Source organism: Oncorhynchus clarkii, chromosome 30, assembly GCF_045791955.1.
Source record: "Oncorhynchus clarkii lewisi isolate Uvic-CL-2024 chromosome 30, UVic_Ocla_1.0, whole genome shotgun sequence".
NCBI lineage: Eukaryota > Metazoa > Chordata > Actinopteri > Salmoniformes > Salmonidae > Oncorhynchus > Oncorhynchus clarkii.
In genome coordinates this window covers 22465909-22610087 of record NC_092176.1, presented here as the reverse complement: position 1 = coordinate 22610087, position 144179 = coordinate 22465909, and the positions used below count along the sequence as shown (strand labels likewise).

The 144179-nt window shown below is 43.1% G+C and overlaps 3 protein-coding genes across 9 annotated transcripts; all 3 read right to left on the bottom strand.

Annotated features, from left to right (window-relative positions):
* Positions 1 to 43632: 43632 nt before the first annotated feature.
* Positions 43633 to 68836, bottom strand: LOC139390098 (leucyl-cystinyl aminopeptidase-like). Of its 3 annotated transcripts, XR_011629465.1 has the most exons (23): positions 68489 to 68814; positions 61181 to 61275; positions 60867 to 61060; positions 60610 to 60721; positions 56955 to 57212; positions 56123 to 56313; positions 55790 to 55928; positions 55421 to 55555; positions 55153 to 55273; positions 54687 to 54838; positions 54409 to 54522; positions 54183 to 54320; positions 53924 to 54055; positions 53452 to 53612; positions 53223 to 53311; positions 51070 to 51253; positions 50508 to 50664; positions 50191 to 50375; positions 49876 to 50037; positions 49211 to 49351; positions 47351 to 47432; positions 46452 to 47242; positions 43633 to 46387 (listed from the first exon to the last, which is right to left on the bottom strand). XR_011629465.1 is itself a non-coding variant. In XM_071137246.1 (22 exons), exons 1-22 carry the CDS (start codon positions 68508 to 68510, stop codon positions 47111 to 47113), a joined length of 3096 nt encoding a protein of 1031 aa, XP_070993347.1. In that variant the 5' UTR covers positions 68511 to 68836; the 3' UTR covers positions 43633 to 47110. The 3 variants fall into 3 exon arrangements, 2 of the variants coding, with proteins under 2 accessions (XP_070993347.1, XP_070993348.1); XM_071137246.1 differs by having other exon boundaries at positions 43633 to 47242; positions 68489 to 68836; XM_071137247.1 differs by lacking the exon at positions 68489 to 68814 and adding an exon at positions 64484 to 64601 and having other exon boundaries at positions 43633 to 47242.
* A 10096-nt stretch (positions 68837 to 78932) lies between these two features.
* Positions 78933 to 98343, bottom strand: LOC139390099 (endoplasmic reticulum aminopeptidase 2-like). 2 transcript variants are annotated; one of them, XM_071137248.1, is made up of 20 exons: positions 98255 to 98343; positions 96462 to 97019; positions 96164 to 96333; positions 94184 to 94322; positions 92909 to 93043; positions 92611 to 92731; positions 83879 to 84033; positions 83489 to 83602; positions 83231 to 83362; positions 82948 to 83079; positions 82789 to 82857; positions 82468 to 82643; positions 82169 to 82248; positions 81714 to 81897; positions 81344 to 81500; positions 81039 to 81223; positions 80717 to 80878; positions 80453 to 80593; positions 80093 to 80174; positions 78933 to 79942 (listed from the first exon to the last, which is right to left on the bottom strand). In XM_071137248.1, exons 2-20 carry the CDS (start codon positions 96813 to 96815, stop codon positions 79796 to 79798), a joined length of 2835 nt encoding a protein of 944 aa, XP_070993349.1. In that variant the 5' UTR covers positions 96816 to 97019; positions 98255 to 98343; the 3' UTR covers positions 78933 to 79795. The 2 variants fall into 2 exon arrangements, with proteins under 2 accessions (XP_070993349.1, XP_070993350.1); XM_071137249.1 differs by having other exon boundaries at positions 79574 to 79942; positions 92996 to 93043; positions 98255 to 98318.
* An 11695-nt stretch (positions 98344 to 110038) lies between these two features.
* LOC139390060 (repulsive guidance molecule B-like) lies at positions 110039 to 119266 on the bottom strand. 4 transcript variants are annotated; one of them, XR_011629456.1, is made up of 4 exons: positions 118535 to 119266; positions 113658 to 114175; positions 110527 to 111598; positions 110039 to 110484 (listed from the first exon to the last, which is right to left on the bottom strand). XR_011629456.1 is itself a non-coding variant. In XM_071137178.1 (3 exons), exons 1-3 carry the CDS (start codon positions 118653 to 118655, stop codon positions 110864 to 110866), a joined length of 1374 nt encoding a protein of 457 aa, XP_070993279.1. In that variant the 5' UTR covers positions 118656 to 119266; the 3' UTR covers positions 110039 to 110863. The 4 variants fall into 4 exon arrangements, 2 of the variants coding, with proteins under 2 accessions (XP_070993279.1, XP_070993280.1); XR_011629457.1 differs by having other exon boundaries at positions 110039 to 110470; XM_071137178.1 differs by having other exon boundaries at positions 110039 to 111598.
* Between the last annotated feature and the right edge of the window lie 24913 nt (positions 119267 to 144179).

The following is a 144179-nucleotide window of genomic DNA, read 5'->3' as shown; positions in this document are numbered from 1 at the left end:
TAGCAGAGTGCATCGCAAATGGCACCCTATTCTGTATATAGTGCACTACTGTTGACCAAAGCCCTATAGGACCTGGTCAAAAATAGTGCACTATATAAGGAATCACAGGAGGTTGGTGGCACCTTAATTGGGGAGAACGAGCTTGTGGTAATGACTGGAGCGGAATAGGTGGAACCGTATCAAGTATCAAGTACCATCTAAACATGGTTTCAATATGTTTGATGTCATTCCATTGGTTCCGTTCCAGACATTACTATGAGCCATTCCCCTCAGCAGCCTCCTGTGTAGGGAATAGGGTGCAGTTTGGGATGCAACCCTTTTGACTCTGGCTTTCCAGTTCTGTGGTCCACACAGCAGAGAGACTGGAGACGACCTCTGGTGGTAAGAAATTGAACTATACCCTGAACATCACTGTCCACCAGGCAGATCGCTCAATATTGACTTTGAAATTGGACATCTGTCCATGTCCTGAGGACATCAGGAATGCCTTCAAAACTGGCCACAATAGGCAACATTGAGCGCTATCAAAATCAAGTAGTCTTGGGCTTTGCTAAAGTGTGGTGGATAATCCCATGACTCTGGATCCGAGGTCACATATTCAATCCCAGGGGTAGACACTAATGATCTTTTTTTTTGTTATAACCCTATCCCTTAACCCTTAACTATTCGGAATGAATGCCTAAACGTAATGTTTTAACTGTATCCAAAACCTTTACCCTTAACTTCCAAATTTGACATTTGGAGAAAAGGAAAGATGCTGAGCAGGAGGAGTCAACCTAGGGTGTGAAAAAACATAGGATTGGTGAAAGTAATGTGGTGGATGCTCACTGTGGAGCTATCTGCTTTTACCTGTCCTGTTCTGATCTGGAGCTGGAGCTGATCTGCTCTGCATAGTGATGGCTACTGTTGCCATGGTGACAGCATGACTCATGGCAGTTTGGTGAGTGGAGTCGTCTTTTTGGTGTGTGTGCACGTGCATGTGTGTGTTGTGCATTTGTTGAGCCTTCATGAGCAGATCCATTTAAATTATATTAGTAGAATACTTCATTTTCTCTCTCTCTCTGTCCCCACATGGCCACCATTGTTCCTGTACCCAAGAAGGCAAAGGTAACTGAACTTAATGACTATCGCCCTGTAGCACTCACCTCTGTCATCATGAAGTGCTTTGAGAGACTAGTCAAGGATCATATCACCTCTACCTTATCTGCCACGCTAGACCCACTTCAATTTGCTTACCACCCCAATAGATCCACAGACAATGCAATAGCCATCACTCTGCACACTGCCCTATCCCATCTGGACAAGAGGGATACCTACGTAAGAATGCTGTTTATTGACTATTGCTCAGCATTCAACACCATAGTACCCCCCAAGCTCATCATTAAGCTCGAGGCCACTGCCTGTTTACCCTGCTATCATCCAGAAGGCGAGGTCAGTACAAGTACAGTACATCAAAGCTGGGACTGAGAGACTGAAAAACAGCTTCTAACTCAAGGCCATCAGACTGTTAAACAGCCATCACATTAGAGGCTGCTGCCTATAGGCATAGCCTAGGAATCACTGGCCACTTTAAGGAATGGAACACTAGTCACTTAATAATGTTTACATATCTTGCATTACTTATCTCATGTGTATATGCAGTTTTCTATACTATTCTACGTTATCTCATTCACCTAATAATGTTTACATATCTTGCATTACTCATCTCATGTGTATATACTGTTTTCTATACTATTCGTCTGTATCTTAGTCCGTTCCGCTCTGACATCGCTCGTCCATATGTATATAGTCTTAATTCATTCCTACTTACATGTGTGTGTATTGGATATATGTTGTGTAATTTGTTAGGTATTACTTGTTAGATATTACTGCACTGTCGGAGCTAGAAGCACAAGCATTTCACTACACCCGTAACAACATCTGCTAAAACCGTGGATGTGACCAAAAACATTTGATTTGATCATTTTGGTTATTGGCCAAATGCTCTTAACCGGTAGGCTACCTGCTGCCCATCTGAGCCAAATTTCATCATCTGCTTGCATGCGCCTCCCCTATATTAAAGTGTTTTGCTACTTCCCTGCACTACGCTTTTCCATGTACTAACTTTTACTATACCACAGGTCAGTATAGTTTAACGGTCTATCCTGCCCTCTACCCACCATTCATAGTGACAATAGTGGTAGGTGGATCGTTTGTCCAGATCTGCAATAGGCTAACTAGCAATCATACCACACATACAGTGCATTCGGAAAGTACTCAGAACCCCTTGACGTTTTCCACATTTTGTTATATTACAGCCTTATTCTAAAATAGTTTTTTTCCTCATCGATCTACACGCAATACCCCATAATGACAAAGAAACTCTGTTTTTGGGAAATTTGTGCAAATGTATAAAAAATGTAAAACGGAAATATCGCATTTGCATATTGAAGGTTTTCAGACCCTTTACTCTGTACTTTGTTGAAGCACCTTAGGCAGCGATTACATCCTCGAGTCTTCTTGGGTATAACGCTACAAGCTTGGCACACCTGTATATGGGGAGTTTCTCCCATTCTTCTCGGCAGATCCTCTCAAGCGCTGTCAAGTCTGAATTCCTGAGCACTCTGGAGCAGGTTTTCATTAAGGATCTCTCTGTACTTTGCTCCGTTCATCTTTCCCTCGATCCTGACTAGTCTCCCAGTCCCTGCCGCTGAAAAACATCCCCACAGTATGATGCTGCCACCACCATTCTTCCCCTTAGGGATGGTGCCAGGTTTCCTCCAGACGTGACGCTTGGCATTCAGGCCAAAGAGTTCAATCTTGGTTTCATTTGAGCAGATAATCTTGTTTCTCATGGTTTGAGAGTCTTTAGGAGCCTTTTGGCAAACTCCAAGTGGGCTGTCATGTGCCTTTTACTGAGGATTGGCTTATGTCTGGCCACTCTACCATAAAGGTCTGATTGTTGGAGTGCTGCAGAGATGGATGTCCTTCTGGAAGGTTCTCTTATCTCAACAGAGGAACTCTGGAGCTCTGTCAAAGTGACCATCGGGTTCTTGGTCACCTCCTGACCAAGGCCCTTCTCCCCCGGGCGGCCAGCTCTAGGAAGAGTCTTGGTGGTTCCAAACTTCTTCCATTTAAGAGTGATGGAGGCCACTGTGTTTTTGGGGACCTTCAATGCTGCAGACATTTTTTGGTACCCTTCCCCAGATCTGTATCTCGACACAATCCTGTCTTGGAGCTCTACAGACAATTCCTTCAACCTCATGGCTTGGTTTTTGCTCTGACGTGCACTGTCAACTGAGGGACCTTTTATAGAAAGCTGTGTGCCTTTCCAAATCCTGTCCAATCAATTGCCACAGGAGAAATCCAATCAAGTTTTAGAAACATCTCATGGATGATCAATGTAAAAACGATTCCATTGACATGACAAAATGTGGAAAAAGTCAAAGGGTCTGAATCCGAAGGCACTGACAAAGCATTCAAACTGCATCAATTTTCCATATGAATCGACAAGAACAAATAGGAATAGCTGCGGACAGTCCAGGAACATCATGAAAGAACAGTGAATACATGGAACTCAGCTCAAAAACTCCCCTATTGATATTATTTAGGGGAAACGCAACTATCCTACCTAGACTATAGTAGCCTACAATGTAATGAATAATTGCATTATTGTTTTCAATTGTCCAAAATTCGACTCTGGCTGCAGTAGAAATGTTGTTTGAATGTCGTTTCAATTGGATCCGTTGTCGGTCTACTCTTGACAGTTGATATGGTCTAGAAAGGAACAGTAGCAGCCAGTCTGGCTGCATTTTTACTTCTGATACTGAATGTATGTTTCAAATTCTCATTCTCCCAAGTCGTCCTATAATAATGTGGCCAGATATGCTCCAAGCAGGCCCAGTTACGGGCATGATACAGTAGCACAGAATGCCGTGTGGTGAAACACCGCTTCCCATTAATTTCAATGGAAGGTAAACGGCGAGACGCGGAGAGGGCGGTGGACCTTTGGGCGATGTGAAGGTGGTGTGGGAGGCGGTTAAAAAGATGTACTTATTCCCAACCTTATGAAAATCACCAGCGGCGACCGCTGGGCAATGACCAATCATATCGAGTGGTTCCCATGACGAATTTGACGCTATGCAACCCAAGGCTGGAGACTTTCTTCAGCAAAGATGGCTGACAAAAATACAAGGATGGAAGCAAAGAGATTTATAACATCATAACGAATCATACAAAAAATTTACAGTTGACAGGAATATGTTAGTTACTGTAGAGACAATTTTTTTTAAATCATAGTTAATTTAAATTGCGATTTAACAAGTTCGGTGACTAGCTAACATGGGTTATGGGTTATGTGACATGAGTATGAAATTGTAATTTTGGATGTTTAATGTTTTAGGGACTCCTGAAACAACCAGCAAACCAGGCTATCATCTTGTGAAACAGTGGATGTAAAGAAACTAGCTAGCTAAAATATTTACTGCAAATCCAATGTACAATTTTGTAAACTTGCCTTGCTGATATTTTCCATGCAATGCAGATAGATGAAATAACGTAGCTAGCTATGTTCTTGCTTATTGTGCAGGGGAGGATTAAAAATACCTGTATGATGTGTAGCTAGCTATCTAGCCAATCTGCGTATGGACCAAAACGTTTGGTATACATATTCGTTCAGAACCTAGCTAGGAACCTTAGCTATCATAGCCAGTTGTATAAACTTCAAAGCCGTCTGAATTACATTAATGAAGCCTATGGATTGAGTAGAATATAACAAGGATGCAAGTCATACAGTTGAAGTCGGAAGTTTACATACACTTAGGTTGGAGTCATTAAAACTTGGTTTTCAACAACTCTACAAATTACTTGTTAACAAACTATAGTTTTGGCAAGTCAGTTAGGACATCAACTTTGTGCATGACACAAGGAATTTTTCCAACAATTGTTTAGACTGATAATTTCACTTATAATTTACAATTCCAGTGGGTCAGAAGTTTACATACACTAAGATGACTGTGCCTTTTAAACAGCTTGGAAAATTCTAGAAAATGATGTCATGGCTTTAGAAGCTTCTGATAGGCTAATTGACATAATTTGAGTCAATTGGAGATGCACCTGTGGATGTATTTCAAGGCCTACCTTCAAACTTAGTGCCTCTTTGCTTGACATCATGGGAAAATCAAAAGAAATCAGCCAAGACCTCTGAAAAAAATTGTACACCTCCACAAGTCTGGTTCATCCTTGGGAGCAATTTCCAAATGCCTGAAGGTACCACGTTCATCTGTACAAACAATAGTACGCAAGTATAAACACCATGGGGCCACTCAGCAGCCCTACCACTCAGGAAGGAGACGCGTTCTGTCTCCTAGAGATGAACGTACTTTGGTGGGGAAAGTGCAAATCAATCCCAGAACAGCAGCAAAGGACCTTGTGAAGATGCTGAAGGCAACAGGTACAAAAGTATCTATATCCACAGTAAAACGAGTCATATATCGTCATAACCTGAATGGCCGCTCAGCAAGGAAGCGGCCTTTCAGCGCCAAAACCTCCATAAAAAAGCCAGACTACAGTTTGCAACTGCACATGGCTTGCATGCTGAGAAACACCATCCCAACTGTGAAGCACGGGGGTGACAGCATCATGTTGTGGGGGTGCTTTGCTGCAGGAGGGACTGGTGCACTTTACAAAATAGATGGCATCATGAGGGAGGAAAATTGTGTGGATATATTGAAGCAACATCTTAAGATATCAGTTAAAGCTTGGTCGCAAATGGGTCTTCCAAATGGACAATGACCCCAAGCATACTTCTAAAGCTGTGGCTTCCGACTTCAACTGTATTGCCTGATGTTAACCATGCCTTGAACAAAAGAGATCTTAGAAGACCAATTAAGAATTGTTGACTTGCATAACGCTGGAAAGGGTTACAAAAGTATCTCTAAAAGCCTTGATGAACATCAGTCCACGGTAAGACAAATTGTCTATAAATGGAGTAAGTTCAGCACTCTTGCTACTCTCCCTAGGAGTGGCCATAACTGAAAGATGACTGCAAGAGCACAGCGAAGAATGCTCAATTAGGTTAAGAAGAATCCTAGAGTGTCAGCTAAAGACTTACAGAAATCTCTGGAACATGTTAACATCTGTGATGATGAGTCTACGATACATTAAACAAGAATGGTGTTACAAGGAACACACAACACTGTGTGGGGAACCTCACCTACTGTAAAGTATGGTGGAGGGAGCATCAGAAGCCACTGCTGTCCAAAATAAAAATTGCGGCACGTCTGAAGTTTGCAAAAGTGCACCTGGATGTTCCACAGTGCTATTGACAAAATATTCTGTGGACAATGAAACTACAGTTGAGTTGTTTACAAGGAACACACAACACTGTGTGTAGAGCAAAAGCACACCAACATCAAAACCTCATCCCTACTGCAATAGACTAGAAACATGATTTAACTAGTTAAAGGCTGATTTGTAGTTAATATATACAGAAATATAAAAAAAATTAAACAGTGCACTACATTTCCTATTCATCATGTAAATACTCTATAACCAGTTCATCTCAATATCTAATTTCCTTCATCTGCATTGTTCTGATAAACACAGGATAGGTGTAGTATTTCATCATTCATTTCAACCAGTAGAGAATGTGAAACGCTTAATTGAAAGAAGTTCATTATCCAAGTGTTATGAATACATAATACATGCATTATAACTATAATTGTAATATATTATAAATACAAGTTCAATATGTACTTCGCTGCATTATAAAAATGGAGGAAAAAAGCGGAGACGCAAGAGAGGTGTAAAAGACAAAGAGAAAGCGGTAAGAACAGAGGAGCAGCGAAGGCAGCACAGTGCTGCCCTAATATTCTCTCAGTTCATCATAATTACATAGTGTCTATAGGGGTGTCTCCCAACCAGCTTGGGCTCCCAGTCGGCCCGAAGGTTATCTTAAGAGCGGGTGAGGTGGCGATGAAGGGACTGGGGGTTGGCATCCTCTCTCACATCAAAACATACCTGCAGACGAGAGACAGGTGGAGAGAGAGAGCATGATTAAGCCTTGTTTTTTTTATTCTAACACCCTCAGTCATCATAATCATCAGAAGGTGAAATGCAAAACTGACCTTGAATCATTAACTCTGGGACTACTGCATCTCTATCTGTATTTTGATGTAAAGCATCTCTTTAATAATAATTCCTGTTGACTCGACCAAGTGACCTCACACCTCTGATCATGCTGTGCCCTCTATGTAGCCAGTTCAGATGTGGGAGGGGTTCCCCGACACAGCTGATATAACCTAGAGGACTTATTGAGAAGGGGAGAGAGGGATGAAGTGAAGAAGAGACTGTTATTGAGAAAATAAGGTAGTTAGAGACTGTTCAACAGGAATCTGTGTGTGTGGTCTCACCTGGTGTCCACACTAAGTGGCTACAGAGTACTTTATGCTGAAAAACATGCAGACACACGAGGACAAACAATATAGCGTAGTTATAGAAATAATTAAGTGTTTTACTATTCTCCATGGTTGACCCTCTTGCCTATCCTTTGAAGGTGGAATGAGTCACAGTTATGCACCTGAGCCTGCACAACACAATCCCTCAATCAGATTGATACATGAGTGTGTGGGTTATAGGGTGTCTAATTGCTATACATCAATATGGGTGACTTAAAATAGCCTGTTTTGTTTTTGTACAGACCTCACACCCTTACCTAAACAGCACACAAATCAAAGGGACAGAAACTGAGAACTGAATAACTGCAGTTGACATAGCAAAGTAAATGGAAGAATGCTCTTATTGCAATGTGAATGGCTCTTTAAAAGAGCCCTTGGTTGTGCATAGTGTAGTCTATGGTGTTGCCAGGGAACAGCACCCTCTTCGAAGAAGTAGGAGGGGAAGATCTCCCACACACGGATTGCCTCTCTTACTCCTTTGTTAGACCCCATCCTTTAAACATCCTGCAGAGCAGCAGACTTCTCCTCTGGCACACAGCGGCGAGCTGCAGATCCCCTCCTGGTCCTCGTGTCCATCCTCATGAAGTTATGCAGGACACAGGTAGCCTTCACATGCCTGAATTCCTCCAGGAGGCAGTCCCAGATGGCCTTGGTCACCCAACCTTGCAGTGCCCTACACAATATCTGTAGGCAATCGTTTTGAATGAATCTCCAGTTACAAGGTACCTGTAGGAATATGGAAGATAATGTAATTATTAGACTTTTACATCACCAGGTCATTGTGGATTACCAAAGTATAATATCCCTTATAACAAATCATGATAACATTGGATTTATAGGTGCATGTGTAGCATATGACAATGACAGGATCATATCAAGGATAGCGTCACAAATGAGTACATAAATACCACTTGAAGCTTGATGATGAGTTGATCATTTGAATCAGCTGTGCAGTGCTAAGGCAAAAACAGATATGTGCACCTCTTTGAGCCCCCAGGACCAGGACTGAGAACCACTGCTCTTCATATGTAGACAGGCTTTCATAGCTCTCTATATCTGAGGACAGACAACCTCACAACAGACTTAATTTCTTCAAATTACACCGCACTGAATATTATGTTACTATTATCTCCGTCCTCACTTCAAGGGACTGGAACTACACAAAAGTACCTGCTCACTTGACAGTTGGGGCTGCTATGCTTGCTATGCTTTCACTCTCCTCCATGGCTGTCAGCTAGCTACCTACAAATGCATATAGTTTTTTTTTTACAGTGATAAATACATCAAGATAGCTAGCTAATATGAAGTTAGGTAGCTGGTGATATTTAATTAACTTAGCCAGGTAGCTGGTGATATTTAATTAACTTAGCCAGCTATCTATACAGTACGTAAAGTTAGTTAGATAGCTAGCTAACTACGTTAGCAGCTCATTTGAATTAGCCTGCACTGTTTATTTTTTTATTTCACCTTTTATTTAACCAGGTAAGCTAGTTGAGAAAAATGGCTCATTTTCAACTGCGACCTGGCCAAGATAAAGCAAAGCAGTGTGACAGAAACAACAACACAGAGTTACACATGGAATAAACAAGCGTACAGTCAATAACACAATAGAAAAAAAGAAAGTCTATATACAGTGTGTGCAAATGGCATGAGGAGGCAAGGCAATAAATAGGCCATAGTAATAAAGTAATTACAATTTAGCAGGCAGATTAACACTGGAGTGATAGATGAGCAGATGATGATGAGCAGATGATGGTGTGTAAGTTGTGATACTGGTGTGCAAAAGAGCAGCAAAGTAAATAAAAACAATATGGGGATGAGGTAGGTAGATTGGGTGGGCTATTTACAGATGTCTACAGCTGAAGCGATCGGTTAGTTTAAAGTTAGTGAGGGAAATGTAAGTCTCCAGCTTCAGCGATATTTGCAATTCGTTCCAGTCACTGGCAGCAGAGAACTGGAAGGAAAGGCGGCCAAAGGAGGTGTTGGCTTTGGGGTGACCAGTGAGATATACGTGCTGGAGCGCTTGCTACGGGTGGGTGTTGTTATCGTGACCAGTGAGTTGAGATAAGGCGGCGCTTTACCTAGCATAGACTTATAGATGACCTAGAGCCATCTGGCGACGAATATGTAGCGAGGGCCAGCCGACTAGAGCATACAGGTCACAGTGGTGGGTGGTATAAGGCGCTTTGGTAACAAAACGGATGGCACTGTGATAGACTACATCCAATTTGCTGAGTAGAGTATTGGAAGCTATTTTGTAGATGACATCGCCGAAGTCGAGGATCGGTAGGATATTCAGTTTTACTAGGGTAAGTTTGGCGGCGTGAGTGAAGGAGGCTTTGTTGTGAAATAGAAAGCCGATTTTGGATTGGAGATGTTTGATATGAGTCTGGAAGGAGAGTTACAGTCTAGCCAGACACCTAGGTATTTGTAGTTGTCCACTTATTCTAGGTCAGAACCGTCCATCCTGCAAAGTTTACAATTATAGGCTAGCAAATTTGAAATATAATAGGGCCTATTTTACATTTGTAAAATTAGTAGGTTGATGCATGCATACCTTTCACAATATTTCCCATAATGTTGTGTGACGTGTATATTAGCCTACCTCTATCTAGTGTTGCTTCATTCCTTCCTAGCTTTCAACAGTTAGCCTAAATGAAATGTTTAGTTGTCCTGATCTTTATCATTGTAATGGCATTCTTGAATAATATAGGACTAGATAAAGATGCAGATGGCTTTCTTTTCTCTTCATGAAGAGTGAATGGTTATGGGTCTGAACAAATAATGGCTATAGCCTAGCCTAATGGAAATAAGTCCCCAACTTTGTTGTGCAATCCCTGTCACTTTAACAATTATTTGTGTATATACAGTACCAGTCAAAAGTTAACACACCTACTCATTCAAGGGTTTTTCCTTAATTTTCACTATTTTCTACATTGTAGATTAATAGTGAAGACATCAATACTATGATATAACACATATGAAATCATGTAGTAACCCAAAAAGTGTTAAACAAATCAAAATATATATTACATTTGAGATTCTTCAAAGTAGCCACCCTTGACAGCCTTGATGACAGCTTTGCACACTATTGGCATTCTCTCAACCAGCTTCATGAGGTAGTCACCTGGAATTGTCACCTGCATTTCAATTAACAGGTGTGCCTTGATTTGTGGAATTTCTTTCCTTCTTAATGCATTTGAGCCAATCAGTTGTGTTGTGATAAGGTAGGGGGGTATACAGAAGAAGGTCCTATTTGGTAAAAGACCAAGTCCATATTATGGCAAGAACAGCTCAAATAAGCAAAGAAACGACAGCCCATCATTACTTTAAGACATGAAGTCAGTCAATCTGGAACATTTCTGGAACTTTGAAAGTTTCTTCAAGTGCAGTCACAAAAACCATCATGGTGAAACTAGCTCCCATGAGGACCGCCACAGGAATGGAAGACCCAGAGTTACCTCTGCTGCAGAGGATAAGTTCATTAGAATTAACTGCACCACAGATTGCAGCCCAAATAAATGCTTCACAGAGTTCAAGTAACAGACACACCTCAGCATCAACTGTTTAGAGGAGACTGCGTGAATCAGGCCTTCATGGTCAAAATGCTGCAAAGAAACCACTACTAAAGGACACCAATAATAAGAAGAGACTTGCTTGGGCCAAGAAACACGAGCAATGGACATTAGACCGGTGGAAATCTGTCCTTTGGTCTGATGAGGCCAAATTTGAGATTTTTGGTTCCAACCACCGTGAACGGATGATCTCCACATGTGTGGTTCCCACCATGAAGCATAGAGGAGGCGGTGTGATGATGTGGGGGTGCTTTGCTGTTGACAGTGTCTGTGATTCATTTAGAATTCAAGGCACACTTAACCAGCATGGCTACCACAGCATTCTGCAGCGATACGCCATCCCATCTGGTTTGCGCTTAGTGGGACTATCATTTTTTTTTTACAACAGGACAATGGCCCAAAACACGCCTCCAGGCTGTGTAAGGGCTATTTGACCAAGAAGGAGGGTGATTGAGTGCTATCAGATGACCTGGCCTCCACAATCACCCGATCTCAACCAAATTGAGATGGTTTGGGATGAGTTGGACCGCAGAGTAAAGGAAAAGCAGCCAACAAGTGCACATCATATGTGGGAACTCCCTCAAGACTGTTGGAAAAGCATTCCTCATGAAGCTGCTTGAGAGAATGCCAAGAATGTGCAAAGCTGTCATCAAGGCAAAGGGTGGCTACTTCAAAGAATCTAAAATATATTGTTTTAGTTACTACATGACTCCATATGTGTTATTTCATAGTTTTGATGTCTTCACTATTATTCTTCAATGTAGAAAATAGTACAAAGAAGGAAAAACCCTTGAATGAGTGGGTGTGTTAACTTTTGACTGGTACTGTACATGTTTTTTTTTATTTTACTGACAAATAAAATCAACTAGTCAAATCGATCCAAACTGTGCAGCCGCAATGTGATGAATGGAAAGAAAGATATGTTACAAAACATCTGTTACAAAAGTTTAATGACATTCAGGAGATTGACAACCCAAGCCTTCAATACTGGGTAACCCTGCAAGGTACGGAGGAATGACTTGTAGGCTTGTTTGTCGAGATTGACATAGTCTATTTATTGTGGTGATGAAAACACTATCCATGATATCGAAGTGCTCGAAGTCGGTATGCTTTGTTTATTCGTTGTGTGGTTCATTGGTACAGAAAACTGTTGGTGTTGCATATATTTTACATAACTATAAATATGGCATCAAAATGTTGAAAATCTGAATCCCCTAGCTGTTCATTGTCTGCAACCGGCTCTGATCGTGAAGTAATGAAACCGGCAGGGAGAGTGACAGGCAGGGAGAGTGACATGCAGGGAGAGTGACAGGCAGGGAGAGTGACAGGCAGGGAGAGTGACAGGCAGGGAGAGCGAACTCTCAACCTTCTGTCCCGGAAGCCCTGCTGGCATAGACTGCATGCTTAAGTGGCAAATTCAATATCCACATTTTTATTAACATAGGGTCACTACAGTTATTTTTATTTGTGGGCTTAAACGTTATTTTGAGTCAATTCTACTAGGGGGTCGGTGTTCAATTTATTTTACAGTAGAAGGGAAGGGTCATGTGAAAATATAGAGCCCAACAGTGGTGGTGTCATAATACCTATAAAACCTAGAGGTCAAACAGGGAAATTATTCCACCGTTCGTTTTTCCCATAAGAATTTTAGAAACACTTAAAACAAGTTGTGTTTCATGTAGGCTTACCGTGGCATGACGATTTGATAACCATGTAAATCTCTTTTGGACAAGGTGACTTTTGCCAATATTTTCTGCTCTACTTCCTCTCAGATTCGAAAATTCTAATAGCATCAAAGTAGACATCATGCAAGACTACAAATCCCTGCAAGCTCCTGCATGTCATCTCTAGCTGACACCTTTGCTAACAGGTATTGTGTCAATTTAAAACTTCCACAAGACAGTTCTCAGAATTCTCAATTAATAATAATGTCTTAATTACTAAATGTAGATGGTTAATCCAGAGATTCTTACCTTTGCCTCGATTCGGCAGTCTGGTCCAGATCATCATAACGTTTTAAGCTCATTATGACAGCTGAAGAATTGTAACATTTACCTGCGATTTGTAGCTAACTCTGCAAAAAGTACTGCTTTAATTTACAATCTGTAGAAACTGAGACATAAAAGGTTCAGAACTTTTGTGAAATATCACAGCAGCATTAAAAAATATATGGCAAATAGAAATCAAAAGTGGATGGTGTTCAGAGATAGATGGGAGGGGTTGAGGGAAGGTGAAGTATGGGACTGGATGGTGTTCAGAGATAGATGGGAGGGGTTGAGGGAAGGTGAAGTATGGGACTAAAAACAAACAAAAGATAACTATTGTAAAATAGACTGCGCCCATAAAATGTATATAGTATGTATAAGCTGGAAGTAGAAGCCCAAGTCCATTAGTTTAGTACAATTAGGGGAGGGAGGGTTAGGCGAAAATAATAAAGGAAAATATACAGTGCCTTGCGAAAGTATTCGGGCCCCCTTGAACTTTGCGACCTTTTGCCACATTTCAGGCTTCAAACATAAAGATATAAAACTGTATTTTTTTGTGAAGAATCAACAACAAGTGGGACACAATCATGAAGTGGAACGACATTTATTGGATATTTCAAACTTTAACAAATCAAAAACTGAAAAATTGGGCGTGCAAAATTATTCAGCCCCTTTACTTTCAGTGCAGCAAACTCTCTCCAGAAGTTCAGTGAGGATCTCTGAATGATCCAATGTTGACCTAAATGACTAATGATGATAAATACAATCCACCTGTGTAATCAAGTCTCCGTATAAATGCACCTGCACTGTGATAGTCTCAGAGGTCCGTTAAAAGCGCAGAGAGCATCATGAAGAACAAGGAACACACCAGGCAGGTCCGAGATACTGTTGTGAAGAAGTTTAAAGCCGGATTTGGATACAAAAAGATTTCCCAAGCTTTAAACATCCCAAGGTGCACTGTGCAAGCGATAATATTGAAATGGAAGGAGTATCAGACCACTGCAAATCTACCAAGACCTGGCCGTCCCTCTAAACTTTCAGCTCATACAAGGAGAAGACTGATCAGAGATGCAGCCAAGAGGCCCATGATCACTCTGGATGAACTGCAGAGATCTACAGCTGAGGTGGGAGACTCTGTCCATAGGACAACAATCAGTCAGTCGTATATTGCACAAATCTGGCCTTTATGGAAGAGTGGCAAGAAGAAAGCCATTTCTTAAAGATATCCATAAAAAGTGTTGTTTAAAGTTTGCCACAAGCCACCTGGGAGACACACCAAACATGTGGAAGAAGGTGCGCTGGTCAGATGAAACCAAAATTGAACTTTTTGGCAACAATGCAAAACGTTATGTTTGGCGTAAAAGCAACACAGCTCATCACCCTGAACACACCATCCCCACTGTCAAACATGGTGGTGGCAGCATCATGGTTTGGGCCTGCTTTTCTTCAGCAGGGACAGGGAAGATGGTTAAAATTGATGGGAAGATGGATGGAGCCAAATACAGGACCATTCTGGAAGAAAACCTGATGGAGTCTGCAAAATACCTGAGACTGGGACGGAGATTTGTCTTCCAACAAGACAATGATCCAAAACATAAAGCAAAATCTACAATGGAATGGTTCAAAAATAAACATATCCAGGTGTTAGAATGCACTGTATATATTTACCCAAAAAATATATGGGGGACTGGAAATGATGCAGACAATTATGTTGATGGAAGCCACAATCTCTCTGCAATATTAAAGTGAATGCTTGAACTGAAGCCTAACCTAAAAAATGTGGAGTTAATGCCTAAACATAAACACTTCGAAATTTGACATTTGAGAAACATGGATTAACGTCTAATCAAATCAGATGTTATTTGTCACATGTGGGGGGGGGGCTGTTCAGTTGCCATTTGATTAGCTGTTCTGGAGTCTTATGGCTTGGGGGTAGAAGCTGTTAAGAAGCCTCTTGGACCTAGACTTGGCGCTCCTGTATCGCTTGCCATGCGGTAGCAGAGAGAACAGTCTATGACTTGAGTGGCTGGAGTCTTTGACAATTTTTAGGGCCTTCCTCTGACACTGCCTGGTATAGAGGTCCTCGATGGCAGGAAGCTTGACCCCGGCGATTTACTGGGCGTACGCACTACCCCCTGCAGTGCCTTGCGGTCGGAGGCCGAGCAGTTGCCATACCAGGGAGTGATGCAACCCGTCAGGATGCTCTCGATGATGCAGCTGTAAAACCTTTTGAGGATCTGAGGACCCATACCAAATCTTTTCAGTCTCCTGAGAGGGAATAGGTTTTGCTGTGCCCAGCATCATTTGGACCATAGTTTGTTTGGGTTAGGGTTAGTTTGTTGGTGATGTGGACGCCAAGGAACTTGAAGCTCTCAACCTGCTCCACTAAAACCCTAACGATTAGTTTTTAATGTTCCGTTGGTAGGATATACGTGCTTTCAGTTCGTCCAATTTATTTTCCAGCGAATGCATGTTAGCTAGCAGGACGGAAGGCAAAGGCTCGTCGTCTCCTGATCCTCACAAGGCCCCCTGATCTCTGTTTCCATCTCCAGCGAATGACGGGGATCTGGACCTGGTCGGGTGTCTGTAGTAGTATATCCCCCCCCCGTCCGACTCATTGAAGAAAAACTATTAGTCTAATCTGAGGTGAGTAACCGTAGTTCTGATTTTCAGAAGCTCTTTTCAGTCATAAGAGACAGTAGCAGCAACATTATGTACAAAATAAGTAAAAAAATAACACTGTTGGTTAAGAGCCAATAAGACGGCAGGCATCACGAAAAACCTCTGCCAGGATGACCGCTTGTGAAGTTGTAGTTCTGATGTGAGACTGTGAGGACTGGTTGCTCACACATTGACTGCTCATTACAAGCCCTGTGTGTGTGTGTGTGTGTGTGTGTGTGTGTGTGTGTGTGTGTGTGTGTGTGTGTGTGTGTGTGTGTGTGTGCGTGTGCGTGTGTGTGTGTGTGTGTGTGTGTGGAGAGAGAAATTCAAAGAAACGATTGCATAACATTGTTTTCCATCTCTCTGTTAGACAAGAGCAGAGTAGAAAAAATATTGTTCTTAACATGGCAATGTCAATGAAAAGAACCTCAAACTTTGCTCCATCTTTCATTTTTCTTTCTGCTTCACTAATGATATTCTATTTTTTACCCCTCTCTGAAAACTGCACCTCAGTGTGTGTGCATTTGTGGATGTGTGCTTGCTTGTTACGTGTGTCCCTCGAAGCGTAGCAGTATTATTGTAAACATATAATTTGATGGGGAGAGAGAGAGGGAAAGAAAAAAAGAAAGAAAGAAAGAAAGAAAGAGAGAGAAAGAAAGAAAGAAAGAAAGAGAGGGAGAGAGAGAAAGAAAGAGAGGGACAGAGAAAGATAGAAAGAGGGAGAGAGAAAGAAAGAGGGAGAGAGAAAGAAAGAGGGAGAGAGAAAGAAAGAGGGAGAGAGAAAGAAAGAAAGAGGGAGAGAGAAAGAAAGAGGGAGAGAGAAAGAAAGAAAGAGGGAGAGAGAAAGAAAGAAAGAGGGAGAGAGAAAGAAAGAAAGAGGGAGAGAGAAAGAAAGAGGGAGAGAGAAAGATAGAAAGAGAGAGACAGAGAAATATAGAGACGGAAAGATAGAGAGAGACAGAGAAAGATAGAGAGAGAGAGACAGAGAAAGATAGAAAGAGAGAGACAGAGAAAGATAGAAAGAGAGAGACAGAGAAAGATAGAAAGAGAGAGACAGAGAAAGATAGAAAGAGAGAGAGAGAGAGAAAGAAAGAGAGGGACAGAGAAAGATAGAGAGACAGAGACAGAGAAAGATAGAAAGAGAGACAGAGAAAGAGAGAGAGAGACAGAGAAAGATAGAAAGAGAGAGACAGAGAAAGATAGAAAGAGAGAGACAGAGAAAGATAGAGAGAGAGAGAGACAGAGAAAGATAGAAAGAGAGGGATAGAGAGAGAGAGACAGAGAAAGATAGAAAGAGAGAGAGAGAAAGATAGAGAGAGAGACAGAGAAAGATAGAAAGAGAGAGAGAGAAAGAAAGAGAGGGACAGAGAAAAAGAAAGAGAGGGAGAGAGAGAAAGAAAGAAAGAAAGATAGAAAGAGAGAGAGAGAAAGAAAGAGAGGGACAGAGAAAAATAAAGAGAGGGAGAGAGAGAGAGAGAAAGAAAGAAAGAAAGAAAGAAAGAAAGAAAGAAATAGAGGGAGAGAAAGAGAAAGAAAGAGAGGGACAGAGAAAGATATAAAGAGAGAGAGAGCGGTTCAGGTTTTTGGCTGACTGCCCTGTCTTCATCTGGAGCAGAGGACTGCTGCCAACATCTGGACTATGTGAACGCACAGCACCAGTGTCTGTGTGTGTGTGTGTGTGTGTTTGCACATTGGGGTCCCTGGCTCCTTAACTGTCAGCCAGTGGAGGGGGAACAGATTGTCTTAGATGAATGTAAGGTGTAGCGTTAATGATGGACCCCCTACTCTGCAATACCCCCAGGCAGCCATTTGAAATCCTGGTGGGCAGGGCCAGAGAGCAACTCTGCATTCCTATTGGATGACCTGCTACAGTCACTCTCTCTTTCTCTCTTTCTCGCTCTGTGTATGTGACAGAGAAAGAGAGAGAGGAAGACAGGGGTTGTGTGTGCACAGTTATACTATATATCAACCACAACTGACGCATGTTAAACTTCACCACAACTCCATCACTAGGAGCTTCCACTCTTATTGGTAAGACTATGATTTATTTCTCTGGCCTGTGGTAAAATAACTACACACATATACATATACACATACACATACATATATATGTAAATATAAGTCATTTCAGTAGTAGTGAGGGGCTTTTTTGGATTGCTGATGAGTGTTTAGATTGGCTCACGGACGGGTGCTGGAGAGAGCGTGCGTGTGTTAGCTAGTTCTGTCGACTCCACAGGGGTGCTTGGTAATCTGCTACAGCCCCCTAACAGCCTTAATTAGTGTTTCAGTGGCGAATCTTGTTAAGCTCATTAGCTAACGAAGAGCCATTAGAAGGTTAAACACAGGTCTGATTAACGAGTAGCTCATTCATTACTATATATATGAGAACATGATCATAGTCTACAGCTACACATTGAATGTCATTACTGTGCTTAATAACTTAATTACAATGTTGAACTCATACATTAGTGTACATAACTGCTGTGTGACTCTTATAACTGCTCATATTACTGTACCCGAGAATTTGAATTAATTTAGATTTCATCATCGGAGGAGATGCTACCTGAACTTGACGTTTTTGTTGGTAGTTTCCTCCAGCTAAGGACAGGTCCCAGGTATAGATACCTGACTCACAGTTGGATACATGGAGCACACTATGCTGACCCAGGGTGTTGTAAAAGGTACATGGTGTTGTGAAAGGTACAGGGTGTTGTGAAGGTGCAGGGTGTTGTGAAAGGTACAGGGTGTTGTGAAAGGTGCAGGGTGTTGTGAAAGGTACAGGGTGTTGTGAAAGGTGCAGGGTGTTGTGAAAGGTACAGGGTGTTGTGAAAGGTGCAGGGTGTTGTGAAAGGTACAGGGTATTGTGAAAGGTGCAGGGTGTTGTGAAAGGTACAGGGTGTTGTGAAAGGTGCAGGGTGTTGTGAAAGGTGCAGGGTGTTGTGAAAGGTGCAGGGTGTTGTGAAAGGTACAGGGTGTTGTGAAAGGTACAGGGTGTTGTGAAAGGTACAGGGTGTTGTGAAGGTGTAGGGTGTTGTGAAAGGTACAGGGTGTTGTGAAAGGTACATGGTGTTGTGAAAGGTACAGGGTGTTGTGAAGGTGCAGGGTGTTGTGAAAGGTACAGGGTGTTGTGTAAGATACATGGTGTTGTGAAAGGTACAGGGTGTTGTGAAGGTGCAGGGTGTTGTGAAAGGTACAGGGTGTTGTGAAAGATACATGGTGTTGTGAAAGGTGCAGGGTGTTGTGAAGGTGCAGGGTGTTGTGAAAGGTACAGGGTGTTGTGAAAGGTACAGGGTGTTGTGAAAGATACCGGGTGTTGTGAAAGGTGCAAGGTGTTGTGAAGGTGCAGGGTGTTGTGAAAGGTACAGGGTGTTGTGAAAGGTACAGGGTATTGTGAAAGGTACAGGGTGTTGTGAAAGGTGCAGGGTGTTGTGAAGGTGCAGGGTGTTGTGAAAGGTACAGGGTGTTGTGAAAGGTACAGGGTGTTGTGAAAGGTACAGTGTGTTGTGAAAGGTACAGGGTGTTGTGAAAGGTACAGGGTGTTGTGAAAGGTGCAGGGTGTTGTGAAAGGTGCAGGGTGTTGTGAAAGGTGCAGGGTGTTGTGAAAGGTGCAGGGTGTTGTGAAAGGTACAGGGTGTTGTGAAAGGTGCAGGGTGTTGTGAAAGGTACAGGGTGTTGTGAAAGGTGCAGGGTGTTGTGAAAGGTACAGGGTGTTGTGAAAGGTACAGGGTGTTGTGAAAGGTACAGGGTGTTGTGAAGGTGCAGGGTGTTGTGAACGGTACAGGGTGTTGTGAAAGGTACAGGGTGTTGTGAAAGGTACAGGGTGTTGTGAAAGGTACAGGGGAGTACTTCAGTACTTCAATGGCCTCACAATCTCTTAAGTAATACTTTCATACAACACAGAGAACCTTTGGTTTGTCTGTTAGATATACTTTCCGCAATGCTCTGGGGATGAAGTGGGAAGGAACCAAACATCATAAATCGTACTGTATCCGATCTACAGAATCTTCTCGTCGTTAGTGTGTCTCTGACAGCATCATTGTCCTGGTCAGGGACACATGAGTGATAGCTCTAAATATTTTCACCACGAGCCAGAAAGGGAAAAGCACTTTGAAAGAGGAACTTAAAAATGCTATTCTGCCTGCCAATGTTTTGACTTATTAAACAAAACCTCAAGGCAACCAGGATCCTGTGTCAATGAGAGAGAGCAGGAGAGAGAGAGTGAGAGAGAAATAGAGGGAGAGAGAAAGAAAGAGAAAGAAAGAGAAATAAAGAAAGAGCGGGAGAGAGGGGGGGGAGAGAGACAGGGAGATATATAGAATGTCAAATAGCAGACAGATTAGTAATGTCTTGTTTATACCAGTCCAGGGCCACTGTTAAGCATCTTGAAATTATTATCATAATCTTTCAACTGTAGTTTTTTCTTTTCAGACTATTCCTCTAAGATTCAACCTTTATTATTCTGTGAAGTCGGGAATAATAGTGAAACATTATACAATGATATTTTTATTTATTTATTTTTGAATACCCCCTTTTTCTCCCCAATTTCGTAGCTACTATCTTGTCTCATCGCTTCAACTCCCGCACAACCCAACCAGCCGCACTGCTTCTTAACAGCAACCCAGCCGGGTTGGATGCTTCTTAACACAGCGCTTCTTAACACAGCGCGCAACCAACCCGGAAGCCAGCCGCACCAATGTGTCGGAGGAAACACTGTGCACCTGGCAACCTTGGTTAGCGCGCACTGCGCCCGGCCCGCCACAGGAGTCGCTGGTGCACGATGAGACAAGGATATCCCTACCGGCCAAGCCCTCCCTAACCCGGACGACGCTAGGCCAATTGTGCGTCGCCCCACGGACCTCCCAGTCGCGGCCGGCTGCGCGGGGCCTGGGCGCGAACCCAGGGTCTCTGGTGGCATGCAGTGCCCTAGACCACTGTGCCACCTGGGAAGCCCCAATACAATAATATTTTGATTGAAATATAGTTTCTTCCACAATAATGAAGTCAGGATAATAGTAGATAGAATTAACATTTTACTGTTGTGACGTCTCTATTTGAATGCTCTCTCTCACTCTCTCCCTCTCTCCCTTTCTTTTTCTCTACCCCTCTCCCACTCTCTCCCTCTCTCCCTTTCTTTTTCTCTACCCCTCTCCCACTCTCTCCCTCTCTCCCTTTCTTTTTCTCTACCCCTCTCGCACTCTCTCCCTCTCTCCCTTTCTTTTTCTCTACCCCTCTCTCACTCTCTCCCTCTCTCCCTTTCTTTTTCTCTACCCCTCTCTCACTCTCTCCCTCTCTCCCTTTCTTTTTCTCTACCCCTCTCACTCTCTCCCCTCTCTCCCTTTCTTTTTCTCTACCCCTCTCCCAATCTCTCCCTCTCTCCCTTTCTTTTCCTCTACCCCTCTCCCACTCTCCCCTCTCTCCCTGACAGCTAACAGTTGGAGACGTGTGACGGGGCCACCGAACCATTTATGCCTGATTTATGCATGTGATTGTTGAGGAGGCTATGAAGCTTCTGTCTGTTGTTAAACACAGAGATTTATGTGTGTGTGTGTGTGTGCGTGTGTATGTGTTGACATTGTGACAAACTTTTGCTTCGCTCTGAGAAACGCTTGCTAATTTACTACACAGCACATCTGTCCCACTCGTGTGATCTCATGCAGAGCGGAGGTGTCAGTAAATCCATGACAGTCACACTCCACACTGGCTCACTCTGAACACACAGACAGACACTGTTTCAATGGTGTGTGTGTGTGTGTGTGTGTGTGTGTGTGTGTGTGTGTGTGTGTGTGTGTGTGTGTGTGTGTGTGTGTGTGTGTGTGTGTGTGTGTGTGTGTGTGTGACCCAGATTCCTATGGTCTATAGAGGCCTTTCCATCTTTTCACTTTTCATCATTCCCCCTCCTATTTTTCACCCCTCCACCATCTCCTCAAATGTATCTATCTATCTCTTCTTATCTAATGTATCTATCTCTTCCTTTCTTCCGATCATCTCCTTTCCTCTTCTTCCTTCTCTCTCTTCCTCCTCTCCTATTATTTCCATTTCTCTTCCTCTCCTCTAAAAAGCGTATATACCTCTTAGTGCCCTCTGGTGGTTACCTGATGTCTCTCTCTCTGTCTCTCTCTCTCTCTCTCTCTCTCTCTCTCTCTCTCTCTCTCTCTCTCTCGCTCTCTCTCTCTCTCTCTCTCTCTCTCTCTCTCTCTCATTCATCTTATTTCAGTCTTATTTCAGTCTTGCTGCTGAATCTTTATTTCAGACTAGTCTCTAGTCTGATATTGTCTCTAGTAGCAGCCTATTCTATAGTCTAGTGTTGTCTCTAGTAGCAGTTTAGTCTCTAGTAACAACCTAGTGTCATGACGTTGGCCTGATGAGGGAGGTTTATGACCCCCATAAATACCCCCCACTCCCCTCTGTTTCTCTCTCTCTACTCTATAGAGTTGACTCTTGAAAAGCCCTTTGTCAACATAGAGATTCTGGGAACCTCAAAAGGTGGGAAACGGAACCATATTTCAGTAATCTAACCAGTTGAAAATATGCTTTGGTACTTAATGACTATGATGTCAGATCAGTTGGCGTCTGAGACATGATGACTGATGATAGGACAACATAAACTATGTCTTGGAAAATCTACACATTTTAGTTATCAGATGCAGATGGAATTGTTGTGCAATTTTAAATGTTTAAATATGAAACTATTTGTGAAAAGATTAAATGTCATTTTTTGCTTCTTAATGAGACAACGGTTTGTCATAAGAACACCACTCTGTTTACTCAGAGGCCCCGCCCAAGTGAACAGACATGGGTTGTAAACTATGAAACAAGCCCTTCTTTTCACCACTATATAAACCCGTTTACAAAAAATTCTACTTCCTGTTCCAAGGACGTGAGGACTTGCGGTCCCCACGTTGAAAGGACAAAGACCACCTACAGAACTAAGCCAACCTCAGCGTGAGCTCTGGTTGAACGACAGGAACCTAACAAAATTAGCATCGAATCTCAACGTGAAGGTGACGACCTACACGCCGGAAGGATGAATTTCGCCTAAACCAGCCAGAATATAGCATGAGCATATAGCATGGACTCTTCGTATGAACTTTTAACTCTTATTCACTAAAGAAGTGAAACCCCACTAAACGTGGGCTAGGAGAGGACGGACAGAGTATCCATTCTACCACGCTCCAGTTCACCACTAGACATTCTTCAGAGGACCAGAGAACCATGCTGGACCACCCCGTCTTCTATCTACGACCAATATACCGAAGCACAGCTCAGAGTAAATATTTATTGCATTTTCCTTTTTCAAATGGGCGGTTATTGAGAATGCATAAGATACTGTATTTACGATAGCATGGCTACCTACGGCCCAATAGAGACACAAAATCTTTTGTTCCTCAGTCTTCCCGCACTTTCATTCAAAACCCAACCCCCTTTCTTTGCGTAACCAGCCGTCATATCTGTTCCGTCCGCTAGGGACCTTTTCCTTTATGACATTATTTGTAATCAATGTATGATCCATTCTGTGTAGATGTAATTCTGTGTGATTATTTAGGTGTTTAGTAAATAAATAATTAAACCAAATTTTGTATTGCTGATTCAACTTGTTAGCCAGGGTTCGTGAAGATAACCAATAATTTACAACTTTCAAATGAGACTGAATAAAGCGACGATTAAATATTGACTGGTACTGATGTAAAAGATTATTAGGTCTTTAAGAGTTTATTCGAAAGATAACAGCTCTATAAACGTTATTTCGTGTTGCCCCGACTTTCTAGTTAATTACATTTACATGATTAGCTTAATCAGGTAATATTAATTACAGAGAAATTATTTTATAGAATAGCATGTCATATCACTTAATCCGGCATAACCAAACACACGGCACTAGTCTCTAGTCTAGTCTCTAGTAGCAGCCTAGTCTAGTCTCTAGTAACAGCCTAGTATCTAGTCTAGTCTATTGTCTCTAGTAGCAGCCTAGTCTAGTCTCTAGTAACAGCCTAGTATCTAGTCTAGTCTATTGTCTCTAGTAGCAGCCTAGTCTCTAGTCTCTAGTAGCAGGCTGGTCTCTAGTCTAGTCTCTAGTAGCAGCCTAGTCTCCAGTCTAGTCACGAGTAGCAGCCTAGTATCTAGTCTAGTATGGTCTATAGTAGCAGCCTAGTGTCTAGTCTAGTCTCTAGTAGCAGCCTAGTGTCTAGTCTCTAGTAGCAGCCTAGTGTCTAGTCTCTAGTAGCAGCCTAGTATCTAGTCTAGTCTCTAGTAGCATCCTAGTATCTAGTCTAGTCTTGTCTCTAGTAGCAGCCTAGTCTCTAGTCTAGTCTTGTCTCTAGTAGCAGCCTAGTCTCTAGTCTAGTCTTGTCTCTAGTAGCAGCCTAGTCTCTAGTCTAGTCTTGTCTCTAGTAGCAGCCTAGTCTCCAGTCTAGTCTCTAGTAGCAGCCTAGTCTCTAGTCTAGTCTTGTCTCTAGTAGCAGCCTAGTCTCCAGTCTAGTCTCTAGTAGCAGCCTAGTATCTAGTCTAGTCTCTAGTAGCAGCCTAGTATCTAGTATAGTCTCTAGTAGCAGCCTAGTGTCTAGTCTCTAGTAGCAGCCTAGTGTCTAGTCTAGTCTTGTCTCTAGTAGCATCTTAGTCTCTAGAATAGTCTCTAGTAGCAGTCTAGTCTTTAGTATTTAGTAGCAGATTTTAGTCTAGTCTCTAGTCTCTAGTCTAGTCTCTAGTAGCAGCCTAGTCTCTAGTCTAGTCTCTAGTAGCAGCCTAGTATCTAGTCTAGTCTCTAGTAGCAGCCTAGTATCTAGTCTAGTATTGTCTCTAGTAGCAGCCTAGTATCTAGTCTAGTATTGTCTCTAGTAGCAGCCTAGTATCTAGTCTAGTATTGTCTCTAGTAGCAGCCTAGTCTCTCGTCTGGAATTGTCTCTAGTAGCAGCCTAGTCTCTAGTCTAGAATTGTCTCTAGTAGCAGCCTAGTCTCTAGTCTAAAATTGTCTCTAGTAGCAGCCTAGTCTCTAGTCTATAATTGTCTCTAGTAGCAGGCTAGTCTCTAGTCTCTAATAGCAGCCTAGTCTCCAGTCTCTAGTAGCAGCCTAGTATCTAGTCTAGTCTCTAGTAGCAGCCTAGTATCTAGTCTAGTATTGTCTCTAGTAGCAGCCTAGTATCTAGTCTAGTATTGCCTCTAGTAGCAGCCTAGTCTCTAGTCTAAAATTGTCTCTAGTAGCAGCCTAGTCTCTAGTCTAAAATTGTCTCTAGTAGCAGCCTAGTCTCTAGTCTAGAATTGTCTCTAGTAGCAGCCTAGTCTCTAGTCTTCAGTAGCAGCCTAGTCTCTCGTCTAGTCTCTAGTAGCAGCCTAGTATGTAGTCTAGTCTCTAGTAGCAGCCTAGTATCTAGTCTAGTATTGTCTCTAGTAGCAGCCTAGTATCTAGTCTAGTATTGCCTCTAGTAGCAGCCTAGTCTCTAGTCTGGAATTGTCTCTAGTAGCAGCCTAGTCTCTAGTCTAGAATTGTCTCTAGTAGCAGCCTAGTCTCTAGTCTAAAATTGTCTCTAGTAGCAGCCTAGTCTCTAGTCTAGAATTGTCTCTAGTAGCAGCCTAGTCTCCAGTCTCTAGTAGCAGCCTAGTATCTAGTCTAGTCTCTAGTAGCAGCCTAGTATCTAGTCTAGTATTGTCTCTAGTAGCAGCCTAGTATCTAGTCTAGTATTGCCTCTAGTAGCAGCCTACTCTCTAGTCTAGTCTCCAGTAACAGCCTCGTTTCTAGTCTATTCTAGTCTCTAGTAGCAGCCGAGTCTCTAGTCTAGTCTTGTCTCTAGTAGCAGCTTAGTCTCTAGTCTAGTCTCTAGTAACAGCTTAGTCTCTAGTCTTGTCTCTAGTAGCAGCCTACTCTCTTGTCTTGTCTGTAGTGGCAGCTTGGTCTCTAGTCTTCTCTCTAGTAGCAGTCTAGTCTCTAGTCTTTCGTAGCAGCTTTTAGTCTAGTCTAGTCTCTAGTAGCAGCCTAGTCTCTAGTCTAGTCTCTAGTAGCAGCCTAGTCTCCAGTCTCTAGTAGCAGCCTAGTCTCCAGTCTAGTCTCTAGTAGCAGCCTAGTCTCTAGTCTAGTATTGTCTCTAGTAGCAGCCTACTCTCTAGTCTAGTATTGTCTCTAGTAGCAGCCTACTCTCTAGTCTAGTATTGTCTCTAGTAGCAGCCTAGTCTCTAGTCTTCAGTAGCAGCCTAGTCTCTAGTCTAGTCTCTAGTAGCAGCCTAGTGTCTAGTCCAGTCTCGAGTAGCAGCATAGTCTCTCATCTAGTCTCAAGTAACAGCCTAGTCTCTAGTCTAGTATTGTCTCTAGTAGCAGCCTAGTCTCTAGTTTTGTCTAGTCTCAAGTAGAAGCCTAGTCTCTAGTCTAGTCTCTAGTAGCTGCCTAGTCTTGAGCTTAGTAAAATAATACATAATTAATGCAACTGATGACCAGGTTTGATAGGTGGTTGCATGAATCATAGATCAGTCTTGTCCCAAAAGTGTGGTGTCTTTATACTACAGTCTGAGAGCCAATTATTCCAATCACAAAGACTATGTGTGTGTGTGTGTGTGTGTATGTGTGTGTGTGTGTGTGTGTGTGTGTATTATATGGACACATATATAATACACACCCACACAGATACATGTCCGTCTCCCCTTCACCCTAATTACCCTTATTCTGCACTTCTGCCCTTTATGTCTCTCCCCCTTCCATCCTCCCTGGATCCTTCCCACCTCAGTAGAAAGTAAGAGAGGAGAGGAGACTTACTCATCTCATTCTTAGCAAATAGCCACTCACATAGACAGATTGTAAACACACAAGCATACACACCTGGCTGGAGTTTCTGCGAAGTCCAGTTTATTACATCTCTGTGTGCGTGTTCGTGCATACACATTGACCTGAGGTTTACAGTGTAAACATGTGAAGGGTGTAATGATGACAAAGTAACGCTGTGAACAAGTCAGCCATTGTGTTCCTTCCTACCTGAGGTTGAACACATACATATGGTTTATACACATATTCACGCTCACACATATACGCACACACACACAGATCCAGACACGCACACAAACACGCATACAAACACACATCCACATTCAAATGAACACAAGCTACCAGGCTGGAGTGTCTGCGAAGTCCAGTTTATTAAATGAAATCTTTTGCTCCCCGCTCTTTGCTCTCAGTTCAATTCAAAGGGCTTTATTAGCATGGGAAACATATTTACATTGCCAAAGCAAGTGAAATACATAATAAGCTAAAGTGAACAATAAAACAAAAAAATGAACAGTAAACATTACACTCACAGAAGTTCCAAAGGACTAGACATTTCAGATGGCATATTATTGCTATATACAGTGTTGTAACGATGTGCAAATAGTTCAAGTAGATAAGGGAAAATTAATAAACATAAATATGGGTTGTATTTACAATGGTGTTTGTTCTAGTGGTTGCCATTTTCTTGTGGCAGCACATCACAAATCTTGCTGCTGTGATGGCACACTGTGGTATTTCACCTAGTAGATACATGTATGTGAGTTTATCAAAATGTAATTTGTTTTCTGTATATTTGTGGGTCTGTGTAATCTGAGGGAAATGTGTGTCTCTTACATGGTCATACATTTGGCAGGAGGTTAGGAAGTAAAGCTCAGTTTACACCTCAGTTTGTGTGCAGTGTGCACATAACCTGTCTTCTCTTGAGAGCCAGGTCTGCTAATGGCGGCCTTTCTCAATAACAAGGCTATATTCACTGAATCTGTACATAGTCAAAGCTTCCCTTAGTTTTGGGTCAGTCACAGTGTTCAGGTATTCTGCCACTATGTACACTCTGTTTTAAGGGCCAAATAGCATTCCAGTTTGCTCTGTTTTTTTTGTTAATTCTTTCCAACGTGTCAAGTAATAATCTTTTTGTTTTCTCATGGTTGGGTCTAACTGTGTTGCTATCCTGGGCCTTTGTTTGTGTGTGTGAACAGAGCCCCAGGACCAGCTAGCTTAGGGGACTCTTCTCCAGGTTCATCTCTCTGTAGGTAATGGCTTTGTTATGGAAGGTTTGGGAATCTCTTCTTTTTAGGTGAATGTAGAATTTAACGTCTCTTTTCCGGAATTTGATCATTAGCGGGTATCGGCCTAATATTGCTCTGCGTGTATTATTTGGTGTTTTCCGTTGTACACTGAGGATATTTTTGCAGAATTCTGCATTCAATATGGTGTTCTTTGCATTTTGGGAATTCTTGGTTTTTGATGGTGTAGAAGGCCATTCTTGCCGTGTCTCTCAGATTGTTCACAGCTTTGTGGAAGTTACCTGTAGCGCTGATGTTTAGGCCAAGGAACGTATAGTTTTTTGTGTGCTCTAGGGCAATGGTGTCTAGATGGAATTTGTATTTGTGGTCTTGGTAACTGGACCATTTTTGGAACACCATTATTTTAACTGTCAGGGCCCAGGTCTGACAGAATCTGTGCAAAATATCTAGGTGTTGCTGTAGGCCCTCCTTGGTTGGGGACAGAAGCACCAGATCAACAGCAAACAGTGGACATTTGACTTCAGATTCTAGTAGGGTGAGGCCGGTTGCTGCAGACTTTTCCAGTGCCCTCACCAATTCATTGAAATATACAGTTGAAGTCGGAAGTTTATATACACCTTAGCCAACTACATTTAAACTCAGTTTTCACAATTCCTGACATTTAATCCTAGTAAGAATTCCTTGTCTTAGATCAGTTAGGATCACCACTTTATTTTAAGAATGTGAAATGTCAGAATAATAGTAGAGAGAATTATTTATTTCAGCTTTTATTTCTTTCATCACATGGGTCAGAAGTTTACATACACTCAATTAGCATTGCCTTAAACAATTTGCACTTGGGTCAAACATTTCGGGTAGCCTTCCACAAGCTTCCCACAATAAGTTGGGTAATTGTTGGCCCATTCCTCCCTACAGAGCTCGAGTGTAACTGAGTCAGGTTTGTAGGCCTCCTTGCTCGCACACGCTTTTTCAGTTCTGCCCACAAATTTTCTATGGAATTGAGGTCAGGGCTTTGTGATGGCCACTCCAATACCTTGACTTTGTTGTCCTTAAGCCATTTTGCCACAACTTTGGAAGAATGCTTGGGGTTCTTGTCCATTTGGAAGACCCACCTGCGACTAAGCTTTAACTTCCTGACTGATGTCTTGAGATGTCGCTTCAATATATCCACAAAATTTTCCTCCCTCATTATGCCATCTATTTTGTGAAGTGCACCAGTCCCTCCTGCAGCAAAGCACCCCCACAACATGATGCTGCAACCCCCATGCTTCACGGTTGGGATGGTGTTCTTCAGCTTGCAAGCCTCCCCCTTTTTCCTCCAAACATAATGATGTTCATTATAGCCAAACAGTTCTATTTCTGTTTCATCAGACCAGATGACATTTCTCCAAAAAGTATGATCTTTGTCCCCATGTGCAGTTGCAAACCGTAGTCTGGCTTTTTATGGTGGTTTTGGAGCAATGGCTTCTTCCTTGCTGAGCGGCCTTTCAGGTTATATCGATTATAGGACTCATTTTACTGTGGATATAAATACTTTGTACCTGTTACCTCCAGCATCTTCACAAGTTCCTTTGCTGTTGTCCTGGGATTGATTTGCACCTTTCGCACCAAAGTACGTTCATCTCTAGGAGACAGAACGCGTCTCCTTCCTGAGCGGTATGACGGCTGCATGGTCCCATGGTGTTTATACTTGCGTTTTATTGTTTGTGCAGATGAACGTGGTTCTTTCAGGCGTTTGGAAATTACTCCCAAGGATGAACCAGACTTGTGGTCTCCAATTTTTTGAGGTCTTGGCTGATTTCTTTTGATTTTCCCATGATGTCAAGCAAAGAGGCACTGAGTTTGAAGGTAGGCCTTGAAATACATCCACAGGTACACCTCCAATTGACTCAAATGATGTCAATTAGCCTATCAGAAGCTTCTAAAGCCATGACGATATTTTCTGGAATTTTACAAGCTGTTTAACGGCACATTCAACTTAGTGTTTGTAAACTTCTGACCCACAAGAATTATGATACAGTGATAAGTGAAATAATATGTCTGTAAACAATTGTTGGAACATTTGTTTCATGCACAAAGTAGATGTCCTAACCGATTTACCAAAACTATAGTTTGTTAACAAGAAATTTGTGTCATGGTTGAAAAACGAGTTTTAATGACTCCAACCTAAGTGTATGTAAACTTCAGACTTCAACTGTATGTTGAACAGGGTGGGGCTCAATTTGCATCCCTGTCTCACCACACGACCTTTCAGAAAGGAATGTGTGTTTTTCCCCACAAAATGTTGCCAATGTTTGTGTACATATATTCTATAATGTTATGTTTTTTCCCCAACTCCACTATTCATCAATTTGTATACCAGACCCTCATGCCAAATTGAGTCAAAAGCTTTTTTGAAATCAATAAAGCATAAGAAGACTTTGCCTTTGTTTTGTTTTGGCTACTTGTCAATTAGGGTGAGCAGGGTGAATACATGGTCGGTCGTATGGTAATTTGGTAAAAAGCCAGTACATTGTTTTCACTGAAGAAATGTATGAGTCTGCTGCTAATGATAATACAGAGGTGTTTCCCATGGTTGCTGTTGACACATATCCCACGTTAGTTATTGGGATCAAATTTGTCCTTGGGGTCAAATCAGTCCTTGGTTTTTATTTTTTGTATTTAACCTTTATTTAACTAGGCAAACCAGTTAAGAACAAATTCTTAGTTACAATGACGGAAGATGCCAGAGCTGAGGATAATGTTAAAACGTTTAAGTATAGCCAATTTGTGGTCTGTATATTTTATCATTTCATTTAGGATACCATTAACACCACAGGCCTTTTTGGGTTGGAGTGTTTGTGTTTTGTCTTGTATTTCATTCAATGTAATTGGAGAATCCAGTGCGTTCTGGTAGTCTTTAATAGTTGATTCTAAGATTTGGATTTGATCATGTTTAAGTTTTTGTTCTTTGTTCTTTGTTATAGAGCCAAAAAGATTGGAGAAGGGGTTTATCCATACATCTTCATTTTGGATATATAACTCTTTGTGTTGTTGTTTGTTTAGTGTGTTCAAATCTAACCCATAAGGGTTAGAATCTAACCCAGAAGTGGTTAGATTCTATGGATTATTCACTTACATTGAGCTGATTTCTGACGTGCTGTTCCTTCTTTTTCCGTAGTGTATTTCTGTATTGTTTTAGTGATTCACCATAGTGAAGGCGAAGGCTCAGGTCTCTCTCTCTCTCTCTCTCTCATCATTAGTTTATATCAATGCTCTCTCTGTAGTTGTATGTGTGTGTTTGTGTGCATAAATGTTTTGCACAAATGACAAAATACTACATTATACTATGGTATAAATACTACAGTATTCACAGTACTGTTTTTGTGGACTTTACTGTAGTATTCACGGTTGTATTTTGTAATGTGAGGACTAATGACTGCAAAAACACTACAGTGAATACAGTAGTATTTACTGTAGTGTTGCGGACATTACTATAGTATAGTATTTACAGTTTACTATAGTATTAATTATGTTGTAAAGAAAACTGTAGTATATACTAGGTATTTATGTTTTATTACCTTTGACTTAGAAGTGGGAGCTTTCTCCTTGAGGAAACCTACTAGACATATACTAAAAGAGCAAATGTCCATAACCTGTAGGTAGCACTGCGGTCTAAACAGAAAGTTCAGAGCTTCTACTCTTTTCTATAACCTGTAGAGAACACAATATGTGGTCTATACTTGGCTTGTAGATTTCTCACTTATGAGTGGCACAAAATGGGATATGGGTGAGGGGAATGGGCAGGGTATATGCAAATTAAATACTGCAGTATTACTATGGTAAAAAAAACATTGTGTTTTTGCAGACATGTAGTGTTTTTGCAGACATGTAGTGTTTTTGCAGTCTGTAGTATACTGTTGAATTTACCCTAGTATTCTAAGGTATACTACAACATTTGATAGTAAGTTCTTCACATGATTGAGGGATACTACAGTGTGTATATAGTATAGAATTCTACAGTATACTACAGCTTACTACATAATTACATAGTAAGTACTGTAGTATTCTATAGTAAACTGTAGTGTTTTATCAAGTGTTTCCAGTTAAAACAATTTTGACGCGCACACACACACACACACACACAGGGATGTGATTGGGCGTCAGGCCAGAGTCTCTCTCCAGGAGAAGGAAAGTCACATTCCTGTGATCGGAAGTCATGAAGTATCAGGTTCCATAGACTGTTGCAGAACTCCCAGATAAACACACATACACATTTTTGGGTGCTTTCTTCTGTGGTTCCCTATTGCTCTAAATCTGTGTGTATGTGTGTGTGTGTGTGTGTGTGTGTGTGTGTGTGTGTGTGTGTGTGTGTGTGTGTGTGTACATGTGCGAATCTGTGAATGGGCTTCTTTTTTCTTTCTTTCTTTCCAACTCTCTCTTTCCACTCCTTGCCTCTTTTGAGCTCACCCTTTCCCAGTCCCCTCCCATTCACAAGGCAGGCAATACGCTTGACCTCATCTTTACTAGAGGCTGTTTGACTACTAATCTCACTGCAACCCCACTCCAGGTCTCTGATCACTACTTTGTTTCCTTTTCTGTCTCCATTTCCTCCAACCCTGGCCACTCAGCCCCTGCCCAGATGGTCATGCAACCGTTGCAATCTTCGCTCTCTCTCTCCCACTACTCTCTTCTATCTTATCATCTCTCCCTTCTGCTAAATCGTTCTCCTTCCTGTCTCCTGATTCTGCCTCTTCAACCCTAGTCTTCTCCCTTTCCGCATCCTATCACTCGCACTGTCCTCTTTTCTCCCAGCCGGCTCGGCCCTCCCCTCCTGCTCCGTGGCTCTGACTCATTGTGAGCTTACAGAGCGGGGCTGCGGGTAGCTGAGCGAAAATGGAGGAAAACTAAACTTCCTGAGGACCGATCATCCTTCCACTCCCTCCTCTCTACCTTCGCTTCCTCTTTATCTGCTGCTGAAGCCACTTTCTATCACTCTAAATTCCAAGCTTCTGTCTGTAACCCTAGGAAACTCTTTCCCATCTTCTCATCCCTCCTTTATCTTCCACCTCCTCCCACCTCCCTCTCTGTGGACCAATTTGTCAACAACTTTGAAAAGGAGACTGACAACATCCACGTCTGTCTGTCCGTCCGTTCATTCGTTCGTTCCTGGGTATTTATTGAGCTTGGGAGGATGGTCAGTCTGAAAAATAGACAATGGAGAGAGCCATAACATACCGTACACACACTGCTCTAGCCACATTCCATTCAGGCCATTCCTTATAAATTAATAAAATCAAACATTATACAGCTGTGCAGTTGAAGTATTTTATTCAAACAAAAGTAAAATCTAGAATAAAATACAATAGAAACAATAATTAAAAATGACTTAAAGAGATGTTAAAAACACAACATAGACACTACTGAATTCTGGCTAAAATATAATACTAGAAAAGGAGCTGCTCACTGAATCTTCTTCAAATATTATAGTTCAACAGCTGAAGTCAAATGGACGCTCTCAGCAGCCCTCAGTGTGCGTGTGAGAGATACATGGGCCAAGGTCAATCTCCGTGTAACACTGTGATAGGTGGAAGACAACGTCATAAGAAGAGAATTGCCTCAGAATAGAATCGAACAAAGACTATTTGGTGGGACAGCAGATGTATGACACTAGAACCTGCATCACAGATCATGACATCTCTATTCACCTCCTGTCATTGTTACGGTGAACAGGAGATTATTTTCCCCTGTCATCCCGTCACCTGTGAAAGTGGGGTAGAGAAGGTAGAAAGTGATGTCATTTGGACCAGATGATGATCTTAATGTGTAGATAGTGCCACCAGATACCCCGTCAGATGACCTGATATCCACACTCTCATGTGGTTTTGGACGTGAATTGAGCATTAGAAGAAGGCCCTCTTTTCATTATCAGGAACTTAGATCGTCATCTGGTCAAAGGGACTTTTATCTCATCATTGCGTACAAATGACAGACTATTATGCTTGTCTCTATTATGTCTAGCTCTATTTACTGTCTGCCTCTATCACATCATCGGGTCAAAATTTCATGAATGACTTTCTACCTTGTCACTTCCACTAATAACAGGATGACAGGGCAAAAGAAGAAACATATCTGATCAGACAGACAGACAGACAGACAGACGGACAGATCTTGCATAAACGTCACAGCTATGACAATACTTACACTTGACACATGATTTGAGATAAGAATCAGAACATAATCAAATCAAATTGTATTTGTCACATGCGCCGAATACACCAGGTGTAGTAGACCTTACAGTGAAATGCTTACTTATAAGCCCTTAATCAACAATGCAGTTTTAAGAAACATAAGTGTTAAGAAAGTATTTACTAAATAAACGGAAGTAAAAAAAAACATTTTTTAAAGAAGAAAAAAGTAGGGGGCAGTATTTTGACATCCGGATGAAAAGCGTGCCCAAAGTAAACTACCTGTTACTCAGTCGCAGAAGCTAGGAAATGCACACTCTAAAATTTCTAAAATGGTTAAAATAGTCTGTGAGTATAACAGAACTGATCTGGCAGGCGAAACCCAGAGGACAAACCATCCAGGGGAGAAAAAAAATTGAGGTCATAGGATTTTCCAATTGTTTTCTATGGGACTCCCTTATTATTAGGAACCTGGTTGCAGTTCCTATGGCTTCCACTAGATGTTGACAGTCTTTAGAAATGGTTCTATGTTTTTCTTTTGAGAAATGAAGAAGTAGTGCTATTCATTGTAAGTGTCACTCCAGGTGGACTCTTTTGGTGAGTGTGAACTGGAGCACGCTTCGTTTTTATCCGGTATTAGAAACAGTATATTCTGTCTTAAATTTTATCGATTATTTACGTTTTAGGGTCCCTGAGGTTGGATTAGGAATGTTGTTTGAAATGTTTGGACCAAGTTTACAGGAAATGTATTAGATAGTTTGTAGGCATGATGGGCGAGTTGAAACCGGTGTATTTCTGAATCAAACGCGCCAAATAAACTGTGGTCCCAGCTCTCTTCAGGTCATTGACCAGGTCCTGCCGTGTAGTTCTGCCCCATGAGGTGAGATCTTGCATGGAGCCCCAGACCGAGGGTGATTAACCGCCATTTTCTAATAATTGGGAGGCAGGTGTCTTTTATACAGGTAATGAGTTCAAACAGGTGCAGTTAATACAGGTAATGATTGGAGAACAGGAGTGCTTCTTAAAGAAAAACTAACAGGTCTGTGAGAGCCGGAATTCTTACTGGTTGGTAGGTGATCAAATACTTATGTCATGCAATAAAATGCTAATTAATTACTTAAAAATCATACAATGTAATTTTCTGGATTTTTGTTTTAGTACCTATGATAGAAATGACAAGTAGGAATGTAAGTAGGAAAACCTGCAAAATCGGCAGTGTATCAAATACTTGTTCTCCCCACTGTACACGTTATTCAATCATAGCACCCACACTGCTCGCGCGAGCCAACAAGCGTCTGCGTTGCCAGGTGCTAAAATAGAAGTTGTGCTTCTATTTGCGACGCAGAACGCGATGCAAGTCCTGCCTCTCCCATCTCCTCATTGGCTTTAAGAAGCATATACCCACGTGCCATCTCCTCATTGGTTATACCCACGTGGGTGATTGAAAGATGAACTGAGGTCGGTTGTGGTAATGCACCTTATTATGAAAGTTAGTTGCCAATAGCCATATAAAGTCCATAGAAGAAAAAGCCTGGAAGAAGGAGAGATGACTAGAAACGATTTGGCTGACCATTTCTTTTTTTTTTGTTTTTTTTTTGAATATTACCCCTTTTTCTCCCCAATTTCGTAGTATCCAATTGTTGTAGTAGCTACTATCTTGTCTCATCGCTACAACTCCCGTACGGGCTCGGGAGAGACGAAGGTTGAAAGTCATGCGTCCTCCGATACACAACCAACCAAGCCGCTGCTTCTTTAACACAGCGCACATCCAACCCGGAAGCCAGCCGCACCAATGCGCCGGAGGAAACACCGTGCACCTGGCCACCTTGGCTAGCGTACACTGCGCCCAGCCCGCCACAGGAGTCGCTGGTGCGCGATGAGACAAGGACACCCCTACCGACAAAGCCCTCCCTAACCCGGGCGACGCTAGGCCAATTGTGCGTCGCCCCACGGACCTCCCGGTCGCGGCCGATTACGACAGAGCCTGGGCGCGAACCCAGGACTCTGATGGCACAGCTGGCGCTGCGTACAGCGCCCTTAACCACTGCGCCACCCGGGAGGCCGGCTGACCATTTCCTGTGTGGATTAATTGTCCGAGTAGAGGATCTTGTGCATTTCAGGTAAAATAACAACTCAATGTTTATATCCCAGGACAAATTAGCTAGCAACAACAAGTTAGCTAGCTAAATAGCATAAATTAGCTAGCAACTGCAAGCTAGCTAGCTAAATGACCATAAATGTTTAATGCTTTTCGACCTGTCCCCAAATTAATATAATTGGTTCAGTTTGTTTTGATATTTCAACCTGCGTGGCGTGATCGTGTCTGGTGTCGGGGGACAAAATCAATTTGCGCAGGATGGCGCAGGATGCACGCTCGCGTCCGGTTTGGGCATGGTGTGAGTTGCTATCGGAGGCATATTCTACGTTCTCACCTATCGGTTATCACCTGTGGTGAGTTCACACTACAATGGCTACCGTGTACCTCTTGTCTGTGTGTCATATGACCAATTAAAGGAGAGCGAGGAACAAAGAAGAGAGAAGGAAAAGTGGATGGTGAAGGAGCAGGAGCTGATGGGTAACTCAACGACAGTCTCCAGATGTTTTACTATGAGATGTACAGTACATAAACTCAGCAGAAAAATAAATGTCCCTTTTTCAGGACCCTGTCTTTCAAACATAATTAGTAAAAATCCAAAAAACTTCACAGATCTTCATTGTAAAGGGTTTAAACACTGTTTCCCATGTTTGTTCAATGAACCATAAACAATTCATGAACATGCACCTGTGGAACGGTCCTTAATAAGTCTACCCCTTCCTTTTTCGAACATTCTGTTAAAAAATCGCGCAACTTTTCAGCGTCCTGCTACTCATGCCAGGAATATAGTATATGCATATGATTAGTATGTGTGGATAGAAAACACTCTGAAGTTTCTAAAACTGTTTAAATCACGGCTGTGACTATAACAGATCGTGTGTTTCATTGAAAAACGCAAGAAAAACTGCTCTCTGAAAGCTAAAAATAATTTCCATAAGTCACTTTCATGGGTTGTTAAAAGGGCACAAAATTTAATATCGACCTGCATGCAATTCATACAGATTCCACACGATGTCGCCATTGTCGTCATTTTCAATGGAGTTTTTTGTTGGAAAATCCAACTAACTGGATTCCGTTTCTTCCGGTCTCCACCAGGATGTTTTCAATGTGCACATTGGCAGCCATTGATTTGCAGACAAGGAGCTATTGAACATACATCGCCCTGTAATCATTTTGATAGATTATAAACGTTTACTAATACCAAAAGTTGGATTTATGTTTATCGTCGACTTTTTTAATTTAAAAAAATGACGCAGCGTTTAAAAATGATGTTTTTTTCTGAATGACACAGCTTCCATAGAAAGCTATTTTGGGTATATATGGACCGATTTAAACGAAAAAAAGACCCAATAGTGATGTTTATGGGGCATATAGGAGTGCCAAGAAAGAAGCTCGTCAAAGGTAATGAATGTTTTATATTTTATTTCTGCGTTTTGTGTAGCGCCGGATAAGCAAAGTCTTTGTTTACGTCGCATTCAGGCATTTTGAGGTGTTGCATGCTATCAGATAATAGCTTCTCATGCTTTCGCCGAAAAGCATTTTAAAAATCTGACTTATTGGCTAGGTTCACAACAAGTGTAGCTTTAATTCAATACCCTGCATGTGAATTTTGATTAAGGTTTGAGTTTTAACGAGTACATTTAGCATTTAGCGTAGCGCATTTGCATTTCCAGGTGTCTACTTGAGACATCTGCGTCTCAAGTAGGAGCAAGAAGTTAAGACACTAACAGCTTACAGACGGTAGGCAATTAAGGTCACAGTTGTGAAAACTTAGGACACTAAAGAGGCATTTCTACTGACTCTGAAAAACGCCAAAAGAAAGATGCCCAGGGTCCCTGCTCACCTGCGTGAACATGCCTTAGGCATGCTGCAAGGAAGCATGAGGACTGCAGATGTGGCCAGGGCAATAAATTGCAAGGTCTGTACTGAGACACCTAAGACAGCGCTACAGGGAAACAGGACGGACAGCTGATCGTCCTCGCAGTGGCAGACCACGTGTAACAACACCTGCAGGACAGGTACAGGATGGCAACAACAACTGCCCGAGTTACACCAGGAACACACAATCCCTCCATCAGTGCTCAGACAATAGGCCGAGAGAGGCTGAACTGAGGGCTTGTAGGCCTGTAGTCACCGATTGAAACGCTATTTTAGCGCGCACCGCTAACTAAGCTAGCCGATTCACATCCGTTACATAAGCAGTTCAAAAAGTTAAAGTATAAATCTAAGAACATTTTTATAAATGAGGCCCCAACAGTGCTCCTTGGTGGGTTACCACATTCTTGATCTGGGGGATCTCTGCTGGGTCCATGTTTCGGCAGAAGCTTGCTGTGACATGGTAAGGTTGGACCCAGGTGCAGAGAAGAGACCAGACGAGGAATCAGTGGTTAAGGATAAACATACCACTTCATTGAGAAATGGTAGCCGCAGGATCCCAGTACACTTAAAACCACAACAAACACTACGTCTCGAAACCTCACTCAGGATACAACCACACACCGTAAACAATTCAAGCTCCTGCAAAGGACAACAGAAAATACACCTTTTAACAGGGAAATCGTAATGAGTAAATTGGACACACCTGAGTGTCGTTAATGTCTCTCGGACAGTCTCTGGAATCCTCTGGTGACAGGTGGAGCCATGACAGTGTGTCCAAACTTTTGACTGGTACTGTACATAAAATTTACTTAAAGTGTATTCAAAGTATATTTGTTTTGCTTTTGATCTAATATACTAAGAATATACTTAAGTACAAAAAAAGTGTCCCAATTTAGATGATTTAAACTGTATTTAATATACATACCAGCATGGCTACCACAGCATTCTACAGTGATACGCCATCCCATCAAAACACATCACACAGGCTGTGTAAGGGATTTTTGACCAAGGAGAGTGAAAAGCAGACAAGGGCTCAGCATATGTGGGAATCCTTCAAGACTGTTGGAAAAATATTCCTCATGAAGCTGGTTGAGAGAATGCCACGTGTGCAAGACAAAGGGTGGCTACTTTGAAGAATCTCAAATATAAAATATGTTTATTTATTTAACACTACATGATTCCATGTGTTATTTCATAGTTGATGTCTTCACTATGATTCTACAATGTAGAAAATAGTAAAAATAAAGAAACGCTTCAATGAGTAGGCGCGTCCAAACTTTTGACTGGTACTGTATATTTCTCATGAGTTTGAAGTATACTGAAATGGTATTTAAACTAGAATTCCTGCATTTTCTTTACAAATAAAGTGTATTTATAATGTGTTTCAAGTATATTTTTTACAGATAGACTTCTTCTCATTAACCACATTTGATATTGTAATTAGCCATGTAAAGGATACCTTGATTGACCAATGCATCTTCTCAGCCAATGTTAACATGCTATTTACCCAGCAGTTGTAGCGGCTATTTAAAAGTAAAATTTGATAACTGTGCACGAGTGGCATTTCACACTTTTGTTGTTCACAATAAATACAGTGATAAATTAACATGTAAATAAAAGCACAACATAATTTGGTTTCAATAAGCTAAATATGAGGAACAATATTATAAATCTAAACTTCAGCTGCAGAAAAGGATGCATCTTCAAGCTCTATCAAGATGTTGGGGATCATGGCTAGACAGCCATTTTCAAGTCTTGCCAAAGATATTCAAGCAGATTGCAGTCAAAACTGTAGCTTGGCCACTCGGGAACATTCACTGTCTTCTTGGTAAGCAACCAGTGTAGATTTGGCCTTGTGTTGTAGGTTATTGCCCTGCTGAAAGGTAAATTCCTCTCCCAGTGTCTGGTGTAAAGCAGACTGAAGCAGGTTTTTCTCTAGGATTTTGCCTGTGCTTACAGTAGCTCCATCTCATTTCTTTATACGGTTTGGCCTACAAACTATTACGACCCCTCTATGGAAAGATGAGACTCATGAACACGATGGTGTTCTCCGTTTTGCTCTACGACTGAAGTTGGTACAGTCGATCTGCCAACTTGTGTCTGTGCTGTCCGAACTGTTTGGGCTACATACTAATATGACCTCTGTGGAGAGGTGAGACGCTAATGAAACAAATACATGTTTTGCTCACAGGCCTCACAAGACTCCTCTGAAGGTCCTCCTGTACCAGGTGAGAAAATGTATGGAAGTATACAGTGGGGCAAAAAAGTATTTAGTCAGCCACCAATTGTGCAAGTTCTCCCACTTAAAAAGATGAGAGAGGCCTGTAATTTTCATCATAGGTACACTTCAACTATGACAGACAAAATGAGGGGGAAAAATCCAGAAAATCACATTGTATGATTTTTTATGAATTTATTTGCAAATTATGGTGGAAAATAATCTAGACGAAAGCCTTCCCAGAAGTGTGGAGGCTGTTATAGCAGCAAAAGGGGGGACCGACTCCATATTAATGCCCATGATTTTGGAATGAGATGTAAAGGCCCCAAAAATATTTAAGCCCATAACCATGTGTGTGAAGTGTATACTTTTGTTTCAAAGTAGATTTGTTTAAGACTATCAAAAAACACAGTGTGACCCTGATTTAGCCCACTGCAGTAAAATGTTAATACATCATCCACAGCATAATTATTAACTTGACCATTGCTTAAAGAGATATTCAAATGTATAATTTGACATTGTCACCCATCTACCAATCAATGCCTTTCTTTGAGACTTTTGAAAGGCTCCCTGGTCTTTGAATCTGTGGTTGAAATACGATACTTGACTGAGGGACCTTATGGGTGATGTACAGTATGTATGGGGAACAGAGGAAGGGTTAGTCATTTAAAAGTCATGCCAACCCCTATTATTTCACACAGAGTGAGCATGTAACATATGTGAGTTAAGACAAATTTGGAACCAAAACTCTTCCTAGAGCTGGCCACCCGGGGGAGAAGAGCCTTGGTCAGGAAGGTGAACAAGAACCCGATGGTCACTCTAACAGAGCTCCAGAGTTCCTCTGTGGAGATGGCAGAACCTTCCAGAAGGACAGCCATCTCTGCAGCACTCCAACAATCAGGCCTTTATGGTAGAGTTGCTAGACGGAAGCTACTCCTCAGTAAAAAGGCACATGACAGCCCGCTTGGAGTTTGCCAAAAGGCACCAAAGGACTCAGACCATGAGAAACAAGATGCTCTGGTCTGATAAAGTATACAAATTAATATATTAAAATATATCATTTTTTAACTTGGGCTGCTATACAGTAGATGTTACCACAGTTGTGTACTTTTATATTAGCTTGGTTTATATTCTGCTAAAATTATATATTTAAAAAAAAAGCTCAGAGTTGTTGCTCTTTGAAAATGCCACCATCATATCTCCACCACACTAGTCCTCATACACCATTGTCCCTGTTCCTAAGAACCTAAAGGTAACCTGCCTAAACGACATGGTCATGGCACACACAAACACCATCAACCTAGACACCCTGGACCCCAACAGATTTGCATACCGCCCCAATAGATTTGCATACCGCCTCAACAGATCCACAAATGCTGAAATCTCTATTTCACTACATACTGCTCTCTCCCACCTGGACAAGAGGAATACCCACAGTATGTGAGAATGCTGTTGTTGCTGACTACAGCTCAGTATTCAACACCATAGTCCTCACCAAGCGCGGGACCCTGGGACTGAACTCCTCCCTCTGCAACTGGATCCTGGACTGTCTGGTGGGCCGCCTCCAAGTGGTGAGGGTAGATAACACATCTGCCACACTTCAACACAGTGGGCCCTCAGGGGTGTGTGCTTAGTCCCCTCCTATACCTGTTCACCAGCAACTGCATGGCTATGCACGACACCAACACCATCATCAAGTTTGCTGATGACACGATGGCGATAGGCCTGATCATTGACGAAGATGAGACAGCTTACAGGGAGGTCGTCAGAGACCAGCAAAACAAAGGAGCTGATCGTGGACTACAGGAAAAGGAGGGGCAGGCACATCCACATGGACAGGGCTGTAGTGGAGTCAAGAGCTTCAAGTTCCTCGTTGCCCACATCACCAAGGACTTAACATGGTCCTCTTACACTAGCACAGTTGTGAAGAAAGCGCTACAGCGCCTCTTTCCCCTCAGGAGGTTGAAAAGATTTGGCATGGTAGGGGTGTGGATCAGAAAACCAGTCAGTATCTGGTGTGACCATCATTTACATAATGCAGCGCGACATTTCCTTTGCAAAGAGTTGATCAGGCCATGCATTATCATGCTGAAACATGAGGTGATGGCAGCGGATGAATGGCACTACAATGGGCCTCAGGATCGCGTTACGGTATCTCTGTGCATTCAAATTGCCATAGATAAAATACAACTGTGTTCATTGTCCGTAACTTATGCCTACCCATATTATAACCCCACCGCCGCCACAGGGCACTCTGTTCTCAACGTTGACATCAGCAAACCACTCACCCACACAACGCCATACACCTGGCCTGCAGTTGTGAGATCAGTTGGACGTACTACAAAATTCTCTGGCAACAGCTCTGGTGGACATTCATGCAGTCAGAATGCCAATTGCACGCTTCCTCAAAACTTGAGACATCTGTGGCATTGTGTTGTGTGACAAATCTGCACATTTTAGAGTGGCCTTTTATTGTCCCCAGCACAAGGTGCACCTGTGTAATGATCATGCTTTTTAATCAGCTGTTTGATATGCCATACCTGTCAGGTAGATGGATTATCTTGACAAATAAATGCTCACTATAAGGAATGTAAACAAATGTGTGCACAACATTTGAGAGAAATTAGCTTTTTGTGCATAATGATAATATCTGGGATCTTTTATTTCAGCTCATGAAACACGGGACCAACACTTTACATGTTGCGTTTATATTTTTGTTCAGTGTATATAGTCCCATAGCCAGTGTACGACAGGAGTTGATTGGTGCACAACCATGAAAGAAATAGTTTAAGGTTGTGTTTTCATATAATATATCTATGTTGTATTAAAATGTGCCCTCATCCATAGATATGAGGAACAAGGCTGAGGACAGCAAGGCCTCACTGGGAGAGGGAAAGAGCATCCTCTGGTGGTCTAGTTGTGCAATTAACCATACACAATCCAATAACAGAACACCAGCTCCAAAAATGTTTTTATAACTAAGATAGACCACAGCCTGTCATTACCAATGGGACAAATGAGTCATAGTGGGCAGAACAAGCAAGATGGTTATAGCCAAGCATGAGATAGCGAGATCATTTTGGCGCATTCTAGCATATATTTGCATATTTCCGTTAGGGAACGCCTACTCTGTGATGTGCGAGTGTGCAATAACTAAATTCGTATTTGCACTCCTAAACAACACATTTTTTAATCAACTTTGGCAAAGGGTAAAGTCTACAAATCTTTATCCACTCTGTTCTGCACAGATTTTAGTTTTGGGAGCAGAAAACCATATTGAGATCAAATGTTTCATTGATGACAATTTGGTAGTGAGTGGGAAACCCCACACGGACGCTTCTGTTATACGTCCAGTGAAATATCTGTCTCATTGTTATATCTGTGCTAGCTCTGTATATTCTACATTACCTTTATATCAATCAAATGTATTTATAAAGCCCTTACATCAGCTGATGTCACAAAGTGCTGTACAGAAACCCAGCCTAAAACCCCAAACAGCAAGCAATGCAGCTGTAGAAGCACGGTGGCTAGGAAAAACTCCCTAGAAAGGCAGTACATTTGGGTAAGCCTCAAGCGAACACTAACTGCTGAACACAGACCACGCTTAGCACACAAATACAGAACAGCGAAAGTCCAGAAAACATTTTATTCGTCTTTTTTTCATGACATGAAGAGCCTGACAATATTCAGCATCATTCAACCCCAGTGCAAAACAGTTTAAAATGATGAGCCACTATCGAGGTGGACTTGGCATAGGAATACACTGACAATTCTGGACCCAAGATAGATTTCATAAGACATATCATAACGGCCAATACGACCTAGCTGTTCCAATGTTTTCAACATGACATCACAACATTCAGAGTGAGAAGTAAACCCTCCTTCAGATTGAGACAGTACCAAACAGGAGACATAGCTACAGACCTCTGAGGCTTTAGATTAGAAGAGAAGCTACATTAGAAGCTCAGATATTCATTTGTCATGTTGTTATGTAATAGAAGAGCTCCTTGAGGACATTCAGTGGTTGCCAACATCTGAGCCAATGCTGCTGCAGCAGAGAGGAGGTAGTTACCTCTAGACCAGTGGAGGCTGCTGAGGAGAGGACGGCTCAAAATAATGGTTGGTACGGAGGAATTGGAATGGCATCAAAACACATGGAAGCTGTGTTCGATACATTTGATACCATTATTCTGGTCCAGCCATTACCAGAAGCCCGTCCTCCTCATTTAACTGTGCCCTAGACACTGATCCAAGGTCAGTTTTATATTTGATTAAGGTCTGAATTGTTGTGTAACTGATCATAGATCTGTTCCTACAGGGAACTTCTACCCAGAGTCAGACGGGAGGCTGATACAATCATCTTCTACCCAGAGTCAGACGGGAGGCTGATACAATCATCGTCTACCCAGAGTCAGACGGGAGGCTGATACAATCATCTTCCACACAGAGTGGAAAACAACAGGGCTACAATAGACAACGGAGTACCATAGAGCTCACACATATTGAGACAACGTAACCTAGCCCACTAAGCCAGGCTAACCAACGACAGAAGACTGTTGGACTACAGACACAGCTAAAACTGCACTACCCAGGTCTACAGATGCAACACTGTTAGGTCACTCACTAAACTCCTTAAATGGAAAAGACAGAAACAATCAGGCAACCCTGTACTTTAAAAACGTACATTATAATTTAAAGAAGTTGTTGATTTCATTATTACCACCACTTAAAAAGAAAAGAACCATGGTGCAGCCACCCAACCCTAATATGGATCTACAGTTAGCTGTGTTTCATACAAGATCCTGAGCCCTTGAAGTGACCTCACATTCATCAGTACACTTTGTTCTTTAGTAACAACAAAACCATTAAAAGCATTTGACCAGGACTCATACGTCTGAGACATCACACTACACACCATATATACAATCAAAACCAAACATCAAAAACTAAAGAAAAATCTGCACGCACAGAAAACATGGTCAAAAAGCAACGTAAGGATAGTAGTAGCATTACATCTTCACAAGCATGGCGAGAGTGAAATATTCTGGACACAGATTGCCTCGTACGCAAAGGAAAAGCGGTCTTAACTATACTCCTTCAATCTGAATAAAGCTAGACAGCAGGCCAGTTACTGAACGACATTGTTAGATAAACATGAATGTTTGACATTAACTGTCAAAATATAACAAGGAAAGTTACGTCAACAGAAGTGCCAGGGTGTTTAGTTCACCCACCGTTTACACCAGGGGGGCTCAAACTCTTGGGCTTGGTGTACCAAAACATCATCTGAGTGATGAGCTGCAGCCCAAACAAAGAAATCATTTATTTAGAAATATAAAAAAAGGTAAACAATAGCTTTTTAGGGTCTTGGAACATGAATAAAATCGTAGCCGTATAACTTGACACCTAACAACACATTCTGATTGCCAGTATTTTAAAGCAGATTTTCAGAAATTCAACATGACTAATTTCATGTGATTGTACACATTTTTTCCATGGGATGGTGAGACATTTTGCCACATTTAATGCTAATTCCCTGCAGTTCTACACAGTTTGCTATGGCTTATGCCATGTTCCTATGATATCCGTGAGAGTGAATAACAAAATGAAACGAGGGGCCCCCTGGAGGTCAGGGCCCCTGGGCATGTGCCTTGGATGCCCAGTCAGTAATTCGGCTATGATTACTACAAGGTTTAGATAGCTGGCTAGACTAACTTACCTAGCACTCGATGTTAGCTGACACGGGCTAGTTGATTGACTATCAGTGACTGACATAACAAGAGGAAAACTGCTGAGGCACTACCAAATTTTGAAATGACACGTTATGTATTCTACTATGGTATCTCGTAACAGTAAGTTGTGAACCCGACTGACTTCCTAAAAAAGGAAGTCAGTCGGGGGCCCCCTAGTGGTCCTTGCGGGCCAAACCAAACGTTGTCCCCTGGTTTATACCAACAGACCAAAACACTTCTTGAGGTCTAACTAACAGACCGACAGTGGTAGAAATGTGGTAGAGTTCACTTTGGGAGCATTTAAACCAGGTGTCTCAAACTCATTTTACCCTGAGGGCCGCATTCGCTCTTTAAAAACAAATATTTAAAAAGTGCCAAAATCTGCCAAATGAATAGTCCTCTATCCATCATTTTGAGAATTTTCGATGCTCCCCGACTGTCTAGTTTTCATTTCAGTTATTATTAGTGAGCTGGACAGTCAATAAACGCTATAAATATTGCGCCATTAGCATTTTTACAGTTTCAATTTGGTTTTAGTCATTTTTAGTCCCACATTTTTGGGGGGACACCACTGATCTAAACAGTAAGGTATTTTCCTTCAACATATTCACGTTCTGGCTGTAGCCTGCTGAGCGTGTCTACTGTACACGGTCACCTAACCCCTTTGTATTGTGTGTCAGCTCTGTAGCCTGCTGAGCGTGTCTACTGTACACGGTCACCTAACCCCTTTGTATTGTGTGTCAGCTCTGTAGCCTTACTCTGGCCTTCAACAGACATTCTCCCCCTCCTCCCCCAGACAGTAGGACAGTCATGTGGAGGCTGGAGTCGGGGCCAGGGCCTGAGAGAGCACAATTAGTCACTGAGCCATGAGAGTTTCACAGGTGACACATACTGATGACATGTTGCCAGCGCTGATTACACAGCATGTTCTCTTCCTGTATTCCTTGTCCTTTCTCAGGTGGATGCTACAGCACTAGGGGGTGGTGGAATGGGTGAGTTGCCTCCATACAATGTGAAGCACGTTGAGTTTGAAAGATAGACACTCTGTTGTGTGTCCAGGCATGCTGTTGTGATGAAAGCGGTGTGAAGGATTGGTCGACAGCATAGAGAGAGAGGAGTTAGAGTCTTTTTTGATTGATACGGGGTCAGATACACAATCTCTAGAGCAACCCTGAGCTGGCTACTACAACTCATAGGACACCCTGTTCCCTATATAGTGAACTACTCTTGATCATAGTGAAAAAATAAAGTAGCCACTATATGGGGAATATGATGTCATTTGAGACACAAGCCCTACTATAGTGCAAACACGGCTGTTGCCATGGCAACATGGCCCTCGGAGCAGGTTGCCGGGAGCGACAGTTGCCAAGCGGCCATGTTAGAGCCATATTCTGAGTGTTGGGAGGTTCCTGTCCATCCAGAGCTGGTTCAGTCTGATGGTCTCTAAAGCCTCCTGGACGCTACGCATCTGAGACCCCCGCTCCTTCAGACTGGAGAAGAAACCCTGGACCTACACACACACACACACACAGTTGACATGAGAGAAGACCAACATGCACTAGGCATCTGATACAGACACATGATATAGAGTCGGCATGGTTCTGAGGTGTAAGCTCACCTCCTCCAGGTGTGTCTGAGTGGAGAACTGGGAGGTGGTGGACTTGATTATGCTTTGGATGGGATAGGACCCCACTGGGAACCTACACACACAGCCAATCAAAAACAGGCCATTACTTCACAACAGCCAATAGAAACTAGCCACTTCTCCACAAGAGCCAATTGAAACAGGCCCACTGATATCGATTGGGAAACTATTGTTTTTGGGCCCATTGTTCTGTCGGTTGATGCTGTAAGTATGTAAATGTGCACTGACTATACCAAACATTAGGAACACCTTCCTAATATTGAGTTGCCCCCCCCTTTTGCCCCCAGAACAGCCTCCATTCATCAGGGCATGGACTCCCCGTTCCACGGGGATGCTAATGTTGACTCCAATGCTTCCCATATTTGTGTCAACTTGGCTGGATGTCCTTTGGGTGGTGGACCATTCTTGATACACACAGGAAGCTGTTGAGCATACTCTGTCCCAGATGCTAATATATGCATATTATTATTAGTATTGGATAGAAAACACTCTGAAGTTTCTAAAACTGTTTGAATGATGTCTGTGAGTATAACAGAACTCATATCGCAGGCGAAAACCTCAGAAAAATCCAACCAGGAAGTGGGAAATCTAAGGTTTGTAGTTTTCAACTCATTCCCCATTGAAGATACAGGGTGATATTAGTTATGTTTCACTTCCCAAGGCTTCCACTAGATGTCAACAGTATTTACAAACTGTTTTGAGGATTCTACTCTAAAGGAGGGGCTCATAAGAGCTCTTTGAGTGAGTGGTCTGTCAGAGTGTCACAGCCTCGGTCTGGTGCGCTCACGTTCCACTTCATTTGTACAAACATTAATGAAGTTATGTTAAAAACATCCTAAAGATTGATTCCATACGTAGGTTGGCATGTTTCTACGGGCTGTAACGGAACTTTTTTAACTTTTCGTCCGACGTTCGGCGTGACCTGAATGCGCTTTTGGATTTGTTTACCAAGCGCCCGAACAAAAGAAGATATTTGGACATAACTGATTGACATTATCGAACAAATAAAACATTTATGGTGTAACTGGGATTCCTGGGAGTGCATTCTGATGAAGATCATCAAAGGTAAGTGAATATTTAAAATGCTATTTCTGAGTAATGTTGACTACCCAATATGGCGGGTATCTTTTTGGCTGCTTTGTTGTCTAAAGACTGTACTCAGATTATTGCATGGTTTGCTTTCTCCGTAAAGTTTTTTTGAAATCTGACACAGCGATTGCATTAAGGAGAAGTTTATCTAAAGTTCCATGTATAATAGTCGTATCTTTATCAATGTTTATTATGAGTATTTCTGTAAATTGATGTGGCTCTCTGCAAAACCGTGTGTTTTAGAACTACTGAACGTAACGCGCCAATGTAAACTCAGATTTTTTTATATAAATATGAACTTTATCAAACAAAACATACATGTATTGTGTAACATGAAGTCCTATGAGTGTCATCTGATGAAGATCATCAAAGGTTAGTGATGAATTTTATCTCTTTCTGCTTTTTGTGACTCCTTTCTTTGACTGGAAAAATGGCTGTGTTTTTCTGTGGCTTGGTGGTGCTTTTTGAAATCAGACACTGTGGCTGGATTAACGAGAATTCTATCTTTAAAATGGTGTAAAATACTTGTATGCTTGAGGAATTTTAATTAAGAGATTGTCATTTTGAATTTGGCGCCCTGCACTTTCACTGGCTGTTGCGGGGGGGGATTTAAGTGGATTTAACAAGTGACATTAAAAAGGGATCATAGCTTTCACCTGGTCAGTCTGTCACGGAACGAGCAGGTGTTCTTAATGTTTTGTACACTCAGTGTATAATTGATCTTATGAATAAGGTGGCACTCACTTCTCTATGATCCTGTCCCAGTTCTCTTTGACAAAGTCCCAGACGAGCAAGTGGCCAGCGAAGCCGTCACTCATGGTGCTGATGACCAATGGCAGCTCCTGGGTCTGGATAATCCCTCCCTCGAGCCCCGTGCTCAGAATCCTGAACGAGGAGGTGTTTAGAGTGATGCAGAGACACACACCATAGGCCGCTACAAACATATCTGGGCACAGCTTAGGCACATTTGACATTTTAGTCATTTAGCAGACACTCTTATCCAGAGCGACATAGTTAGTCCATTCATCCTAAGATATGTGGTTGTCCCACCTACCTATCTCAGTCATAGTAAGTGCACTTTTATACCAATAAAGTAGCTATCAGTAATGTCAGATCTAGTAAGGGAGCAAAAAGTGAAGTGCGAATGTTAGTTCACGAAAGCCTCGGGCATGAGGAGGGGGTGCGAGAAGAGGGGAGAGGGTATTTAAAATACTCCTTGAAGAGGTAGGGTTTTAGATGTTTTCAGGAAGATGGGAAGGGACTCTTCTGTCCTAGCTTCAGGGGGAAGATCAGCTTGAGTACAGCTGTATGTCTCTCTGCACAAACTCTGGGTAGAGGTTAGTTGGCCAGTTAATGTCTGTAAATTGATTCATTAAGTACCGTGGACCCACACTCACTCTCCCCCTTACCATACGATGCTTTGTGGGTCCTGTGTGGAGGCCAGGGCCTGCAGTATCTTGCGTTTCTCAGAGTCATATGTGGTGGAACTGTATGCCTCCATGAGAGAAAGCCATCTGAGGTCAGACTGGGCCGCTGTAGAGAACACCACTCGCTGCAAATCACCTGGGATCCTGGAGGAGACAACAGAGCACCACAAGATCACTATAGAATATATATCTAGCTTTACTACGGCCCAAAAATCTAAAAGTATATATATTTTTTAAACCAGCAAAAGTATATATTCTTATATATAAACTCTAAAGTCAATTGGTGTGTGTACCTACTGTTTGGTTTGGTTGGAGTTGGTCCACTGGTCGTAGAGGGCCGTGGCCTGGTCAGTACAGTTCTGCCGTCCCAGACTACAGGCCATCTCTAGCAGGACTGACCTCAGCTCCTGTCTGGACACACTCTCCTCCTCTCCCCAGTCCTGACTGTCCATCAGCTGGCCAAAATGACCCCAAATGTACACCTGAAACACACATTACAAAGTGAAAGCACAGTCAGTGTGTCCCAAATGGTGAGACTAGGCTCCAGAACAAGGTACCTGACAATCTAGTGTGTGTGTGTGTGTGTGTGTGTGTGTGTGTGTGTGCGCATTTACCTTCATGCGGGCCACCAGTCTTTGCTCCTGTCTCTTGTCCAGTAGTCTGTAGACAGAGCTGAGCTGTGACAGGGCCTCTGTCAGAGGAGCAGTCTCAGTCTCATTGGTGGCATAGTCCAACAGATTTAAAACTTGACGGAAGGACACACGACCCAGTCTGATGAGGGGAAGAGAAAAATAGACAATAGATCTGAATGAATTCTGTCTATTTGTGTCTGTTGTCTGTGGAACTAAAATGCAGACATTCACACAATCGTACAAGTCCAGGCAGAGGATTAAGACAGGCCTCCAATTATGACTCTTTTTTTTAAAGTGGTCATTGCTGTTAAAATAATGTGTTCTCAGTCATCCTACCTGGTAAAATGAGGTTAAAAATAGATGAATCTATGTATAATCTATTTATAACCTTATTTTACCAGGTAGGTTGACTGAGAATATTGTTTTTTACAGCATCGACCACATAAAGAAAAATGAATCGAGTCTTTCTGAGAGACAGACATCCATCTCCCAGCTACTATGATCATTGAGAGTACCATGCCACAGTACAAACACACACACTGACCTGGACAGGGCAAAGATGTTGTGTATGAGTGAAGCGCGGTCGTGGGGTGTGAGTGTGTTGATATCAGTCTTAAGAGCATCTATGAGAGTGGCCCAGCCCTCGTCTCCATAGTGAACTATATAGAAGCCCGTGTTCATGTAGTTGAACTTCAGCCACTTCACACTGTCCGACACATTCAGAGTCACTAATTGGAAACACATAATAATGCACTTAGACACATGGTCATGCTTTTACCTAGAACCTCAGCGCATACAACCAGCAGGCTACAATATACAGTGCCTTCGGAAAGTATTCAGACCCCTTGACTTTTTACACATTTTCTTACGTTACAGCCTCAGCAATCTACACACAATACCCCGTAATGAGAACGTGAAAACAGGATCAAGACATTTTAGAAAAAGTATTAAAAATAAAAATACAGAAATACCTTATTTACATAAGTATTCAGACCATTTGCTATGAGACTTGAAATTGAGCTCAGGTGCATCCTGTTTCCATTGATCATCCTTGAGATGTTTCTACAACTTGATTGGAGTCCACCTGTGGTAAATTCAATTGATTGGACATGATTTGGAAAGGCACACACCTGTCTATATCAGGTCCCACAGTTGACAGTGCATGTCAGAGCAAAAACCAAGCCATGAGGTCGAAGGAATTGTCCATACAGATCTGAGACAGGATTGTGTCAAGGCACAGATCTGGGAAAGATTACCAAAACATGTCTGCAGCATTGAAGATTCCGAAGAACACAGTGGCCTCCATCATTCTTAAATTGAAGATGTTTGGAACCACCAAGAATCTTCCTAGAGTTAGCCGCTAGGCCAAACTGAGCAATTGGGGGAGAAGGGCCTTGGTCAAGGAGGTGACCAAGAACCTGATAGAGCTCCAGGGTTTCTCTGTGGAGATGGGAGAACCTTCCAGAAGGACAACCATCTCTGCAGCACTCCAACAATTTTGGATGCAGTCTATCACAGTGCCATCCGTTTTGTCACCAAAGCCCCATATACTACCCACCATTGCGACCTGTACGCTCTCGTTTGGTTGGACCTCGCTTCATACTCGTCACCAAACCCACTGGCTCCATGTCATCTACAAGACCCTGCTAGGTAAAGTCCCCCCTTATCTCAGCTCGCTGGTCACCATAGCATCACCCACCTGTAGCACGCGCTCCAGCAGGTATATCTCTCTGGTCACCCCCAAAACCAATTCTTTCTTTGGCCACCTCTCCTTCCAGTTCTCTGCTGCCAATGACTGGAACGAACTACAAAAATCTCTGAAACTGGAAACACTTATCTCCCTCACTAGCTTTAAGTACCAGCTGTCAGAGCAGCTCACAGATTACTGCACTTGTACATAGCCCACCTATAATTTAGCCCAAACAACTACTTCTTTCCCTACTGTATTTATTTTATTTTATTTATTTATTTTGCTCCTTTGCACCCCATTATTTGTATTTCTACTTTGCACATTCTTCCACTGCAAATCTACCATTCCAGTGTTTTACTTGCTATATTGTATTTACTTTGCCACCATGGCCTTTTTTTGCCTTTACCTCCCTTCTCACCTCATTTGCTCACATCGTATATAGACTTGTTTCTAAAGGTGAAATAAAATAAAATAAGAAAAACAATCAGGCCTTTATGGTAGAGTGGCCAGATGGAAGCCACTCCTCAGTAAAAGGCACATGACAGCCCACTTGGAGTTTGCCATGAGGCACCCAAAGACTCTCAGACGATGAGGAACAAGATCCGATGCTGTGATCGCTGCCAAAGGTGCTTCAACAAAGTACTGAGTAAAGGGTCTGAAATCTTATGCAAATGTGAAATTTCGGGGGGGGGGGGGGGGGGGTTTAATAAATTGGCAACAATTTTGTTTTTGCTTTGTCATTATGGTGTATTGTGTGTAGATTCACGAGGGGACAAAAACAATTAATTCCATTTTAGAATGAGGCTGAAACGTAACAAAATGTGGAAAAAGTCAAGGGGTCTGAATACTTTCTGAATGCACTGTATAAATATGTATCACAAGCAATTAAAATCATAAAGGCTTGCTTGAATTAGACAATTCATGAAGTTAGTCAAGCTCACTGACAACTACAGAGCTGAATGTACAGAGTTTTACCGGTCTTATTATTTTCCTGTCTTATTATTTACCTGTCTTATTTCTCAGCGTGAAGATCTGTCTGCAGGAAGGGGCAGAGCTACAGCTGTCATTCACATACGTCACGGGGATATGCCACAGGCTGAGGAGAACACAAAGAAAGGTTGGTCTGAATGTGTGTGTGTGTATGTGTGAGAGAGTGTGTGTGAGAGTGAGAGAGAGCGAGTGTGTGAGAGAGCGAGTGTGTGAGAGAAAGTGTGTGCGTGTGCGTGCATGTCTCACTTAGAGGTGTGTGTGGCGTTGTCTGCGGAGAGCAGGAAGTGTTCCTGCGTGAGCGTCACGTGACCACCCTTGCGGCTGACGGTGACTAATGGGAAGCCGTTTTGCAGCGTCCATGTTCTCATCATGTCTGACACACTCTCCTGCTGGGGAAGCACCTGGGCCTGGAGCATCCAGAACCAACAATCATCAATAATAAATATAAAGAATCTACTAATTTGACTAGTCATCACCATGGGAGAGAGATGGAGTATCAGCATCAGTAGTACTAATACAACAGACCCCCACTTAATACAACAGACAAGACACACCCACTTAATACAACACAAGACACACACACTTAATACACAGACAGGGTGACCATTGTGAAAAGAGGAAGGATATGGCGCCAGATTTTACAGCCGCAAAATAAGGAACCTGTGAAAATAACTAATCAGGAAACGGAGATAGGTGTGGTCTGTCTGAGACACTCTACCTGGGTGAAACTGTTCCAGAGATCTTCAGTAACAGTGTTAGATCCTCTGTAGTTATCCAGGTATTTTATGAGTCCTTTCCTGAACTGACCGTCTGGCAGAGTGGTTTTCAACATCAGCAGGAGGGAAGCACCCTAGAGACACACACGGACAGACAGTCACAGACAGACCCATTACTGATATGACTACAGCACCAATATCCTTCGCTCTACTAATCAATAAAACGTTAAGCACATTTGTGAGTAAAGCTCAAGACTGTACCTTCTCATAGGTGACAGAGTCAAACATCTCAGACACCTGCTCAGGTGTGGTCACCTGGGACGACACTGACACTGGGTGGGAGGAATTTAAACAATCTTTGGCCATGGCCTTAAAGCGCACCCCCAGGAACACATTGTCCTGGAGACAGAGAAGAAGGATCATCAATCCATGGTTATCTAAACCTACACTGACACAGCACCTGCATGTGTGACGTGGTGCTGCTTACTAGGTCCAGCTGTGGGAACTCTGTCATTAGGGACGTGTACTGCCAGTAGGTGGCGAAGCCTTCGTTCAGCCACAGGTCATTCCACCAACGCATCGTCACCAGGTTCCCAAACCACTGACACACAACATTACAACGGAATTAGAACAGTTTTATGACCAAACATCAAAACAGCATTAAGACTGTTGAGATACATACACATATGTTCCATCACCTTGTAGTAGCCTACACACACACACACACACACACACATCAGACAAACACATCAGACAAACACACACCTGGTGAGCGAGCTCGTGGGCTACGACGTTAGCGATGAATTGTTTGTCGAGAGGAGAGGACTGGTTTCCCACCAGCAGGCTGGTCTCTCTAAAGGTGATCAGACCCCAGTTCTCCATCGCCCCCGCCAGAAAGTCTGGGATAGCAACCAGGTCTGGAGGAGGTGGAGAGAAGGAAGGAAGAGTAGAGAGAGAGGGACAGAAAGGTGGAGGGGTAAATACCAAGGCATATTTTGTGTCTCATTATCGAAAATATTACACTTTTCTCACACATTTTCAAATGAATCTACAATACAAGTCAAGGGTTCTGAATACATTCAAAAAGTATTCAGAACCCTTGACTTTTTCCACATTTTGTTACATTACAGCCTTAATCCAAAATGGATTTTTTATTTTTTTATCCCTAATCGATGAGTTTATTGTGTGAAGGCTGAGTGTCTGTGTGTTGTGTCTTTGTGTCACCTCTCACCTAGTTTCCTCAGAGGGTAGTCGATGTGAAAGAAGGTGTTGTAGAAGTGCAGCAGCGTGGAGGCTGTGTCCAGAGCATAGTGTGTGTGTTCCTTCTTTTCTGGCACAGAGTACACCGACACCTAGAACACACACACACCATAGAAATTGAATAAATACAATAGATCCCAAAATAGGGAGATAGGCACAGAGTAGACAGTTGCATTCCAGCGTTTTGCAGGTCATTTAAATAGTGTGAATAGATTGTGAGGCAGGGATTCTGTACGTACCAGTGTATTGGAGACGTTTCTAGTAATGCTGGTGAAGTTGGCTACGATGAAGGCCACCAGGTAGGTGCTCATATTAACGCCAGTCTGCTCAAACTCATCCTCCAATAGGCCGCTGGGTAATGTAGTCGTCTTAGCCTGGGGAACACAACAACAGTTATATTAACAGATGATTTAATCACTGGCATTCTTCATGTCAAGTGTCTCCAGTAATCACTTGATATCACATATTTGATTTTGTAATGTATTGATGCATGTTTACCACTTAAAAATACACTGGTGCAGGCAAACTCTCAAGCACACACACACACACACACACACACACACACACACACACACACACACACACACACACACACACACACACACTACCTGGGGCATGTTGGACAGAGTGATGTATCCAGGCTCCCTTGTGATCCTGACCAGGAAAGTGGCTTTAAAAGCCGGCTCGTCAAAACAGGGGAAGGCCTTCCTGGCTGCCTGGGGCTCAAACTGGGTGGCAGCTAGGACCCTGAGGAGAGGGTGGCCAGAGTCACACACAGAGAGCAAGGACTAGGCTCAAACTGGAGTTGTAGTTTACTACGTCAACAAACATTGTCAAGTTTACACACTATTACAGAATGCATCTCACTGCATTCACCAGGAGTTAAGATGTTATTTTTAGATCAAACTTTAGTACATAGTTTTTAAAATAATTTTGCTTACCTCTTGGCTCCAGTCTTGTCGTTGTAGGAGCTGTTGTAGAAGCCGTCATAGGTGTGTGAAAGGTTGGCTGCGTAGTCCAACGTTAACACACACACCTGGCCTTCCTTCAGATCCTCTGGGAAGCTGAGAGCTATCTGCTGCCATGGTTTATACTCCAACACCTTCACCTCAACACTCTTATCCTCTCCAACCTGGAAGGGTTATAGTAAAAACAGCATTTAATAAGGTAAAACATCACCATCTAGGGAAAACATCACCATCTAGGTAAAACATCACCATCTAGGTAAAACACCACCATCTAGGTAAAACACCACCATCTAGGTAAAACACCACCATCTAGGTAAAACATCACCATCTAGGTAAAACACCACCATCTAGGTAAAACACCACCATCTAGGTAAAACACCACCATCTAGGTAAAACACCACCATCTAGGTAAAACATCACCATCTAGGTAAAACATCACCATCTAGGATGTAAAACATCACCATCTAGGATGTAAAACATCACCATCTAGGATGTAAAACATCACCATCTAGGTAAAACACCACCATCTAGGTAAAACATCACCATCTAGGTAAAACATCACCATCTAGGTAAAACACCACCATCTAGGTAAAACACCACCATCTAGGTAAAACATCATTATCGAAGTAAAACAATTTATCTTCACAGGGGAAGCAAATCTTACTCTCTCTACACTGCTAGTGAGACAGTTACACACTGTGCATTAATATCAGAATAATTAGTTAAAAATCAAAACCTATAAAGATGTATTTCTCTTCATATTATTTTCGAGTAAATAGCAATGGCACGGCTGATCATAGACTACCTGGAAGGTTGCCTTGGTGATAATGAGTTCAGAGCTGTGCAGAACTATGCGCTTGGTGTCGTGTAGTATTGTCATGTTGATGACAGTGCGGCCAGTGAAGGTCATGGAAGTCAGGTTAGGGGTCAAGGAGAGGTCATAGTTCACAGGCCGTACACTGGCTGGGAGTCGGAGCTCATTCCAGGGAAACGGCTCCCCATTGGTGCTGTTAGGATAGGATGGCTCCATAGTAGTGGAGGAGTTAGCCTTACCACAGCCAGCCTGGGGAGAAAGAGGATCAACACAGTGAATATACACAGTTACTTCAGAAAGTATTTACACACCTTGATTTTGTTGTGTTACAGCCTGAATTTTAAATTGATTCAATTGACAATGTGTGTCACTGCACTACACACACAATACCCCAGAATGTCAAAGTGGAATTATGTTTTTCAATTTTTTTACAAATTAATTCAAAATGAAAGCTGAAATGTTTTGAGTCAGTAAGTATTCAGCCCCTTCGTTATGGCAAGTCTAAATAAGTTCAGGAGTAAACGTGCTTAACAAGTCACATACCGTATTAAGATGCATGGACTCACTCTGTGTGAAATAATTGTGTTTAACATGGTTTTTGAATGACTACCTCAACGCTGTACCCCACACATACAGATAAGTGTAAGGTCCCTCAGTCGAACAGTGAATTTCAAGAACAGATTCAACTACAAAGACCTGGGAGGATGTTCAATGCCTCGCAAAGAAGGGCACCTTCTAGATGGGTAAAATAAAAAGAAGCAGACATTGAATATTCCTTTGATCATGGTGAAGTTAATAATTACACTTTGATGGTGTATCATTACACCCAGCCACTATACAGATACAGGAGTCCTTCCTAACTCAGTTACCAGAGAGGAAGGAAACCGCTCAGGGATTTCACCATGAGACCAATGGTGACTTTATAAACAGGTACAGTGTTTAATGGCTGTGATAGGTGAAAACTTAGGATGGATCATTAACATTGTAGTTACTCTAAAATACTAACCTAAATTACAGAGTGAAAAGAAGGAAGCCTGAACAGAATATAAATATTCTAAAACATGCATCCTAAGGCACTAAAGTAAAAGTCCAAGAACTTGGCAAAGAAATTAACTTTATGTGCAGAATACAAAGCATTATGTTTGGGGCAAATCCTACACATCACTGAGTACCACTCTTCATATTTTCAAGCATGTTGGTGGCTGCATCTTGTTATGGGTATGCATGTCATCGGAAAGTACTAGGACGTTTTTTGGGGATAAAAATAAACGGAATAGAGCACAGGCACAATCTTAAAGAAAAACTTGGTTCAGTCTGCTTTCCAACAGACACTGGGAGACACATTCTCCTTTCAGCAGGACAATAACCTAAAACAGGGTTTGAATCATTTGCAAATAATGTACAATCCAGGTGTGCAAAGCTCTTAGAGACTTACCCAGAAAGACTCACAGCTGTAATCACTGCCAAAGGTGATTCTAACATGTATTAATTCAGTGGAGTAAATACTTAGGGAAATGTGATGTCTGTATTTCATTTTTTGATACATTTGCTAAAATGTCTAAAAACTTGTTTTCCCTTGTCATTCTGGGGTTTGTGTGTAGATACGTGAGAAAAAAAAAATATGTTTGAAATCAAATTATATTTATCACATGCGCCGAATACAACTGGTATAGACTTGACAATGAAATGCTTGTTTACGAACCTTCCCCAACAATGCAAAAATAATCCAAAATAAAATAGTAACTAACACGAGAGGAATAAAATAAAATACACAAGAATGGAGCTATATACAGGGAGTACCAGTACCAGATCAATGTGCAGAGGTACGAGGCAATTTAATGCATTTTAAAATCAGGCTGTAACACAACAAAATGTGGAATAAGTCCAGATGTATGAATACTTTCTGAAGGCACCGTGTGTACAGTTGAAGTCTGAAGTTTACATACACTTAGGATGGAGTCATTAAAACTCATTTTTCAACCACTCCACAAATTTCTTGTTAACAAACTATAGTTTTGGCAAGTCGGTTAGGACATCTACTTTGTGCATGACAAAAGTCATTTTTCCAACAATTGTTGACAGACAGATTATTTCACTTAATCACAATTCCAGTGGGTCAGAAGTTTACATACACTAAATTCACTGTACATTTAAACAGCTTGGAAAATTCCAGAAAATAACGTCTTGGCTTTAGAAGCTTCTGATTGGCTAATTGACATCATTTGAGTCAATTGGAGGTGTACCTGTGGATGTATTTCAAGGCCTACCTTCAAACTCAGTGCCTCTTCGCTTGACATCATGGGAAAATCAAAAGAAATCAGCCAAGACCTCAGAAAAAAAAAATTGGAGACCTCCACAAGTCTGGTTCATCCTTGGGAGCAATTTCCAAATGCCTGAAGGTTCCACGTTCATCTGTACAAACAATAGTACGCAAGTATAAACACCATGGTACCACCAGCCATCCTACCGCTCAGGAAGGGGACGCGTTCTGTCTCCTAGAGATGAACGTACTTTGGTGGGAAAGTGCAAATCAATCCCAGAACAGCAGATGATGCTGGAGGAAACAAGTACAAAAGCATCTATATCCACAGTAAAACGAGTCCTATATCGACATAACCCGAAAGGCCGCTCAGCAAGGAAGAAGCCACAGCTTCAAAACCGCCATAAAAAGACAGACGGTTTGCAACTGCACATGGGGACAAAGATCCCTCTTTTTGGAGAAATGTCCTCTGGTCTGATGAAACAAAAATAGAACTGTTTGGCAATAATGACCATCGTTATGTTTGGAGGAAAAAGGGGGAGGCTTGCAAGCTAAAGAACACTATCCCAACTGTGAAGCACGGGGGTGGCAACATTATGGGTGCTTTGCTGCAGGAGGGACTGGTGCACGTCACAAAATAGATGGCATCATGAGGCAGGAAAAGTATGTGGATATATTGGAACAACATCTCAAGACATCAGTCAGGAAGTTAAAGCTTGGTCGCAAATGGGTCTTCCAAATGGACATTAACCACAAACATACTTCCAAAGTTGTGGCAAAATGGCTTAAGGACAACAAAGTCAAGGTATTGGAATGGCCATCACAAAGCCCTGACCTCAATCCTATAGAAAATGTGTGGGCAGAACTGAAAAAGCGTGAGCGAGCAAGGAGGCCTACAAACCTGACTCAGTAACACCAGCTCTGTCAGGTGGAATGGGCCAAAATTCACCCAACTTATTGTGGGAAGCTTGTGTAAGGCTACCCGAAACGTTTGACCCAAGTTAAACAATTTAAAGGCAATGCTACCAAATACTAATTCAGTGTATGTAAACGTTTGACCCACTGGGAATGTGATGAAAGAAATAAAAGCTGAAAGAAATAATTCTCTCTACTATTATTCTGACATTTCACATTCTTAAATAAAGTGGTGATCCTAACTGACCCAAGACAGGGTATTTTTACTAGGATTAAATGTCAGGAATTGTGAAAATGTATTTGGCTAAATGTATTTGGCTAAGGTGTATGTAAACTTCTGACTTCAACTGTATACACATACCATCTTGCCCTATTGGCACTGGTACCACTTCCCGTACCTGTGGAGGCCAATGCAGGAGCCACACACTTTTCACATACACAAACCCCCGACACCCCAACACACACACCTACCTTAGTGAAGGTACAGCCAGGCAGGAAGTAGAGAGCCATCGCCATGGACGCAACCAGTACCAAGATGAACACGCCCACCACCAGCATACGAGCCGAGGGGCAGGAACATGACCTGACCAAAAACCAAAAAACAGTATTTACAAATCTATAAATATAATATTACTGTTTATGTTTGTTTTTAATTTACTGTAAAGTGTACTGGGATGTTTAAATTCACTTTAAATACAGTTTGATTGGATTTGAAAAGTAAAAAGGACCTGGGTGGAGCCTGTCTGTTGTAAGGGGAGGAGCTAGGATTGTGGGTGGAGCTTCTGTTCATGAAGGACATGCCCAGTAGGCGGGCTGACGACTCATAGTCCTCCTCCTCATCGTCCAGGTCGTTCTCTCCCAGACCTCGCACCAGCAGACGGGAGCTACGGGGCTCGTACACCACCTCATCTGGTTCCAACGCCTGGAGGGAGGTGGAAGAGGGGGGACAATGTGAAAATCTGGAAAAAGTCAAACAGTTAGAAGAGACGATACAACTGATGGGTGGATGGGTTAATGTCAGTGCTGTATAGTATGTAATTACCGGGAAGGCTGTAGAGTCTTTAGCCAGGTCCACCACGTCAGGTTCCTCCTCAAACATACTGTTCTCTATCATGTTCCTGGGCAGGGACGCTCGCTCTGGTTACACAAACAAACAAAAAGGTTAATACACACACACACGTTCAATAAAGTGTGTGTGTGGCTCCATTTCTATTGATTATCCCCTGTGTCTCTACAGACAAACGCTCAACTCTCTAATTCAATAATAACAACAGTTGTCAAACTGTATAAAATGTCCCATTCTCTCCTGTAATAAGAGCAAGTATTGTGAAGTTCCAGCGTGTCTGTGAATAGTGGGTGTACCGTGTAGGCTAAGTGAAGAGCCAGAACAAAGCCATCTCATACACCTAGTATGTTCGTTCCATTGTGTGTTTTCCATTGTGAGAAAGTGTGCATGTTTGTAGGGCCGAGCTGCCTACACGAAGTTAAGAGAATGAAGCCATCAGTTTCCCCTATCCCTTCCTGCAGCAGACATAGTTCTGATTCAGAGGTCAACTGGTCTGCAGCACTGCAGACAGTCTTGCTCCTAATAATATGGAGCTGAATATCAGGCCTATGTAAATAATACCCAGATCAAAAGAAGAACCATAACAACCTTAGATTTTTCTGACTCACACCAACCCGACAGACCTAATGCCATGTTAGAACAACTCGTATTATAGTGTCGAATGAGGTGTTCTATAAATGTGGTATCTGTTATTCAGACCAAAATGACGGCACCTCAAACTGAAACAGCAAGGGCTGTAACGGAAGCAGCAGTGAAATGGAAAGTGTCAGCAGCAGCTCACCACACTTTTCCTGTTTTCACCAAACATACACAGAAACACAGACATATGTTTATCCTATAGCCTACACCACTTAGCTAGAGCCACGCAGACCTGAAGTTTGAGGCCAGTGCAGGGCCAAGTAGGTGAAGCTGTGTTTGAGTGAAAACAACCTGACTGTCTGTCAGCTGAACAAGGCATAACCTTGTTTCAGCTCATTTCAGCTCCATACATAGGCCTACTAGTGCACTCACAATGTCCAGGACAGGACTCCCCCCATCAGTTAGGCTTTTCACAAAGGCCTTGTGCATTCTGAATTGCGGCAGGCTAGGCTAATGAAATAACATACTTGGAATATTTTTCAAATAGTCAATTAAGCTTTAATGAAAAAGCCCCCACAGAGAAAGACAGCTGTGTCTATTGACTAGTAGTGTGTGTGTCTGTGTTCTAATCCGAAAAGACAGAAGTCCTTTATTTGCTGTAATAAAGCTGTTGAGCCATAAAGCAGACAGCACAGAGCTAGAGCAGGAGAGTACAGTCAGTGCTACTGAGCCGACAGAATGAACCTTCTGGTCCTTATCAGGTTAAGCACACACACACACACACACCTGTCGTGTCTTTGGCTAGCCCAGATTAAGTGATATGACATGCTATTCTATAAAATAATTTCTCTGTAATTAATATTACCTGATTGAGCTAATCATGTAAATGTAATTAACTAGAGAGTCGGGGCACCACAAAATAATATTTATAGAGCTGTTATCTTCCGAATAAACTCTTAAAGACCTAGTAATATTTTACATTAATAGCAGTCAATATTAATCGTCATCTTAATTCAGTCTCATCTGAAAGTTGTAAATTCTTGGTTATCTGCACGAACCCTGGCTAACAAGTTGAATCAGCAATACAAAATTGGGTTTAATTATTTATTTACTAAATACCTAACTAATCACACATAATTACACATACACATATTTAAATCATAACTTGATTACAAATTACGTCATAAAGGAAAACGTCCCTAGCGGGCGGAACAGATATGACAGCTGGTTACACAAAAGAAAAGGGCTGGGTTTGAGTGAAAGAGTGGGAAGACTGAGGACCAAAGGGCAAAGCTGTGCTATTGTAAATACAGTATCTTATGCATTCTAAATTACCGCCCATTTGGAAAAGGAAAATGCAATAAATATTTACACTGCACTGCGCTTCGGTAGGTTGGTGGTAGATGGAAGGCCGTGTTGCCCAACCGAGTCCTTTGAAGAATGTCTCTGCTGGTAAATTGAATACGTTGTAGTAACGCCGTTGTGTGATAGACGGGATACTCTGTCTGTTCCTTCCTAACCCTCGTTTGCAGCGGCTGTTGCTAACTCAACGGCTAGGAGGTATCACTTCTGTAGTGAATAAGAGTTCAAAGTTCATACCATTCGCAACCAAAGCTCACGCTGATGTTGGCTTCGTTCTGTAGTTATTATCTGAACCATTCTGACATCGGACCGTCGTCCTCACATCCTCAGAACAGGAGGTTATATTGTCGTCAAGGCTTTATATAGGAAGGGAGAGGAGGGCGTGTTTGAATTTTTTTATAGCCCATGTCCCTTCACATTGAGCAGAGCCCTACCTTATGAAAACCCAAATCTCACATTTTAGAAGCTAAAATCACATTTCATCCCATCACGAATAATTTCATATTCAAACATTTAAATTGAATAACAATTCCATGTGAATCCGATAACTCTGATGTGTAGACTTTCCACTGTAGAGTTTGTCATCTTATCATTGATGAGAATGTCTCAGATGACAACCGAACTGACATTATATTCATTAAGTACCACCGCATATGTTCAATTGGTCGGATTACCAGAATATAGTTCATTTCCCCCCACCTTCTGATGTTCCCAGAATCTCTATGTTAACCAAGGGTTTTGCAAATGTAACATCAGTAGGGTAGAGAGGAAAAAGGGGGGGAAGAGGTGACTGTCATAAACAGTCATAAATTATGACTGTCATAAACCTACCCCCAGGCCAACGTCATGACACACCACAGAGATGGGATAAGGAGCCCAATCAAATGTACAGGCCTGAACAAATAACCAGTTGACTGAGTTAAGAGGAAAATAAAATATGATTGAGTTGTGTAGGATAAACTCAACTGTGACATAATGTAACCTGCCTTCTCGGGTGTGTCACTTGCAGTTGCTAGTGCGTATGTTGAACAGGGCTCGGCGTGTCTCCAACAGCTCGGTGTGCTTTTAGAACAGATAAACAAATGCACTGAGCTAAAGCAGTCACAGACTGTCAATAACACTACACACTGCTTGGCCTAGGCTGGCCTGAGTAACCAAAACAAGAGGAGATAGCATCTTTGAGTAGCAGAAAATTGTGGACTACATATCCAATTCTGACTAATTTTATCAATGATTGTTATTTACAGGAGATGCATGTAACATCTCCACCTGCAACTAACACCAAATGTCTATTACATTTCACAGGGATAGACATTAAGGTCTGAGAAAGGCACTCACCCATGAGGCGAGTCAGAAGTATTTTTGGGACAAAGATTAAGATCGCATGCCCAAAAATGCTATTTTCCCCTACACACAGGAGAGGAACCAGAAAGACCAAACTACTGGAATTATTTGCATTTTGTTGTTATCAGTGAGCGATAGCAGTAGTAGCAAAGGACTAGAAATCCACAAGAGTAAAACATATTTTAGAATGCTGGCTAATACATGCACACATACAACGGTCCTCTGATGACAACTGGAAGAAAAAAACATCCAGCTTGCATCACATTAGAAATAAACTCAACTCAGACAGGCTTTACCTTGGCATATAACCCAGTGGGCTAAACCAATCGGAGTTGTGTTTCCTCACTTTCCTGAGTAGTAGGGTTTAATATTTTCCTGGTATTTTACAAATGTTCCATCCATCCTGAGAATAAATCCCCTTTCACCCGGGATAAACCGGTATTTCCGGCCAAAATCGTTAGTGTCATTCTAAAGTGCATAAATATGTCTGGATTTCATTAGAGCTTTGATCGGCATGAAAATTAAAGTCTGATGCTACCTGAGCCATTCATTAAAGACATTTTATGACCCCTACATTAAATACATTTTATGAGCCCAAGCCCAAATGATTGTGCCATTATTCAATATGATATATAGGATACCACACATTACGCACAACAGAAAAACATAAAAGCCCATAGATGTAGCTATGCTCTCTTGGGTAAATAAATTAAACAAGTTCCAGGAGGCTAATCTTTTTTGGTCTGGACTGTATTACGTTACTGTATTGTATTATACAAACTGGAATTACGCACATCGTTCAGACCATGAAGCTGGGAGAGAACATGCGATGCTGGTACAGGATATGCAGCCTACAAAGTTAGCATTATAGGCTAGCGAATTTGATTAGAATTTAGAAATATAATAGGGCCTATTTTAAAAAAAATATATAATAATTAAGTATTAGTAGGCTGACACGTACACTACCGTTCAAAAGTTTGGGGTCACTTAGCGATGTCCTTGTTTTTGAAAGAAAAGCACATTTTTTGTCCATTAAAATAACATCAAATTGATCAGAAATACAATGTAGACATTGTTAATGTTGTAAATGACTATTGTAGCTGGAAACAGCTGATTTTTTTATGGAATATAGGCCCATTATCAGCAACCATCACGCCTGTGTTCCAATGGCACATTGTGTTAGCTAATCCAAGTTTATCATTTTAAAAGGCTAATTGATCATTAGAAAACCATTTTGCAATTACCTTAGCACAGCTGAAAACTGTCGTGCTGATTAAAGTCTTCTTTAGACTAGTTGAGTATCTGGAGCATCAGCATTTGTGGGTTCGATTACAGGCTCAAAATGGCCAGAAACAAAGAGCTTTCTTCTGAAACTCGTCGGTATATTCTTGTTCTGAGAAATGAAGGCTATTTCATGCGAGAAATTGCCAAGAAACTGAAGATCTCAAACAACGTTGTGTACTACTCCCTTCACAGAACAGCACAAACTGGCTCTAACCAGAATAGAAAGAACAAATAGATGGCATTATAGCGCAGCTGTTTAACAGAAAGGCCGAAATGGAACGCAACTGCTCAGCTACGGCGACTGACATATATCAGTTTGCTACTAGCTAATTTTGCAGTCTGGTCGACATGGATCATTGTAAAAAAAAATAAACGTAAATCTATTGACAATGAAAATGAGGGGAAAGAGTTGGAGAACAACGTGACAGCTATGAACAAACAACCACCAGAAAATCAGGAAGATGACGGCAGGGGAAATGCAGCTAGCTAATGTGGCTCCGGTGGCTAAAAGAAGAACAGAGAAAGTTCCAAGAGAAATGGACAGAAGATTTTTGTTGTACTACATGGTGGGACTAGCTCACTTTGTCTTATTTGCCAGAAGGCAGTCAATTGTTTTAAACGAGCAAATTTAGTGACATTTCCAGTCACACCATGACAAAACATATCTGCCACAAAGCAACCTCCGAAACAACAAGCGCTACTCAAAGGACAAAAACTAATAAACAGATCTAACGCTGTTGCAGAGAAAACGACAGAGGCAACACATGAGATTGCTAGGATACTCGCAAGAAACAAGGCGGCCTTCACAGACACGACAATGTAAAATCATGTTTTTTGGCCTCAGCCTAAATATTGTATGCTGATTTCACAAACAGGGAAGCTATTTTAAAGCAAATTAAGGGACTGCAATTCTGCAAGAGAGAGGATATTCCCGTTTCATTTAATCATTCATCAGGAAGCACTTGTGGCTAAACTCAAAGTGTGACGTACCGTGACGTACAGAATTTGATGCAGCAAGTCGTGCGCGTGGTGAACATTATTATTGTGAGGGCATTGAATCACCGGCAATTCTGCCAGTTGCTGGAGGAAACCCAGACAGAATACAGCGACATTATATTTTATAATGCGGTGATATGGCTGTTTGGTGGCAGAGTTTTGGAAAGATTTTTCCTCAAATCCGTGAATTTGTTGCAAGCAATGCCAGAGGAGCCTGAGCTGGATGATCCACAGTGGATATTAAAGCTGGCTTTTTGAACTGACTTCACCTGAACAATGAATCCCCAACTCCAAGGGAAAGCTAAAACTGTATGCAAAATGCTGCGTGTGGTCATAGCATTTCAAAATAAAATCACCACACGGTTCATACCTGGCAAGACTATTTCTTAAGTTCCCATTACTCAGAGCAGTCACCACATCCGACCCAGACATACTGCAACATTTTAGCTATGATGCATTTGTGCATGTGTTGGAAGAGTTGGAGTTTGAGTCTAGATTCAAAGATAACGTCATTAAGAACCCCTTTCATGTGCCAGTGTCATCTCTGGCACCAGTCATTACAGCCCTCTGTCCTGACCGTGCTGGACTAGAGAATGAGGTAGTGTCATCTCTGACTCCAGTCATTACAGCCCTCTGTCCTGACCGTGCTGGACTAGAGAGTGAGATAGTGTCATCTCTGACCCCAGTCATTACAGCCCTCTGTCCTGACCGTGCTGGACTAGAGAGTGAGATAGTGTCATCTCTGACCCCATTCATTACAGCCCTCTGTCCTGACCGTGCTGGACTAGAGAGTGAGATAGTGGAGGCCAATGACACATTGCAAGGTGAACTAAGATCAGATGTTTCTGGGGCCTTGTGTCAGACTCATAGTATCCACGTCTGAAGCAGTGTGTGCAAAGGGTGACAATTTTTGTCAGCACTTATTCATGTGAAACAACATTTTCAACAATGAACATTGTGAAATAAAAACAGAAAAACAGACTGGCCAATGCATACCTGGTTTGCCTCGCAAGGATAGCAACAACAGACTATACATTTAGAATGAATTCAGTCAAGGAGCAGAAGGGACATTTTCACTCATCCAACTTATGGGTCTTATACATGTGATGTAGCCTATTTGGTGTGTGTATGTTTATATTTACATGTGCTCAATTTCTCTGAATTTGCTCTGAATTGATCATTGTTAATATTGGAAATAGAAGTACAACAAATGAAAGATGTGTGCAGCCCTCTGAATGATTGTCTCAACCCCAAGTAGCCCCCTTACAAAAAAAGAGTGAGTAACACTGCTTTAATGGGTTAAATATATAGGCCCTCGGCTGAAAAGAGTCAAAAGTTAACCCTGAGCTCAGTCACTGGGGAATGTGTCCCCAAGTGAATGTCACACTGAGAATTAAAGCTACAGATCAGTCTACTCAGGCAAACTCTGTCAGAGATACACTGGCTATTTTAATTTAGCTGTACTCCAAGGCCAGGCTTAGCTAGTCATGTTTCTATCAGCTAACGTACCCATCATTACAAGTGTATGAATGCTGATTAGTTCGTACCAAAACTGCTGCCTGGCTATCAAGAGCCTGACACTTGTTGACTTGGAATGTTATGTAGGTAACCGTCCGCAATCTAAAATGCTAGTTAGCTAACTAACTAACGTTACTACAGAAATTGTGGCTGGCTGGAAATTATGGGGAGCAGCTAGGAAGCGTCATCATTATTCCTTACCACTGTCAAATGGGTCCTCCATGACAAGATATCTGAAAGAGCCGAGCTGTCCTCACTTCTGGCTGGCTGGCTGAGCTATCAGCCCCGATCAGTCCACTGTGTTGCTGCAGTCTGTGGGCTAACTTGGCTGGTAGCTACTTATGACACACTAGCTAGCTGCCACAAACACGGTTGGTGAAGTTATTAGCGTGTGCGATCAAATGAATTAAATATGATCAACCATCCAAACGACATTCTGTCACCAAACTATTCGCCATGCATTTAAATTACTGCTTCCTTCCTTCGTCTCCGCCCGGCAATGACTGTAGGGAAGAGAGGCCCAACTCGGCGGAAAATCTGTCTCCCTCCAGCAGGTGGCGTTGTTTTGCCCACCAAGCAAGGGAGTTTTTGCATGGAGACCAATGAGAGTGTCGACTTTGGTCAAAAACAAAACATTGTGGCTTATTTCATACGTGAGGTTTAGTTGATCGAATATAAGTTTCGTAATGCTTAAATTCGTACGAGTGTACTGACAATTTTGAGCAAAAATATCGGAGTTGTTTGGAGATGGCTAGGCATGTTCTAGGGCTCCTGAGCGGTGCAGTGGTCGAAGGCACTGCATCTCAGTGCACGAGGTGTCACTACAGTCCCTGGTTCAAATTCAGGCTGTATTATATCTGGCCGTTATTGGGAGTCCAATAGGGCGGTGCATTATTGGCCCAGCTTTGGCCGGGGTAGGCTGTCATTGTAAATAATTATTTGTTTCCTAACTGACTTGCCTAGTTAAATAAAAATGTATAATAATTCATGGCATGAGGAAAGTAGCATCGCATCTCTCTCCATTGAATACATGCGATTGACGTCAACAACCCTCATTGAATATTCAATAAATATTACAATAATGTGCTGCTTTGTGGACAACTCCTGTTGTTTGGGCAGAGAGACATGTATCTTGTCAGTTTATCCATACTCTCTATCTTTCTCAATTTCAATATAAGGGTCTTTATTGGCATGGGAAACATATGTTAACATTGCCAAAGCAAGTGAAACAAAAGTCAAAACTAAATGTAAAAAAAATTACAGTAAACATTACACTCAGAAAAGTTCCAAACAAATAAAGACATTTCAAATGTCATATTAAGTCTATACACAGTGTTGTAACGATGTGCAAATAGTTCAAGTACAAAAGGGAAACTAAATAAACATAAATATGGGTTGTATTTACAATGGTGTCTGTTCTTTAGTGGTTGCCCTGTTCTTGTGGCAACAGGTCACAAATCTTGCTGCTAAAAATGGCACACTGTGGTATTTCACCCAAAATAAATGGGAGTTTATCAACTTTTGATTTGTTTTCGAATTCTTTGTGGGCTTGTGTAATCCCAAGGGAGGGAAATATTTGTCTCTATTATGGTCATACATTTGGCAGGAGGGTAGGAAGTGCAGCTCAGTTTCCACCTCATTTTGTGGGCAATGCATTTGTATTTTGTTATGGATCCCCATTAGCAGCTACTCTTCCTGGGGTCCGGCAAAATGTACGCAGTTCTACAATTTTAATGCATGTGTCTGTGCCTATGTTTGCGTTGCTTCACAGTCCCCGCTGTTCCAGAAGGTGTTTTTTAATCTGTTTTTTAAAATCTGATTCTACTGCATCAGTTACCTGTAGTTACCTGTAGTAGTCATGACTCTATGTAGTGCTGTGTGCCTCCCATAGTCTGTTCTGGACTTGGGGACTGTGAAGAGACCTCTGGTGGTATGTCTTGTGGGGTATGCATGGGTGTCTGAGCTGTGTGGTATTCATTTAAACAGACAGCTCGGTGCTTTCAACATATCAATATCTCTCGTAAATACAAGTAGTGATGAAGTCAATCTCTCCTCCACTTTGAGCCAGGAGAGATTGACATGCATATAATTAATGTTTGTGCTATGTGTACATCCAAAGGCCAGCCGTGCTGCCCTGTTCTGAGCCCAAAACTTTGTGGCACCTGACCACACGACTGAACAGTGGTCCAGGTGTGACAGAACTAGAGCCTGTAGAACCTGCTTTGTTGATAGTGCTGTTAAGAAGGTAGAGCAGGGCTTTATTATGGACAGACTTCTCCCCATCTTATCTACTGTTGTATCAATATGTTTTGACCATGTGCATATCCTGTCTTCTCTTGAGAGAGGTCTGCCTACGGAGGCCTTTCTCAATAGCAAGGCTATTCTCACTGAGTCTGTACATAGTCAAAGCTTTCCTTACGTTTGGGTCAGTCAACAATGGTGAGGTAATCTGCCACTGTGTACTCTCTGTTTAGGGCCAAATAGCATTCTAGTTTGCTTTTTTTTTTTTTTATTCTTTCCAATGTGTCAAGTAGTTATCTTTTTGTTTTCTCATGATTTGGTTGGGTCTAATTGTGTTGCTGTCCTGGGGCTCTGTGGGGACTGACGAGCGGCTCTGGAGCGTCCGGACTGGAGGGAGACTCTGGAGCGTCCGGACTGGAGGGAGACTCTGGAGGGTCCGGACTGGAGGGAGGCTCTGGAGCGTCCGGACTGGAGGGAGGCTCTGGAGGGTCCGGACTGGAGGGAGACTCTGGAGGGTCCGGACTGGAGGGAGACTCTGGAGGGTCCGGACTGGAGGGAGACTCTGGCAGATCCGGACTGGAGGGAGACTCTGGCAGATCCGGACTGGAGGGAGACTCTGGCAGATCCGGACTGGAGGGAGACTCTGGCAGATCCGGACTGGAGGGAGACTCTGGCAGATCCGGACTGGAGGGAGGCTCTGGAGCGTCCGGACTGGAGGGAGACTCTGGCAGATCCGGACTGGAGGGAGACTCTGGCAGATCCGGACTGGAGGGAGGCTCTGGAGCGTCCGGACTGGAGGGAGGCTCTGGAGCGTCCGGACTGGAGGGAGGCTCTGGCAGATCCGGACTGGAGGGACACACAGGAGACTTAGTTCTTAGAACAGGCACAGTGCTCACCAGGCTGGAGAGATCTACTGGAGGCCTGGTTCTTGGAGGAGGCGCAGGATATACCGGTCCGTGGAGGAGCACTGGAGGTCTCGAACTAAGGGCCTGAACAACCCATCCTGGCTGGATGTTGATTTTAGCCCGGCACTTGCAGGGCGCAGGCACAGGACGGACTGGGCTGTGCAGACCCATGGGAGACACAGTGCTTAGGGCTGGTGCCATATAACACAGACAGAGGAGACGCACTGGAGACCAGATGCTCTGAGCCGGCTTCATCTCTCCTGGCTCGATGCCCACTCTAGCCCGGCCGATACGAGGAGCTGCGATATAGCGCACTGGGCTATGTATGCGCACTGGGGACACCGTGTGCTTCACTGCATAACATGGTGCCTGCCCGGTCACTCTCTCTCCGCGGTAAGCACGGGTAGTTTGCTCATGTCTCCTACCTGACTTTGCCAATCTCCCTGTGACCACCCCCAATACATTTTTGGGGCTTCCTCTCGGGCTTCCTTGCCAGCCGTGTTTCCTTGTACCGCTGGTTCACCTCTCCTGCTGCCTCCGCTCTCCTGGCTGCCTCCACCTGTTCCCATGGGAGGTGATCCCTTCTGGCCAGGATCTCCTCCCATGTGTAGGATCTCCTCCCATGTGTAGGATCCCTTCCCATCCAGAATGTCCTCCCATGTCCATTCCTCCTTTTTACCACGCTGCTTGGTCCTTTTGTGGTTGGTAGTTCTGTAACGGTTATCGTTGGTGGAAGAAGGAGAGGACCAAGGTGCAGCATGGTACGTGTTCATGATCTTTTAAATACACTGAACACTAGAACAAAACGGAACAAACGAAACAGTCCTGTCTGGTACAGAGACAGAAAACAACTACCCACAACTCAAGGGCGAAACCAGGCTGCTTAAGTATGGTTCTCAATCAGAGACAACGATTGACAGCTGCCTCTGATTGGGAACCATACCAGGCCAAATACATAGAAATACAAACATAGAATAACAACATAGAATGCCCACCCCAACTCACGCCCTGACCAACTAAAATAAAGACATAAAAAGGGAACTAAAGTCAGAACGTGACAGGGGTCTGTTTGTGTTTGTGAACAGAGCCCCAGGACCAGCTTGCTTAGGGGACTCTTCTCCAGCTCATCTCTCTGTAGGTGATGGCTTTGTTATGGAAGGTTTGGGAATCACTTCCCTTTAGGTGGTTGTAGAATTGAACTGTTTTTTTCTGGATTTTGATCATTAGCGGGTATTGGCCTAATTCTGCTCTGCATGCATTATTTGGTGTTTTACATTCTACACAGAGGATATTTTTGCAGAATTCTGCATATAGTCTCAATTTGGTGTTTGTACGATTTTGTGAATTCTTCGTTGGTGAGCGGGACCCCAGACCTCACAAGCATAAAGGGAAATGGGTTCTATAACTGACTCAAGTATTTTTATCAAGATCCAAATTGATATTTAGAATTTTATGTTCCTTTCGATGGCATAGAACGCCCTTCTTGCCTTTTCTCTCAGATTGTTAACAGCTTTGTGAAAGTTAACTCTGGCGCTGATGTTTAGGATGAGGTATGTATAGTTTCTCGTGTGCTCTAGGGCAACGGTGTCTAGATGGAATTTGTATTTGTGGTCGTGGAAACTGAACATTTTTTGGAACACCATTATTTTAGTCTTACTGATATTTACTGCCAGGGCCCAGGTCTGGCAGAATCTGTGCAGAAGGTCTAGGTGCTGCTGTGGGCCCTCCTTGGTTGGGGGACAGAAGCACCAGATTATCAGCAAACAGTAGACATTTGACTTCAGATTATAGTAGGGTGAGGCCGGGTGCTGCAGACTGTTCTAGTGCCCTCCCCAATTTGTTGACATGTATGTAGAAGAGGGTGGGGCTCAAGCTGCATCCCTGTCTCACCCCACGGCTGTCACGCCCTGATCTGTTTCACCTGTCCTTGTACTTGTCTCCACCCCCTCCAGGTGTCGCTCCAGAACCCACTGGATTCTCCAATTACAGTGAATGAACTAAAGGACAACCGAAAAAGGCCTGTGGTGTTGATGGTATCCTAAATGAAATTAAATATACAGACCACAAATTCCAATTGGCTATACTTAAACTCTTTAACATCATCCTTAGCTCTGGAATCTTCCCCAATATTTGGAACCAAGGACTGATCATCTCAATCCACAAAAGTGGATACAAATTTGACCCCAATAACTACCGTGTGATATGGTCAACAGCAACCTTGGGAAAATCTTCTGCATTATCATTAACAGCAGACTCGTACATTTCTTCAGTGAAAACAATGTACTGAGCAAATGTGAAATTGTTTTTTTACCAAATTACTGTACGACAGTCCACATATTCACCCTGCATACCCTAATTGACAAACAAACAAATCAAAACAAAAGCAAATTCTTCTCATGCTTTATAGATTTCAAAAAAGCCTTTGACTCAATTTGGCATGAGGGTCTGCTATACACATTGGTGGAAAGTGATGTTTGGGGGAAAAACAAATTACAGAAAATCCATGTACACAAACAACACGTGTGCGGTTAAAATTGGCAAAAACACACACACATTTCTTTCCACAGGGCCGTTATCAGGAATCAAGGTAAGACCCAAGTGCCGACTGTGTGAAGCAACAATGTTTATTGTAACAACAGGGGCAGGCAAACGACAGGTCAAGGCAGGCAGGGGTCGAGAATCCAGAGTAGGAGCAAAGGTACAGGACGGCAGGCAGGGTCAGGGTCAGGGTCAGGCAGTGTTCAGTAATCCAGAGGTGGAGCAAAGGTACAGGACGGCAGGCAGGGTCACGGTCTCAATTTCTTTCTTAGGTTTTTACATTCTTCATCAAACCATTTGTCATTAATTTTCTCTCTGTATATATATGAAGGTCTCTGGCAGTAAATTGACAAGAGTTTTTCATCACGTATTTACCAGCATTCTATTGGTCGCTGCTGTGACAGGGCGGGGCTAGGAGTGGAGGCTCGTAAGGAAAAGTCAGAACCCTTGCTCTATTTTATGAAAAACAAAAACGTGTACGTGTCAAATGGGAAGATTCTTTCACAAATCTCTGGGGAAAAAACTTGATTGTGGTGTTTCAAACCAATAGTGATACAGACAGACGGGTCAGTAATATATTCATATAAGCATTGAAAGACAGTTTGACCTCTGTGTAGGACCCTGACCGTCTCTGTGGCTACTAGTCCATTAGGAGAGGAATCCATACACTCAGCATTCTGAGTTGCATGGGCGGGGGGGGGCTGTTTGTCTCACACTGGCCTGTCTCTCGCTCTCTCTCTCTCTCTCACACACACACACACACACACTGTACAGGAGTTCAGGAGTCAGATGATGTCCCCATGGCCCAAAGCCAGCATGTGACTGAGCTTTGGCTATTTCCCTGTCATTAACAATGAAAATAATGTGTGAGTTGAGATAAATAAAATAGATGATTTGAACAGCAAAATGTACATGATATTGTTATGAGACGCAGTGATAATTTATGAGATGGAACTGTTAAGCAGGCATAGTGTGCCTATAAAGGCCAATACAGCACGGCTAAGAACGCTGCCTGTCCAATCAGCATCGAGGATCCTAACAATCAGTTTTATGACAAGCGATTGCTAACAGTCAGTCACCACACACAGTTTAGCGTGTCACAGCACTTCAGAAACATTACATGTGTATGCATCTGCAAATGTGCATTTGCTTGGAAGTTCATTATTGGTCAGTGTAGCCAAGATATTTGAATTGCTAGAGCACTGGAGGTAGTGCTCCTGCCCTGCAACTGTGTGTCTGATTTCAGGAAGTAGTTGTTTTTGTGACCAGAGACGGAAGAGGAAGCGAGACATTCACTAAGCAGACCAGACCCAGCTGCCATTGCAGTGGTGCCTATGGGAGAGCCACCCCATTAAGCAGACCAGACCCAGCTGCCATTGCAGTGGTGCCTATGGGAGAGCCACCCCATTAAGCAGACCAGACCCAGCTGCCATTGCAGTGGTGCCTATGGGAGAGCCACCCCATTAAGCAGACCAGACCCAGCTGCCATTGCAGTGGTGCCTATGGGAGAGCCACCCCATTAAGCAGACCAGACCCAGCTGCCATTGCAGTGGTGCCTATGGGAGAGCCACCCCATTAAGCAGACCAGACCCAGCTGCCATTGCAGTGGTGCCTATGGGAGAGCCACCCCATTAAGCAGACCAGACCCAGCTGCCATTGCAGTGGTGCCTATGGGAGAGCCACCCCATTAAGCAGACCAGACCCAGCTGCCATTGCAGTGGTGCCTATGGGAGAGCCACCCCATTAAGCAGACCGGAACTGCTTTTTATTCAATAGTAAACGGTCTGAGTGGGACATCTTCATTTATCCACAATCTTTGGCTGTACTGCTCCAACAGCTTTTTCATATTTTTCAGGCACATCCACTGGTTTCCTGGCTATTGCCACGACAACAGAGAAGAGATTGAGGTTCTCATCGCCTGTTCCTCCATCCTCCATCCCTGATCCCTGATGACTATGTCATCACGCTCTCTGTAGCCGATGTGAGTAAGACCTTTAAACAGGTTAACATTCACAAGGCCGCAGGGCCAGACGGATTACCAGGATGTGTACTCAAAGCAGGCGCTGACCAGCTGGCAAGTGTCTTCACTGACATTTTCAACCTCTCCCTGACCCAGTCTGCCCAAGAACACAAAGGTAACCTGTCTAAATGACTATCGCTCTGTAGCACTCACATCTTTAACCTTAAAATGCTTGTAAAAGCTGGTAATGGCTCACATCAGCACCATCATCCCAGACACACTGTACCCACTCCAATTCATGTACCGCCCCAACAGATCCACAGATGATGCAATCTTTATTGCACTCTACACTGCCCTCTCCCACCTGGACAAGAGTTTGAGTTCATTTTATTTTTACAGGGACAGTGCACATGAATCAATGTTTCAGTAAAAGTGCCGGTTTTAGCCAGCCGGCTAATTTTCAACCGCAGTCCCTGGGCAGGTTATTAAAAACAATTACAATATAGACAATCATTGAGCAGTGAGCACACGCAGAGCAACATAAGACAAGCAAGACGTAGCATACAGACAGAGCAACAAGGAACAAAAAGCAACAAGACTAGGGGAAGACCTATGTGAGAATGTTGTTCATTGACTTCAGCTCAGCGTTCAACACCATAGTGCCCTCCAAGCTCATCACTAAGCTAAGGACACTGGGACTGAACACCTCCCTCTGCAACAAGATCGTGGACTTCCTGACGGGCCACCCCCAGATGCTGAGGGAAGGCAACAACAGATTCCGCAGGCTGACCCTCAACACGGGGGCCCCTCAAGGGTGTGTGCTTAGTCCCCTGATCACACACGACTGCGTGGCCATGCACGATTCCAACACTATTATTAAGTTTGCTTACGTCACAATGGTGGTAGGCCTGATCAGAGACAACGATGATACAGCCTACAAGGAGCAGGTCAGAGACCTGGCAGTGTGGTGCCAGAACAACAACCTCTCCCTCAACGTCAGCACGACAAAGGAACTGATCATGGACTACAGGAAACAGAGTGCCAGGCACGCATCCATTCACATCAATGGGGCTGTAGTGGAGCAGGTCGAGAGCGTCAAATTCCTCAGTGTCTACATCACTAAGGATCTATCATGGTCCACACACACCAACACAGTCATGAAGATGGCACAACAATACCTCTTCCCCCTCGGGAGACTGAAAAGATTTGGCATGGTCCCTCAAATCCTCAAATGGTTCTACAGATGCATCATTGAGAGCATTTTGACTAGCTGCATCACAACTTGGCATGGGAACTGCTCATCATCCGACCGCAAGGCGCTGCAGAGGGTAGTGTGTATGGCCAAGTACATCACTGGGGTCGAGCTCTCTGTCAACCTGGACCTCTATACCAGGCGGCGTCAGTGGAACGCCCTAAAAATGGTCAAAGACTCCAGCCACCCAAGTCATTAGACTGTTCTCCGTGCTACCTCACGGCGAGCAGTACCGATGCACGTCTGGAACCAACAGGACCCTGAACATATTCTACACCCAAGCCATAAGACTGTTAAATAGTTAGTTAAATAATTAACCAAATAACTGCCTGGACTATCTGCATTGACCCTCATTGCAACTTTCTTGACTCATCACATATGCTGCTGCTACTGTTTATCATCTATCCTGTTTTCTAATAATTTTATTCCTAGTTAAAAGTACAGCCGTGGCCAAAAGTTTTGAGAATGACACAAATATTAATTTTCACAAAGTTTGTTGCTTCAATTTCTTCAGATATTTTTGTCAGATGTTACTATGGAATACTGAAGTATAATTACAAGCATTTCGTAAGTGTCAAAGGCTTTTATTGACAATTACATGAAGTTGATGCAAAGAGTCAATATTTATAGTGTTGACCCTTCTTTTTCAAGACCTTTGCAATCCACCCTGGCATGCTGTCAATTAACTTCTGGGCCACATCCTGACTGATGGCAGCACATTCTTGCATAAACAACGCTTGGAGTTTGTCAGAATTTGTGGGTTTTTGTTTGTCCACCCGCCTCTTGAGGATTGACCACAGATTTTCAATGGGATTAAGGTCCCATTCTTGGCCATGGACCCAAAATATTGATGTTTTGTTCCCCGAGCCACTTAGTTATCACTAATGCCATATGGCAAGGTGCTCCATCATGCTGGAACAGGCATTGTTTGTCACCAAACTGTTCCTGGATGGTTGGGAGAAGTTGCTCTCGGAGGACGTGTTGGTACCATTCTTTATTCATGGCTGTGTTCTTAGGCAACATTGTGAGTGAGCCCACTCCCTTAGCTGAGAAGCAACCCCACACATGAATGGTCTCAGGATGCTTTACTGTTGACATGACACAGGACTGATGGTAGCGCTCACCTTGTCTTCTCCGGACAAGCATTTTTCCGGATGCCCCAAACAATCGGAAAGGGGATTCATCAGAGAAAATGACTTTACCCCAGTTCCCAGCAGTCCAATTCCTGTACCTTTGCAGAATATCAGTCTGTCCCTGATGTTTTTCCTGGAGAGAAGTGGTTTCTTTGCTGCCCTTCTTGACACCAGGCCATCCTCCAAAAGTCTTTGCCTCACTGTGCATGCAGATGACGGCATGTGTTTCTTTGCAGGTAACCATGGTTGACAGAGGAAGAACAATGATTCCAAGCTCCACCCTCCTTTTGAAGCTTCCAGTCTGTTATTTGAACTCAATCAGCATGACAGACTGATCTCCAGCCTTGTCCTCGTCAACACTCACACACACCTATGTTAACAAGAGAATCACTGACATGATGTCAGCTGGTCCTTTTGTGGCAGGGCTGAAATGCAGTGGAAATGTTTTTTGGGGGATTCAGTTCATTTGCATGGCAAAGAGGGACTTTGCAATTAATTGTGTATTTATTGTAACTTTTATTATTACGTGTTATTACTTTTCTAATATTTCTATATTTTCTCTCTCTCTGCATTGTTGGGAAGGGCCTGTAAGTAAGCATTTAGTCTACACCTGTTGTTTCCAAAGCATGTGACGAATAACACTTTATTTGATATGGTTCAACCAACTTGCAAACACTATAGGTGAAAGACGTCTGTCTTTTGGAAACCAACTAAACCAACTAAACCAACTAAACCAACTGTCAACATAGAAACAGACCTTAGTTTGACCCTGCTTCTGACAGCAGGACAATAATCATGCAGCAACAGGAAATGTGAATTAATGTGGATTATAATTCATGTACATTTTTGTTGGGATTGATAAATGTCTTGATAGGGGAAATCAAGTCTGACATTTAAAAGTGGAAATTGCTAACTTTAGAAGCCTTTTTAAACCTTGAATACACTACAATTTGCATATCCTGCTGCACATTAAAATGTTCTGCTGATAACAGTGATCAAAATAAGATAGCAGATCTGTATGTGTACATTGCAATATGTTTACACACATCTGCTTCACACTAAATTATCAGCAGTCTGCTCCTGTGAGGTTGTAGTGTGTGAGGCCAGGCAGGGGCCAAGCTTCATTCTGTCCTGTGATGTTTTAGCATTTTCAGACCACTCCTACATTCACAGCTAAAAATGGTTTTCTGTTTGCATTTAATTTGCTTTTACTCTGTGTAATTCAACATGATCTTGGCCTACTTACTGCTCTTCAAATAACACTTTCACAACATTTTATTATCAAACATCTTAACCAAATTCAACAAAAACATTTCCAAATCCCCGATGTGAACTGAAAAACATGACCAAAGTATATACACTCAATTATCCCACAAATATTCATAATTAAAAATCAAAGCTCTAATTAAGCTTTAAAAAACTCCAAGCTCATTTTCTATTGCTCTCTCTCTCCCCACCCCTCCCCCCCCCTTTCTCTCTTCAATCTATCTGTTGGTCCAGCCAGCTCCTCAGAGTTCCCAGGTTTCTTTGCAACCAGAGGATGTTCTTCTGGATGTTGTCCATGGCAACCTGAGTGACTCTCAGCTGAGACGCCTGCTCATGGATCGACTCAAAGAATACACGCACCTAGGGTACACACACACTCTTGGTAAGCATGGCCGTGGGCTTTGGGACACACACACCCTCGCTCATACATTGCTACTGATACAATACATTTTCAGGGTCAGGGTCTAGTTGTTGAGAATGATATTGCCACTAACAGATCAATCATCTCACCTCAGTGAGTTCCTCTGTTGAGAAGAACTGGCCTGTGGTGCCGATGATGATGTTTCTAATAGAGAACGATCCCAACTGGAACCTGCAGGGTAGAAACAAGAGGAAACATCACAGGTTGGCTAAAGCACCCAGGCTATGGGACTGCTGGTCGACTAATACCTACTTTTTCACCCACGTGCCAGTTTATCAGTATCATCTTTCTCCCTTTCCCTCTCTCATTCTCTACCACAGGGATAGACTCCCCCTATCTCTCCTCCTGAGTGTTCGTTTCTCTCTCCCTCTCCCCGTGCCTGTCTCTTCCACCCCCTCTCTCCCAGCCCCTCCCTTTCCCTCTCCTCCCCCTCCCTCTCTACCACCTACTTGTCCACCAGGGTGCTCCAGTATTTCTGGACGTAGCTCCAGGCCAGATGATGTCCCCTGGGGTTCCTGGCTACCATGACGATGAGGGAGTCCAGGTCCTGGGTCCGGATCACCTCCCCCTCTAGACCCAGCTCCAACAACCTGGGGTACACACACACACACACACACACACACACACACACACACACACACACACACACACACTTACAAAATGTAAGGTCATATATTGAATTGAATTGACAGAGTATAGAAAACTATACGTACCTGTGTAGTTTATTTGTGTCTCTGCTGCTGGCCAGGGCAGAGAGGATCTTGTGTTTGTGTGTCTCTGAGAGGGAGAGAGTGTATATGTGGAGGAGAGACGCCCAGCCACTGTCCTCCTGGGCCCCTACTGAATACACTGTCTCTGTCACATCTGCAGGCAGGCTGGTGGAGGGAGAGGCACAGACAGGACATGGTTTACTTCTGCAGTCAGGAAAAGTTTGCACCTTTGATTGGGTCAGGGATTGAACAAAGTACTGTATGTTGCTGTCCATGGGATGTAACTACTCTCTCAAATAGCTGACAGACAGTAAGAAAGACAGACCTGAGTGTGCTGTTGGAGTTCAGCCAGTGTGTGAAGCTGCGCTGGGCCTGCTCCAGACAGGAGAGGTCTCCTAGATGGCAGGCCAGAGAGAGGAGCTCCGACCTCAGCCGCCTCTCAGACACAGAGCCCTTGTCGCTCCACGTCTGACGGTCAATCACACCACGGAAATACCACAGGATGTACGTCTACAGAAAACACACACAGATAGGACATCAGACCACACACACACATACCCAACTCAAACTTCATGTAATTGAACCAGAATGTTTGAGATTTATTTTATGTTTTATGTGTATGTGCCCTACACTGAGGTTATGTGTGATGTCAGGTATGTCCATCCTCTCCACCATCCTGTAGAAGGCTTCCAGGTAGGCCAACCCTTGGAGGAGGGGCACAGTGTGACTCTCTGATCGCAGGTAACCAATGAGGTCCAAGGCTTTATCGAGTGACAGCCGACCTGCTCTATAGAAATATTATAGAGAGATGATGTCAGAAACAAAAGAGTGTTTGTGTTGTCTATTCACATAATCGCATGGACACACACACACACACACACACACACACACACACACACACACACACACACACACACACACACACACACACACACACACACACACACACACACACACACACACACACACACACACACACACACACACACAGGTCTCTTACGTGGTGAGTTGGAAAGCGTTGTGTATGAGGTGTGTTCTGTCCATGAAGCTGAGAGCTGTGTGGTTGTCCTTCAGTAGTTGTATCAAGTCGTCCCAGCCTGAACCATCATAGTGGACCAGGTAATAACCAGCCATGTCCACATTCACCTTCACCCATCCCACCTCCTCCCCCACCTCCACACTGTCTGAGGAGAGGAGAGACACAGCAATCAATCATTTAGTGAAACAACCAGTCAATCAACTCCACAGCAAGCTTCACACTGAGGAGAGAAAAAGCAATTATATTCCCTGTGAGTGTGGTCAGTAGGTGTCCTACCTGTGAGTGTGGTCAGTAGGTGTCCTACCTGTGAGTGTGGTCAGTAGGTGTCCTACCTGTGAGTGTGGTCATGAGGTGTCCTACCTGTGAGTGTGGTCATGAGGCGTCTTACCTGTGAGTGTGGTCATGAGGCGTCTTACCTGTGAGTGTAGTCATGAGGTGTCTGTGAATGCTAGTTGAGGTGTCAGTCCTGTATGTCAGAGGGATGTGCCACAGGTACCTAACACACAGAGATCAGAGAGGGGAGGGATGAGGTGCAGGAATATGACCTCACAACACCTGACCATCAGAGTGAGTGTGTGTGTGTGTGTGTGTGTGTGTGTGTGTGTGTGTGTGTGTGTGTGTGTGTGTGTGTGTGTGTGTGTGTGTGTGTGTGTGTGTGTGTGTGTGTGTGTGTGTGTGTGTTTGTGTGTGTGTGTGTGTGTGTGTGTGTGTTTACCCCTGCTGCAGGCTGGGCCATGCTGGATCAGACGGATGTGTGGTCCTCAGGAACCTCTCCTGTTTCAGCACCAGACGAGACCCCTGTCTAGCAACCGTTACCAAAGGCACACCTGTCTGCAGCGTCCAGGTGTTCATCATGGTTGTCAGGTCCAGGTGCTCCCCAGCGTACAGGTACTGACACACACATCAAAACCACACCCACAGGTAAACATCACACAGTTAAATCAGTGGTGAGACTTTTACAGAGCACCTGTTTGTAATGGTCAGACTGTTGGTCTTGTAATGTAATGTACTGTTATGTACAGAGAGGTGTGTTTACTGCGTTCTTAGCTGCCTGGCTGTTGCTGTAGCAGTGTCCTCCAGAAGTGAACTCGTCTTCTGAACATGTCTGAGAACAACAACACAGCAGTTCACATTTACATACTAAAGCAGCCTGCAGGGATGAAAAAATGATGTATCATTTGATCGATCTACGAACGTTGGCCAGGCTGTCCCACAGGTCCTGGTTGCGAGCGTTGCTGTAGCTGTACCTGCGAAGGTAACGCATGATTCCAATCTGGAACACTTGGTCAGTCAGGTAGTGTCTTAGCATGTGCAAGACACATGCCCCCTGGTGGAACAAACAACAAAGTACATCAACACTGGGGGCCTGATCCAATACTTTAGACATGAATCCTTACTCCCTCATTTGAAGTAAAGACAGGGTTGATGAAAGCTATGAAATAGAAAACGTGTGCTTGTGTGTATGCGTGTTTTTCTACCTTATTGTAGGATACTGTGTCGAACATCTCTTTAATCTGTGTAGGGCTTTCAGCTACACTGGAGATGGGGCGGGAGGAGTTTAGAGAGTCTCGACCAATCGCAACGAAGCAGGTGTCCAGAAGATAGTCCTCCTAAGAGATTAAAACGGCACAATTTAAACAAGAATTTCCCTCAGGGACATGTCTAGATCATTTGGAACATTCATATTATGAACTCGGGCCAGGAATGTGTACAACAAGTGAGTAACAGGATCATACCACTCTGAGTTTGGGGTATGTGGTGTCCACTGAGATGTACTCCATGTACGTGGCAAAGCCCTCGTTCAGCCAGATGTCATTCCACCACTTCATGGTCACCAGGTTCCCAAACCACTGACAGACAGACAGACAGACAGACAGACAGACAGACAGACAGACAAACAGGCAGGCAGACAGGCAGGCGAGGACAGACAATGAGAGATGTCAAGAGAAGAGAGGAGTTTCATTTGTCTTCCAGTGCAGATAAACTTTCTGAAGAATCCAGAGGTTCATGGCATCACTTTTAATCCCTCTTCATGTCATTGTAGTCATATCATATAAAATCAAAATCATTGCCATGACTGGCTACTTCCTGTTCTACACTGTAAACTTAACCTGTCTGACTCTTACCTGGTGGGCGAGCTCATGGGCGATCACCTTGGTAACCCAGAGCCTATCGGAGGCTGAGGAGGTGGTGGGGTCGTAGAGCAGGCTCGTCTCTCTGAAGGTGATCAGACCCCAGTTCTCCATTGCTCCGGACTGAAAGTCTGGGATAGCCACCAGGTCTGGAGGGGGAGGCAGGCAGTAACTTTAGAATGATTGTCTTGTTTAAGCAACTGGGTTGTTCTTGAATTACGGTGGCCTTTGGGCAAGGCATTTTGGAAAAATGTTACTTCATTTTTCTAGATTTGTATTGAAATGTATTTGGGTACATCTTCCCATTCTAAAATAACCAATATGGTAGCTTAATGACTTAAATAATGTGTACAATTATGATAACATTGTGACACCAGTAGGAGTTGTAAGGTCAATGATGGTAACACCAATGAGACATTTTAGATAAATTAGGATTTTCTGAAATGCAGGCCTTAAATGCTCAAATCTAAGGCCATCAAACCGTTAAGACATTTACTAAAGTGATGTGATTAATCATTTTGCTCACAATGTTATTTCCACTTCATTTTAATTGACTAACACCAAGTGACACTTCCGATTTACACACACCAACTTATCAGAGGGATGGAAGCCTCAAATTGATGACATACTAAAAGGGTAGCTTTAGCTAATACATTTTTTTTATATCCCTCCCCCAATAACAGTTTGCCACTGGAGAGAATGCTCAAAGCCCTTGTATATTTGCACTGATTCACGTGTACACTCATCCAGATACACACACACACACACACACACACACACACACACACACACACACACACACACACTCATTCATGATACACATCACAAATGCTATCATACTCTTGTTAGATTGCTAGATACTGCCTTCCTCTATTATAGTGATGCTGAAATATTTATTATATTCTACTGAGCCAATTACTTTATGTTCATATTCTTATATTTTATTATTTCTTATTGTTGTTGCATCGTAGACAAGGAACCTGCAAGTAAGCATGTTGTTGGAAGGTGTATACCATGTGTTTGTCTTACATACGATTAATAAAACTTGAATTGTGGAACTTGATATTTTTGTAATCAGTTACGTTCAATGTGATAACACCAATGACATAAAACTGAGAAACACACATTATATTAGTAAAAATAATAGCTTTCTTTGTTTTTATTGATCTTTATAATACATTAAATCATGTTATTCATTGTCTAGCATTCAAAATAATAGAAACAGATGTAGGATCTTAATTTGATCACCCTGTTGCAGGAGAACTTCTGAAAAATGTATGAACCCCTACCAAAATGTACATGAATTATAATTCACAGAATAATTCCCATTTCCTGTTGCTGTACAATTTGACTGGGGCAAGCTCATGAAACATGGGACCAACACTTTACATTTTGCGTTTATATTTTTGTTCAGTATAGTTGCCTTGTTTAGGTAATGGGTAGATGATATTGATATATTTAGTTACCTTGTTTAGGTAATGGGTAGATGATATTGATATATTTAGTTATCTTGTTTAGGTAATGGGTAGATGATATTGATATATTTCAGTACCTTGTTTAGGTAGTGGGTAGATGATATTGATATATTTAGTTACCTTGTTTAGGTAGTGGGTAGATGATATTGATATATTTCAGTATCTTGTTTAGGTAGTGGGTAGATGATATTGATATATTTCAGTACCTTGTTTAGGTAATGGGTAGATGATATTGATATATTTAGTTGCCTTGTTTAGGTAGTGGGTAGTTGATATTGATATATTTCAGTACCTTGTTTAGGTAATGGGTAGTTGATATTGATATATTTCAGTACCTTGTTTAGGTAGTGGGTAGTTGATATTGATATATTTCAGTACCTTGTTTAGGTAGTGGGTAGTTGATATTGATATATTTAGTTACCTTGTTTAGGTAGTGGGTAGTTGATATTGATATATTTCAGTACCTTGTTTAGGTAGTGGGTAGATGATATTGATATATTTCAGTACCTTGTTTAGGTAGTGGGTAGTTGATATTGATATATTTCAGTACCTTGTTTAGGTAGTGGGTAGTTGATATTGATATATTTCAGTACCTTGTTTAGGTAGTGGGTAGTTGATATTGATATATTTCAGTACCTTGTTTAGGTAGTGGGTAGTTGATATTGATATATTTCAGTACCTTGTTTACATAGTGGGTAGTTGATATTGATATATTTCAGTATCTTGTTTAGGTAGTGGGTAGTTGATATTGATATATTTCAGTGCCTTGTTTAGGTAGTGGGTAGTTGATATTGATATATTTCAGTACCTTGTTTAGGTAGTGGGTAGTTGATATTGATATATTTCAGTATCTTGTTTAGGTAGTGGGTAGTTGATATTGATATATTTCAGTACCTTGTTTAGGTAGTGGGTAGTTGATATTGATATATTTCAGTACCTTGTTTAGGTAGTGGGTAGTTGATATTGATATATTTAGTTGCCTTGTTTAGGTAGTGGGTAGTTGATATTGATATATTTAGTTGCCTTGTTTAGGTAGTGGGTAGTTGATATTGATATATTTAGTTGCCTTGTTTAGGTAATGGGTAGTTGATATTGATATATTTAGTTGCCTTGTTTAGGTAGTGGGTAGTTGATATTGATATATTTAGTTGCCTTGTTTAGGTAATGGGTAGTTGATATTGATCTATTTCAGTACCTTGTTTAGGTAGTGGGTAGTTGATATTGATATATTTAGTTGCCTTGTTTAGGTAGTGGGTAGTTGATATTGATATATTTCAGTACCTTGTTTAAGTAGTGGGTAGTTGATATTGATATATTTCAGTACCTTGTTTAGGTAGTGGGTAGTTGATATTGATATATTTAGTTGCCTTGTTTAGGTAGTGGGTAGTTGATATTGATATATTTAGTTGCCTTGTTTAGGTAGTGGGTAGTTGATATTGATATATTTAGTTGCCTTGTTTAGGTAAGTTGATATTGATCTATTTCAGTACCTTGTTTAGGTAGTGGGTAGTTGATATTGATATATTTAGTTGCCTTGTTTAGGTAGTGGGTAGTTGATATTGATATATTTCAGTACCTTGTTTAATAGTGGGTAGTTGATATTGATATATTTCAGTACCTTGTTTAGGTAGTGGGTAGTTGATATTGATATATTTAGTTGCCTTGTTTAGGTAGTGGGTAGTTGATATTGATATATTTAGTTGCCTTGTTTAGGTAGTGGGTAGTTGATATTGATATATTTAGTTGCCTTGTTTAGGTAATGGGTAGTTGATATTGATATATTTAGTTGCCTTGTTTAGGTAGTGGGTAGTTCATATTGATATATTTAGTTGCCTTGTTTAGGTAATGGGTAGTTGATATTGATATATTTAGTTACCTTGTTTAGGTAGTGGGTAGTTGATATTGATATATTTAGTTGCCTTGTTTAGGTAATGGGTAGTTGATATTGATATATTTAGTTACCTTGTTTAGGTAGTGGGTAGTTGATATTGATATATTTCAGTACCTTGTTTAGGTAGTGGGTAGTTGATATTGATATATTTCAGTACCTTGTTTAGGTAGTGGGTAGTTGATATTGATATATTTAGTTGCCTTGTTTAGGTAATGGGTAGTTGATATTGATATATTTAGTTACCTTGTTTAGGTAGTGGGTAGTTGATATTGATATATTTAGTTACCTTGTGTACATAGTGGGTAGTTGATATTGATATATTTAGTTACCTTCTTTAGGTAGTGGGTAGTTGATATTGATATATTTCAGTACCTTGTTTAGGTAGTGGGTAGTTGATATTGATATATTTCAGTACCTTGTTTAGGTAGTGGGTAGTTGATATTGATATATTTAGTTACCTTGTTTAGGTAGTGGGTAGTTGATATTGATATATTTAGTTACCTTGTGTACATAGTGGGTAGTTGATATTGATATATTTCAGTACCTTGTTTAGGTAGTGGGTAGATGATATTGATATATTTAGTTGCCTTGTTTAGGTAATGGGTAGTTGATATTGATATATTTAATTGCCTTGTTTAGGTAGTGGGTAGTTGATATTGATATATTTAGTTGCCTTGTTTAGGTAATGGGTAGTTGATATTGATATATTTAGTTACCTTGTTTAGGTAGTGGGTAGTTGATATTGATATATTTAGTTACCTTGTTTAGGTAGTGGGTAGTTGATATTGATATATTTAGTTACCTTGTGTACATAGTGGGTAGTTGATATTGATATATTTCAGTACCTTGTTTAGGTAGTGGGTAGATGATATTGATATATTTCAGTGGCTTGTTTAGGTAGTGGGTAGATGATATTGATATATTTCAGTGGCTTGTTTAGGTAGTGGGTAGATGATATTGATATATTTAGTTACCTTGTTTAGGTAGTGGGTAGTTGATATTGATATATTTCAGTGCCTTGTTTAGGTAGTGGGTAGTTGATATTGATATATTTCAGTATCTTGTTTAGGTAGTGGGTAGATGATATTGATATATTTAGTTACCTTGTTTAGGTAATGGGTAGATGATATTGATATATTTCAGTATCTTGTTTAGGTAGTGGGTAGTTGATATTGATATATTTCAGTACCTTGTTTAGGTAGTGGGTAGATGATATTGATATATTTAGTTACCTTGTTTAGGTAGTGGGTAGTTGATATTGATATATTTAGTTGCCTTGTTTAGGTAGTGGGTAGTTGATATTGATATATTTAGTTGCCTTGTTTAGGTAGTGGGTAGTTGATATTGATATATTTAGTTACCTTGTTTAGGTAGTGGGTAGTTGATATTGATATATTTAGTTACCTTGTTTAGGTAGTGGATAGATGATATTGATATCTTTAGTTGCCTTGTTTAGGTAATGGGTAGATGATATTGATATATTTAGTTACCTTGTTTAGGTAGTGGGTAGATGATATTGATATATTTCAGTATCTTGTTTAGGTAGTGGGTAGATGATATTGATATATTTCAGTACCTTGTTTAGGTAGTGGGTAGATGATATTGATATATTTCAGTACCTTGTTTAGGTAGTGGGTAGTTGATATTGATATATTTCAGTACCTTGTTTAGGTAGTGGGTAGTTGATATTGATATATTTCAGTACCTTGTTTAGGTAGTGGGTAGTTGATATTGATATATTTCAGTACCTTGTTTAGGTAGTGGGTAGTTGATATTGATATATTTCAGTACCTTGTTTAGGTAGTGGGTAGTTGATATTGATATATTTAGTTACCTTGTTTAGGTAGTGGGTAGTTGATATTGATATATTTCAGTACCTTGTTTACATAGTGGGTAGTTGATATTGATATATTTAGTTACCTTATTTAGGTAGTGGGTAGTTGATATTGATATATTTCAGTACCTTGTTTACATAGTGGGTAGTTGATATTGATATATTTCAGTGCCTTGTTTAGGTAGTGGGTAGTTGATATTGATATATTTCAGTACCTTGTTTAGGTAATGGGTAGTTGATATTGATATATTTAGTTACGTTGTTTAGGTAGTGGGTAGTTGATATTGATATATTTCAGTGCCTTGTTTAGGTAATGGGTAGTTGATATTGATATATTTAGTTGCCTTGTTTAGGTAGTGGGTAGTTGATATTGATATATTTCAGTACCTTGTTTAGGTAGTGGGTAGTTGATATTGATATATTTCAGTACCTTGTTTAGGTAGTGGGTAGTTGATATTGATATATTTCAGTACCTTGTTTAGGTAGTGGGTAGTTGATATTGATATATTTCAGTACCTTGTTTAGGTAGTGGGTAGTTGATATTGATATATTTAGTTACCTTGTTTAGGTAGTGGGTAGTTGATATTGATATATTTCAGTACCTTGTTTAGGTAGTGGGTAGTTGATATTGATATATTTCAGTACCTTGTTTAGGTAGTGGGTAGTTGATATTGATATATTTAGTTGCCTTGTTTAGGTAGTGGGTAGTTGATATTGATATATTTAGTTTTCTTGTTTAGGTAGTGGGTAGTTGATATTGATATATTTAGTTGCCTTGTTTAGGTAATGGGTAGTTGATATTGATATATTTAGTTACCTTGTTTAGGTAGTGGGTAGTTGATATTGATATATTTAGTTGCATTGTTTAGGTAATTGGTAGTTGATATTGATATATTTCAGTACCTTGTTTAGGTAGTGGGTAGTTGATATTGATATATTTAGTTGCCTTGTTTAGGTAGTGGGTAGATGATATTGATATATTTCAGTACCTTGTTTAGGTAGTGGGTAGTTGATATTGATATATTTAGTTGCCTTGTTTAGGTAATGGGTAGTTGATATTGATATATTTAGTTACCTTGTTTAGGTAGTGGGTAGTTGATATTGATATATTTAGTTACCTTGTGTACATAGTGGGTAGTTGATATTGATATATTTAGTTACCTTGTTTAGGTAGTGGGTAGTTGATATTGATATATTTCAGTACCTTGTTTAGGTAGTGGGTAGTTGATATTGATATATTTCAGTACCTTGTTTAGGTAGTGGGTAGTTGATATTGATATATTTAGTTGCCTTGTTTAGGTAATGGGTAGTTGATATTGATATATTTAGTTACCTTGTTTAGGTAGTGGGTAGTTGATATTGATATATTTAGTTACCTTGTGTACATAGTGGGTAGTTGATATTGATATATTTAGTTACCTTGTTTAGGTAGTGGGTAGTTGATATTGATATATTTCAGTACCTTGTTTAGGTAGTGGGTAGTTGATATTGATATATTTCAGTACCTTGTTTAGGTAGTGGGTAGATGATATTGATATATTTCAGTGGCTTGTTTAGGTAGTGGGTAGATGATATTGATATATTTCAGTGGCTTGTTTAGGTAGTGGGTAGATGATATTGATATATTTAGTTACCTTGTTTAGGTAATGGGTAGATGATATTGATATATTTCAGTATCTTGTTTAGGTAGTGGGTAGTTGATATTGATATATTTCAGTACCTTGTTTAGGTAGTGGGTAGATGATATTGATATATTTAGTTACCTTGTTTAGGTAGTGGGTAGTTGATATTGATATATTTAGTTGCCTTGTTTAGGTAGTGGGTAGTTGATATTGATATATTTAGTTGCCTTGTTTAGGTAGTGGGTAGTTGATATTGATATATTTAGTTACCTTGTTTAGGTAGTGGGTAGTTGATATTGATATATTTAGTTACCTTGTTTAGGTAGTGGATAGATGATATTGATATCTTTAGTTGCCTTGTTTAGGTAATGGGTAGATGATATTGATATATTTAGTTACCTTGTTTAGGTAGTGGGTAGATGATATTGATATATTTCAGTATCTTGTTTAGGTAGTGGGTAGATGATATTGATATATTTCAGTACCTTGTTTAGGTAGTGGGTAGATGATATTGATATATTTCAGTACCTTGTTTAGGTAGTGGGTAGTTGATATTGATATATTTCAGTACCTTGTTTAGGTAGTGGGTAGTTGATATTGATATATTTCAGTACCTTGTTTAGGTAGTGGGTAGTTGATATTGATATATTTCAGTACCTTGTTTAGGTAGTGGGTAGTTGATATTGATATATTTCAGTACCTTGTTTAGGTAGTGGGTAGTTGATATTGATATATTTAGTTACCTTGTTTAGGTAGTGGGTAGTTGATATTGATATATTTCAGTACCTTGTTTACATAGTGGGTAGTTGATATTGATATATTTAGTTACCTTGTTTAGGTAGTGGGTAGTTGATATTGATATATTTAGTTACCTTGTTTGGGTAGTGGGTAGTTGATATTGATATATTTCAGTACCTTGTTTACATAGTGGGTAGTTGATATTGATATATTTAGTTACCTTGTTTAGGTAGTGGGTAGTTGATATTGATATATTTCAGTACCTTGTTTACATAGTGGGTAGTTGATATTGATATATTTCAGTGCCTTGTTTAGGTAGTGGGTAGTTGATATTGATATATTTCAGTACCTTGTTTAGGTAATGGGTAGTTGATATTGATATATTTAGTTACGTTGTTTAGGTAGTGGGTAGTTGATATTGATATATTTCAGTGCCTTGTTTAGGTAATGGGTAGTTGATATTGATATATTTAGTTGCCTTGTTTAGGTAGTGGGTAGTTGATATTGATATATTTCAGTACCTTGTTTAGGTAGTGGGTAGTTGATATTGATATATTTCAGTACCTTGTTTAGGTAGTGGGTAGTTGATATTGATATATTTCAGTACCTTGTTTAGGTAGTGGGTAGTTGATATTGATATATTTCAGTACCTTGTTTAGGTAGTGGGTAGTTGATATTGATATATTTAGTTACCTTGTTTAGGTAGTGGGTAGTTGATATTGATATATTTCAGTACCTTGTTTAGGTAGTGGGTAGTTGATATTGATATATTTCAGTACCTTGTTTAGGTAGTGGGTAGTTGATATTGATATATTTAGTTGCCTTGTTTAGGTAGTGGGTAGTTGATATTGATATATTTAGTTGCCTTGTTTAGGTAGTGGGTAGTTGATATTGATATATTTAGTTGCCTTGTTTAGGTAATGGGTAGTTGATATTGATATATTTAGTTACCTTGTTTAGGTAGTGGGTAGTTGATATTGATATATTTAGTTGCATTGTTTAGGTAATGGGTAGTTGATATTGATATATTTCAGTACCTTGTTTAGGTAGTGGGTAGTTGATATTGATATATTTAGTTGCCTTGTTTAGGTAGTGGGTAGATGATATTGATATATTTCAGTACCTTGTTTAGGTAGTGGGTAGCTGATTTTGATATATTTCAGTACCTTGTTTAGGTAGTGGGTAGCTGATGTTGAAGTATTTCTCGTAGAACTCCAATAGTTTGACTGCAGCCTTGAGAGCGTAATGGGTCTGCTCCCATTTCTCAGGAGCAGCATAGACAGAAACCTGAAACATTATTAAAGTCATGTTCTGAAATCATACACATACACACTCACACACACACACATTGCACATCCATACATGTACACACACCCACATACACACCGCTGCCCCAGTCATACCTACCTTGACCCCTGCCCACCAGTCATACCTACCTTGACCCCTGCCCCCAGTCATACCTACCTTGACCCCTGAGGCAGTTGTTGCACTGACAGATCTGAAGTCACACACGATGAAGGCCACCAGATAGGAGCTCATCCTCACACTCACAGCAAAACGATCCTCCATTAGTCCATCATCCAGGACCACTGTCTGCTCCTAGAGGGAAAACGCACACACATGCAGACACACACATTGTAATGTTCGGTGCCTTCAGAAAGTATTCATACCACTTAACTTATTCCACATTTTGTTGTGATAGAGCCTGAATTCAAAATGGATGAATTCAATTTTTCTCACCCGTCTACACACAATACCCCATAAAGTGAAAACATGTTTTTAGAAATGTTTGCTAATTTATTTCAAATGAAATACAGAAATATCTCATTTACAAAAGTATTCACACCGATGAGTGTGAATGTTAGAATCCCCTTTGGCAGTGATTACAGCTGGTGAGTCTTTCTGGGTAGGTCTCTAAGAGCTTTGCTCACCTGGATTGTACAATATTTGCCCATTATTCTTTAAAAAATTCTTCAAGCTCTGTCAAATTGGTTGTTGATCATTGATAGACAACGATTTTCAAGTCTTGCCATTGATTTTCAAGCTGATTTATGTCAAAACTGTAATCCAGCCTCTCTGCAACATTATCTGTCTTCTTGTAAGCAACTCCAGTGTAGATTTGGCCTTGTATTTTAGGTTATTGTCCTGCTGAAAGGTGAATTAATCTCCCAGTGTTTTGGTGGAAAGCATACTGAACCAGGTTTTCCTCTAGGATTTTGCCTTTGCTTAGCTCCATTCCGTTTATTTTTTATCCTGAAAAGCTCTGCAGTCCTTAATGATTACAAGCATACTCATAACATGATGCAGCCACCACTATGCTTGAAAATATGAAGAGTGGTACTCAATAATGTATAGTATTGGATTTGCCCAAACATAACACTTGGAATTCAGAGTCCATGTAAATTAGTATGGGACTTTTTAAGCACATTTTTACACCTGAACTTATTTAGGCTCGCCATAAAAAAGGGTTGAATACCTATTGACTCAAACATGTCAGCTTTTAATTTGTAGTACATTGTACATAATTCCACTTTGACATTTTTTGGGTATTGTGTGTAGGCCAATGGAGAAAAAAAAATCTCAATTGAATCTATTTTAAATCCAGGCTGTAACACAAAATGTGGGAAAAGTCAAGTGGTGTGAATATTTTCTGAAGGCACTGTACACTAACACACTATGATCTGCCTGCCACCATGTTGTCTTACATCTCCACCATGGTGTGTGTGTGTGTTTACTCACTACAGGCATGTTGGACAGGGCGGTGTGTGCTGGGCTTCTCCTGATACTGATGGAGTAGTTAGCCTTGAAGCTAGGCTCATCAAAACAGGGAAACGCCATCCGCGCACTGGTTGGCTCAAAATGAGTGGAGGCCAGGGTCCTGGAGAGATAGAGGTAGGGGGAGATAGGAGGGATGGTGGAATGGCAAGAGAGAAAGAGAAAATACAAGGAGTTTCATGTGATCTCTCTCCTCATACCAGTTGTTTCTGTGTTTATATGAGGAGTGTCAGCCTTTCTCCCCCACATAGAGATGGAGAGCGAGGTAGCCTACACAGAGCCCGTGTACATTTAATATACCTCACACACACACATATACAGTGGGGCAAAAAAAGTATTTAGTCAGCCACCAATTGTGCAAGTTCTCCCACTTAAAAAGATGAGAGAGGCCTGTAATTTTCATCATAGGTACACTTCAACTATGACAAAAAAAATCCAGAAAATCACATTGTAGGATTTTTAATGAATTTATTTGCAAATTATGGAGGAAAATAAGTATTTGGTCACCTACAAACAAGCAAGATTTCTGGCTCTCACAGACCTGTAACTTCTTCTTTAAGAGGCTCTTCTGTCCTCCACTCGTTACCTGTATTAATGGCACCTGTTTGAACTTGTTATCAGTATAAAAAACACCTGTCCACAACCTCAAACAGTCACACTCCAAACTCCACTATGGCCAAGACCAAAGAGCTGTCAAAGGACACCAGAAACAAAATTGTAGACCTGCACCAGGCTGGGAAGACTGAATCTGCAATAGGTAAGCAGCTTGGTTTGAAGAAATCAACTGTGGGAGCAATTATTAGGAAATGGAAGACATACAAGACCACTGATAATCTCCCTCGATCTGCGGCTCCACGCAAGATCTCACCCCGTGGGGTCAAAATGATCACAAGAATGGTGAGCAAAAATCCCAGAACCACACGGGGGGACCTAGTGAATGACCTGCAGAGAGCTGGGACCAAAGTAACAAAGCCTACCATCAGTAACACACTACGCCGCCAGGGACTCAAATCCTGCAGTGCCAGACGTGTCCCCCTGCTTAAGCCAGTACATGTCCAGGCCCGTCTGAAGTTTGCTAGAGAGCATTTGGATGATCCAGAAGAAGATTGGGAGAATGTTATATGGTCAGATGAAACCAAAATATAACTTTTTGGTAAAAACTAAACTCGTCGTGTTTGGAGGACAAAGAATGCTGAGTTGCATCCAAAGAACACCATACCTACTGTGAAGCATGGGGGTGGAAACATCATGCTTTGGGGCTGTTTTTCTGCAAAGGGACCAGGACGACTGATCCGTGTAAAGGAAAGAATGAATGGGGCCATGTATCGTGAGATTTTGAGTGATAACCTCCTTCCATCAGCAAGGGCATTGAAGATGAAACGTGGCTGGGTCTTTCAGCATGACAATGATCCCAAACACACCGCCCGGGCAACGAAGGAGTGGCTTCGTAAGAAGTATTTCAAGGTCCTGGAGTGGCCTAGCCAGTCTCCAGATCTCAACCCCATAGAAAATCTTTGGAGCGAGTTGAAAGTCTGTGTTGCCCAGCAACAGCCCCAAAACATCACTGCTCTATAGGAGATCTGCATGGAGGAATGGGCCAAAATACCATCAACAGTGTGTGAAAACCTTGTGAAGACTTACAGAAAACGTTTGACCTCCGTCATTGCCAACAAAGGGTATATAACAAAGTATTAAGATAAACTTTTGTTATTGACCAAATACTTATTTTCCACCATAATTTGCAAATAAATTCATTAAAAATCCTACAATGTGATTTTCTGGATTTTTTTTCTCATTTTGTCTGTCATAGTTGAAGTGTACCTATGATGAAAATTACAGGCCTCTCATCTTTTTAAGTGGGAGAACTTGCACAATTGGTGGCTGACTAAATACTTTTTTGCCCCACTGTATACACACACGCACACAAGTACACACATTCCGTACCGCATCTCTCCGGTGCTAGTTCTGTAAGTGCTCCTGTAGAAACCATAGAAGCCCTCTCCTAGCTCCGCCCCAAACTCCAGTAACAGGAAGTACTTCTGCCCACCAGTGAGCACTCTGGGAGAGAATATGGCAACCTGCTCATGGGTAGGATTGTGTAGAACAGGGAGGACCTGAGGACACACACGAACAGGAAGACACACACACAAGGTAGTCGTTAGACAGAGTTGTCAGAGAAGGCAAAAGTGGGAACGTTGTTAGAAACTGGGCATGATAGTTTAGTGCTGAGGGAGTAGTTTACCTGGTCTGACAGGTGAGCAAGGTTCTGGTCCAGCACAGTTGCCGTAGTGATACGAAGCCCCTTGCTGTGCAGCACCACCCAGTTGGTATTGTTCTGAACCTGGAGCTCTATCCTGACTGTACCGATGTAGCTGAGTATGGTGAGGTTAGGGTGGAGCAGGAGGTGGTAGTGGAGCGGAACAATGTTCTCCGGAAGACGGAGGTGGCTCCAAGGGAATGAGAGGCTTCCCGTATTCAAGGGAGGCTGCTCCTCAGTGGGGTTAGGGGGTGCAGAGGCATGGGTTGGGCTAGAGGAGGTCTGGGTCACACCAGCCTGGGCCATGAGGGCCAGAACCAAGAACCTGACCCAGAACATTATGGTGGAAAAGTTGTTGGCTGACTACTGTAAAGATAAGGATACTAAAGATCACTCGAGTGCAGTAAATGGTGCACTGGCATTCCGTTTGTTTTCAGAATGTAGATATCTGTCAATCATTAGACTTCAGGAGGAGTGTAGTCTAAGCTTACAGCAACAGGCCAGTAGAATTGACTTGAAATGTTCAGCAGCTCTTTCTCGAACCTGAAGACAGAAGAAGAAGCTATGTTATTGTTATTTAAAACAGCAACAGTGAATCTCATCTAGGATCTCACACAGTGAGGTGTTAATATGTTGTATTGATTCTGTCTGATTTTATAAATCCAAGAAGCTGAACAACTCACATTTTGGTCGGGTCGGTAAAGGTTACTATCTATTCTGTTATGATACACACGCTTACAGCCCAGACTGCAAGCCCCGTGTGTTACATGTCAACAAATAACATAGTGAGTGGAAGAGATAGTTGGTTGAAGAGTTACACTATAGCTGTCCAGGGCTTTCATTGTAATCTGATACTGCTACTGAGTTCAAAGTGGGATAGACACACACAAATGCACACTCAGCGATGGGCAAAAATGACAAAATACAATTACAAAATTAAAGCACAAAATACCATAAAGATGAATGTATCAAAATAAACGATAAAATAAAAGTATTTTTAATGTATTTTATTCAAATACATGTATTTTGTATTTTAAAATACAGAAATACATTTGCAAGTAGCCGGCCCAAACAGCAACAACATTCTCAGTGAAGGTTACAGAAACCTTTTCTTGCTATAACTGTGATATGTTGTTGTTTATCTACCTTAGCTAAATGCACTGACTGTAAATAGTAAGTCACTCTGGAACGGCCAAAATGTATATGTATATGTGAAAATGAACATACCAAAATGAACTGCAAAATACACTAGGTATTAATTATTGGCTTTGTTCGGGGCGGAGCTCAGTCAAATAATACTCAGCATGCTTTGCAATTGTTCATTTTTAAATATATGTACATTTATAGTTAGTTCATTTAGCGGACGCTCTCATCACACCATAGTGCCATCAGACTTCTGATACCAATGTAGGGTGAAAGGGGGCCACCAAATGGTGAACATAAATTGCATTTTGAAAATACAAAATACAGCTCTCGAAAGTATCTTGTAACAAAATACATTGGAGTGTAGTTCAGCCCAGTGTAATACAAATTACAAAAGTCTTAAAAGTAATTGAAATATATATTTCAAATACATGTAACAGAAATACTGCCCATCTCTGTGCACACTCATTCCACACACAGAATCATGCCCTGCAAAACAGCAAAATAACTTTTAACATGAGTAAGTTCAGCACTACCACGATAGAGCAGTAATCATGTTTCCCTAGCACCCCAGCTGTTTCCTGAGTTGGGGGAGGTCTAGAATGACGGTTAATTCCATGTTTGTATTTGTGTACCTCATGTTAGCTTCATCATCATTCCCTTGCTCTTTGTCTCTGCTTTCATTTTCTCTTTCATGCTCCCGCCCCCATATTCTATCGCGAGTACAGAAGCTGTGTGTGTGTGTGTGTGTGTGTGGTTTTACTATCCTTGTGGGGACCCGAAGTCCTCACAAGGATAGTAAAACAAGGAACATTTGGACAAGTGGGGACATTTTGCCGGTCCCCACAAAGAAAAAGGCTATTTTAGGTTTAGGGTTACAATTAGGGTTAGGGATTATGTTTAGGAGTTAGGTTTAGGTTAGGGTTAGGGATTATGTTTAGGAGTTAGGTTTAGGTTAGGGTTAGGGATTATGTTTAGGAGTTAGGTTTAGGTTAGGGTTAGAGATTATGTTTAGGAGTTAGGTTTAGGTTAGGGTTAGGGATTATGTTTAGGAGTTAGGTTTAGGTTAGGGTTAGGGAAATATGTTTAGGAGTTAGGTTTAGGTTAGGGTTAGGGATTATGTTTAGGAGTTAGGTTTAGGTTAGGGTTAGGGATTATGTTTAGGAGTTAGGTTTAGGTTAGGGTTAGGGATTATGTTTAGGAGTTAGGTTTAGGTTAGGGTTAGGGATTATGTTTAGGAGTTAGGTTTAGGTTAGGGTTAGGGATTATGTTTAGGAGTTAGGTTTAGGTTAGGGTTAGGGATTATGTTTAGGATTTAGGTTTAGGTTAGGGTTAGGGATTATGTTTAGGATTTAGGTTTAGGTTAGGGTTAGGGATTATGTTTAGGAGTTAGGTTTAGGTTAGGGTTAGGGATTATGTTTAGGAGTTAGTTTAGGTTAGGGTTAGGGAAATATGTTTAGGAGTTAGGTTTAGGTTAGGGTTAGGGATTATGTTTAGGAGTTAGGTTTAGGTTAGGGTTAGGGATTATGTTTAGGAGTTAGGTTTAGGTTAGGGTTAGGGATTATGTTTAGGAGTTAGGTTTAGGTTAGGGTTAGGGATTATGTTTAGGAGTTAGGTTTAGGTTAGGGTTAGGGAAATATGTTTAGGAGTTAGGTTTAGGTTAGGGTTAGGGATTATGTTTAGGAGTTAGGTTTAGGTTAGGGTTAGGGATTATGTTAAGGAGTTATGTTTAGGTTAGGGTTAGGGATTATGTTTAGGAGTTAGGTTTAGGTTAGGGTTAGGGAAATATGATTTTGAATGGGAATCAATTGTTTGATCCCAGCAAGGATAGTAAAACAAACTTGTATGTGTATTTCTTCGTATTTTCCAGGCTGATGTTAGGACTGTTTATATATATACACTCACACACACACACACACACACACACACACACACACATAATACCGTTCAAAAGTTTGGGGTCACTTAGAAATGTCCTTGTTTTTGATAGAAGAGCACATTTTGTCCATTAAAATAACATCAAATTGATCAGAAATACAGTGTAGACATTGTTAATGTTGTAAATGACTATTGTAGCTGGAAACGGCAGATTTTTTATGGAATATCTACATAGGCGTACAGAGGCCCATTATCAGCACACATCACTCCTGTGTTCCAATGGCACGTTGTGACGATGTGCGCTGAGAGTCGGGAAGCAAGTTCAGGGAGTGAGTGTTTTAATAAATAAACACAACATAAAACAAGAAACACAAACAAAGCACAGACATAACACTGGAACAGAAACAATAACACCTGGGGAAGGAACCAAAGGGTGTGACATATATAGGGAAGGTAATTCGGGAGGTGATGGAGTCCAGGTGAGTCTGATGACTTGCAGGTGAACATAACGATGGTGACAGGTGTGCGCCATAACGAGCAGCCTGATGACCTAGAGGCCAGAGAGGGAGCACACGTGACACACGTTGGATTAGCTAACACAGCATGCCATTGGAACACAGTAGTGATGCTTGCTGATAATGGGCCTCTGGATGGCTACTGTATGTAGATATTCCATTAAAAATCAGTTGTTTCCAGCAACAATAGTCATTTACAACATTAACAATGTCTACACTGTATTTCTGATCAATTTGATGTTATTTGATGTCCCCGTGCCTTTACATGAAGACCAAACAAACACTTATACAACAGACAGGGTTGAAACCCAATCAAAAGAGCGAGGAGTACCTCAAATAAATAACACTAGAGCATAATGATTATCACACGGGACGAGACCCGTAATCATCTGCGCACTCCACAATGGCACGAAAGCCAAAACAACAAGGCACAGGTACTCACACGACCAACGGACATTGTAACAATAATCGACAGCCCAATGGTGAAACAAAGGGAAGATATATACAATTACTAATCAATGGGAATAGGGGCCAGGTGTGCATAATGAAAGTTCTGGAGGGATCCGTGACAATGCTGGTTAAGTGTACCTTGAGTTCTAAATAAATCACTGACAGTGTCACCACCAAAGCACCCCCACACCTCCTCCTCCATGCTTCACGGTGGGAACCACACATGCAGAGATCATGCTTTCACCTACTCTGCATCTCACAAAGACACGGCTGTTGGAAGCAAAAATCTCAAATTTGGACTCATCTGACCAAAGGACAGATTTCCACCGGGCTAATGTCCATTGCTCATGTTTCTTGGCCCAAGCAAGTCTCTTCTTATTATTGTTGTCCTTTAGTAGTGGTTTCTTTACTTGAACTATGTGAAACATTTATTTGGGCTGCAATCTGAGGGGCAGTTAACTCTTATGAACGTATCCTCTACAGCAGAGGTAACTCTGGGTCTTCCTTTCCTGTAGCGGTCCTCATGAGAGCCTGCTTCATCATAGAGTTTGATGGTTTTTGCGACTGCACTTGAAGAAACTTTCAAAGTTTTTGACATTTTCCGGAATGACTGACCTTCATGTCTTAAAGTAATGATGGACTGTCGTTTCTCTTTGCTTATTTGAGCTGTTCTTGCCATAATATGGACTTGGTATTTTACCAAATAGGGCTATCTTCTGTATACCACCCCTACTTTGTCACAACACAACTGATTGGCTCAAACACAATAAGAAGGAAAGAAATTCCACAAATGAACAACAAATGCATTCCAGGTGACTACCTCATGAAGCTGGTTGAGAGAATGCCAAGAGTGTGCAAAGTTGTCATCAAGGCAATGGGTGGCTACTTTGAAGAATCTCAAATATAAAATATAATTTGATTTGTTTAGCACTTTTTTGTGTACTACATGATTCCATATGTGTTATTTCACAGTTTTGATGTCTTCACTATTATTCTACAATGTAGACAATAGTAAAAATAAAGATAAACCCTTGAATGAGTAGGTGGTCTTGGCCATAGTGGAGTTTGGAGTGTGACTGTTTGAGGTTGTGGACAGGTGTCTTTTATACTGATAACAAGTTCAAACAGGTGCCATTAATACAGGTAACGAGTGGAGGACAGAGGAGCCTCTTAAAGAAGAAAGAAAGGTCTGTGAGAGCCAGAAATCTTGCTTGTTTGTAGGTGACCAAATACTTTTTTTCCACCATAATTTGCAAATAAATTCATAAAAAATCCTACAATGTGATTTTCAGATTGTTTTCCTTCTCATTTTGTCTGTCATAGTTGAAGTGTACCTATGATGAAAATTACAGGCCTCTCTCATCTTTTTAAGTTGGAGAACTTGCACAATGTGTGGCTGACTAAATACTTTTTTGTCTCACTATATATACTGTATATATACTGTCCCTGTGCCCGCATTTAGCCTGTCAGCAGGGGAAACCAGGTGGTTAATCCACATGGCCTGCATAAGAACTCACACTACATACTGGAGACTAACATACTATATCCAACCCCACCATCTCTCCTGTATACACACACTGCAAGAAAACATACTTTCCATGTATCTCATCCACAGTGCTAAACTAGCCTCCTGACAGTACCATGGGGTTCATGAAGTGATGCTCTTTTGTTCCAGAACACCAGGCTTCTGTAGAGCATGAGATGTGTGTTTGTGTGTGTGTGTGTGCAGGTGTACTCTGGGGATGATTGATATGATCAGCCTCTTACCTCAGATCTAACAGCCCAGAGCTCCAGGTGTCTTCTGTGGTTACCTGTTTACTACTGCTCTACTACTGGTAGACTACTGGCCTACTCACACAGTTGAAGACACAACCAGCGAACTCCCTGTTGTACACTACATTAAGATCCTATGGACCTCGGAACTATAGACACTTTATCAGACACACTACTTGATACAGTTAAAACAACACTGTGAACGAGCAGAGGTGAAATGGTCGCTCTCCTTCTCTCGTTGTCTTCTCTCAATCTCCCTCTCAATCTGTGGGGAGATTCCGTGGCGGGTGAGATCACATGACTATGGGCTGATAACCCCCACATGCACTGCTGTGAAAGGTCTCCACCCTGTAGAACGCTACTGACAAACAAAAGAACACGCTCACTCACTCAAACACTCTCCCAACTCATGCACTCTCTCACACACTTTCACACGCATGCATAACGGCTCCATAGAGCAGGATGCTCATCAGTAACATAGACATACAACAGACATGAAAGTACGACATAGGATTCTCCTCTGCCTCACTATTCTCTACCTTTGGATTGGTGAGTAAAAACTGACTAACTAAAAAACTGCCTGACCACCTAACTAACTAATAGTCTTTAACCTTTTACTGCAGTGGGATAAATCGGGGTCACACAGAGTGATTCTTGGTAGTCTTGAACGAATCTACTTTGAAACAAACGTATACACCTCACACACATTGTTATGGGCTTCAAAAAAAGATGACACCTGTACCATGTCAGATATAGAGTTGTAATGTATTACATTTTGAGATTGCATCCCAATTTTACACTTTATATACATCACAGAAGACTGACATATATCAAAACTGTTTGACAAAGAAACACTGGATTTTCGGCATTTAAAGAGAAATATGAAATTATGAAAAATATGAATAATATTCCATCCATGAGGCCACTAGGTCATTTGCCAGCACACCTTTTGCTGCTCTCAAGAGTGATCTTTAGTATCCTCATGCATAATCAACTACTGTTTTTTGTTCTCAATAACTTAAATGATGATGTAACAAACTAAAGGAATGACTGGTAGAGCCTGAGACCATTAGAGACTGTGTTACAGCTCACTCTCACTCTCTTCATCCTTCTCTTTTTATCATGCCCATACCCACAGTGACTTACAGTAGTTTTCTCCTCTCCTTCTCCCCCTCTACCCGACCACAGTCCTAGTACATGGTGATGTGTTGGCCTCCCTGGCCCCACCAGTGCACCTGGCAGGTGAGAGGGTGGGCTGGACGCTGCTGGTGTGTGTCATCACTGACCTGGGGAGGGGTCACTTGGAGGTCAGCTGGAGGTCACCTGGAGATGGTAGGCACATCAGCACACACACTAGACTAGATGTTACATTTCCAGTATGACAGTCTGGTGAATTGACACCTCTGTTCTCTCTGACATGGTAATCTAGTGAGTCCTGCCAGTGCTCCCTACAGTGTAGCCGGGGAGGAACAGGACAGTGGCCGCAGCGCCGTGGCCATAGTAACCGTGGCGACCAGCGAATGGGCATCATACAGCTGCTTTGTCAGTCACCGCCGCCACGCCAGAGTCATTAAGACACACCATGCCACCTTCTTCACAGGTAAGGTTTGTGTGTGTGTGTGTGTTTTCTTTCAAATACCCTGGTATACAATTCTCTAGTTCTGTTGAAAGAGTGTGATGGTGAACAACTTTTTTCTACAGATGAAGATGAAGAGAGTTGCTATGAACATCACAACAGTGTGTTTCAAGGTAAGTGTACGCATTGTCAATAACTAAACTGCCATTGAGGTAGTGAGTTTAGTTAGAACATTAATTTGAAACAAACACACATTTATTACAGCTGTGTTCCTCTCTCTCTGCAGCCAATGGCTTATGGACTGATCATGTGACTCTACAGGCCTTGAGGCTTCTCCTCCTAAAGACCACCATCTTTAATGCTCTGATCACAGCATGTGCTGTTAGAAAGTGGTGAGACCGTAACCCTGACCTCCAACCCTGACCTCTAACCCCTGATCTCCAACCTTTACCTCTAACCCCTGATCTCAAATGACCTGAGATTTTAGTTCTGGGTTAACCAGGATTGACTTTTTTTAATTTAAAACTCTTTGACCCCTTGGGAGCATAGTGTGTCCACCATGACTCAACCGAGATTACTTGACCCTTAAATCTGCTCTTGACTTTTAACTCTAAACCCTGACTATTTATTTTCAGACATCACTGATTTACAGTTAAAGTCGGAAGGTTACATACACTTAGTTCGGAGTTATTAAAACTAGTTTTTCAACCACTCCACAAATGTCTTGTTAACAAGCTATAGTTTTGGCAAGTCGGTTAGGACATCTACTTTGTGCATGACACAAGTCATTTTTCCAACAATTGTTTACAGACAGATAATTTCACTGTATCACAGTGGGTCAGAAGTTTACATACACTAAGTTGACTGTGCCTTTAAACATCTTGGAAAATTCCAGAAAATGATGTCATAGCTTTACAAGCTTCTGATAGGCTAATTGACATCATTTGAGTCAATTGGGGGTGTACCTGTGGATGTATTTCAAGGCCTACCTTCAAACTCAGTGCCTCTTTGCTTGACATCATGGGAAATCAAAAGAAATCAGCCAAGATCTCAGTAAACATTTTGTAGACCTCCACAAGTCTGGTTCATCCTTGGGAGCAATTTCCAAACTCCTGAAGGTACCACGTTCATCTGTACAAACAATAGTACAAACACCATGGGACCACGCAGCCGTCATACCGCTCAGGAAAGAGACACGTTCTGTCTCCTAGAGATGAATGTACTTTGGTGTGAAAAGTGCAAATCAATCCCAGAAGAACAGCAAGGGACCTTGTGAAGATGCTGGAGGAAACAGATAAAACAAGTCCTATATCGACATAACCTGAAAGGCCGCTCAGCAAGGAAGAAGGCACTGCTCCAAAACCGCCATAAAAAAGCCAGACTACGGTTTGCAACTGCACATGGGGACAAAGATCGTACTTTTTGGAGAAATGTCCTCTGGTCTGATGAAACAAAAATAGAACTGTTTGGCCATAATGACCATTGTTATGTTTGGAGGAAAAAGGGGGAGGCTGGCAAGCCGAAGAACACCATCCCAACTGTGAAGCACGGGAGTGGCAGCATCATGTTGTGGGGGTGCTTTGCTGCAGGAGGGACAAGTGCACTTCACAAAATAGATGGCTTCATGAGGCAGGAATGATGTGGATATATTGAACCAAAATCTCAAGACATCATAAGTTAAAGCTTGGTCGCAAATGGGTCTTCCAAATGGACAATGACCCGTGGCAAAATGGCTTAAGGACAGCAAAGTCAAGGTATTGGAGTGGACATCACAAAGCCCTGACCTCAATCCCATAGAAAATAGGTGGGCAGAACTGAAAAAGCGTGTGCGAGCAAGGAGGCCTACAGACCTGACTCAGTTACACCAGCTCTGTCAGGAGGAATGGGACAAAATTCACCCAACTTATTGTGGGAAGCTTGTAGAAGGTTACCCAAAACGTTTAACCCAAGTTAAACAATTTAAAGGCAATGCTACCAAATACAAATTGAGTGTATGTAAACTTCTGATCCACTGGGAATGTGATGAAAGAAATTAAAGCTTAAAAAAAATCACACTCTACTATTATTCTGATATTTCACATTCTTAAAATAAATTGGTGATCCTAACTGACCTAAGACAGAGAATTTTTACTAGGATTAAATGTCAGGAATTGTGAAAAAATGGAGTTTAAATGTATTTGGCTAAGGTGTATGTAAACTTCCGACTTCAACTGTATAACATTAACTGTTGGCTGTAATAGTAACGTTAGCATTTCCCTTTTTCAGATGGCCAGGAGTAGATGAAAAGAGATTACTTCTATATGGTCTTCTATATGGTCTTTATAGAGGAGAGACCATGGTCCACAGAAAGGATGACTTCTCACCTCTACCATGATGACCACCACAGAGGACATTGCCCAGTAATGTCTAGGGTCTGCAGAGGGCGTCTCCTGGAGTAGCTGTGCATGTGTGTGTTCATGAGTTTGGGCGTGCTTCTCAGGAACCTGGAGGTTGCAGGTGTCCCTGTGAATGTTAGGGTGACAGTTATTGTAGCCGTGTGTGTGTGTGTGTGTGTGTGTGTGTGTGTGAAAACAAACCTGGAGTATCTGATCACCTCAGACAGATGTACACATACAGAGGCTTCCACTCTGACCTAATTCTCTGTCAGATAGAAACACTAAGACCAGAGACAATGTGAAATAACATAAGATATGTAAATAAAATGTAAATAAGTTTGAGAACAAAATTATTTGGTCTGATTGATTTCCCTTTTGTCATTGTTTACAACAACAACAAATAATCTGAAAAAGAAACAATGGGTCTCTTTTTCATTTATTGTTTTTTAAATAAAACACTTGTACACATGACATTTTTCCCCCACATTTCTCTTGAGTGCATCCATTAAGAGTAAAACACTGACATAGCAACGAAGCGCCACTAGGTGGCAGTACAATCCCATCTGAAACAGCCAGAATATGAAGCGTACCTTCCTCTAACAGACACTATGTTTATAAATAAGTTACATATTTCAACATTGAGCAGTCACTCTTCACCACGGACACAACTTAATAATTCACAATGCCAGAGGCAGGCTGAGCATTCATTTACCATCAGATACGGCTTTGTAATTGTACATGAGCGCAATAGGCATGTGCAGTATATCCCATCAGACACTGCATTGTAGATTTATCTGTAAGTGTGTGACGTCGTCTCGGCCTGTAGGAGTCCCCGTGCTCCATCTACAGCCTGTAGGCAACACTATTACTGTAGGGAATTGTGTGCCGACCTCTGTTCCAGCACAGCTAGAACTTACCTGGTTTAACTAATCAACCAATCATCAATATATTGGGTAGCTGAATCAGGTGTGTTAGTGCTGGGCTGGAAGTAAAGGTTGCAACCCTGGTCTACAGTTTACTACAGTCTAGCCATGTGTCCAGTTGGGGAGCAGCCCAAAATAGAGTTGATCTACAGTAGCAAGTTTACTAAGAGTTAGGAAGTAGGAAGGGGTCAGGGAGAGGGTTACGGTTTGGGTTTGGAGGGGATGTGTGATCATCATGTTCGAACATATGAAAACTGGCGAACTTGTATAGTGAATCACTGTACGTGTTTGTCTTTGAAAGCAAACTGAACACTCATAAAAAGAGAAAACCACGACATAGAAAAGCTGAGAGTCAAAGCTGTTTGGTAAATGGATTGTTACCACCAGCTGAAATTTGTGGAAGTAAAAATAAACGTAGTCAGAGCATAGTCATTACACCAGTGTGAACAAACAGGGAATATGTTCATAAAGAGTTGCTGAGGGTGACTGACTTTTCAGTCCTCAGACGACAAGCCAGGTAAACACACGCAAACTTGTGCACAAGCACACACACACACACACACACACACACACAAAACACACACACACAAAACACAGACATACAAAACACACACACACACACACAAACACACACACACACACACACACACACACACACACACACACACACTGTATTTGCAGAAATACTGTAAAATGTAAATGATAACCAAACATGAAATGGTAATGGTGTGTGAAACTGTTCTTAAACTGCTACTATGGTACCATACAGAATACATTCAACAGAAAAATGTATTTACAATAGAACAGAGGCTAAATCAACTCAACTGCCTTTGGAATGGCGGCTCACTGTGTTAGTGAGCTGGTTAATTGTCTCAAATGGCTCCCTATCCCTATATAATGCACTACATTTGACCATGCCCTATTCCCTATATAATACACTACATTTGACCATGCCCTATTCCCTATATAATGCACTACATTTGACCAGAGCCCTATGTTTCCCTATGTCCCTCTGGTGAAAAGTGCATATTGAGGAAATCAGGAGTCATTTGAGATTTGCACTGTGAGTGAAGAAAATGGCAGATGAAATCCACATCTTGGGCTGTTGGTGGGTGGGGGGTGGGAAGTGTCATGTAGGGGGAAAGGTTGAGGGGGTGGGGTAGAGAGGGTAGAGGGGGGGTGGGGTAGAGAGGAGAGAGGGGAAAGGTTGAGGGGGTGGGGTAGAGAGGGTAGAGAGGGGGTGGGGTAGAGAGGGGGATGGGGTAGAGAGGAGAGAGGGGAAAGGTTGAGGAGGTGGGGTAGAGAGGGTAGAGGGGGGGTGGGGTAGAGAGGGGGATGGGGTAGAGAGGAGAGAGGGGAAAGGTTGAGGGGGTGGGGTAGAGAGGGTAGAGGGGGGGTGGGGCAGAGAGGGTAGAGGGGGGGTGGGGCAGAGAGGGGAGAGGTTGAGGGAGTGGGGTAGAGAGGGTAGAGGGGGGTGGGGTAGAGAGGGGGGTGGGGTAGAGAGGGGGGTGGGGTAGAGAGGAGAGAGGGGAAAGGTTGGGGGGGTGGGGTGGGGTAGAGAGGGGGGTAGGGTAGAGAGGAGAGAGGGGAAAGGTTGAGGGGGTGGGGTGGAGAGGAGGGGTGGGGTAGAGAGGGGAGAGGGGAAAGTTTGAGGGGTTGGGGTAGAGAGGGTAGAGAGGGGGGTGAGGTAGAGAGGAGAGAGGGGAAAGGTTGAGGGGGTGGGGTAGAGAGGGGAGAGGGGGGGTGGGGTAGAGAGGGGAGGGGGGGATGGGGTAGAGAGGGGAGAGGTTGAGGGAGTGGGGTAGAGAGGGTAGAGGGGGGTGGGGTAGAGAGGGGGGTGGGGTAGAGAGGGGGGTGGGGTAGAGAGGAGAGAGGGGAAAGGTTGGGGGGGTGGGGTGGGGTAGAGAGGGGGGTAGGGTAGAGAGGAGAGAGGGGAAAGGTTGAGGGGGTGGGGTAGAGAGGGGAGAGGGGGGGTGGGGTAGAGAGGGGGGTGGGGTAGAGAGGAGAGAGGGGAAAGGTTGAGGGGGTGGGGTAGAGAGGGGAGAGGGGGGTGGGGTAGAGAGGAGAGAGGGGAAAGGTTGAGGGGGTGGGGTAGAGAGGGGAGAGGGGGGTGGGGTAGAGAGGGGGGTAGGGTAGAGAGGAGAGAGGGGAAAGGTTGAGGGGGTGGGGTAGAGAGGGGAGGGGGGTGGGGTAGAGAGGGGGGTGGGGTAGAGAGGAGAGAGGGGAAAGGTTGAGGGGGTGGGGTAGAGAGGGTAGAGGGGGGTGGGGTAGAGAGGGGGATGGGGTAGAGAGGAGAGAGGGGAAAGGTTGAGGGGGTGGGGTAGAGAGGGTAGAGGGGGGATGGGGTAGAGAGGAGAGAGGGGAAAGGTTGAGGGGGTGGGGTGGAGAGGAGGGGTGGGGTAGAGAGGGGAGAGGGGAAAGTTTGAGGGGTTGGGGTAGAGAGGGTAGAGAGGGGGGTGAGGTAGAGAGGGGAAAGGTTGAGGGGGTGGGGTAGAGAGGGGAGAGGGGGGGTGGGGTAGAGAGGGGAGGGGGGGATGGGGTAGAGAGGGGAGAGGTTGAGGGAGTGGGGTAGAGAGGGTAGAGGGGGGGTGGGGTAGAGAGGGGGGTGGGGTAGAGAGGGGGGTGGGGTAGAGAGGAGAGAGGGGAAAGGTTGGGGGGGTGGGGTGGGGTAGAGAGGGGGGTAGGGTAGAGAGGAGAGAGGGGAAAGGTTGAGGGGGTGGGGTAGAGAGGGGAGAGGGGGGGGTGGGGTAGAGAGGGGGGTGGGGTAGAGAGGAGAGAGGGGAAAGGTTGAGGGGGTGGGGTAGAGAGGGGAGAGGGGGGTGGGGTAGAGAGGAGAGAGGGGAGAGGGGAAAGGTTGAGGGGGTGGGGTAGAGAGGGTAGAGGGGGGGTGGGGTAGAGAGGGGGTGGGGTAGAGAGGAGAGAGGGGAAAGGTTGAGGGGGTGGGGTAGAGAGGGGGAACACTGGTGTGGATTTAGCAACAAAAAATAAATAAAGTGCTTCTGTTAAATCAACTTCCTGTCTGAGGTATAAAAAAAACTATCACAACAAAATCAAGCCAAAATAACAACAAAAACTCGACGCCATTCAGAGTTCCTGGATACAATACTCACACACACTATTTACAGTCTGGGGTGTGTTTCTACAATATACACACAAGTTGGGAGTGTTTATTGGGGTCTTCCTTTATGTGTTATCCTCACATATAGATGGGTCATAATCTCCACAAGGCTTGCTCACATATAGATAGGTCATAATCTCCACAAGGTTTGCTAGATCCCACATAGCAGAGTTGGGAATAGTCCAAGAGTGTCATGGAATCTGTTCAGAATCCACCTGTGGGCTTGGACCTGTGGGCTTGGACCTGTGGGCTTGGACCTGTGGGCTTGGACTTGTGGGCTTGGACCTGTGGGCTTGGACCTGTGGGCTTGCAGCTCATTTGTGGCAGTAATATGCCTTGGGGTGTTCAGTCAAGAAGAAGAAAAGGGTAAATCTCCCGAGGGGCTCTGGTTAGAAGTTTCTCCTAGACACAGATCTAGGATCAGCTTAGGTCACCCTCCCCAATCATAACCATTAGAGCGAAAAACACAATACTGAACTTAGATCTGCATCAAGAGGGAACTTTATCCTACAGCTCAGCTAGGACCTCTATATTAACACACACACACACATACACAAACACACACACACATACAAATACACAAACACACACACACACATACAAATACACAAACACACACTCACGCTATACCAGTGCCTATCCGAGCGCACAGAGCGTAAGCAGTAGGAGCCATGTGATAGGCTGAGAGGTGTGGGCTGAGCTGGGTGGGTAGATCGTCCAGCGCTCGCGGTGGGGGTGGAGACTCTCCATGTCCTTCAGGGCGCTGAACGCCGCTGCCGTGAAGTTAGCGTCCCCGGTGGTCAGGAGGTCAAACACACACGAGTGGAAATAAATATCCTGCACCTCAAGCTGCTCCCTGCAGCGTGCCCGCGCACCCTCCATACTGAACCCATGGGGGGCGCTGTAGGGAGCCGTGTGGGAGTGTGTGTGTGAGGACTGGCCCTGGCCGTGTGGCTGTTGGAGATGTAAGCCCAGGGCTGGATGTGGTAGAGGGAGGGGCAGGTGACCCCCCCGGTCGATGCGTTCCGAGGTGGGACATCCATTCAGGCAGAGCTGCAGGTCCTGCGTAGCGTCGTAGGCATGAGCCATCTCCTCCGGGATGCGCACCGCCAGGGTCAGGTAGCGCCCCAGCTGCCGTACGATAACCGTCACGCCGATGTAGCTGGCATGCAGCTCCACGTGGCGACCGGGGCTATGCTCCGAGATCCACAGCGCCTTCCCGGTAGAGTCACCGTTATTCCCGTTAACGTTGTGGTCAGGGGCCCCACTGCTCACGGTACCGTCTACGAAGGCAGCGGGCAGGTCATCTGTTACTGCCTGGTAAACACGCTGCTCTGTACACTCCTCAAAGGGCTTGAATATGACGGTGATCTGTGGACACACAAACGTCATCAAGTGACCAGGCACACAATAACTTTGATCTTTGTACGAAACAGGTTAAAACAGGTTTGCCAGACACTTTATAATATCTTATGAAGTTTATCTTGCAATCCAAACACAGCAAGGATACTGGCCTCCCGACTTGTTTAATTCTAACTCACCATTCTAGGCAGCAAAGAGAACACTGACTGCACACTGACATTCAATACTAATGTGGCAAAAAAATGATGTGAACCTTTTGGAATCCGGCGTTGTTGTGCGAATCAATTCATAAACCATGTGCCATGGAATGGGTACATCGAAAATCTCTTCCCAACTATTTAACCATTTATATGGCACAGCTGTCAGTGTTTTGGTCCTTACATGAAATTGGTTAATGTTTTTATTTATTACACTTTTCTTCGATCATTTATGTTCTTTAATACAGGGCCGACATACCAGTTCCTTACTTTTTCCCCTTCTACTTTTTTCCCCTTCTATATGGCCTCTTCCATTTTTGTGGTAATGCTGCAATTAGTTGGTTGTAATTTTGGGTAGAGCAGACATTTCCATATGTCTGTGTTAGCTGCATGTGTGACATAACTCCACCAGTCCTATTTATCATATCATTCACTAAAATTATACCTTTTATAAACATTTCTTCCCCCAATTTTTTTATTTTTATCAATTAGTATATTTGAGTTTAACCACAATATTTGTTGTATTATTTGTTCTGTCTTTTCAGGTGGATTAAACTGAAATTGTAACCAACTTTCTAAGGCTTGTTTAAAAAAGAACGATATTTGAGATGATTTCCTTTTCAAACAACCGAAAGTGAGCAGGTGTAATCTGAATAAAGGGGAAAAGGCCCTTCTTGAACATAGATCAGACATTCTTACAAATTTACTAGAGAACCAGTTTGGATTTAAGTGGCAAGGTGTTAGCCAGGTCCTTCTATCTACAAGGCTGTGGCCATAGCCACACAGTCATAGGGTTAGCATTAGCATGAATGACTGCTTTGTCCAGTTGTCAGAGATGAGGTCTGGACAGCCATTAGGCCTGTTGCAGGCACAGTCACACATCAATGGGTCTGTGTGTGTGTGTGTGTGTGTCTGTGTGCTAATAATTCTGACTAATAGCGAGCCCTGACACAGGGTCAGAGCAGCAGCAGTATAACTATCACCTGGATGGGTGGGGGGGGACTGCATGGTCGCCTGGCCACCACAGAGATGCCTTTGTGAGGCACAAAACGGATTTACTGACGTCTAAAAACACTCTCAGCCTGTGTGTGTGTGTGTGTGTGTGTGTGTGTGTGTGTGTGTGTGTATTTAGTCATTTATGGTATGGTGCCCTTCACTCTCGACAGTAACCTGCTTCAGGCCATATGTGTGTGAAAGTTCTTGAGCCCACTGCTGACAGCTCCAACAACCTGGGGTACACACACACACACACACACACACACACACACACACACAGTGGTTTCTTTCACACGCCGATCATTCCAGGGTATTAGGGGTCATGCTATAAGCAGCTATTAGTAAAGTTAGGATTTTAACACCACGTTAGTCACGTGTTGGTCACAAGACTCAACTGTTTGCTCTGCTCTTCTCGCACCTGTGAGTGAGACTGTGTGTGTGTGTGTTTTCTGCCTCAATGAGAACAGCTCTGGCTTCAGCTGCACAGCTCTTCATACCAAACAGCTTGTTTATTCTGTACCCCAAACTCAACCTCTTTTCTTCTGTCCCAGCCTTCACTCTATCCTACATCCTCACAACATTGCTGCTTCAGTGGAGAGCTGGGTCAGAACACCCATCTATGAGAGGTCTTACAGAGGGAATCCCTCCGTCCTCTAGAGTAGGGTCTGTTCTGTGTGTTTCATACCTTTACTCTACTACAAGATGGAACATGCTCCACATAATACTTTTAGTACATGTATTTTTGTTTTATATTCAAACAAAACAATCTTCCTGTATCTCTAAGTGTATTGCTTTCTACTTTGTGGACGGTCACCCTTTCTGAAGTATGTAGGAAGGAGTTTTTATATATACATACAGTAATGATCTCCCCTCACCTTATTGGTCGCCGTGGCGCTGGATCCCGTTACCACTGGAACGTTGGTCACCTGCACAGACAAGTAGTCGTTGTCAATAAGCGGCCACGCCCCCTCCACCTTGCAGGTCTGGAAGCTGTCCTTAAACGTCCGCAGGTGGGGGTCCCCGAACAGCCCGCAGAACAGGTACCCTGGCGGCGTGTGAGTGTGTGTGTGAGGGTGTGTGTGAGCATGCTGGGTGCGGCTGTGGTAGTTGCAGGGCTCTAATTGCATCTCGGGGTGTGTGGAGGAGGTGGGCCCGTCACGGGAGCAGTTTCTCTGGGTCATGAGGTCGGAGATGCCCAGGACAGCAGAGTGGAAGACCAGGTTGCCCCTACAGGACTTGGCTGTCCTCTGGGTGCAGGCGCTGTAGGACCTCAGAGCCTTACAGAATTCTACATCAAAGCCATCCAGCGCTGGGATCAGGTGAGACGTCTGGGACACAAAGTCTGTGGTGCACTTCTGGATACGACACTGAGGGGTGGCCACCTGGCAATGACCTGGAGAAACACACACATACTAACTGTCAGTACTATAGTACAACTACAAGAGTATTACAGTTCTAGTATGACAGCACTAATACAATACCAGAGCCCTGGCAGGGTAGCAATACCATATCTATTGACAGGCTATTAATGTCATATAGAATATCCATGTTCATTCGTGGTACCAAAGACAGATAGAGAACATTTGGTACAGATGATATGTGGCTATAACAGAAAGTCATAGTCATTGTTATGACATGCATTAAATCTTCACAGAAGCTCTCGTTTTCATACACACACAAGCAAACACACAAACACACACAGAGTCAGGTTGGTTAGGGGTGCGAAGGAGGCTTTGATCTCTATGGCACAAATAAACACACACAACACTACTGGCCTGTTCAGATTAGACCAATAAAGCAGAGAAAGAACAGGCTACAGTGTGTGTGTGTGTGTGTGTGTGTGTGTGTGTACAGAAACACCACTTTATGACTTTTATAAACCAGAACAAAGAGCAGCGCTGAGAGACTGTCACAGAGACTTGCAGACCTTCCCACAGAGCCAGAGATAAGACTGAGCTAGAGAGTGAAAGAATAACAGATCACACACATCCACATCTGATAACTGTTACATAATATTCTATGCTGCCTGATGAAGCTTGTCATTCTCCAGACTGCCATGTTTATGATATTGCCTCAAGATAATGCCCTCACATGGGAAAGAAAACTCCAGAGTGCATCTTTAAGAGCTCAGAGACACCATCATGAAGAAGTACTAAAAGCTGCGGGTGGCCGCAGACCGCAGTGTGTTAGCCAACTCTATGATCTAGAAGTTCTTCCGAGCTCTCAGTGCCAGGCTGGAGTCTGCAGTGACCTCTGCCCCCGGCCTCTAGCCAATGGAGGAAAAGAAAACACGTTGGAATGATTCACTGATTACATCTATACAGCAGTAAAGGCCATCTAGAGATGGTTCAGCCAGCGATAATGTTTCCCTACGTAGTGCAGCATCTTGGTCAATGTACTGCAGCAGTAGTTCATATAGGCTTGGAAAAGAGAGGCCTGTTAAGGATTAGAGAAGAGGGAGAGAGAGAAAGAAGAGATAAAAGGAGAAGATGCCAGGCCTAATGCATCAGCCACAGTGAGCTCCTATTAGATTAGGCCAGAGGCTCTCTAATGCGTACACACACACACACTTACTTATAACTATCTCTGAGAGAATACTGGCTCTGCTTCCGCTGCCAACAACACACACTGTCAGAGCTCACCTGATTATGGCATGATTTACTAACACACCAGGGGTTGGAATCATTCCGTTCTGAGTAGAACCCCTATTTATTTTGTACCGTTTCAGTGTTCCAACCAGCATTACAAAGTTCTGAACCGTTTCCAACCAAACAAAAGTAACTGTTCATTGTATCCCGGGAAATCAACATAGTTTCTACATTTAGCTCATTCATTTACCACCCACCAATTAGCATGGATAGAGCATCTTGCTATGGAACGGGTAAGCTAGTTGTTTACATGTATGATGGCCAGATAAGTGCAGGCACGAGATGTGATTGAAATTCCACGGGTGGGGAGAGAGCAGGAGAAAGAGGTGGACATGGAGGGGGTTTGTGTTGAAGCACTGAGCATGATGATGGGTAGGAATGTGTTTCGGCTATTACTATCATCATAACTCCCAATCATCTACATAATGATATACACACACCAGGATTATTTTTTGGAACAAAAAATACAATTATTTACTGTTTCTCAAGATTTGTACAGTTCTGATCACTTTCTATGTTCTGTTCTGGTTAAAACCCCTGCAGCAAACACACACACACACACACACACACACACACACACACACACACACACACACACACACACACACAACATTGGCCTATTCACACACACGTCATACAGAACTTATGCTAACAATAGGCCTAGTTCCCATGGTGCATACAGTGGTAACGCAAACACACCCATGGTTATCCTGGTATGAATGCCCTGAACCATAAGATGAAGGGATAACAGAAAGAAGAAGAATGTTTGCATAAAACCAACGCTCTCACTCTCTCAGGACTGTGTGGTGAGAGGGTTGTGAGTGTGCCACCACCGGGCCAACCAGGTGGTGGCAGCAGTGTGCTGAGTATTAGAGGGGGGTTCACAACATAACACGTCCAACTCACACTCCGGATTAGAATCTCCCTTCATTGTGTTAAATACTAAAACTAGTCCTCAACAAACACACACACATGCACGCACGCACACACACGCACACACACACGAGAGTTACTCACAGATACAGTGAACAACTAAAAAGTTAAATTCTCAGGCTGAATCTTGAGATTAAACCTCTATGCCAAACACATGTACTGTACGTCTCCAGTGCTTTCTGATCACACAGGTCTTTCTGATCACACAGGTCTTTGTGCAGTGAGTCTAGTCTGAACATACTGATAACTGTGACTGACTGTGGCACAATACACAGCTGCTCTGGCCTCCGCTTCAGAGACACTCACTTACGTTTCAGTCCCCTCTCTCTCTCTCTTACACACACAGGGCTGAATAACGGTAAATAGTGTGGGCGGCTGGCGGTAATGACGCTGCAATATAATATCAGGATCAGAAGTGATAGATCCCTGGCTGGTCTGGTGCATCCGGTGGTGATGAGCACCATGAGACAGCTGTGGAGCCTTGTTACCAGTAAGCAAGACACACACCACACTATCAACACAATAACACACAGACCAGCTAGCTACACACACCATCAACACACAGACCAGTAAGCAACACACCACACCATCAACACACAGACCAGTAACACACAGTCACAGACCACACACCATCAGCTGAATAACCCACAGACCAAGTTTTGTTACAAGCTAGCTACACACACCAACAACACTATAAAACACACCAAGTCACTGTTTCTTCTCAATAATTGTTGTTTTGTTTTTGTATATATATCCTCGTTGCAACATCTGACATCCCCAATGAGACAGGACATGCTGATAAATTAAAAGTGTGAATCAGTTTAATGGAATTATACTGTCAATGGTGTTTTATGGTGTCATGAACAAACTTACAAAAGTGAAATAGGACCTTCTAAATAGATTAGATGATTTTAAATTGTAATTCTTATTGGCAGGGAGCATCAGAGTGCTTTTCATGCTTCTCAACCAGTCTGTACACAGACAGTGAGTGTCATGTCCAGCTGTCTGGGACCGTGTTAAACGAATTACCTGCTGCACGCACTCACACCACACACACAGTCATTGAGCACGAGTTGCACAGCAGGTCTGGGGGACATCCAGATTGGTGCTGGGCTGTCGCAGTGCCAGCCCAGAACATGGCTCTCTGTATGGGCACAACTGCCAGCTAGCACCGGGTTACTGAGGCCAACCCAGACTCTATATGACGACTTCAAGTAGCCTAGCCTACTAGCACCCAAAGTGCTTTCCTCTGCTATTTAAGTCTATTCTACTTTATTACATCATTTTGATTATATTATATTTCTCTATATCCTAGAGTTTCTGTATGATTGTATTCTGTTATATTCTATTCTAGATTATATAGTTATATGTATTTATATTTTTACCTTTATTGATAAAAGTAATTAAATTAACAACAAATTATTATTTGCACTGTCACAATATGGTTCTGTTCTGTTCTATTCCATTCTATTCTAGAGTCTCCATGTAGTCCTATTATATTCTACTATTTCCTTTGTGTATTAAAAGTACAAGTAAAGCTATAATTTTGTAACATAACTGTACACATTTATAATTTTCATTCCAAATAATATTATTATAAACCTCTATTATTTTAAAAATGTGTCAACAATAATCTGTTAGCCTGTCTGCCGAGGACCTGCCACCAAGATATCTGCATAGCCACTCTTCCCTTTCTCTATCAGCCATTAGCGTCCCACGGCAGAGACGCCGCGGGAGAAACTCTGGAGAGACCTTTTAACTGCTGCGTTACTGCGGTCCGCAGGAGAGAGAAAGAGAGGCACTATCAAACAATAACACGAAGAGGACAGGAGGTCCAATTCCAATACACGCCTATTGGCACAGGCCTATAGGATATACACACTATTAGACTCCCCTCAAACCACATGGAAGACTCATTCCAATCCCACCCCACTATGCACACACTGGTTGAATCAACGTGGTTTGAACCAACGTGGAATAGACGATGAATTGACGTTTATAACCAGTGGGACATTCTAAGTTGTGTCATTATTAACTGGTTATTAATTCTTCATTAGCCTATAACTGTTATGGCACATTCGCAGCGCTCGAGCTGAAGTGAACGGCGTACAGGGTACTAGGTCCCGATTTAGGCTACCGAGAATGAACAACATCCGAAGTAATATAGTTACCACCTCTGTGAGCCCCGTAGCAGAGAGCAAGGAGCAGCACCAGCAACGGCCGCAAGCGGGGCACCCTCGGTGGGGATGCGAGGCGCTCAGCCCCGCGGTAACAACATCCGGTTCTCCCCATCCCCGTCCATACAGGGCCAGGAGGGAAGAGGGGACAGACAGCCACCGGGGAGAGGCGTGAGGGGCGGCGGAGCGGTTTCCGATAAGTCAGGCCTCTGCTCTCTTTCTCCCTCCTTCTGTTCTCCTTCTCCTCCTCGAGTGCGCAGGGGCATTAAAGCGCAGCTGCTCCGCGGAATGCGATCCGTTAGGGCGGTGAAAAGGAAAGGAGAGGAAAAGGGAAAAACTAAGTTGCGATATAAAAATACAAGTCCATCCAGCAACATAAACACTTTCACTCCTTCTTCGTCCCCTGTGACAGTGTGTCTCTAGCAGCTTATTCCGTCCTGACTGAGTTGAGTGTTGTTGTAGCGATCAACCTCGGCTCCCTTGTCGCTGTCTCTCTCTACCTCACCTCAGAATCCTGCCCCTCTCCTCTCTGTTCCTCAGATCTATGGGAGAGACCTATAAGGACACTGCTGACCTGCAAACGTCTAACTAAAATATAAAACTGACCCTTACTTTAACCAAACCCTTAACCCTTACCGTAACCTAATTTTAACCGATTCTGAAATTAAATATCAATTTGCAGGTCAGGAGTGTCCATATAGCATTTTCCCAGATGGATACCACAGATGATCTATTGTTGACCAGATACTCAAGTGGCCACTAACAATGAAAAAAAAATATTTAAAAAGGCAGTCGGGAGGAGGCAAGATCAGTTGGAACCATTCTAGCCAATGAGAGGACAGGTACGCGTGTGAAAACGGGCACGACTCCGATATAAAGTGTTTGTTTTTTAATCAAAGTTGCCGGGATGTCACGTGTTCTACTTATCTCAGTAAACTCGTAATAAGCTAAGTATTACGAAATTTCTATTATTTTAAATAAGCCTCACGTATCAAATAAGCTATTCAAATTTTCGTTAACCCTATTCGACACTCTCATGACCTCCCATACACAAACTCTTCGCTTGGTGAGCGAAAAAATCAAATAAAAATCGCCACCTGCTGGAGAAACAGATTTTTGGCCCACTTATCCCTCTCGAATTGCTTCTTCCTCTGTTTGCTTAGCGAATGAACCACACCATTGGCGCAAAACCTGCCTCTGATAGAACAGGCCCCCCTCCTTGGCTTCCCTGGAGAAAGAGAAAGAGGGAGGGAATGAGAGCGGGAGAAAGAGAAAGAGAGCGAGGAATAAGTGCATGTTATTTTAAAAACATTATGTATTGATGCAATACATTTCCAGAAGTAAGACAAAGACCTAGAGACAAAATTAAGTTTTACAAGCCCTAATGGTAATGAATATGATGACACTATTAAACATGCTCAAACCAATTATTGCCACACACAGGTGTACGATGTCTTTCATCTCCTGACAGGTGAGACAGAGGCATCGTGGGTGTTGGAGTCCCACTGAGACCCAAATATATTTGTTACTGAGACTAGCTCAGAGGAGAATATTACACCCCAACCCTTATTTTTACACACCTTCACAGCATCTCATGTCCATTGTTGATGTCTGGAATGCTGAGCCTGCATATGAAACATAAAAAAAAATAATCTAATTCCCTCTCAACTGTTTTCTCTCTCTCTCTCTCTCTCCTATAGGGTGTGTGTGTGTGTGTTTGCATGTGTGGCTGTTAATCCTCTCCCTTAGTCCAGACAGAATGTGTCAGGTGTTAGGACAGTTAGACACCAGTGGGAATCTCTGTTCACATTAACATCACTGCTGCTAAGTGTGGTCACGCTGTGTGTGTGTGTGTTTATATATATGCATGCATATGGGTGTGAGTGTGTGCATGTGCTTGCCAGAGTATGGAAAAGAGATGCTCAGTGGTTGATGTGCTTTAAGTTTGTGTGTTTTAAGTTTGTGTGTGTTATAAGTTGGTGTGTGTTATAGGTTAGTGAGTGTTATAGGTTGGCATGCGTTATAGGTTGGTGAGTGTTATAGGTTGGCATGTGTTATAGGTTTGTGAGTGTTATAGGTTGGCATGTGTTTTGGGTTGGTGAGTGTTATAGGTTGGCATGTGTTATAGGTTGATGAGTGTTATAGGTTGGCATGTGTTATAGGTTTGTGTGCTTTAGGTTGGTGTGTGCTTTAGGATGGTGAGTGTAATAGGTTGGTGAGAGTAATTGGTTGGTGTGCTTTAGTTGTGTGTGTTATAGGTTTGTGTGCTTTAGGTTGGTGTGCTTTAGTTGTGTGTGTTATTGGTTAGTGTGATTTAGGATGGTGAGTGTTATAGGTTGGTGAGTGTTATAGGTTGGTGTGCTTTAGGTTGGTGTGCTTTATGTTGGTGTGTGTTATAGGTTGGTGAGTGTTATACAGTGGGGCAAAAAATTATTTAGTCAGCCACCAATTGTGCAAGTTCTCCCACTTAAAAAGATGAGAGAGGCCTGTAATTTTCATCAGAGGTACACTTCAACTATGACAGACAAAATTAGAAAAAAAATCCAGAAAATCACATTGTAGGATTTTTTATGAATTTATTTGCAATTAATGGTGGAAAATAAGTATTTGGTGACCTACAAACAAGCAAGATTTCTGGCTCTCACAGACCTGTAACTTCTTCTTTAAGAGGCTCCTCTGTCCTCCACTCGTTACCTGTATTAATGGCACCTGTTTGAACTTGTTATCAGTATAAAAGACACCTGTCCACAACCTCAAACAGTCACACTTCAAACTCCACTATGGCCAAGACCAAAGAGCTGTCAAAGGACACCAGAAACAAAATTGTAGACCTGCACCAGGCTGGGAAGACTGCATCTGCAATAGGTAAGCAGCTTGGTTTGAAGAAATCAACTGTGGGAGCAATTATTAGGAAATGGAAGACATACAAGACCACTGATAATCTCCCTCGATCTGGGGCTCCACGCAAGATCTCACCCCGTGGGGTCAAAATGATCACAAGAACGGTGAGCAAAAATTCCAGAACCACACGGGGGGACCTAGTGAATGACCTGCAGAGCTGGGACCAAAGTAACAAAGCCTACCATCAGTAACACACTACGCCGCCAGGGACTCAAATCCTGCAGTGCCAGACGTGTCCCCCTGCTTAAGCCAATACATGTCCAGGCCCGTCTGAAGTTTGCTAGAGAGCATTTGGATGATCCAGAAGAAGATTGGGAGAATGTCATAATGTCAGATGAAACCAAAATATAACTTTTTGTTAAAAACTCAACTCGTTGTGTTTGGAGGACAAAGAATGCTGAGTTGCATCCAAAGAACACCATACCTACTGTGAAGCATGGGGGTGGAAACATCATGCTTTGGGGCTGTTTTTCTGCAAAGGAACCACGACGACTGATCCGTGTAAAGGAAAGAATGAATGGGGCCATGTATCGTGAGATTTTGAGTGAAAACCTCCTTCCATCAGCAAGGGCATTGAAGATGAAACGCGGCTGGGTCTTTCAGCATGACAATGATCCCAAACACACCGCCCGGCCAACGAAGGAGTGGCTTCGTAAGAAGTATTTCAAGGTCCTGGAGTGGCCTAGCCAGTCTCCAGATCTCAACCCCATAGAAAATCTTTGGAGGGAGTTGAAAGTCCGTGTTGCCCAGCAACAGCCCCAAAACATCACTGCTCTAGAGGAGATCTGCATGGAGGAATGGGCCAAAATACCAGCAACAGTGTGTGAAAACCTTGTGAAGACTTACAGAAAACGTTTGACCTCTGTCATTGCCAACAAAGGGTATATAACAAAGTATTGAGATAAACTTTTGTCATTGACCAAATACTTATTTTCCACCATAATTTGCAAATAAATTCATTTAAAATCGTACAATGTGGTTTTCTGGATTTTTTTTTCTTCTAATTTTGTCTGTCATAGTTGAAGTCTACCTACGATGAAAATTACAGGCCTCTCTCATATTTTTAAGTGGGAGAACTTGCACAATTGGTGGCTGACTAAATACTTTTTTGCCCCACTGTAGGTTGGTGTGCTTTAAGTTAGTGTGTGTTATAGGTTGGTGTGCTTTAGGTTGGTGTGTGTTATAGGTTGGTGTGTGTTATAGGTTGGTGAGTGTTATAGGTTGGTGTGTGTTATAGGTCGGTGAGTGTTATAAGTTGGTGTGCTTTAGGTTGGTGAGTGTTATAGGTTTGTGTGTTTTAGGTTGGTGTGTGTTATAGGTTGGTGATTGTTATAGATTGGTGTGCTTTAGGTTGGTGTGCAGGTTAGGTTGGTGTGCTATAGGTTTGTGTGTGCTTTAGGTTGGTGTGCTTTAGGTTGGTGTGCTTTAGGTTGGTGTGCTTTAGGTTGGTGTGTGTTATAGGTTGGTGCGCTTTATGTTAGTGTGTGCTATGTTTGGTGTGTATTATAGGTTGGTGTGAATTATAGGTTGGTGTGAATTATAGGTTGGTGTGTATTATAGGCTGGTGTGTATTATAGGCTGGTGTGTATTATAGGTTGGTGTGATTTAGGTTGGTGTGCTTTAGGTTGGTGTGCTTTATGTTAGTGTGTGCTATGTTTGGTGTGTACTAAAGGTTGGTGTGAATTATAGGTTTGTGTGTATTATAGGTTGGTGTGTATTATAGGTTGGTGTGTATTATAGGTTGGTGTGCTTTAGGTTGGTGAGTGCTATAGGTTGATGTGTTACAGGTTGGTGTGTGTTACAGGTTGGTGTGCTTTAGGTTGGTGTGTGTTATAGGTTGGTGTGCTTTAGGTTGGTGTGTGTTATAGGTTGTTGTGCTTTAGGTTGGTGTGTGTTATAGGTTGTTGTGTTTTAGGTTGGTGAGGGTTGTAGGTTGGTGAGTTTTACAGGTTGGTGTGCTTTAGGTTGGTGTGCTTTAGGTTTGTGTGTGCTATAGGTTGGTGTGCTATAGGTTGGTGTTTTATAGGTTGGTGTGTGCTATAGATTGGTGTGTGTTATAGGTTGGTGTGCTTTAGGTTGGTGTGCTTTAGGTTGGTGTGTGTTATTGGTTGGTGTGCTTTAGGTTGGTGTGCTTTAGGTTGGTGTGTGCTATAGGTTGGTGTGCTTCAGGTTGGTGTGCTTCAGGTTGGTGTGATGTAGGTTGGTGTGCTTTAGGTTGGTGATTGGTATAGGTTGGTGAGTGTTATAGGTTGGTGTGATTTAGGTTGGTGTGCTTTAGGTTGGTGAGTGTTATAGGTTGGTGTGCTTTAGGTTGGTGAGTGTTATAGGTTGGTGTGCTTTAGGTTCGTGTCCTTTAGGATGGTGAGTGTTATAGGTTGGTGTGCTTTAGGTTGGTGTGTGCTTTAGGTTGGCATGAGTTATAGGTTGGTGTGCTTTAGGTTGGTGTGTGCTTTAGGTTGGTGAGTGTTATAGGTTTGTGTGCTTTAGGTTGGTGTGCTTTAGGTTGGTGAGTGTTATAGGTTGGTGTGCTTTAGGTTGTTGAGTGTTATAGGTTGGTGTGCTTTAGGTTGGTGTGTGTTATAGGTTGGTGTGCTTTAGGTTGGTGTGTGTTATAGGTTGGTGTGCTTTAGGTTGGTGTGCTTTAGGTTGGTGTGTGTTATTGGTTGGTGTGCTTTAGTTGTGTGTGTTATAGATTGGTGTGCTTGAGGTTGGTGTGCTTTAGGTTGGTGTGTGTTATAGGTTGGTGTGCTTCAGGTTGGTGTGCTTCAGGTTGGTGTGCTTTAGGTTGGTGTGTGTTATTGGTTGGTGTGCTTCAGTTGTGTGTGTTATAGGTTTGTGTGCTTGAGGTTGGTGTGCTTTAGGTTGGTGTGTGTTATAGGTTGGTGTGCTTTAGGTTGGTGTCCTTTAGGATGGTGAGTGTTATAGGTTGGTGTGCTTTAGGTTGGTGTGTGCTTTAGGTTGGCATGAGTTATAGGTTTGTGTGCTTTAGGGTGGTGTGTGCTTTAGGTTGGTGAGTGTTATAGGTTTGTGTGCTTTAGGTTGGTGTGCTTTAGGTTGGTGTGCTTTAGGTTGGTGTGTTATAGGTTGGTGTTCTTTAGGTTGGTGTTCTTTAGGTTGGTGTGTACTTTGTTTGGTGTGTATTAGAGGTTGTTGTATATTATAGGTTAGTGTGTATTATAGGTTGGTGTGTATTATAGGTGTGTGTGTGCTATGTTTGATGTGTGTTATAGGTTGGTGTGTGTTATGTTGTGTGTGTTATAGGTTGGTGTGTGTTATGTTTGGTGTGTGGTATTGTTTGGTATGTTATAGGTTGGTGTGTGTTATAGGTCTGTGTTTGTTGTGTTTATCAATACAGGACTAACATTGAATCTTACTACACCCGCTCTGACAAACTGGTCAAGGATTTCAAAGGGAAACCCATCTGTGAACTACCCAGTGACGCGAGCCAACCAGATGCTCTAAATGCCTTCTATGTTCGCTTGATGCAAGCCACACTGAACTATGCAGCACCAGCTGTTCCGGACGACTGTGTGATCACACTTTCCTTAGCCAATGTGAGTAAAATTTTGAAACAGGTTCAAACTTCTTTGGGATAGGGGGCGGTATTTTGACGTCCGGATGAAAAGGGTTCCCAAAGTCAACTGCCTGCTACTCAGCCCCAGAAGCAAGGATAAGCATATAATTGGTAGATTTGGATAGAAAACACTCTAAAGTTTCTAAAACTGTTAAAATAATGTATTTGAGTATAACATAATTGAAATGGCAGGCGAGACCCCGAGGACAAACCATCCCCCCCAAAAAAATGTCATCCTACCACTGATTTCAATGGCTGGCACTTTTATAATAGTGCTAAATCGTACCCGATTGCAGTTCCTAGGGCTTCCACTAGATGTCAACAGTCTTTAGGAAGAGTTTCTGGCTGGTTTTTGGAAAAATGGGGGAGAAGAAGTCGTTTTTCTAAGGGCTTCCATTTTGGCTGTAGTGTTTCCATGCGCATGGCCGAGATAGCGCGTTTTCTTTATTTATCTCCGGTAAAGACAATAACGATTCTCTGTATTAAATTGTATTGTTTTTTTGCGTATTAGGGTACCTAAGGATTGATTATAAACGTTGATTGACTTGTTTGAATAAGTTTATTGGAAACGTTCGGGATTCATGTTGTATGCATTTTGACCGATGGAAACCGAGTGGATTATTGACTGAAGCTGCCAGCTAAACTGAGTTTTTATGGAAATAAAGAAGAAATGTATCGAACAAAAGGACCATTTGTAATGTAACTGAGACCTTTTGGAGGGCCAACAGAAGAAGATCTTCAAAAGTAAGGCATATCGCTATTTCTGACTTTCGTGTCTCAACTCCCTGGTTGAAAATTATTTGTTATGCATTTGTGTGCTGGACGCTGTCCTCAGATAATCGCATGGTTTGCTTTTTCCGTAAATCCTTTTTGAAATCTGACACTTTGACTGAATTAACAACAAGTTACGCTTTATTTTGATATATTGTACTTGTGATTTCATGAAAGTTTAATATTTATAGTAATTTAATTTGAATTTGTCGCTCCGCCATTTCACCGGATGCTACCGTCCCACCTATCCCAAAGATGTTTAACATTCACAAGGCTGCAGATGGATTACCAGGATGCGTACTGGTACTTACCAGTTGGCAAGTGTCTTCACTGACATTTTCAAACACTCCCTGACTCAGTCTGTAATACCTACATGTTTCAAGGAGACCAGCATAGTCTCTGTGCCCAAGAATGCCAATGTAACCTGTTTAAATGACTATCACCCTGTAGCACTCACATCTCTAATTCGCATACAGCCTCAACAGATTTACAGATGCAATCCACACAACCCTTTCCCACCAGGACAAAAGGAACACATACAGTGGGGAGAACAAGTACTTGATACACTGCTGATTTTGCAGGTTTTCCTACTTACAAAGCATGTAAGTAAGCATGTCATTTTTATCATAGGAACACTTCAACTGTGAGAGACGGAATCTAAAACAAAAATCCAGGAAATCACATTGTATGATTTTTAAGTAATTAATTTGCATTTTATTGCATGACACAAGTATGTGATCACCTACCAACCAGTAAGAATTCCGGCCCTCACAGACCTGCTCAAGCCAGCGCATGTCCAGGCCCGTCTGAAGTTTGCCAATGACCATCTGGATGATCCAGAGGAGGAATGGGAGAAGGTCATGTGGTCTGATGAGACAAAAATAGAGCTTTTTGGTCTAAACTCCACTCGCCGTGTTTGGAGGAAGAAGAAGGATGAGTACAACCCCAAGAACACCATCCAACCGTGAAGCATGGAGGTGGAAACATCATTCTTTGGGGATACTTTTCTACAAAGGGGACAGGACGACTGCACCGTATTGACGGGAGGATGGATGGGGCCATATATTGCGAGATCTTGGCCAACAAACTCCTTCCCTCAATAAGAGCATTGAAGATGGGTCGTGGCTGAGTCTTCCAGCATGACAACGACCCGAAACACACAGCCAGGGCAACTAAGGAGTGGCTCCGTAAGAAGCATCTCAAGGTCCTGGAGTGGCCTAGCCAGTCTCCAGACCTGAACCCAATAGAAAATCTTTGGAGGGAGCTGAAAGAGACAGCCCCGAAACCTGAAGGATCTGGAGAAGGTCTGTGTGGAGGAGTGGGCCAAAATCCCTGCTGCAGTGTGTGCAAACTTGGTCAAGAACTACAGGAAACGTATGATCTCTGTAATTGCAAACAAAGGTTTCTGTACCAAATATTAAGTTCTGCTTTTCTGATGCATCAAATACTTATGTCATGCAATACAATTCAAATTAATTACTTAAAAATCATACAATGTGATTTTCTGGATTTTTGTTTTAGATTCCGTCTCTCACAGTTGAAGTGTGCCTATGATAATAATTACAGACCTCTACATGCTTTGTAAGTAGGAAAACCTGCAAAATCAGCAGTGTATCAAATACTTGTTCTCCCCACTGAACGTGAGAATGCTGTTCATTGACTACAGCTCAGCGTTCAATACCATAGTGGCCTCCAAGCTCATCACTAAACTAAGGACCCTGGGACTGAACACCTCCCTTTGCAACTGGATCTGCAAGGACCTATCATGATTGAAACACACAAAAACAGTAGTGAAGAGGTGTCACGTTCTGACCTTTATTCCCTTTATTCCCAGGCTGTCTCTCTGTCTCCTTCCTGCAGGTGGTCCTGTCTGCCCGGCGCAGCTGCCGGAGTCTCCCGCCTGTCCGGCGCCGCTGCCGGAGTCTCCCGCCTGTCCGGCGCCGCTGCCGGAGCCTCCCGCCTGTCCGGCGCCGCTGTCGGAGCCTCCCGCCTGTCCGGCGCCGCTGCCGGAGCCTCCCGCCTGTCCGGCGCCGCTGCCGGAGCCTCCCGCCTGTCCGGCGCCGCTGCCGGAGCCTCCCGCCTGTCCGGCGCCGCTGCCGGAGCCTCCCGCCTGTCCGGCGCCGCTGTCGGAGCCTCCCGCCTGTCCGGCGCCGCTGCCGGAGCCTCCCGCCTGTCCGGCGCCGCTGCCGGAGCCTCCCGCCTGTCCGGCGCCGCTGCCGGAGCCTCCCGCCTGTCCGGCGCCGCTGCCGGAGCCCCTCTGTCCCGAGCAGCTGTCCCGAGTAGCTGTCCCTCTGTCCCGAGCAGCTGTCCCTCTGTCCCGAGCAGCTGTCCCTCTGTCCCGAGCAGCTGCCCCACCTCTGTCCCGAGCTGCCCCTCTGTCCCGAGCAGCCCCTCTGTCCAGTGGGGTCATTAAGAGCGGTGGTCATGGTGAGAAAGCCACGGAGGCGGACAATAAGGCGGACTAAGACAATGGTGAAGTGGGGTCCGCGTCCCGCGCCAGAGCCGCCACCGCGGACAGACGCCCACCCAGACCCTCCCCTATAGGTCAAGGTTTTGCGGCCAGAGTCCGCACCTTTAGGGGGGGGGGGGTACTATCACGTTCTGACCTTTATTCCCTTTGTTTTGTATTTATTTAGTATGGTCAGGGCGTGAGTTGGGTGGGCAGTCTGTTTGTTTTTCTATGTTTTGGGGCATTTCTTTGTTTCGGCCTAGTATGGTTCTCAATCAGAGGCAGGTGTCATTAGTTGTCTCTGATTGAGAATCATACTTAGGTAGCCTGGGTTGCGCTGTTTGTTTGTGGGTGATTGTCTATGTTAGTGGCTTGTGTCAGCACAGGTCTCATTTTGTAGCTTCACGGTCGAATTTGGTTTATAGTTTTTGTTACTCTTTTGTATAGTGTTCAGTCTTTCTTTATTAAAGATCTACCATGGACACTTACCACGCCGCATATTGGTCCTCTGATCCTTCTCGCCTCTCCTCTTCAGATGAAGAGGAGGACGACCACGACAGAATCACCCACCAACCAAGGACCAAGCGGCGTGGTAAAAAACAGCGACGACAGCAGCAGCAGCAGCAACAACAGCGGCCGGTATCACAGGACTCCTGGACATGGGAGGAGATACTGAACGGAGAGGGACCCTGGGCACAAGCTGGGGAATATCGCCGCCCCAAAGCAGAGCTGGAGGCAGCGAAAGCTGAGCGGCGGCGATATGAGGAGGCAGCACGGCAGTGCGACAGGTACGAGAGACAGCCCCCAAAAAATTTTTTGGGTGGGAACACAAGGGGTGGAGCTAAGCCAGGTAGCAGACCTGCGCTCACTCCTCGTGCTTATTATAAGCAGCGCGTTACTGGGCAGGCACAATGTTATGCGGTTAAGCGCACGGTGTCGCCAGTACGTGTCCATAGCCTGGTGCGCTATACGACATTCCCCCGAGAGTGTCATGCGAGCGCGGGCATCGAGCCAGGGTGTATGGTGCCTGCTCAGCGGGTCTGGTCGCCGGTACACAGTTTTGGTCCAGTATATCCTGCGCCGGCTCTGCGTGCTGTGTCTCCGGGGCGCTGGGAGGGTGCAGTGCGTCCTCTGCCTGCGCTCCGCTCGTGCCGGGCGAATGTGGGAATGGAGCCTAAGGGAGAGGTGCGTGTAGTAAGCACTACATCTCCCGTGCTTACCCACAGCCCGGTTCAACCTGTGCCTGCACTCTGGAGGGTCCGGGCTAGGGTGGTTGTCCAGCCTGGGGAAGTGGTGCCAAGGTTGCGCACCAGAGCTCCAGTGCTCCCCCACAGCCCGGTCCTTCAGGTGCCTCCTCCTAACCCCAGGCCTCCTGAAGGTCTCCCCAGCCTGGTGGTTCCTGTGGCAGCCCCACGCACCAGGCTGTCTCTCTGTCTCCTTCCTGCAGGTGGTCCTGTCTGCCCGGCGCTGCTGCCGGAGCCTCCCGCCTGTCCGGCGCTGCTGCCGGAGCCTCCCGCCTGTCCGGCGCCGCTGCCGGAGCCTCCCGCCTGTCCGGCGCCGCTGCCGGAGCCTCCCGCCTGTCCGGCGCCGCTGCCGGAGACTCCCGCCTGTCCGGCGCCGCTGCCGGAGCCCCTCTGTCCCGAGCAGCTGCCCCTCTGTCCCGAGCAGCTGTCCCTCTGTCCCGAGGAGCTGTCCCTCTGTCCCGAGCAGCTGTCCCTCTGTCCCGAGCTGCTGTCCCTCTGTCCCGAGCAGCTGCCCCTCTGTCCCGAGCAGCTGCCCCACCTCTGTCCCGAGCTGCCCCTCTGTCCCGAGCAGCCCCTCTGTCCAGTGGGGTCATTAAGAGCGGTGGTCATGGTGAGAAAGTCCGCCTTATTGTCCGCCTCCGTGGCTAAGACAATGGTGAAGTGGGGTCCGCGTCCCGCGCCAGAGCCGCCACCGCGGACAGACGCCCACCCAGACCCTCCCCTATAGGTCAAGGTTTTGCGGCCGGAGTCCGCACCTTTGGGGGGGGGGGGGGGGGTACTATCACGTTCTGACCTTTATTCCCTTTGTTTTGTATTTATTTAGTATGGTCAGGGCGTGAGTTGGGTGGGCAGTCTGTTTGTTTTTCTATGTTTTGGGGCATTTCTTTGTTTCGGCCTAGTATGGTTCTCAATCAGAGGCAGGTGTCATTAGTTGTCTCTGATTGAGAATCATACTTAGGTAGCCTGGGTTGCACTGTTTGTTTGTGGGTGATTGTCTATGTTAGTGGCTTGTGTCAGCACAGGTCTCATTTTGTAGCTTCACGGTCGAATTTGGTTTATAGTTTTTGTTACTCTTTTGTATAGTGTTCAGTCTTTCTTTATTAAAGATCTACCATGGACACTTACCACGCCGCATATTGGTCCTCTGATCCTTTTCGCCTCTCCTCCTCAGATGAAGAGGAGGACGACCACGACAAGAGGGCACAACAACACCTCATCCCCCATTTTGCAATGGCCCTCAGATCCTCAAAAAGTTATACTGCTGCACCACTGAGCGCATATTGACTGGCTGCATCACTGCTTGGCATGGCAACTGCTTGGCATCCAACCGACCGTAAGGTGTTACAGAGGCTAGTGTGTACGGCCCAGCGGGGCCAAGCTCCCTGCCATCCAGGACCTCTATACCAGGCGGTGTCAAGAGGAAGGTCCTAAAAATGGTCAAAGACTCCAGCCACCCCAGTCATAGACTCTTCTTTCTGCTACCACACAGCAAGCGGTGCCAAGTCTGCCAAGTGCAAAGTCTGGAACCAAAAGGCTTCTGAACAGCTTCTACCCCCAAGCCATAAGACTATTGAACAGTTAATCACATTTTTTTATACTGGTTCTGTCCACACACATTCACACTTTTCACATATGCTGCTGCTATTCTGTTTATTATCTATCCTGATTGCCTAGTCACTTTAACCCTTACCTACATATTACCTCAATTACCTGAACTACATCGTACCCCCAGGACATTGACTCAGTATCGGTACTTCTTGTATATAGCCTCGTTATTGTTATTTTATTGTGTTACTATTTCCTTTTGCAAATGTTTCTTACTTTTTTAACTCTGCATTGTTGGGAAAGGGCTTGTTCGTTAGCACGTCACGGTAAAGTTTACACCTATTGTATTCAGCGCGTGTGACCAATAAAATGTGATTTGATTATTTGATACACACACTCCTTCCAATACCATACACACATCCAATACCACACATACACACACTCCCTACAATACCATACACACATCCAATACCACACATACACACACTCCCTACAATACCATACACACATCCAATACCACACATACACACACTCCCTACAATACCATACACACATCCAATACCACACATACACACACTCCCTACAATACCATACACACATCCAATACCACACATACACACACTCCCTACAATACCATACACACATCCAATACCACACATACACACACTCCCTACAATACCATACACACATCCAATACCACACATACACACACTCCCTACAATACCATACACACATCCAATACCACACACACACACACACTCCCTACAATACCATACACACATCCAATACCACACATACACACACTCCCTACAATACCATACACACATCCAATACCACACATACACACACTCCCTACAATACCATACACACATCACACATACACACACTCCCTACAATACCATACACACATCCAATACCACACATACACACACTCCCTACAATACCATACACACATCACACATACACACACTCCCTACAATACCATACACACATCCAATACCACACATACACACACTCCCTACAATACCATACACACATCCAATACCACACATACACACACTCCCTACAATACCATACACACATCCAATACCACACATACACACACTCCCTACAATACCATACACACATCCAATACCACACATACACACACTCCCTACAATACCATACACACATCACACATACACACACTCCCTACAATACCATACACACATCACATCATCTCCTGACCCCTCCTGTCTCAGCCTCCAGTATTTATGCTGCAGTAGTAGTTTGTGTCGGGGGGCTAGGGTCAGTTTGTTATATCTGGAGTACTTCTCCTGTCCTATTCGGTGTCCTGTGTGAATCTAGGTGTGCGTTCTCTAATTCTCTCCTTCTCTCTTTCTCTCTCTCGGAGGACCTGAGCCCTAGGACCATGCCCCAGGACTACCTGACATGATGACTCCTTGCTGTCCCCAGTCCACCTGGCTGTGCTGCTGCTCCAGTTTCAACTGTTCTGCCTTAATATTATTCGACCATGCTGGTCATTTATGAACATTTGAACATCTTGGCCATGTTCTGTTATAATCTCCACCCGGCACAGCCAAAAGAGGACTGGCCATCCCACATATGCTCTCTCTAATTCTCTCTTTCTTTCTCTCTCTCGGAGGACCTGAGCCCTAGGACCATGCCCCAGGAATACCTGACATGATGACTCCTTGCTGTCCCCAGTATACCTGACTGTGCTGCTGCTCCAGTTTCAACTGTTCTGCCTTATTATTATTCGACCATGCTGGTCATTTATGAACATTTGAACATCTTGGCCATGTTCTGTTATAATCTCCACCCGGCACAGCCAGAAGAGGACTGGCCACTCCACATAGCCTGGTTCCTCTCTAGGTTTCTTCCTAGGTTTTGGCTTTTCTAGGGAGTTTTTCCTAGCCACTGTGCTTCTACACCTGCATTGCTTGCTGTTTGGGGTTTTAGGCTGGGTTTCTGTACAGCACTTTGAGATATCAGCTGATGTACGAAGGGCTATATAAATACATTTGATTTGATTTGATTTGATCACACATACACACACTCCATACAATACCATACACACATCCAATACCACACATACACACACTCCCTACAATACCATACACACATCACACATACACACACTCCCTACAATACCATACACACATCCAATACCACACATACACACACTCCCTACAATACCATACACACATCCAATACCACACATACACACACTCCCTACAATACCATACACACATCCAATACCACACACACACACACTCCCTACAATACCATACACACATCCAATACCACACATACACACACTCCCTACAATACCATACACACATCACACACTCCCTACAATACCATACACACATCACACATACACACACTCCCTACAATACCATACACACATCCAATACCACACATACACACACTCCCTACAATACCATACACACACACACACACACACACACACACACACACACACACACACACACACACACACACACACACACACACACACACACACACACACTCCCTACAATACCATACACACATCACACATACACACACTCCCTACAATACCATACACACATTCAATACCACACATACACACACTCCCTACAATACCATACACACACACACACACACACACACACACACACACACACACACACGTGTATCAGTCTTGCTTCTGTTCCTGCACTTGCCTTAATCTGTCTGGAACCAGGGACCATCTGAACACATCAACAACTGCCTCCCATGATGCATTGTTACCTATTGCTCCAAAAGCAAGGGAAACAACTACTTCAAGGCCTCAGAGCGAGTGACGTCACCGATTGAAACGCTACTAGCGCGCTAGCCATTTCACATCAGTTACACATGCACAAATGATCCTCGTTAACCAAACACTGATATTAGATTCAGTGGAGGCTGCTGAGGGGAGGACTGCTCATAATAATGGCTGGAACGAAGCGAATGGATGATACCATTCCACTGATTCCGCTCTAGCCATTACCATGAGCCTGTCCTCCCCAATTAAGGTGCCACCAACCTCCTGTGATTAGATTATATCTGCAGTTTCCTGTTAACTCTGCTCTGCTGCTCTGATGACTATCTCTTCACTTCTTCTGGGAATGAGGCGCATAACTGGATCTATGCAACATGACGGGATGGGGATAATCATCTTGACATTTGCCTATTTCTGAGGTGTAAAAAGAGAACTGTAATTTGGGAGTAAGCAGGGAAAGAGTCAATTACAGCTCTCGTGCTAACATATGGTGCTAGTCATCAATACTCATTTCATATCTTGTACTTAATGCGCAAGTATGCACACACACATACACACACACACACACATACACATTATCTTATTCATCATGCTAATTTCATATTAATTAATTTAATCAATTACATTCACAGCTGAGACTGGGGAGGCTGAAACGGTCAGAAACATACACATACAGTGTGATCAGAATGCACTGGAGACGTACAGTTGAAGTCGGAAGTACTTTTTATTTATTTATTATTTCCTCTTTATTTAACCAGGTAGGCTAGTTGAGAACAAGTTCTCCTTTACAACTGCGACCTGGCCAAGATAAAGCAAAGCAGTTCGACACATACAACAACACAGAGTTACACATGGAATCAACAAACATACAGTCAATAATACAGTAGAAAAAGCCTATACACAGTGTGTGCAAATGAGGTAGGATAAAGGAGGTAAGGCAATAAATAGGCCATGGTGGCGAAGTAATTACAATATAGCAATTAAACACTGGAATGGCAGATGTGCAGAAGATGAATGTGCAAGTAGAAATACTGGGGTGCAAAGGAGCAAGATAAATACATAAATACAGTATGGGGATGAGGCAGTTGGATGGGCTATTTACAGATGGGCTATGTACAGGTACACCTTAGCCAAATACATTTAAACTCAGTTTTTCACAATTCCTGACATTTGATCCGAGTAAAAATTCTCTGTCTTAGGTCAGTTAGTTATTCTTTTAAGAATGTGAAATGTCAGAATAATAGTAGACAGAATGATTTAATTCAGCTTTTATTTCTTTCATCACATTCCCAGTGGGTCAGAAGTTTACATACACTCAATTAGTATTTGGTAGCATTGCCTTTAAATTGTTTAACTTGGGTCAAACGTTTCGGGTAGCCTTCCACAAGCTTCCCAAAATCAATTGGGTGAATGTTGGCCCATTCCTCCTGGCAGAGCTGGTGTAACTGAGTCAGGTTTGTAGGCCTCTTTGCTCACACACGCTTTTTCAGTTCTGCCCCCAAAAATTCTATAGGATTGAGGTCAGGGCTTTGTGATGGCCACTCCAATACCTTGACTTTGTTGTCCTTAAGCCATTTTGCCACAACTTTGGAAGTATGCTTGGGGTCATTGTCCATTTGGAAGACCCATTTACGACCAAGCTTTAACTTCCTGACTGATGTCTTAAGATGTTGCTTGAATATATCCACATAATTTTCTTTCTTCATGACGCCATCTATTTTGTGAAGTGCACCAGTCCCTCCTGCAGCAAAGCACCCCCACAACATGATGCTGCCACCCCCATGCTTCACGGTTGGGATGGTGTTCTTCGGCTTGTAAGCCTCCCCCTTTTTCCTCCAAACATAATGATGGTCATTATGGCCAAACAGTTCTATTTTTGTTTCATCAGACCAGAGGACATTTCTCCAAATAGTACGATCTTTGTCCCCATGTGCAGTTGCAAACCGTAGTCTGGCTTTTTTATGGCGGTTCTGGAGCAGTGGCTTCTTCCTTGCTGAGCGGCCTTTCAGGTTATGTCGATATAGGACTCGTTTTACTGTGGATATAGATTATTTTGTACTTTTTTTTTATGGCGGTTCTGGAGCAGTGGCTTCTTCCTTGCTGAGCGGCCTTTCAGGTTATGTCGATATAGGACTCGTTTTACTGTGGATATAGATTATTTTGTACTTGTTTCCTCCAGCATCTTCACAAGGTCCTTTGCTGTTGTTCTGATATTTATTTGCACTTTTCGCACCAAAGTACGTTCATCTCTAGGAGACAGACCGTGTCTCCTTCCTGAGCGGTATGACGGCTGCGTGGTCCCATAGTGTTAATACTTGCATACTATTGTTTGTACAGATGAACGTGGTACCATCAGGCCTTTGGAAATTGCTCCCAAGGATGAACCAGACTTGTGGAGGTCCATCATTTTTCTTCTGAGGTCTTGGCTGTTTCTTTTGATTTTCCCATGACGTCAAGCAAAGAGGCACTGAGTTTGAAGGTAGGCTTTGAAATACATCTACAGGTACACCTCCAATTGACTCAAATGATGTCAATTAGCCTATCAGAAGCTTCTAAAGCCATGACATAATTTTATGTAATTTTCCAAGCTGTTTAAAGGCACAGTCAGCTTAGTGTATGTAAACTTCTGACCCACTGGAATTGTGATACAGTGAATTATAAGCGAAATAATCTGTCTGTAAACAATTGTTGGAAAAATTACTTGTGTCATGCACAAAGTAGATGTCCTAACCGACTTGCTAAAACTATAGTTTGTTAACAAGAAATGTGTGGAGTGGTTGAAAAACTAGTGTTAATTACTCCAACCTAAGTGTATGTAAACTTCTGACTTCAACTGTACACACACATGACCTGTTTTCAAATGTCCACCCTTTCTTCACCTTCTCACCTCTCGTTTCCACTTCTTTCCACACCTCCGTCCCTCTTTCCCTCCCTCTTTTCCTCCCCTCTCTATTCCCTCAAACAGTCTGTCACTACATGGCTCACACCTCTCTCTGTGTCTGTCTATCTGTGTCTGTGTCCGTTTTTAAAAGCAGGACAGGGGAACACCTGTTTATCTAGCTAGTGTTGCTCCAGTATGACCGAGAATTTTCCAGAGCAGGGGTCACAGAGACACAGTGAGTCAGCCATTAGTCAGGCTCTTCCTGGGTAAACACAGCCTCACAGACAGCTTCCTTTGTCTACTGGTGCATGGACGATAAGATATACAAACAGTTTGAACTTCATTTCATTCACCTGGCTAAGTGGGATTTCGACAGAATTAGACCACAGTCTCAGTAGTTCTAACCCTGATAGCAGCTATTATTGTGCTAACCAGCAAAGAACCCCACACAAGGCACACACACATACGTGTGCATGAAACATACAGTGAATATAATATTCCTTAAGAGAGAGAGAGGAAGAGAGCAGGAGAGAGGGAGAGGGAGATGAAGAGAAAGAGAGGGAGAGGAAGAGAGAGAGTGAGGGAGAGACTTGATTTTGTCTTTCATTAATGAAACATTCTCATTTCATAAAAATTCAGCAAACAGAAAATTCAACAAAACACATTTGGCCTTCTCCTATTTCGAATACCTGTACCCCATTATAAACATCCCAACAGTAAAAACCACCCCCAACCTCTCACACAGACATTCCAACAGAGGCATTAATGGCATTAACCTTGAGCACACAGAAAACACATGAATCACAGTTTCTTTCATAACAGAGAAAGGACACCCCTGCCCGATTCCCGGTTCAACCCGTACCAACCATCTGTTAGTGGCCAGGGCTCCATGAAGAACCCTACACTGGAGGTCCCCTAACCTCTTTGGTACTGGTGGTTTGTAAAGCCCCCTCCATCTAAAACCCACCATACTCTCCACCCCACATACCCCCTGCCACTGATGTGCCTTCACTCCTGTTAGGCTCCTAATGTTCCTAACCTTAACACAGAGGTTGTAGAGGGCTTTACCTCCCACCCCTTCAAACTCCCCCAGGCTCGGAGTTTTAAAATCTAACAAGTCCTCCAGAGCCTCTTGCCAGTCTCTGCAGTCACCTGCATGGTGAAAACATTGGTGGCCCCGCCCTCTTTGGCCGCTCAAACACCCCCCTTACCGGCTCAGACAGTGCCTCCTGGACCTCCTCCAGGAATCTCTCCAGCAGCCTAAGAGACGTTATTCCTGTTTGTTGTGCCAGGACTTCCGAAGTGTTCCACCCCTCCTCTCCCAGCAGTCGCAGGTCACCCAGCCTTTGTAAACCCGCTGCCATCAGTCGCCTCTGCAGGGTGGCCGACTGAACCAATCTCAAAGGGATGGCTGGGTTGTGGAAAATAGTCTCCTCCCATACCCACAGCCCAGGCTCCACACCCCCTTCTCGTGTGGGCCTTAGCAGCTGCCAAGCCCTCAGCACCGCGGAGTAAAAGTCTGAGAGACCTGCTGTACTCATCCTCTCCAGCTTTATGCCACAGGGAAGATGCCACCAGGTTGTTGATTATCAGCACCCTCCCGCTGTATGACAGTTGGGACAGGAGCCACCTCCACCTGGACAGTCTTGACACCACTGCCTGTGACAGCCCCTCCCAGTTCTTCCTGACCCACCTCTCCGAGCCCAGGTACACCCCCAACACTTTAAGCCCTTCACAACCCCACTGCAAACCCCCTGGAAGTAGGGGAGGGGCCCTATCCCCCCCATGCCCCACATAGACCTTTGCTCTTGCCCCAGTTTATCTTAGCTGACAAAGCTCCAGACTGGTCTCTAGTGCCTGCATATCCTGACCATCCCTGACCATCACAGAAACATTATCTGCATATGCTGACACTGCTATGCCTGTCACCACACCCATGCCTGTCCAGCACACTCCCTGCAGTCTCCGACGTAGCAGGCCCAAAAAAGCCTCAATGGCTAGTGTATAGAGGGCATGCTTGTCTAATGCCCCGTCTCACCCAGACTGGCCTACTGAGCCCCCCTCCCACCTTGACCATACATGACGCCCCAGCATACGACAGCTTCACACAGGTCAAAAAAAACTTCCCAAACCCAAACACAGACATCACATTAAACATTTTTGGGCAGGAGAGTCAGAGCCGCCGGACAGCAGCTCATCGGCTACTCTCCTACCCCGACGCATTCACGCAACACGCAAAATAAGTCCTGTCAAATGGTCCACTCTATCAAAAGCCTTCTCTTGATCTAAAAATACCAGTCCAAAGTTCACATTAGAACTTCTCAACAAGTCTAACATGTCCCTAATTAAGAACAAGTTGTCCATGATTGAGCGTCCCGGTACACAATATGTTTAGTCCTTATGTACTATCGAGTCCAGATGGGACTTCAGTCTGTTAGAGAGGACCTTGGCAAATATCTTGTAGTCCGCACAGAGCAATGCCACAGGCCTCCAGTTGTTAAGTTCACACAAGTCCCCTTTTTTGGGCAGGAGAGTCAGAGCCACCCGACGGCAGCTCATCGGCTACTCTCCTACCCCGACGCATTCACGCAACACGCAAAATAAGTCCTGTCAATTACTCCCCAGAATTTTTTAGAAAACTCCACCGGGAGTCCATCGACCCCCGGTGCACGACCGGGGGACTTCTGGGTTAGGACCTCTGCCAGTTCATGGGACAACAGAGGAATGTCCATTTCATCCCTCTGTGGCAGAGAGAGCTTTGGGAGTCCTGCGAACAAGACCTGAGCACACATAGGATCACACATTTCTGCCCTATACAACTCAGTATAAAACTCCACAGTCCACTCCCGCATCTCCCCCACTACAGAGGTCACCTGCCCATCAGACAGCCGTAGACAATGCATACCCTTGGCCTGACCGCTCTGTCTTTCCAAACCAAAGAAGAATGAGCTGGGAGCATCCATCTCCTTGAGCATGGAGAACCCAGCTCTTACAAGTGCTCCCTTTGCTTTAACCTAGAATAAACTACCCAGGTCCCTACGTAATTCAGCTAAATTAGCCTAGAGGCCTACGTTGCCTTGCCCCACCATCTCTACCTCCATCTCACTAATACAACGCTCTAGTTCCCCCAATACTCTCCTAGACTCTGAGAAAGAGAGAGATGTATACTGTTGACAGAAAAGCCAAATTTTGAATTTCCCCAGATCCTACCATTGACTCAGAGACTCATACTTCTTTCTTCGCTGCCTCCACCTTTCCCAAAAGGTCTTTAAACCTGTGCAAAAAGTGGCATCTTGTAAGAGCTTTACATTAAACTTCCAAGAGGATGCCTGCCGGGGCCCTGGTGAAATAGACAGCCGAGCCATGGTTATGTGGTGATCCGAAAACCCCACCAGGAGAATGGTAGCGCCCAACAGCCTATTGCTCCGATTTCTGGACATGTAAAACCGATCAAGTCGGGCTGCACTCACCCTAGCTCCAAAAACCTTCACCCATGTATACTGTCTTGTGTTGGGCTGCACTCACCCTAGCCCCAAAAACCTTCACCCATGTATACTGTCTTCTGTTTGGATGTTTAGTTCTCCAAACATCCACTAGGTCGAACTGATTAATGATGTCCCTTAACACTCCCACTGACACTGAATGAGGCTCTTCCCCATTTCTGTCTTTCGTAAAATCCATTGTACAGTTCCAGTCCCCGCCGAGCACCAGCGTCTCCTTAGGCGCTACCTGTGAGAGTTCCTGTCTAAGACACCCTCTCTCTCCCTGTGTTAGGCGCATACACATTTATATAAACAAAACCCATTATGTTAATTTCTGCTTTTACAACAAGCAGCCTAACCCTACACACCTCCTTTTGAGGAGCTCATTTTTACAGATAGACCCAGTACAAAAAGGCCTGCACTAAAATGTGTCCCATGGCTCAACACACTGTCCCCTTTCCATCAGAGCCCCCAATAGACGTCATTCAACACATCACTATGCGTCTCCTGCAGAAGAAACACCTGTACTTTTTTTTGTTTTACATATTCGCCCAAAACACTCCTCTTTCCCGCATATCTGGCGCCATGTAACGGAATTCGTCCTCCTCTGACGAGGAGTATGAGAGATCGGATTAATATGCAGCGTGGTACATGTTCGTCATGTTTTAATGAACAAAATCACTGAACACGAAAATAACAAATTGAAAGACAGAAAGGAAAACTGAAACAGTTCCGTGTGGAACACACAGACACAGAAAACAATCACTCACCAAACACTGGTGGGAAAAGGCTACCTAAGTATGATTCTCAATCAGAGACAACTAACGACACCTGCCTCTGATTGAGAACCATAACAGGCCAAACGCAAAATACAACATAGAAAAACAAACATAGACTGCCCACCCCAACTCACGCACTGACCATACTAAAACAAAGACAACACAAAGGATCTAAAGTCAGAACGTGACACGCCATTTATATTGAGCGAGCCTACCCGAAGAGTCTCCATAAGAAGTGGGAGAAAAGCCAGCAAAGAAAGAGACCAGAAGCAAAGCTCAAAAAGCCCTAGCCTCATCTACACCAACATCCATAGCATGACTAGACCCAGCCTCATCTACACCACCATCCATAGCATGACAAGACCCAGCCTCATCTACACCACCATCCATAGCATGACAAGACCCAGCCTCATCTACACCAACATCCATAGCATGACTAGACCCAGCCTCATCTACACCACCATCCATAGCATGACTAGACCCAGCCTCATCTACACCACCATCCATAGCATGACTAGACCCAGCCTCATCTACACCACCATCCATAGCATGACTAGACCAAGCCTTCTCTACACCACCATCTGTAGCATGACTAGACCCAGCCTCATCTACACCACCATCTGTAGACTGACTAGACCAAGCCTCATCTACACCACCATCCATAGCATGACTAGACCAAGCCTCATCTACACCACCATCTCTAGCATGACTAGACCCAGCCTCATCTACACCACCATCCATAGCATGACTAGACCCAGCCTCATCTACACCACCATCCATAGCATGACTAGACCCAGCCTCATCTACACCACCATCCATAGCATGACTAGACCCAGCACTATCTGTGTTGGCAAACCCTGCATAGTGCCCCTCCCCATGCCTGACTTTAAAATGCACATTTAGCTGTTGCTCATTGTTATTCAGAAACATGAACACTTGCCTCCGGAATGAAACAACGTGCTTAACGGCATCTGCCTGAAAGCCGGCTGACACGAAAACCACTAGCAAATTTATCAAAACGACTCAGCTCTTTCCTGAATTGATCATCCGTATTAAATGGAGGCACATTTGCAACTACCACCCTTGTCGAAGGGGTAGAAAGAGGTGAAAGTGAAATTGGCACCAACACATCCCAATATTCCACTGGCAATTAGCTTACCAACCAAATTTGCTCTTTTCATGAACACAACCACAGCTTTGTTCATTCTAGAAGCTGAATGTATAAATTCAGCTCCTACCTGTTCACCGACTGCAAGCAGAACCTCCTCCACTTTAACTCCATTCTCAGGAACACACCTGAATCCATGCCGTATCGACAGCTTCTCCTCCGCGCTAGGCTGAGAAGCCATCGCGCGCACCTCACCTTCCAAACCCCAGGAAACTAACTCTGTCATCTTCCACCCTATCTTTAAACAAATCTGTGGATACCGCTAAAACAAATAGTGCATTAACCCTCCACCATAGAAAATAAAATTGAAAGAAAAGACCAAGGACAGAATCAAGAAAGTTAGTTAGGACAGAGCCCTCCACACCAAACACTCAAACTCCAAAAACTCCCAGCACGAACACACAGAGAGAGAGAGAGAGGGAGAGAGAGAGAGAGAGAGAGAGAAAGAGAGCACACATTTCAAAGTATTTAAGGTTAAGTTAAGGCATTAACTCCATATTCTTAAGGTTAGGCATTAACTCCAAATGGTTAAGGTAAGGGTTAAGGTTTGGGATAAGCTTAAAACAAAAATTCCAAAACAACTTTCTATCACGTTTTTGGGGGATAGTAGCAGGTCTGATGTGACCTGATGGGAGTCAATAACAAACCTCCCTATGACAACATGTGTCTCTGTGTTGTGATGTTAGTATATGACTGAACACTATAATGGTCGGTTTCACTGGGGTACCTCTGTATACCTTACAACCTATCTTACCTTAGACACACACACACCTTACATCTTACAGTATCTTAGGTTACACCCAGCTCTCCGACTAAACTGTGTGTCTAGATGATACTCATCAGAGAAGAGAAAGAGAGTGTAAGAGGAACAGGGGGGGGGAGAGAGAGAGAGATAGAATAGATGGATATGTAAATCACATTGTTGAAGAGGATGTAAGATGGTTGGGGTGGAGGGGACACAGTCATCTGGTCTCTGATTGGTTCCTACATTAATTAGGACCAATAGCAGAGCGGAGCTGTGTCTCTCCCAGTCATACAAAGAGCTTCCTTCATCTCCGGTCCCAGCCCCTGGCAGGGAAGACAACACAGCTTCTATTGCACATCTCCCTTTCTCCCTCTCCATCTCTCATTCTCCTATTCCATCTTCCTCTCTTTCTACCTCTCCATCTCTCATTCTCCTATTCCATCTTCCTCTCTTTCTCACTCTCCATCTATCATTCTCCGATTCCATCTCCCTCTCTTCCTCTTTCTCCCTCTCCATCTCTCATTCTCCTATTCCACCTCTCTCTCTTCCTCTTTCTCCCTCTCCATCTCTCATTCTCCTATTCCACCTCTCTCTCTTCCTCTTTCTCCCTCTCCATCTCTCATTCTCCTATTCCATCTCCCTTTCACTCTCTGGATCAACCTTGTCCTCACCTCACCCTCCTCAACGTCTTCTCTTCCTGTTCTCCTCCTCTCTTCTTCCCCTCCTCTTTATTTCCCCCACATCTTCCTGTCATCTAGGCCTTGAATCTATTAAAGCAGCAGTGTCACTTGAAAACAACAAAGCCTGTGTCCTCGTCCAGACCATACTCTCACACACACACACACAAACACACACACACACACACACACACACACACACACACACACACACACACACACAGACACAGACACACACACACACACACACACACACACACACACACACACACACACACACACACACACACACACACACACACACACACACACACACACACACACACACACACACACACACACACACACACACACACACAGAGGGGAACAGCTGAGGAATGTGATAAGGCAGATGAGGATCATGCGGTTAGTGTTTGGACTTAATGAATGTGTGTGTGTTTGTCAGGGCAGCTGTGTGTCTCTCTCTCTCTCTCTCTCCCTCTCTCCCTCTCTCTCTCTCTCTCTCCCCCTCTCTCTCTCTCTCTCTCTCTCTCAAACACACACACACACACTTATACTGAGAAAGTCAGAGGCAGGGTTGTTACACAGGGGGGCAGGGATTCTTTCAGTGATGCCACACAGAATCTCATGAC

Coding starts and splice junctions, on each gene's coding strand:
- LOC139390098 (XM_071137246.1), bottom strand. CDS start 68,510: ATGGAGGACCCATTTGACAGTG. Junction 55,929..56,122: donor GACAAGACTGGAGCCAAGAG/GTAAGCAAAATT, acceptor CCCTCTCCTCAG/GGTCCTAGCTGCCACCCAGT. Junction 47,433..49,210: donor TGGGACAGGATCATAGAGAA/GTGAGTGCCACC, acceptor CTGTGTGTGTAG/GTTCCCAGTGGGGTCCTATC.
- LOC139390099 (XM_071137248.1), bottom strand. CDS start 96,815: ATGTTCTGGGTCAGGTTCTTGGTTCTGGCCCTCATGGCCCAGGCTGGT. Junction 82,858..82,947: donor TGTGGGACAGCCTGGCCAAC/GTTCGTAGATCG, acceptor TGTTGTTCTCAG/ACATGTTCAGAAGACGAGTT. Junction 82,249..82,467: donor TGGCCCAGCCTGCAGCAGGG/GTAAACACACAC, acceptor TCTGTGTGTTAG/GTACCTGTGGCACATCCCTC.
- LOC139390060 (XM_071137178.1), bottom strand. CDS start 118,655: ATGGGGAGAACCGGATGTTGTTACCGCGGGGCTGAGCGCCTCGCATCC. Junction 114,176..118,534: donor CTACGGGGCTCACAGAGGTG/GTAACTATATTA, acceptor GTGTTTCTCCAG/GTCATTGCCAGGTGGCCACC. Junction 111,599..113,657: donor GCGCCACGGCGACCAATAAG/GTGAGGGGAGAT, acceptor GTGTGTCCACAG/ATCACCGTCATATTCAAGCC.